The sequence below is a fragment of the Zootermopsis nevadensis genome, unplaced genomic scaffold (genome assembly GCF_977971745.1).
Source record: "Zootermopsis nevadensis isolate Lab colony 2312 unplaced genomic scaffold, Znev_1.0 Znev_ptg000007l, whole genome shotgun sequence".
NCBI classification, from domain to species: domain Eukaryota; kingdom Metazoa; phylum Arthropoda; class Insecta; order Blattodea; family Termopsidae; genus Zootermopsis; species Zootermopsis nevadensis.
Window position 1 is genome coordinate 10022248 of NW_028259139.1, and position 121896 is coordinate 10144143.

The following is a 121896-nucleotide window of genomic DNA, read 5'->3' on the forward strand; positions in this document are numbered from 1 at the left end:
TTAGAGAAACAGGACATCAGACACAGTCCGACGGCGATAAGTCCTGCATGGCATCACGTGGGGAGAAATTTGAAAGAAATTTTGAAAAATTTTCGAAAAACCAAAAAACACTGGAAACTGTCCAAAAAGCGCACAAAACCAAAATTTTTTCAAAAATTCCACTTTCAAAATTTTTTCAAAAATTTCAAAAATTTTCGTTTTGTGCGCTTTTCAGACAATTTCCAGCGTTTTTTGATTTTTCGAAAATTTTGAAAATTTTTTCAAAATTCTCACCAAGAGATGCATGCCAACCTCGGCGAGTGGCACACCCTGTCTCTGTCGGACTCGGCCTCGATCCTTTCCGATTGCTGACTGACTCGGTTTCTGCAGAGCCGGCCTATGCAGGCTCGATGTGTGGCCGACCGTGGCCCTGCCCGTCTCGGTGTCTGCCTTACGTGTTGCATCTCGCACCTCGGCTTATAGAAGACGTTGCGTAAGAGACCGTGTGAGGCACAGACAGCGTTCGTTAGAGACACAGTACATCAGAGACAGTCCGACGGCGATAAGTCCTGCATGGCATCACGAGGGGAGAAATTTGAAAGAAATTTTGAAAATTTTTCGAAAAACCAAAAATGCTGGAAACTGTCCAAAAAGCGCACAAAACCAAAACAATTTGAAAAATTCCACTTTCAAATTTTTTTCAAAAATTTCAAAAAATTTTCGTTTTGTGCGCTTTTCAGACAATTTCCAGCGTTTTTTTGATTTTTCGAAAATTTTGAAAAAATTTTCAAAATTCTCACCAAGAGATGCATGCCAACCTCGGCGAGTGGCACACCCTGTCTCTGTCGGACTCGGCCTCGATCCTTTCCGATTGCTGACTGACTCGGTTACTGCACAACCGGCCTATGCAGGGCTCGATGTGTGGCCGACCGTGGCCGTGCCCGTCTCGGTGTCTGCCTTACGTGTTGCATCTCGCACCTCGGCTTATAGAAGACGTTGCGTAAGAGACCGTGTGAGGCACAAACAGCGTTCGTTAGAGAAACAGGACATCAGACACAGTCCGACGGCGATAAGTGCTGCATGGCATCACGTGGGGAGAAATTTGAAAGAAATTTTGAAATATTTTCGAAAAACCAAAAAACGCTGGAAACTGTCCAAAAAGCGCACAAAACCAAAAATTTTTGAAAAATTCCACTTTCAAAATTTTTTCAAAAATTTCAAAAAAATTTCGTTTTGTGCGCTTTTCAGACAATTTCCAGCGTTTTTTGATTTTTCGAAAATTTTGAAATTTTTTTCAAAATTCTCACCAACTGATGCATGCCAACCTCGGCGAGTGGCACACCCTGTCTCTGTCGGACTCGGCCTCGATCCTTCCGATTGCTGACTGACTCGGTTTCTGCACAACCGGCCTATGCAGGGCTCGATGTGTGGCCGACTGCGGCCCTGCCCGTCTCGGTATCTGCCTTACGTGTTGCATCTCGCACCTCGGCTTATAGAAGACGTTGCGTAAGAGACCGTGTGAGGCACAGACAGCGTTCGTTAGAGACACAGTACATCAGACACAGTCCGACGGCGATAAGTCCTGCATGGCATCACGTGGGGAGAAATTTGAAAGAAATTTTGAAAAATTTTCGAAAAACCAAAAAACGCTGGAAACTGTCCAAAAAGCGCACAAAACCAAAATTTTTTGAAAAATTCCACTTTCAAAATTTTTTCAAAAATTTCAAAAAATTTTCGTTTTGTGCGCTTTTCAGACAATTTCCAGCGTTTTTTGATTTTTCGAAAATTTTGAAAATTTTTTCGAAAATTTTGAAATTTTTTTCAAAATTCTCACCAAGAGATGCATGCCAACCTCGGCGAGTGGCACACCCTGTCTCTGTCGGACTCGGCCTCGATCCTTTCCGATTGCTGACTGACTCGGTTTCTGCACAGCCGGCCTATGTAGGGCTCGATGTGTGGCCGACCTTGGCCCTGCCCGTCTCGGTGTCTGCCTTACGTGTTGCATCTCGCACCTCGGCTTATAGAAGACGTTGCGTAAGTGACCGTGTGAGGCACAGACAGCGTTCGTTAGAGACACAGTACATCAGCACAGTCCGACGGCGATAAGTCCTGCATGGCATCACGTGGGGAGAAATTTGAAAGAAATTTTGAAAAATTTTCGAAAAACCAAAAAACGCTGGAAACTGTCCAAAAAGCGCACAAAACCAAAATTTTTTGAAAAATTCCACTTTCAAAATTTTTTCAAAAAATTTTCGTTTTGTGCGCTTTTCAGACAATTTCCAGCGTTTTTTGATTTTTCGAAAATTTTGAAAAAATTTTCAAAATTCTCACCAAGAGATGCATGCCAACCTCGGCGAGTGGCACACCCAGTCTCTGTCGGACTCGGCCTCGATCCTTTCCGACTGCTGACTGACTCGGTTTCTGCACAGCCGGCCTATGTAGGGCTCGATGTGTGGCCGACCGTGGCCCTGCCCGTCTCGGTGTCTGCCTTACGTGTTGCATCTCGCACCTCGGCTTATAGAAGACGTTGCGTAAGAGACCGTGTGAGGCACAGACAGCGTTCGTTAGAGAAACAGGACATCAGACACAGTCCGACGGCGATAAGTCCTGCATGGCATCATGTGGGGAGAAATTTGAAAGAAATTTTGAAAAATTTTCGAAAAACCAAAAAACGCTGGAAACTGTCCAAAAAGCGCACAAAACCAAAATTTTTTGAAAAATTCCACTTTCAAAATTTTTTCAAAAATTTCAAAAAATCTTCGTTTTGTGCGCTTTTCAGACAATTTCCAGCGTTTTTTGATTTTTCGAAAATTTTGAAATTTTTTTCAAAATTCTCACCAAGAGATGCATGCCAACCTCGGCGAGTGGCACACCCTGTCTCTGTCGGACTCGGCCTCGATCCTTTCCGATTGCTGACTGACTCGGTTTCTGCACAACCGGTCTATGCAGGGCTGGATGTGTGGCCGACCGTGGCCCTGCCCGTCTCGGTGTCTGCCTTACGTGTTGCATCTCGCACCTCGGCTTATAGAAGACGTTGCGTAAGAGACCGTGTGAGGCACAGACAGCGTTCGTTAGAGACACAGTACATCAGAGACAGTCCGACGGCGATAAGTCCTGCATGGCATCACGAGGGGAGAAATTTGAAAGAAATTTTGAAAATTTTTCGAAAAACCAAAAATGCTGGAAACTGTCCAAAAAGCGCACAAAACCAAAACAATTTGAAAAATTCCACTTTCAAATTTTTTTCAAAAATTTCAAAAAATTTTCGTTTTGTGCGCTTTTCAGACAATTTCCAGCGTTTTTTTGATTTTTCGAAAATTTTGAAAATTTTTTCAAAATTCTCACCAAGAGATGCATGCCAACCTCGGCGAGTGGCACACCCTGTCTCTGTCGGACTCGGCCTCGATCCTTTCCGATTGCTGACTGACTCGGTTACTGCACAACCGGCCTATGCAGGGCTCGATGTGTGGCCGACCGTGGCCGTGCCCGTCTCGGTGTCTGCCTTACGTGTTGCATCTCGCACCTCGGCTTATAGAAGACGTTGCGTAAGAGACCGTGTGAGGCACAGACAGCGTTCGTTAGAGACACAGTACATCAGACACAGTCCGACGGCGATAAGTCCTGCATGGCATCACGTGGGGAGAAATTTGAAAGAAATTTTGAAAAATTTTCGAAAAACCAAAAAACGCTGGAAACTGTCCAAAAAGCGCACAAAACCAAAATTTTTTGAAAAATTCCACTTTCAAAATTTTTTCAAAAATTTCAAAAAATTTTCGTTTTGTGCGCTTTTCAGACAATTTCCAGCGTTTTTTGATTTTTCGAAAATTTTGAAAAATTTTTCGAAAATTTTGAAATTTTTTTCAAAATTCTCACCAAGAGATGCATGCCAACCTCGGCGAGTGGCACACCCTGTCTCTGTCGGACTCGGCCTCGATCCTTTCCGACTGCTGACTGACTCGGTTTCTGCACAGCCGGCCTATGTAGGGCTCGATGTGTGGCCGACCGTGGCCCTGCCCGTCTCGGTGTCTGCCTTACGTGTTGCATCTCGCACCTCGGCTTATAGAAGACGTTGCGTAAGTGACCGTGTGAGGCACAGACAGCGTTCGTTAGAGACACAGTACATCAGCACAGTCCGACGGCGATAAGTCCTGCATGGCATCACGTGGGGAGAAATTTGAAAGAAATTTTGAAAAATTTTCGAAAAACCAAAAAACGCTGGAAACTGTCCAAAAAGCGCACAAAACCAAAATTTTTTGAAAAATTCCACTTTCAAAATTTTTTCAAAAATTTCAAAAAATTTTCGTTTTGTGCGCTTTTCAGACAACTTCCAGCGTTTTTTGATTTTTCGAAAATTTTGAAAATTTTTTCGAAAATTTTGAAAATTTTTTCAAAATTCTCACCAAGAGATGCATGCCAACCTCGGCGAGTGGCACACCCTGTCTCTGTCGGACTCGGCCTCGATCCTTTCCGACTGCTGACTAACTCGGTTTCTGCACAGCCGGCCTATGTAGGGCTCGATGTGTGGCCGACCGTGGCCCTGCCCGTCTCGGTGTCTGCCTTACGTGTTGCATCTCGCACCTCGGCTTATAGAAGACGTTGCGTAAGAGACCGTGTGAGGCACAGACAGCGTTCGTTAGAGACACAGTACATCAGACACAGTCCGACGGCGATAAGTCCTGCATGGCATCACGTGGGGAGAAATTTGAAAGAAATTTTGAAAAATTTTCGAAAAACCAAAAAACACTGGAAACTGTCCAAAAAGCGCACAAAACCAAAATTTTTTCAAAAATTCCACTTTCAAAATTTTTTCAAAAATTTCAAAAATTTTCGTTTTGTGCGCTTTTCAGACAATTTCCAGCGTTTTTTGATTTTTCGAAAATTTTGAAAATTTTTTCAAAATTCTCACCAAGAGATGCATGCCAACCTCGGCGAGTGGCACACCCTGTCTCTGTCGGACTCGGCCTCGATCCTTTCCGATTGCTGACTGACTCGGTTTCTGCAGAGCCGGCCTATGCAGGCTCGATGTGTGGCCGACCGTGGCCCTGCCCGTCTCGGTGTCTGCCTTACGTGTTGCATCTCGCACCTCGGCTTATAGAAGACGTTGCGTAAGAGACCGTGTGAGGCACAGACAGCGTTCGTTAGAGACACAGTACATCAGAGACAGTCCGACGGCGATAAGTCCTGCATGGCATCACGAGGGGAGAAATTTGAAAGAAATTTTGAAAATTTTTCGAAAAACCAAAAATGCTGGAAACTGTCCAAAAAGCGCACAAAACCAAAACAATTTGAAAAATTCCACTTTCAAATTTTTTTCAAAAATTTCAAAAAATTTTCGTTTTGTGCGCTTTTCAGACAATTTCCAGCGTTTTTTTGATTTTTCGAAAATTTTGAAAAATTTTTCAAAATTCTCACCAAGAGATGCATGCCAACCTCGGCGAGTGGCACACCCTGTCTCTGTCGGACTCGGCCTCGATCCTTTCCGATTGCTGACTGACTCGGTTACTGCACAACCGGCCTATGCAGGGCTCGATGTGTGGCCGACCGTGGCCGTGCCCGTCTCGGTGTCTGCCTTACGTGTTGCATCTCGCACCTCGGCTTATAGAAGACGTTGCGTAAGAGACCGTGTGAGGCACAAACAGCGTTCGTTAGAGAAACAGGACATCAGACACAGTCCGACGGCGATAAGTGCTGCATGGCATCACGTGGGGAGAAATTTGAAAGAAATTTTGAAATATTTTCGAAAAACCAAAAAACGCTGGAAACTGTCCAAAAAGCGCACAAAACCAAAAATTTTTGAAAAATTCCACTTTCAAAATTTTTTCAAAAATTTCAAAAAAATTTCGTTTTGTGCGCTTTTCAGACAATTTCCAGCGTTTTTTGATTTTTCGAAAATTTTGAATTTTTTTTCAAAATTCTCACCAACTGATGCATGCCAACCTCGGCGAGTGGCACACCCTGTCTCTGTCGGACTCGGCCTCGATCCTTCCGATTGCTGACTGACTCGGTTTCTGCACAACCGGCCTATGCAGGGCTCGATGTGTGGCCGACTGCGGCCCTGCCCGTCTCGGTATCTGCCTTACGTGTTGCATCTCGCACCTCGGCTTATAGAAGACGTTGCGTAAGAGACCGTGTGAGGCACAGACAGCGTTCGTTAGAGACACAGTACATCAGACACAGTCCGACGGCGATAAGTCCTGCATGGCATCACGTGGGGAGAAATTTGAAAGAAATTTTGAAAATTTTTCGAAAAACCAAAAAACGCTGGAAACTGTCCATAAAGCGCACAAAACCAAAATTTTTTGAAAAATTCCACTTTCAAAATTTTTTCAAAAATTTCAAAAAATTTTCGTTTTGTGCGCTTTTCAGACAATTTCCAGCGTTTTTTGATTTTTCGAAAATTTTGAAAATTTTTTCGAAAATTTTGAAATTTTTTTCAAAATTCTCACCAAGAGATGCATGCCAACCTCGGCGAGTGGCACACCCTGTCTCTGTCGGACTCGGCCTCGATCCTTTCCGATTGCTGACTGACTCGGTTTCTGCACAGCCGGCCTATGTAGGGCTCGATGTGTGGCCGACCTTGGCCCTGCCCGTCTCGGTGTCTGCCTTACGTGTTGCATCTCGCACCTCGGCTTATAGAAGACGTTGCGTAAGTGACCGTGTGAGGCACAGACAGCGTTCGTTAGAGACACAGTACATCAGCACAGTCCGACGGCGATAAGTCCTGCATGGCATCACGTGGGGAGAAATTTGAAAGAAATTTTGAAAAATTTTCGAAAAACCAAAAAACGCTGGAAACTGTCCAAAAAGCGCACAAAACCAAAATTTTTTGAAAAATTCCACTTTCAAAATTTTTTCAAAAAATTTTCGTTTTGTGCGCTTTTCAGACAATTTCCAGCGTTTTTTGATTTTTCGAAAATTTTGAAAAATTTTTCAAAATTCTCACCAAGAGATGCATGCCAACCTCGGCGAGTGGCACACCCAGTCTCTGTCGGACTCGGCCTCGATCCTTTCCGACTGCTGACTGACTCGGTTTCTGCACAGCCGGCCTATGTAGGGCTCGATGTGTGGCCGACCGTGGCCCTGCCCGTCTCGGTGTCTGCCTTACGTGTTGCATCTCGCACCTCGGCTTATAGAAGACGCGTAAGAGACCGTGTGAGGCACAGACAGCGTTCGTTAGAGAAACAGGACATCAGACACAGTCCGACGGCGATAAGTCCTGCATGGCATCATGTGGGGAGAAATTTGAAAGAAATTTTGAAAAATTTTCGAAAAACCAAAAAACGCTGGAAACTGTCCAAAAAGCGCACAAAACCAAAATTTTTTGAAAAATTCCACTTTAAAAATTTTTTCAAAAATTTCAAAAAATCTTCGTTTTGTGCGCTTTTCAGACAATTTCCAGCGTTTTTTGATTTTTCGAAAATTTTGAAATTTTTTTCAAAATTCTCACCAAGAGATGCATGCCAACCTCGGCGAGTGGCACACCCTGTCTCTGTCGGACTCGGCCTCGATCCTTTCCGATTGCTGACTGACTCGGTTTCTGCACAACCGGTCTATGCAGGGCTGGATGTGTGGCCGACCGTGGCCCTGCCCGTCTCGGTGTCTGCCTTACGTGTTGCATCTCGCACCTCGGCTTATAGAAGACGTTGCGTAAGAGACCGTGTGAGGCACAGACAGCGTTCGTTAGAGACACAGTACATCAGAGACAGTCCGACGGCGATAAGTCCTGCATGGCATCACGAGGGGAGAAATTTGAAAGAAATTTTGAAAATTTTTCGAAAAACCAAAAATGCTGGAAACTGTCCAAAAAGCGCACAAAACCAAAACAATTTGAAAAATTCCACTTTCAAAATTTTTTCAAAAATTTCAAAAAAATTTCGTTTTGTGCGCTTTTCAGACAATTTCCAGCGTTTTTTGATTTTTCGAAAATTTTGAAATTTTTTTCAAAATTCTCACCAACTGATGCATGCCAACCTCGGCGAGTGGCACACCCTGTCTCTGTCGGACTCGGCCTCGATCCTTCCGATTGCTGACTGACTCGGTTTCTGCACAACCGGCCTATGCAGGGCTCGATGTGTGGCCGACTGCGGCCCTGCCCGTCTCGGTATCTGCCTTACGTGTTGCATCTCGCACCTCGGCTTATAGAAGACGTTGCGTAAGAGACCGTGTGAGGCACAGACAGCGTTCGTTAGAGACACAGTACATCAGACACAGTCCGACGGCGATAAGTCCTGCATGGCATCACGTGGGGAGAAATTTGAAAGAAATTTTGAAAAATTTTCGAAAAACCAAAAAACGCTGGAAACTGTCCAAAAAGCGCACAAAACCAAAATTTTTTGAAAAATTCCACTTTCAAAATTTTTTCAAAAATTTCAAAAAATTTTCGTTTTGTGCGCTTTTCAGACAATTTCCAGCGTTTTTTGATTTTTCGAAAATTTTGAAAAATTTTTCGAAAATTTTGAAATTTTTTTCAAAATTCTCACCAAGAGATGCATGCCAACCTCGGCGAGTGGCACACCCTGTCTCTGTCGGACTCGGCCTCGATCCTTTCCGACTGCTGACTGACTCGGTTTCTGCACAGCCGGCCTATGTAGGGCTCGATGTGTGGCCGACCGTGGCCCTGCCCGTCTCGGTGTCTGCCTTACGTGTTGCATCTCGCACCTCGGCTTATAGAAGACGTTGCGTAAGTGACCGTGTGAGGCACAGACAGCGTTCGTTAGAGACACAGTACATCAGCACAGTCCGACGGCGATAAGTCCTGCATGGCATCACGTGGGGAGAAATTTGAAAGAAATTTTGAAAAATTTTCGAAAAACCAAAAAACGCTGGAAACTGTCCAAAAAGCGCACAAAACCAAAATTTTTTGAAAAATTCCACTTTCAAAATTTTTTCAAAAATTTCAAAAAATTTTCGTTTTGTGCGCTTTTCAGACAACTTCCAGCGTTTTTTGATTTTTCGAAAATTTTGAAAATTTTTTCGAAAATTTTGAAAATTTTTTCAAAATTCTCACCAAGAGATGCATGCCAACCTCGGCGAGTGGCACACCCTGTCTCTGTCGGACTCGGCCTCGATCCTTTCCGACTGCTGACTAACTCGGTTTCTGCACAGCCGGCCTATGTAGGGCTCGATGTGTGGCCGACCGTGGCCCTGCCCGTCTCGGTGTCTGCCTTACGTGTTGCATCTCGCACCTCGGCTTATAGAAGACGTTGCGTAAGAGACCGTGTGAGGCACAGACAGCGTTCGTTAGAGACACAGTACATCAGACACAGTCCGACGGCGATAAGTCCTGCATGGCATCACGTGGGGAGAAATTTGAAAGAAATTTTGAAAAATTTTCGAAAAACCAAAAAACGCTGGAAACTGTCCAAAAAGCGCACAAAACCAAAATTTTTTGAAAAATTCCACTTTCAAAATTTTTTCAAAAATTTCAAAAAATTTTCGTTTTGTGCGCTTTTCAGACAATTTCCAGCGTTTTTTGATTTTTCGAAAATTTTGAAAATTTTTTCGAAAATTTTGAAAATTTTTTCAAAATTCTCACCAAGAGATGCATGCCAACCTCGGCGAGTGGCACACCCTGTCTCTGTCGGACTCGGCCTCGATCCTTTCCGACTGCTGACTGACTCGGTTTCTGCACAGCCGGCCTATGTAGGGCTCGATGTGTGGCCGACCGTGGCCCTGCCCGTCTCGGTGTCTGCCTTACGTGTTGCATCTCGCACCTCGGCTTATAGAAGACGTTGCGTAAGTGACCGTGTGAGGCACAGACAGCGTTCGTTAGAGACACAGTACATCAGCACAGTCCGACGGCGATAAGTCCTGCATGGCATCACGTGGGGAGAAATTTGAAAGAAATTTTGAAAAATTTTCGAAAAACCAAAAAACGCTGGAAACTGTCCAAAAAGCGCACAAAACCAAAATTTTTTGAAAAATTCCACTTTCAAAATTTTTTCAAAAATTTCAAAAAATTTTCGTTTTGTGCGCTTTTCAGACAATTTCCAGCGTTTTTTGATTTTTCGAAAATTTTGAAAATTTTTTCGAAAATTTTGAAAATTTTTTCAAAATTCTCACCAAGAGATGCATGCCAACCTCGGCGAGTGGCACACCCTGTCTCTGTCGGACTCGGCCTCGATCCTTTCCGACTGCTGACTGACTCGGTTTCTGCACAGCCGGCCTATGTAGGGCTCGATGTGTGGCCGACCGTGGCCCTGCCCGTCTCGGTGTCTGCCTTACGTGTTGCATCTCGCACCTCGGCTTATAGAAGACGTTGCGTAAGAGACCGTGTGAGGCACAGACAGCGTTCGTTAGAGAAACAGGACATCAGACACAGTCCGACGGCGATAAGTCCTGCATGGCATCATGTGGGGAGAAATTTGAAAGAAATTTTGAAAAATTTTCGAAAAACCAAAAAACGCTGGAAACTGTCCAAAAAGCGCACAAAACCAAAATTTTTTGAAAAATTCCACTTTCAAAATTTTTTCAAAAATTTCAAAAAATCTTCGTTTTGTGCGCTTTTCAGACAATTTCCAGCGTTTTTTGATTTTTCGAAAATTTTGAAATTTTTTTCAAAATTCTCACCAAGAGATGCATGCCAACCTCGGCGAGTGGCACACCCTGTCTCTGTCGGACTCGGCCTCGATCCTTTCCGATTGCTGACTGACTCGGTTTCTGCACAACCGGTCTATGCAGGGCTGGATGTGTGGCCGACCGTGGCCCTGCCCGTCTCGGTGTCTGCCTTACGTGTTGCATCTCGCACCTCGGCTTATAGAAGACGTTGCGTAAGAGACCGTGTGAGGCACAGACAGCGTTCGTTAGAGACACAGTACATCAGAGACAGTCCGACGGCGATAAGTCCTGCATGGCATCACGAGGGGAGAAATTTGAAAGAAATTTTGAAAATTTTTCGAAAAACCAAAAATGCTGGAAACTGTCCAAAAAGCGCACAAAACCAAAACAATTTGAAAAATTCCACTTTCAAATTTTTTTCAAAAATTTCAAAAAATTTTCGTTTTGTGCGCTTTTCAGACAATTTCCAGCGTTTTTTTGATTTTTCGAAAATTTTGAAAAATTTTTCAAAATTCTCACCAAGAGATGCATGCCAACCTCGGCGAGTGGCACACCCTGTCTCTGTCGGACTCGGCCTCGATCCTTTCCGATTGCTGACTGACTCGGTTACTGCACAACCGGCCTATGCAGGGCTCGATGTGTGGCCGACCGTGGCCGTGCCCGTCTCGGTGTCTGCCTTACGTGTTGCATCTCGCACCTCGGCTTATAGAAGACGTTGCGTAAGAGACCGTGTGAGGCACAAACAGCGTTCGTTAGAGAAACAGGACATCAGACACAGTCCGACGGCGATAAGTGCTGCATGGCATCACGTGGGGAGAAATTTGAAAGAAATTTTGAAATATTTTCGAAAAACCAAAAAACGCTGGAAACTGTCCAAAAAGCGCACAAAACCAAAAATTTTTGAAAAATTCCACTTTCAAAATTTTTTCAAAAATTTCAAAAAAATTTCGTTTTGTGCGCTTTTCAGACAATTTCCAGCGTTTTTTGATTTTTCGAAAATTTTGAAATTTTTTTCAAAATTCTCACCAACTGATGCATGCCAACCTCGGCGAGTGGCACACCCTGTCTCTGTCGGACTCGGCCTCGATCCTTCCGATTGCTGACTGACTCGGTTTCTGCACAACCGGCCTATGCAGGGCTCGATGTGTGGCCGACTGCGGCCCTGCCCGTCTCGGTATCTGCCTTACGTGTTGCATCTCGCACCTCGGCTTATAGAAGACGTTGCGTAAGAGACCGTGTGAGGCACAGACAGCGTTCGTTAGAGACACAGTACATCAGACACAGTCCGACGGCGATAAGTCCTGCATGGCATCACGTGGGGAGAAATTTGAAAGAAATTTTGAAAAATTTTCGAAAAACCAAAAAACGCTGGAAACTGTCCAAAAAGCGCACAAAACCAAAATTTTTTGAAAAATTCCACTTTCAAAATTTTTTCAAAAATTTCAAAAAATTTTCGTTTTGTGCGCTTTTCAGACAATTTCCAGCGTTTTTTGATTTTTCGAAAATTTTGAAAATTTTTTCGAAAATTTTGAAAATTTTTTCAAAATTCTCACCAAGAGATGCATGCCAACCTCGGCGAGTGGCACACCCTGTCTCTGTCGGACTCGGCCTCGATCCTTTCCGACTGCTGACTGACTCGGTTTCTGCACAGCCGGTCTATGTAGGGCTCGATGTGTGGCCGACCGTGGCCCTGCCCGTCTCGGTGTCTGCCTTACGTGTTGCATCTCGCACCTCGGCTTATAGAAGACGTTGCGTAAGAGACCGTGTGAGGCACAGACAGCGTTCGTTAGAGAAACAGGACATCAGACACAGTCCGACGGCGATAAGTCCTGCATGGCATCATGTGGGGAGAAATTTGAAAGAAATTTTGAAAATTTTTCGAAAAACCAAAAAACGCTGGAAACTGTCCAAAAAGCGCACAAAACCAAAATTTTTTCAAAAATTCCACTTTCAAAATTTTTTCAAAAATTTCAAAAAATTTTCGTTTTGTGCGCTTTTCAGACAATTTCCAGCGTTTTTTGATTTTTCGAAAATTTTGAAATTTTTTTCAAAATTCTCACCAAGAGATGCATGCCAACCTCGGCGAGTGGCACAGCCTGTCTCTGTCGGACTCGGCCTCGATCCTTTCCGATTGCTGATTGACTCGGTTTCTGCACAACCGGTCTATGCAGGGCTGGATGTGTGGCCGACCGTGGCCCTGCCCGTCTCGGTGTCTGCCTTACGTGTTGCATCTCGCACCTCGGCTTATAGAAGACGTTGCGTAAGAGACCGTGTGAGGCACAGACCGCGTTCGTTAGAGACAAAGTACATCAGACAGTCCGACGGCGATAGGTCCTGCATGGCATCACTTGGGGAGAAATTTGAAAGAAATTTTAAAAAAATTTCAAAATTTTCGAAAAACCAAAAAACGCTGGAAACTGTCCAAAAAGCGCACAAAACCAAAATTTTTTGAAAAATTCCACTTTCAAAATTTTTTCAAAAATTTCAAAAAAATTTCGTTTTGTGCGCTTTTCAGACAATTTCCAGCGTTTTTTGATTTTTCGAAAATTTTCAAATTTTTTTCAAAATTCTCACCAAGAGATGCATGCCAACCTCGGCGAGTGGCACACCCTGTCTCTGTCGGACTCGGCCTCGATCCTTTCCGATTGCTGACTGACTCGGTTTCTGCACAGCCGGCCTATATAGGGCTCGATGTGTGGCCGACCTTGGCCCTGCCCGTCTCGGTGTCTGCCTTACGTGTTGCATCTCGCACCTCGGCTTATAGAAGACGTTGCGTAAGAGACCGTGTGAGGCACAGACAGCGTTCGTTAGAGACACAGTACATCAGCACAGTCCGACGGCGATAAGTCCTGCATGGCATCACGTGGGGAGAAATTTGAAAGAAATTTTGAAAAATTTTCGAAAAACCAAAAAACGCTGGAAACTGTCCAAAAAGCGCACAAAACCAAAATTTTTTGAAAAATTCCACTTTCAAATTTTTTCAAAAATTTCAAAAAATTTTCGTTTTGTGCGCTTATCAGACAATTTCCAGCGTTTTTTGATTTTTCGAAAATTTTGAAAATTTTTTCGAAAATTTTGAAAATTTTTTCAAAATTCTCACCAAGAGATGCATGCCAACCTCGGCGAGTGGCACACCCTGTCTCTGTCGGACTCGGTCTCGATCCTTTCCGACTGCTGACTGACTCGGTTTCTGCACAGCCGGCCTATGTAGGGCTCGATGTGTGGCCGACCGTGGCCCTGCCCGTCTCGGTGTCTGCCTTACGTGTTGCATCTCGCACCTCGGCTTATAGAAGACGTTGCGTAAGAGACCGTGTGAGGCACAGACAGCGTTCGTTAGAGACACAGTACATCAGACACAGTCCGACGGCGATAGGTCCTGCATGGTATCACGTGCGGAGAAATTTGAAAGAAATTTTGAAAATTTTTCGAAAAACCAAAAAACGCTAGAAACTGTCCAAAAAGCGCACAAAACCAAAATTTTTTTGAAAAATTCCACTTTCAAAATTATTTCAAAAATTTCAAAAAATTTTCGTTTTGTGCGCTTTTCAGACAATTTCCAGCGTTTTTTGATTTTTCGAAAATTTTGAAAGTTTTTTCAAAATTCTCACCAAGGGATGCATGCCAACCTCGGCGAGTGGCACACTCTGTCTCTGTCGGACTCGGCCTCGATCCTTTCCGATTGCTGACTGACTCGGTTTCTGCACAACCGGCCTATGCAGGGCTCGATGTGTGGCCGACCGTGACCCTGCCCGTCTCGGTGTCTGCCTTACGTGTTGCATCTCGCACCTCGGCTTATAGAAGACGTTGCGTAAGTGACCGTGTGAGGTACAGACAGCGTTCGTTAGAGACACAGTACATCAGACACAGTCCGACGGCGATAAGTCCTGCATTGCATCACGTGGGGAGAAATTTGAAAGAAATTTTGAAAAATTTTCGAAAAACCAAAAAACGCTGGAAACTGTCCAAAAGCGCACAAAACCAAAATTTTTTGAAAAATTCCACTTTAAAAATTTTTTCAAAAATTTCAAAAAATTTTCGTTTTGTGCGCTTTTCAGACAATTTCCAGCGTTTTTTGATTTTTCGAAAATTTTGAATTTTTTTTCAAAATTCTCACCAAGAGATGCATGCCAACCTCGGCGAGTGACACACCCTGTCTCTGTCGGACTCGGCCTCGATCCTTTCCGATTGCTGACTGACTCGGTTTCTGCACAACCGGTCTATGCAGGGCTGGATGTGTGGCCGACCGTGGCCCTGCCCGTCTCGGTGTCTGCCTTACGTGTTGCATCTTGCACCTCGGCTTATAGAAGACGTTGCGTAAGAGACCGTGTGAGGCACAGACAGCGTTCGTTAGAGACACAGTACATCAGAGACAGTCCGACGGCGATAACTCCTGCATGGCATCACGAGGGGAGAAATTTGAAAGAAATTTTGAAAATTTTTCGAAAAACCAAAAATGCTGGAAACTGTCCAAAAAGCGCACAAAACCAAAACAATTTGAAAAATTCCACTTTCAAATTTTTTTCAAAAATTTCAAAAAATTTTCGTTTTGTGCGCTTTTCAGACAATTTCCAGCGTTTTTTTGATTTTTCGAAAATTTTGAAAATTTTTTCAAAATTCTCACCAAGAGATGCATGCCAACCTCGGCGAGTGGCACACCCTGTCTCTGTCGGACTCGGCCTCGATCCTTTCCGATTGCTGACTGACTCGGTTACTGCACAACCGGCCTATGCAGGGCTCGATGTGTGGCCGACCGTGGCCGTGCCCGTCTCGGTGTCTGCCTTACGTGTTGCATCTCGCACCTCGGCTTATAGAAGACGTTGCGTAAGAGACCGTGTGAGGCACAAACAGCGTTCGTTAGAGAAACAGGACATCAGACACAGTCCGACGGCGATAAGTGCTGCATGGCATCACGTGGGGAGAAATTTGAAAGAAATTTTGAAATATTTTCGAAAAACCAAAAAACGCTGGAAACTGTCCAAAAAGCGCACAAAACCAAAAATTTTTGAAAAATTCCACTTTCAAAATTTTTTCAAAAATTTCAAAAAAATTTCGTTTTGTGCGCTTTTCAGACAATTTCCAGCGTTTTTTGATTTTTCGAAAATTTTGAAATTTTTTTCAAAATTCTCACCAACTGATGCATGCCAACCTCGGCGAGTGGCACACCCTGTCTCTGTCGGACTCGGCCTCGATCCTTCCGATTGCTGACTGACTCGGTTTCTGCACAACCGGCCTATGCAGGGCTCGATGTGTGGCCGACTGCGGCCCTGCCCGTCTCGGTATCTGCCTTACGTGTTGCATCTCGCACCTCGGCTTATAGAAGACGTTGCGTAAGAGACCGTGTGAGGCACAGACAGCGTTCGTTAGAGACACAGTACATCAGACACAGTCCGACGGCGATAAGTCCTGCATGGCATCACGTGGGGAGAAATTTGAAAGAAATTTTGAAAAATTTTCGAAAAACCAAAAAACGCTGGAAACTGTCCAAAAAGCGCACAAAACCAAAATTTTTTGAAAAATTCCACTTTCAAAATTTTTTCAAAAATTTCAAAAAATTTTCGTTTTGTGCGCTTTTCAGACAATTTCCAGCGTTTTTTGATTTTTCGAAAATTTTGAAAAATTTTTCGAAAATTTTGAAATTTTTTTCAAAATTCTCACCAAGAGATGCATGCCAACCTCGGCGAGTGGCACACCCTGTCTCTGTCGGACTCGGCCTCGATCCTTTCCGACTGCTGACTGACTCGGTTTCTGCACAGCCGGCCTATGTAGGGCTCGATGTGTGGCCGACCGTGGCCCTGCCCGTCTCGGTGTCTGCCTTACGTGTTGCATCTCGCACCTCGGCTTATAGAAGACGTTGCGTAAGTGACCGTGTGAGGCACAGACAGCGTTCGTTAGAGACACAGTACATCAGCACAGTCCGACGGCGATAAGTCCTGCATGGCATCACGTGGGGAGAAATTTGAAAGAAATTTTGAAAAATTTTCGAAAAACCAAAAAACGCTGGAAACTGTCCAAAAAGCGCACAAAACCAAAATTTTTTGAAAAATTCCACTTTCAAAATTTTTTCAAAAATTTCAAAAAATTTTCGTTTTGTGCGCTTTTCAGACAACTTCCAGCGTTTTTTGATTTTTCGAAAATTTTGAAAATTTTTTCGAAAATTTTGAAAATTTTTTCAAAATTCTCACCAAGAGATGCATGCCAACCTCGGCGAGTGGCACACCCTGTCTCTGTCGGACTCGGCCTCGATCCTTTCCGACTGCTGACTAACTCGGTTTCTGCACAGCCGGCCTATGTAGGGCTCGATGTGTGGCCGACCGTGGCCCTGCCCGTCTCGGTGTCTGCCTTACGTGTTGCATCTCGCACCTCGGCTTATAGAAGACGTTGCGTAAGAGACCGTGTGAGGCACAGACAGCGTTCGTTAGAGACACAGTACATCAGACACAGTCCGACGGCGATAAGTCCTGCATGGCATCACGTGGGGAGAAATTTGAAAGAAATTTTGAAAAATTTTCGAAAAACCAAAAAACGCTGGAAACTGTCCAAAAAGCGCACAAAACCAAAATTTTTTGAAAAATTCCACTTTCAAAATTTTTTCAAAAATTTCAAAAAATTTTCGTTTTGTGCGCTTTTCAGACAATTTCCAGCGTTTTTTGATTTTTCGAAAATTTTGAAAATTTTTTCGAAAATTTTGAAAATTTTTTCAAAATTCTCACCAAGAGATGCATGCCAACCTCGGCGAGTGGCACACCCTGTCTCTGTCGGACTCGGCCTCGATCCTTTCCGACTGCTGACTGACTCGGTTTTTGCACAGCCGGCCTATGTAGGGCTCGATGTGTGGCCGACCGTGGCCCTGCCCGTCTCGGTGTCTGCCTTACGTGTTGCATCTCGCACCTCGGCTTATAGAAGACGTTGCGTAAGTGACCGTGTGAGGCACAGACAGCGTTCGTTAGAGACACAGTACATCAGCACAGTCCGACGGCGATAAGTCCTGCATGGCATCACGTGGGGAGAAATTTGAAAGAAATTTTGAAAAATTTTCGAAAAACCAAAAAACGCTGGAAACTGTCCAAAAAGCGCACAAAACCAAAATTTTTTGAAAAATTCCACTTTCAAAATTTTTTCAAAAATTTCAAAAAATTTTCGTTTTGTGCGCTTTTCAGACAATTTCCAGCGTTTTTTGATTTTTCGAAAATTTTGAAAATTTTTTCGAAAATTTTGAAAATTTTTTCAAAATTCTCACCAAGAGATGCATGCCAACCTCGGCGAGTGGCACACCCTGTCTCTGTCGGACTCGGCCTCGATCCTTTCCGACTGCTGACTGACTCGGTTTCTGCACAGCCGGCCTATGTAGGGCTCGATGTGTGGCCGACCGTGGCCCTGCCCGTCTCGGTGTCTGCCTTACGTGTTGCATCTCGCACCTCGGCTTATAGAAGACGTTGCGTAAGAGACCGTGTGAGGCACAGACAGCGTTCGTTAGAGAAACAGGACATCAGACACAGTCCGACGGCGATAAGTCCTGCATGGCATCATGTGGGGAGAAATTTGAAAGAAATTTTGAAAAATTTTCGAAAAACCAAAAAACGCTGGAAACTGTCCAAAAAGCGCACAAAACCAAAATTTTTTGAAAAATTCCACTTTCAAAATTTTTTCAAAAATTTCAAAAAATCTTCGTTTTGTGCGCTTTTCAGACAATTTCCAGCGTTTTTTGATTTTTCGAAAATTTTGAAATTTTTTTCAAAATTCTCACCAAGAGATGCATGCCAACCTCGGCGAGTGGCACACCCTGTCTCTGTCGGACTCGGCCTCGATCCTTTCCGATTGCTGACTGACTCGGTTTCTGCACAACCGGTCTATGCAGGGCTGGATGTGTGGCCGACCGTGGCCCTGCCCGTCTCGGTGTCTGCCTTACGTGTTGCATCTCGCACCTCGGCTTATAGAAGACGTTGCGTAAGAGACCGTGTGAGGCACAGACAGCGTTCGTTAGAGACACAGTACATCAGAGACAGTCCGACGGCGATAAGTCCTGCATGGCATCACGAGGGGAGAAATTTGAAAGAAATTTTGAAAATTTTTCGAAAAACCAAAAATGCTGGAAACTGTCCAAAAAGCGCACAAAACCAAAACAATTTGAAAAATTCCACTTTCAAATTTTTTTCAAAAATTTCAAAAAATTTTCGTTTTGTGCGCTTTTCAGACAATTTCCAGCGTTTTTTTGATTTTTCGAAAATTTTGAAAATTTTTTCAAAATTCTCACCAAGAGATGCATGCCAACCTCGGCGAGTGGCACACCCTGTCTCTGTCGGACTCGGCCTCGATCCTTTCCGATTGCTGACTGACTCGGTTACTGCACAACCGGCCTATGCAGGGCTCGATGTGTGGCCGACCGTGGCCGTGCCCGTCTCGGTGTCTGCCTTACGTGTTGCATCTCGCACCTCGGCTTATAGAAGACGTTGCGTAAGAGACCGTGTGAGGCACAAACAGCGTTCGTTAGAGAAACAGGACATCAGACACAGTCCGACGGCGATAAGTGCTGCATGGCATCACGTGGGGAGAAATTTGAAAGAAATTTTGAAATATTTTCGAAAAACCAAAAAACGCTGGAAACTGTCCAAAAAGCGCACAAAACCAAAAATTTTTGAAAAATTCCACTTTCAAAATTTTTTGAAAAATTTCAAAAAAATTTCGTTTTGTGCGCTTTTCAGACAATTTCCAGCGTTTTTTGATTTTTCGAAAATTTTGAAATTTTTTTCAAAATTCTCACCAACTGATGCATGCCAACCTCGGCGAGTGGCACACCCTGTCTCTGTCGGACTCGGCCTCGATCCTTCCGATTGCTGACTGACTCGGTTTCTGCACAACCGGCCTATGCAGGGCTCGATGTGTGGCCGACTGCGGCCCTGCCCGTCTCGGTATCTGCCTTACGTGTTGCATCTCGCACCTCGGCTTATAGAAGACGTTGCGTAAGAGACCGTGTGAGGCACAGACAGCGTTCGTTAGAGACACAGTACATCAGACACAGTCCGACGGCGATAAGTCCTGCATGGCATCACGTGGGGAGAAATTTGAAAGAAATTTTGAAAAATTTTCGAAAAACCAAAAAACGCTGGAAACTGTCCAAAAAGCGCACAAAACCAAAATTTTTTGAAAAATTCCACTTTCAAAATTTTTTCAAAAATTTCAAAAAATTTTCGTTTTGTGCGCTTTTCAGACAATTTCCAGCGTTTTTTGATTTTTCGAAAATTTTTTCGAAAATTTTGAAAATTTTTTCAAAATTCTCACCAAGAGATGCATGCCAACCTCGGCGAGTGGCACACCCTGTCTCTGTCGGACTCGGCCTCGATCCTTTCCGACTGCTGACTGACTCGGTTTCTGCACAGCCGGCCTATGTAGGGCTCGATGTGTGGCCGACCGTGGCCCTGCCCGTCTCGGTGTCTGCCTTACGTGTTGCATCTCGCACCTCGGCTTATAGAAGACGTTGCGTAAGAGACCGTGTGAGGCACAGACAGCGTTCGTTAGAGAAACAGGACATCAGACACAGTCCGACGGCGATAAGTCCTGCATGGCATCATGTGGGGAGAAATTTGAAAGAAATTTTGAAAAATTTTCGAGAAACCAAAAAACGCTGGAAACTGTCCAAAAAGCGCACAAAACCAAAATTTTTTCAAAAATTCCACTTTCAAAATTTTTTCAAAAATTTCAAAAAATTTTCGTTTTGTGCGCTTTTCAGACAATTTCCAGCGTTTTTTGATTTTTCGAAAATTTTGAAATTTTTTTCAAAATTCTCACCAAGAGATGCATGCCAACCTCGGCGAGTGGCACAGCCTGTCTCTGTCGGACTCGGCCTCGATCCTTTCCGATTGCTGATTGACTCGGTTTCTGCACAACCGGTCTATGCAGGGCTGGATGTGTAGCCGACCGTGGCCCTGCCCGTCTCGGTGTCTGCCTTACGTGTTGCATCTCGCACCTCGGCTTATAGAAGACGTTGCGTAAGAGACCGTGTGAGGCACAGACCGCGTTCGTTAGAGACAAAGTACATCAGACAGTCCGACGGCGATAGGTCCTGCATGGCATCACTTGGGGAGAAATTTGAAAGAAATTTTAAAAAAATTTCAAAATTTTCGAAAAACCAAAAAACGCTGGAAACTGTCCAAAAAGCGCACAAAACCAAAATTTTTTGAAAAATTCCACTTTCAAAATTTTTTCAAAAATTTCAAAAAAATTTCGTTTTGTGCGCTTTGAGACAATTTCCAGCGTTTTTTGATTTTTCGAAAATTTTCAAATTTTTTTCAAAATTCTCACCAAGAGATGCATGCCAACCTCGGCGAGTGGCACACCCTGTCTCTGTCGGACTCGGCCTCGATCCTTTCCGATTGCTGACTGACTCGGTTTCTGCACAGCCGGCCTATGTAGGGCTCGATGTGTGGCCGACCTTGGCCCTGCCCGTCTCGGTGTCTGCCTTACGTGTTGCATCTCGCACCTCGGCTTATAGAAGACGTTGCGTAAGTGACCGTGTGAGGCACAGACAGCGTTCGTTAGAGACACAGTACATCAGCACAGTCCGACGGCGATAAGTCCTGCATGGCATCACGTGGGGAGAAATTTGAAAGAAATTTTGAAAAATTTTCGAAAAACCAAAAAACGCTGGAAACTGTCCAAAAAGCGCACAAAACCAAAATTTTTTGAAAAATTCCAGTTTCAAAATTTTTTCAAAAATTTCAAAAAATTTTCGTTTTGTGCGCTTTTCAGACAATTTCCAGCGTTTTTTGATTTTTCGAAAATTTTGAAAATTTTTTCGAAAATTTTGAAAATTTTTTCAAAATTCTCACCAAGAGATGCATGCCAACCTCGGCGAGTGGCACACCCTGTCTCTGTCGGACTCGGCCTCGATCCTTTCCGACTGCTGACTGACTCGGTTTCTGCACAGCCGGCCTATGTAGGGCTGGATGTGTGGCCGACCGTGGCCCTGCCCGTCTCGGTGTCTGCCTTACGTGTTGCATCTCGCACCTCGGCTTATAGAAGACGTTGCGTAAGAGACCGTGTGAGGCACAGACAGCGTTCGTTAGAGAAACAGGACATCAGACACAGTCCGACGGCGATAAGTCCTGCATGGCATCATGTGGGGAGAAATTTGAAAGAAATTTTGAAAAATTTTCGAAAAACCAAAAAACGCTGGAAACTGTCCAAAAAGCGCACAAAACCAAAATTTTTTGAAAAATTCCACTTTCAAAATTTTTTCAAAAATTTCAAAAAATCTTCGTTTTGTGCGCTTTTCAGACAATTTCCAGCGTTTTTTGATTTTTCGAAAATTTTGAAATTTTTTTCAAAATTCTCACCAAGAGATGCATGCCAACCTCGGCGAGTGGCACACCCTGTCTCTGTCGGACTCGGCCTCGATCCTTTCCGATTGCTGACTGACTCGGTTTCTGCACAACCGGTCTATGCAGGGCTGGATGTGTGGCCGACCGTGGCCCTGCCCGTCTCGGTGTCTGCCTTACGTGTTGCATCTCGCACCTCGGCTTATAGAAGACGTTGCGTAAGAGACCGTGTGAGGCACAGACAGCGTTCGTTAGAGAAACAGGACATCAGACACAGTCCGACGGCGATAAGTCCTGCATGGCATCACGTGGGGAGAAATTTGAAAGAAATTTTGAAAATTTTTCGAAAAACCAAAAAACGCTGGAAACTGTCCAAAAAGCGCACAAAACCAAAATTTTTTCAAAAATTCCACTTTCAAAATTTTTTCAAAAATTTCAAAAAATTTTCGTTTTGTGCGCTTTTCAGACAATTTCCAGCGATTTTTGATTTTTCGAAAATTTTGAAATTTTTTTCAAAATTCTCACCAAGAGATGCATGCCAACCTCGGCGAGTGGCACACCCTGTCTCTGTCGGACTCGGCCTCGATCCTTTCCGATTGCTGACTGACTCGGTTTCTGCACAGCCGGCCTATGCAGGGCTCGATGTGTGGCCGACCGTGGCCCTGCCCGTCTCGGTGTCTGCCTTACGTGTTGCATCTCGCACCTCGGCTTATAGAAGACGTTGCGTAAGAGACCGTGTGAGGCACAGACAGCGTTCGTTAGAGACACAGTACATCAGAGACAGTCCGACGGCGATAAGTCCTGCATGGCATCACGAGGGGAGAAATTTGAAAGAAATTTTGAAAATTTTTCGAAAAACCAAAAATGCTGGAAACTGTCCAAAAAGCGCACAAAACCAAAACAATTTGAAAAATTCCACTTTCAAATTTTTTTCAAAAATTTCAAAAAATTTTCGTTTTGTGCGCTTTTCAGACAATTTCCAGCGTTTTTTGATTTTTCGAAAATTTTGAAAAAATTTTCAAAATTCTCACCAAGAGATGCATGCCAACCTCGGCGAGTGGCACACCCTGTCTCTGTCGGACTCGGCCTCGATCCTTTCCGATTGCTGACTGACTCGGTTTCTGCACAACCGGCCTATGCAGGGCTGGATGTGTGGCCGACCGTGGCCCTGCCCGTCTCGGGGTCTGCCTTACGTGTTGCATCTCGTACCTCGGCTTATAGAAGACGTTGCGTAAGAGACCGTGTGAGGCACAGACCGCGTTCGTTAGAGACACAGTACATCAGACAGTCCGACGGCGTTAGGTCCTGCATGGCATCACGTGGGGAGAAATTTGAAAGAAATTTTAAAAAAAATTCAAAATTTTCGAAAAACCAAAAAACGCTGGAAACTGTCCAAAAAGCGCACAAAACCAACATTTTTTGAAAAATTCCACTTTCAAAATTTTTTCAAAAATTTCAAAAAAGTTTCGTTTTGTGCGCTTTTCAGACAATTTCCAGCGTTTTTTGATTTTTCCAAAATTTTGAAAATTTTTTCAAAATTCTCACCAAGAGATGCATGCCAACCTCGGCGAGTGGCACACCCTGTCTCTGTCGGACTCGGCCTCGATCCTTTCCGATTGCTGACTGACTCGGTTTCTGCACAGCCGGCCTATGCAGGGCTCGATGTGTGGCCGACCGTGGCCCTGCCCGTCTCGGTGTCTGCCTTACGTGTTGCATCTCGCACCTCGGCTTATAGAAGACGTTGCGTAAGAGACCGTGTGAGGCACAGACCGCGTTCGTTAGAGACACAGTACATCAGACTGTCCGACGGCGATAGGTTCTGCATGGCATCACTTTTGGAGAAATTTGAAAGAAATTTTAAAAAAATTTCAAAATTTTCGAAAAACCAAAAAACGCTGGAAACTGTCCAAAAAGCGCACAAAACCAAAATTTTTTGAAAAATTCCAGTTTCAAAATTTTTTCAAAAATTCCAAAAAAGTTTCGTTTTGTGCGCTTTTCAGACAATTTCCAGCGTTTTTTGATTTTTCAAAAATTTTGAAAGTTTTTTCAAAATTCTCACCAAGGGATGCATGCCAACCTCGGCGAGTGGCACACCCTATCTCTGTCGAACTCGGCCTCGATCCTTTCCGATTGCTGACTGACTCGGTTACTGCACAACCGGCCTATGCAGGGCTCGATGTGTGGCCGACCGTGGCCCTGCCCGTCTCGGTGTCTGCCTTACGTGTTGCATCTCGCACCTCGGCTTATAGAAGACGTTGCGTAAGAGACCGTGTGAGGCACAGACAGCGTTCGTTAGAGAAACAGGACATCAGACAAGGTCCGACGGCGATAAGTCCTGCATGGCATCATGTGGGGAGAAATTTGAAAGAAATTTTGAAAAATTTTCGAAAAACCAAAAAACGCTGGAAACTGTCCAAAAAGCGCACAAAACCAAAATTTTTTGAAAAATTCCACTTTCAAAATTTTTTCAAAAATTTCAAAAAATCTTCGTTTTGTGCGCTTTTCAGACAATTTCCAGCGTTTTTTGATTTTTCGAAAATTTTGAAATTTTTTTCAAAATTCTCACCAAGAGATGCATGCCAACCTCGGCGAGTGGCACACCCTGTCTCTGTCGGACTCGGCCTCGATCCTTTCCGATTGCTGACTGACTCGGTTTCTGCACAACCGGTCTATGCAGGGCTGGATGTGTGGCCGACCGTGGCCCTGCCCGTCTCGGTGTCTGCCTTACGTGTTGCATCTCGCACCTCGGCTTATAGAAGACGTTGCGTAAGAGACCGTGTGAGGCACAGACAGCGTTCGTTAGAGAAACAGGACATCAGACAAGGTCCGACGGCGTTAGGTCCTGCATGGCATCACGTGGGGAGAAATTTGAAAGAAATTTTAAAAAAAATTCAAAATTTTCGAAAAACCAAAAAACGCTGGAAACTGTCCAAAAAGCGCACAAAACCAACATTTTTTGAAAAATTCCACTTTCAAAATTTTTTCAAAAATTTCAAAAAAGTTTCGTTTTGTGCGCTTTTCAGACAATTTCCAGCGTTTTTTGATTTTTCCAAAATTTTGAAAATTTTTTCAAAATTCTCACCAAGAGATGCATGCCAACCTCGGCGAGTGGCACACCCTGTCTCTGTCGGACTCGGCCTCGATCCTTTCCGATTGCTGACTGACTCGGTTTCTGCACAGCCGGCCTATGCAGGGCTCGATGTGTGGCCGACCGTGGCCCTGCCCGTCTCGGTGTCTGCCTTACGTGTTGCATCTCGCACCTCGGCTTATAGAAGACGTTGCGTAAGAGACCGTGTGAGGCACAGACCGCGTTCGTTAGAGACACAGTACATCAGACTGTCCGACGGCGATAGGTTCTGCATGGCATCACTTTTGGAGAAATTTGAAAGAAATTTTAAAAAAATTTCAAAATTTTCGAAAAACCAAAAAACGCTGGAAACTGTCCAAAAAGCGCACAAAACCAAAATTTTTTGAAAAATTCCAGTTTCAAAATTTTTTCAAAAATTCCAAAAAAGTTTCGTTTTGTGCGCTTTTCAGACAATTTCCAGCGTTTTTTGATTTTTCAAAAATTTTGAAAGTTTTTTCAAAATTCTCACCAAGGGATGCATGCCAACCTCGGCGAGTGGCACACCCTATCTCTGTCGAACTCGGCCTCGATCCTTTCCGATTGCTGACTGACTCGGTTACTGCACAACCGGCCTATGCAGGGCTCGATGTGTGGCCGACCGTGGCCCTGCCCGTCTCGGTGTCTGCCTTACGTGTTGCATCTCGCACCTCGGCTTATAGAAGACGTTGCGTAAGAGACCGTGTGAGGCACAGACAGCGTTCGTTAGAGAAACAGGACATCAGACAAGGTCCGACGGCGATAAGTCCTGCATGGCATCATGTGGGGAGAAATTTGAAAGAAATTTTGAAAAATTTTCGAAAAACCAAAAAACGCTGGAAACTGTCCAAAAAGCGCACAAAACCAAAATTTTTTGAAAAATTCCACTTTCAAAATTTTTTCAAAAATTTCAAAAAATCTTCGTTTTGTGCGCTTTTCAGACAATTTCCAGCGTTTTTTGATTTTTCGAAAATTTTGAAATTTTTTTCAAAATTCTCACCAAGAGATGCATGCCAACCTCGGCGAGTGGCACACCCTGTCTCTGTCGGACTCGGCCTCGATCCTTTCCGATTGCTGACTGACTCGGTTTCTGCACAACCGGTCTATGCAGGGCTGGATGTGTGGCCGACCGTGGCCCTGCCCGTCTCGGTGTCTGCCTTACGTGTTGCATCTCGCACCTCGGCTTATAGAAGACGTTGCGTAAGAGACCGTGTGAGGCACAGACAGCGTTCGTTAGAGAAACAGGACATCAGACACAGTCCGACGGCGATAAGTCCTGCATGGCATCACGTGGGGAGAAATTTGAAAGAAATTTTGAAAATTTTTCGAAAAACCAAAAAACGCTGGAAACTGTCCAAAAAGCGCACAAAACCAAAATTTTTTCAAAAATTCCACTTTCAAAATTTTTTCAAAAATTTCAAAAAAGTTTCGTTTTGTGCGCTTTTCAGACAATTTCCAGCGATTTTTGATTTTTCGAAAATTTTGAAATTTTTTTCAAAATTCTCACCAAGAGATGCATGCCAACCTCGGCGAGTGGCACACCCTGTCTCTGTCGGACTCGGCCTCGATCCTTTCCGATTGCTGACTGACTCGGTTTCTGCACAGCCGGCCTATGCAGGGCTCGATGTGTGGCCGACCGTGGCCCTGCCCGTCTCGGTGTCTGCCTTACGTGTTGCATCTCGCACCTCGGCTTATAGAAGACGTTGCGTAAGAGACCGTGTGAGGCACAGACAGCGTTCGTTAGAGACACAGTACATCAGAGACAGTCCGACGGCGATAAGTCCTGCATGGCATCACGAGGGGAGAAATTTGAAAGAAATTTTGAAAATTTTTCGAAAAACCAAAAATGCTGGAAACTGTCCAAAAAGCGCACAAAACCAAAACAATTTGAAAAATTCCACTTTCAAATTTTTTTCAAAAATTTCAAAAAATTTTCGTTTTGTGCGCTTTTCAGACAATTTCCAGCGTTTTTTGATTTTTCGAAAATTTTGAAATTTTTTTCAAAATTCTCACCAAGAGATGCATGCCAACCTCGGCGAGTGGCACACCCTGTCTCTGTCGGACTCGGCCTCGATCCTTTCCGATTGCTGACTGACTCGGTTTCTGCACAACCGGTCTATGCAAGGCTGGATGTGTGGCCGACCGTGGCCCTGCCCGTCTCGGTGTCTGCCTTACGTGTTGCATCTCGTACCTCGGCTTATAGAAGACGTTGCGTAAGAGACCGTGTGAGGCACAGACCGCGTTCGTTAGAGACACAGCACATCAGACAGTCCGACGGCGTTAGGTCCTGCATGGCATCACGTGGGGAGAAATTTGAAAGAAATTTTAAAAAAAATTCAAAATTTTCGAAAAACCAAAAAACGCTGGAAACTGTCCAAAAAGCGCACAAAACCAACATTTTTTGAAAAATTCCACTTTCAAAATTTTTTCAAAAATTTCAAAAAAGTTTCGTTTTGTGCGCTTTTCAGACAATTTCCAGCGTTTTTTGATTTTTCCAAAATTTTGAAAATTTTTTCAAAATTCTCACCAAGAGATGCATGCCAACCTCGGCGAGTGGCACACCCTGTCTCTGTCGGACTAGGCCTCGATCCTTTCCGATTGCTGACTGACTCGGTTTCTGCACAGCCGGCCTATGCAGGGCTCGATGTGTGGCCGACCGTGGCCCTGCCCGTCTCGGTGTCTGCCTTACGTGTTGCATCTCGCACCTCGGCTTATAGAAGACTTTGCGTAAGAGACCGTGTGAGGCACAGACCGCGTTCGTTAGAGACACAGTACATCAGACTGTCCGACGGCGATAGGTTCTGCATGGCATCACTTTTGGAGAAATTTGAAAGAAATTTTAAAAAAATTTCAAAATTTTCGAAAAACCAAAAAACGCTGTAAACTGTCCAAAAAGCGCACAAAACCAAAATTTTTTGAAAAATTCCAGTTTCAAAATTTTTTCAAAAATTTCAAAAAAGTTTCGTTTTGTGCGCTTTTCAGACAATTTCCAGCGTTTTTTGATTTTTCAAAAATTTTGAAAGTTTTTTCAAAATTCTCACCAAGGGATGCATGCCAACCTCGGCGAGTGGCACACCCTGTCTCTGTCGAACTCGGCCTCGATCCTTTCCGATTGCTGACTGACTCGGTTACTGCACAACTGGCCTATGCAGGGCTCGATGTGTGGCCGACCGTGGCCCTGCCCGTCTCGGTGTCTGCCTTACGTGTTGCATCTCGCACCTCGGCTTATAGAAGACGTTGCGTAAGAGACCGTGTGAGGCACAGACAGCGTTCGTTAGAGAAACAGGACATCAAGACACAGTCCGACGGCGATAAGTCCTGCATGGCATCACGTGGGGAGAAATTTGAAAGAAATTTTGAAAATTTTTCGAAAAACCAAAAAACGCTGGAAACTGTCCAAAAAGCGCACAAAACCAAAATTTTTTCAAAAATTCCACTTTCAAAATTTTTTCAAGAAATTCAAAAAATTTTCGTTTTGTGCGCTTTTCAGACAATTTCCAGCGTTTTTTGATTTTTCGAAAATTTTGAAAATTTTTTCAAAATTCTCACCAAGAGATGCATGCCAACCTCGGCGAGTGGCACACCCTGTCTCTGTCGGACTCGGCCTCGATCCTTTCCGATTGCTGACTGACTCGGTTTCTGCACAGCCGGCCTATGCAGGGCTCGATGTGTGGCCGACCGTGGCCCTGCCCGTCTCGGTGTCTGCCTTACGTGTTGCATCTCGCACCTCGGCTTATAGAAGACGTTGCGTAAGGGACCGTGTGAGGCACAGACAGCGTTCGTTAGAGACACAGTACATCAGAGACAGTCCGACGGCGATAAGTCCTGCATGGCATCACGAGGGGAGAAATTTGAAAGAAATTTTGAAAATTTTTCGAAAAACCAAAAATGCTGGAAACTGTCCAAAAAGCGCACAAAACCAAAACAATTTGAAAAATTCCACTTTCAAATTTTTTTCAAAAATTTCAAAAAATTTTCGTTTTGTGCGCTTTTCAGACAATTTCCAGCGTTTTTTTGATTTTTCGAAAATTTTGAAAATTTTTTCAAAATTCTCACCAAGAGTTGCATGCCAACCTCGGCGAGTGGCACACCCTGTCTCTGTCGGACTCGGCCTCGATCCTTTCCGATTGCTGACTGACTCGGTTACTGCACAACCGGCCTATGCAGGGCTCGATGTGTGGCCGACCGTGGCCGTGCCCGTCTCGGTGTCTGCCTTACGTGTTGCATCTCGCACCTCGGCTTATAGAAGACGTTGCGTAAGAGACCGTGTGAGGCACAAACAGCGTTCGTTAGAGAAACAGGACATCAGACACAGTCCGACGGCGATAAGTGCTGCATGGCATCACGTGGGGAGAAATTTGAAAGAAATTTTGAAATATTTTCGAAAAACCAAAAAACGCTGGAAACTGTCCAAAAAGCGCACAAAACCAAAAATTTTTGAAAAATTCCACTTTCAAAATTTTTTCAAAAATTTCAAAAAAATTTCGTTTTGTGCGCTTTTCAGACAATTTCCAGCGTTTTTTGATTTTTCGAAAATTTTGAAATTTTTTTCAAAATTCTCACCAACTGATGCATGCCAACCTCGGCGAGTGGCACACCCTGTCTCTGTCGGACTCGGCCTCGATCCTTCCGATTGCTGACTGACTCGGTTTCTGCACAACCGGCCTATGCAGGGCTCGATGTGTGGCCGACTGCGGCCCTGCCCGTCTCGGTATCTGCCTTACGTGTTGCATCTCGCACCTCGGCTTATAGAAGACGTTGCGTAAGAGACCGTGTGAGGCACAGACAGCGTTCGTTAGAGACACAGTACATCAGACACAGTCCGACGGCGATAAGTCCTGCATGGCATCACGTGGGGAGAAATTTGAAAGAAATTTTGAAAAATTTTCGAAAAACCAAAAAACGCTGGAAACTGTCCAAAAAGCGCACAAAACCAAAATTTTTTGAAAAATTCCACTTTCAAAATTTTTTCAAAAATTTCAAAAAATTTTCGTTTTGTGCGCTTTTCAGACAATTTCCAGCGTTTTTTGATTTTTCGAAAATTTTGAAAATTTTTTCGAAAATTTTGAAATTTTTTTCAAAATTCTCACCAAGAGATGCATGCCAACCTCGGCGAGTGGCACACCCTGTCTCTGTCGGACTCGGCCTCGATCCTTTCCGATTGCTGACTGACTCGGTTTCTGCACAGCCGGCCTATGTAGGGCTCGATGTGTGGCCGACCTTGGCCCTGCCCGTCTCGGTGTCTGCCTTACGTGTTGCATCTCGCACCTCGGCTTATAGAAGACGTTGCGTAAGTGACCGTGTGAGGCACAGACAGCGTTCGTTAGAGACACAGTACATCAGCACAGTCCGACGGCGATAAGTCCTGCATGGCATCACGTGGGGAGAAATTTGAAAGAAATTTTGAAAAATTTTCGAAAAACCAAAAAACGCTGGAAACTGTCCAAAAAGCGCACAAAACCAAAATTTTTTGAAAAATTCCACTTTCAAAATTTTTTCAAAAATTTCAAAAAATTTTCGTTTTGTGCGCTTTTCAGACAATTTCCAGCGTTTTTTGATTTTTCGAAAATTTTGAAAATTTTTTCGAAAATTTTGAAAATTTTTTCAAAATTCTCACCAAGAGATGCATGCCAACCTCGGCGAGTGGCACACCCTGTCTCTGTCGGACTCGGCCTCGATCCTTTCCGACTGCTGACTGACTCGGTTTCTGCACAGCCGGCCTATGTAGGGCTCGATGTGTGGCCGACCGTGGCCCTGCCCGTCTCGGTGTCTGCCTTACGTGTTGCATCTCGCACCTCGGCTTATAGAAGACGTTGCGTAAGAGACCGTGTGAGGCACAGACAGCGTTCGTTAGAGAAACAGGACATCAGACACAGTCCGACGGCGATAAGTCCTGCATGGCATCATGTGGGGAGAAATTTGAAAGAAATTTTGAAAAATTTTCGAAAAACCAAAAAACGCTGGAAACTGTCCAAAAAGCGCACAAAACCAAAATTTTTTGAAAAATTCCACTTTCAAAATTTTTTCAAAAATTTCAAAAAATCTTCGTTTTGTGCGCTTTTCAGACAATTTCCAGCGTTTTTTGATTTTTCGAAAATTTTGAAATTTTTTTCAAAATTCTCACCAAGAGATGCATGCCAACCTCGGCGAGTGGCACACCCTGTCTCTGTCGGACTCGGCCTCGATCCTTTCCGATTGCTGACTGACTCGGTTTCTGCACAACCGGTCTATGCAGGGCTGGATGTGTGGCCGACCGTGGCCCTGCCCGTCTCGGTGTCTGCCTTACGTGTTGCATCTCGCACCTCGGCTTATAGAAGACGTTGCGTAAGAGACCGTGTGAGGCACAGACAGCGTTCGTTAGAGACACAGTACATCAGAGACAGTCCGACGGCGATAAGTCCTGCATGGCATCACGAGGGGAGAAATTTGAAAGAAATTTTGAAAATTTTTCGAAAAACCAAAAATGCTGGAAACTGTCCAAAAAGCGCACAAAACCAAAACAATTTGAAAAATTCCACTTTCAAATTTTTTTCAAAAATTTCAAAAAATTTTCGTTTTGTGCGCTTTTCAGACAATTTCCAGCGTTTTTTTGATTTTTCGAAAATTTTTTCAAAATTCTCACCAAGAGATGCATGCCAACCTCGGCGAGTGGCACACCCTGTCTCTGTCGGACTCGGCCTCGATCCTTTCCGATTGCTGACTGACTCGGTTACTGCACAACCGGCCTATGCAGGGCTCGATGTGTGGCCGACCGTGGCCGTGCCCGTCTCGGTGTCTGCCTTACGTGTTGCATCTCGCACCTCGGCTTATAGAAGACGTTGCGTAAGAGACCGTGTGAGGCACAAACAGCGTTCGTTAGAGAAACAGGACATCAGACACAGTCCGACGGCGATAAGTGCTGCATGGCATCACGTGGGGAGAAATTTGAAAGAAATTTTGAAATATTTTCGAAAAACCAAAAAACGCTGGAAACTGTCCAAAAAGCGCACAAAACCAAAAATTTTTGAAAAATTCCACTTTCAAAATTTTTTCAAAAATTTCAAAAAAATTTCGATTTGTGCGCTTTTCAGACAATTTCCAGCGTTTTTTGATTTTTCGAAAATTTTGAAATTTTTTTCAAAATTCTCACCAACTGATGCATGCCAACCTCGGCGAGTGGCACACCCTGTCTCTGTCGGACTCGGCCTCGATCCTTCCGATTGCTGACTTACTCGGTTTCTGCACAACCGGCCTATGCAGGGCTCGATGTGTGGCCGACTGCGGCCCTGCCCGTCTCGGTATCTGCCTTACGTGTTGCATCTCGCACCTCGGCTTATAGAAGACGTTGCGTAAGAGACAGTGTGAGGCACAGACAGCGTTCGTTAGAGACACAGTACATCAGACACAGTCCGACGGCGATAAGTCCTGCATGGCATCACGTGGGGAGAAATTTGAAAGAAATTTTGAAAATTTTTCGAAAAACCAAAAAACGCTGGAAACTGTCCAAAAAGCGCACAAAACCAAAATTTTTTGAAAAATTCCACTTTCAAAATTTTTTCAAAAATTTCAAAAAATTTTCGTTTTGTGCGCTTTTCAGACAATTTCCAGCGTTTTTTGATTTTTCGAAAATTTTGAAAATTTTTTCGAAAATTTTGAAAATTTTTTCAAAATTCTCACCAAGAGATGCATGCCAACCTCGGCGAGTGGCACACCCTGTCTCTGTCGGACTCGGCCTCGTACCTTTCCGACTGCTGACTGACTCGGTTTCTGCACAGCCGGCCTATGTAGGGCTCGATGTGTGGCCGACCGTGGCCCTGCCCGTCTCGGTGTCTGCCTTACGTGTTGCATCTCGCACCTCGGCTTATAGAAGACGTTGCGTAAGTGACCGTGTGAGGCACAGACAGCGTTCGTTAGAGACACAGTACATCAGCACAGTCCGACGGCGATAAGTCCTGCATGGCATCACGTGGGGAGAAATTTGAAAGAAATTTTGAAAAATTTTCGAAAAACCAAAAAACGCTGGAAACTGTCCAAAAAGCGCACAAAACCAAAATTTTTTGAAAAATTCCACTTTCAAAATTTTTTCAAAAATTTCAAAAAATTTTCGTTTTGTGCGCTTTTCAGACAATTTCCAGCGTTTTTTGATTTTTCGAAAATTTTGAAAATTTTTTCGAAAATTTTGAAAATTTTTTCAAAATTCTCACCAAGAGATGCATGCCAACCTCGGCGAGTGGCACACCCTGTCTCTGTCGGACTCGGCCTCGATCCTTTCCGACTGCTGACTGACTCGGTTTCTGCACAGCCGGCCTATGTAGGGCTCGATGTGTGGCCGACCGTGGCCCTGCCCGTCTCGGTGTCTGCCTTACGTGTTGCATCTCGCACCTCGGCTTATAGAAGACGTTGCGTAAGAGACCGTGTGAGGCACAGACAGCGTTCGTTAGAGAAACAGGACATCAGACACAGTCCGACGGCGATAAGTCCTGCATGGCATCACGTGGGGAGAAATTTGAAAGAAATTTTGAAAATTTTTCGAAAAACCAAAAAACGCTGGAAACTGTCCAAAAAGCGCACAAAACCAAAATTTTTTCAAAAATTCCACTTTCAAAATTTTTTCAAAAATTTCAAAAAATTTTCGTTTTGTGCGCTTTTCAGACAATTTCCAGCGATTTTTGATTTTTCGAAAATTTTGAAATTTTTTTCAAAATTCTCACCAAGAGATGCATGCCAACCTCGGCGAGTGGCACACCCTGTCTCTGTCGGACTCGGCCTCGATCCTTTCCGATTGCTGACTGACTCGGTTTCTGCACAGCCGGCCTATGCAGGGCTCGATGTGTGGCCGACCGTGGCCCTGCCCGTCTCGGTGTCTGCCTTACGTGTTGCATCTCGCACCTCGGCTTATAGAAGACGTTGCGTAAGAGACCGTGTGAGGCACAGACAGCGTTCGTTAGAGACACAGTACATCAGAGACAGTCCGACGGCGATAAGTCCTGCATGGCATCACGAGGGGAGAAATTTGAAAGAAATTTTGAAAATTTTTCGAAAAACCAAAAATGCTGGAAACTGTCCAAAAAGCGCACAAAACCAAAACAATTTGAAAAATTCCACTTTCAAATTTTTTTCAAAAATTTCAAAAAATTTTCGTTTTGTGCGCTTTTCAGACAATTTCCAGCGTTTTTTGATTTTTCGAAAATTTTGAAAATTTTTTCAAAATTCTCACCAAGAGATGCATGCCAAACTCGGCGAGTGGCACACCCTGTCTCTGTCGGACTCGGCCTCGATCCTTTCCGATTGCTGACTGACTCGGTTACTGCACAACCGGCCTATGCAGGGCTCGATGTGTGGCCGACCGTGGCCGTGCCCGTCTCGGTGTCTGCCTTACGTGTTGCATCTCGCACCTCGGCTTATAGAAGACGTTGCGTAAGAGACCGTGTGAGGCACAAACAGCGTTCGTTAGAGAAACAGGACATCAGACACAGTCCGACGGCGATAAGTCCTGCATGGCATCACGTGGGGAGAAATTTGAAAGAAATTTTGAAATATTTTCGAAAAACCAAAAAACGCTGGAAACTGTCCAAAAAGCGCACAAAACCAAAATTTTTTGAAAAATTCCACTTTCAAAAGTTTTTCAAAAATTTCAAAAAAATTTCGTTTTGTGCGCTTTTCAGACAATTTCCAGCGTTTTTTGATTTTTCGAAAATTTTGAAAATTTTTTCAAAATTCTCACCAACTGATGCATGCCAACCTCGGCGAGTGGCACACCCTGTCTCTGTCGGACTCGGCCTCGATCCTTTCCGATTGCTGACTGACTCGGTTTCTGCACAACCGGCCTATGCAGGGCTGGATGTGTGGCCGACCGTGGCCCTGCCCGTCTCGGGGTCTGCCTTACGTGTTGCATCTCGTACCTCGGCTTATAGAAGACGTTGCGTAAGAGACCGTGTGAGGCACAGACCGCGTTCGTTAGAGACACAGTACATCAGACAGTCCGACGGCGTTAGGTCCTGCATGGCATCACGTGGGGAGAAATTTGAAAGAAATTTTAAAAAAAATTCAAAATTTTCGAAAAACCAAAAAACGCTGGAAACTGTCCAAAAAGCGCACAAAACCAACATTTTTTGAAAAATTCCACTTTCAAAATTTTTTCAAAAATTTCAAAAAAGTTTCGTTTTGTGCGCTTTTCAGACAATTTCCAGCGTTTTTTGATTTTTCCAAAATTTTGAAAAATTTTTCAAAATTCTCACCAAGAGATGCATGCCAACCTCGGCGAGTGGCACACCCTGTCTCTGTCGGACTCGGCCTCGATCCTTTCCGATTGCTGACTGACTCGGTTTCTGCACAGCCGGCCTATGCAGGGCTCGATGTGTGGCCGACCGTGGCCCTGCCCGTCTCGGTGTCTGCCTTACGTGTTGCATCTCGCACCTCGGCTTATAGAAGACGTTGCGTAAGAGACCGTGTGAGGCACAGACCGCGTTCGTTAGAGACACAGTACATCAGACTGTCCGACGGCGATAGGTTCTGCATGGCATCACTTTTGGAGAAATTTGAAAGAAATTTTAAAAAAATTTCAAAATTTTCGAAAAACCAAAAAACGCTGGAAACTGTCCAAAAAGCGCACAAAACCAAAATTTTTTGAAAAATTCCAGTTTCAAAATTTTTTCAAAAATTCCAAAAAAGTTTCGTTTTGTGCGCTTTTCAGACAATTTCCAGCGTTTTTTGATTTTTCAAAAATTTTGAAAGTTTTTTCAAAATTCTCACCAAGGGATGCATGCCAACCTCGGCGAGTGGCACACCCTGTCTCTGTCGAACTCGGCCTCGATCCTTTCCGATTGCTGACTGACTCGGTTACTGCACAACCGGCCTATGCAGGGCTCGATGTGTGGCCGACCGTGGCCCTGCCCGTCTCGGGGTCTGCCTTACGTGTTGCATCTCGTACCTCGGCTTATAGAAGACGTTGCGTAAGAGACCGTGTGAGGCACAGACCGCGTTCGTTAGAGACACAGTACATCAGACAGTCCGACGGCGTTAGGTCCTGCATGGCATCACGTGGGGAGAAATTTGAAAGAAATTTTAAAAAAAATTCAAAATTTTCGAAAAACCAAAAAACGCTGGAAACTGTCCAAAAAGCGCACAAAACCAAAACAATTTGAAAAATTCCACTTTCAAATTTTTTTCAAAAATTTCAAAAAATTTTCGTTTTGTGCGCTTTTCAGACAATTTCCAGCGTTTTTTGATTTTTCGAAAATTTTGAAAATTTTTTCAAAATTCTCACCAAGAGATGCATGCCAACCTCGGCGAGTGGCACACCCTGTCTCTGTCGGACTCGGCCTCGATCCTTTCCGATTGCTGACTGACTCGGTTTCTGCACAACCGGTCTATGCAAGGCTGGATGTGTGGCCGACCGTGGCCCTGCCCGTCTCGGTGTCTGCCTTACGTGTTGCATCTCGTACCTCGGCTTATAGAAGACGTTGCGTAAGAGACCGTGTGAGGCACAGACCGCGTTCGTTAGAGACACAGTACATCAGACAGTCCGACGGCGTTAGGTCCTGCATGGCATCACGTGGGGAGAAATTTTAAAGAAATTTTAAAAAAAATTCAAAATTTTCGAAAAACCAAAAAACGCTGGAAACTGTCCAAAAAGCGCACAAAACCAACATTTTTTGAAAAATTCCACTTTCAAAATTTTTTCAAAAATTTCAAAAAAGTTTCGTTTTGTGCGCTTTTCAGACAATTTCCAGCGTTTTTTGATTTTTCAAAAATTTTGAAAGTTTTTTCAAAATTCTCACCAAGGGATGCATGCCAACCTCGGCGAGTGGCACACCCTGTCTCTGTCGAACTCGGCCTCGATCCTTTCCGATTGCTGACTGACTCGGTTACTGCACAACTGGCCTATGCAGGGCTCGATGTGTGGCCGACCGTGGCCCTGCCCGTCTCGGTGTCTGCCTTACGTGTTGCATCTCGCACCTCGGCTTATAGAAGACGTTGCGTAAGAGACCGTGTGAGGCACAGACAGCGTTCGTTAGAGAAACAGGACATCAGACACAGTCCGACGGCGATAAGTCCTGCATGGCATCACGTGGGGAGAAATTTGAAAGAAATTTTGAAAATTTTTCGAAAAACCAAAAAACGCTGGAAACTGTCCAAAAAGCGCACAAAACCAAAATTTTTTCAAAAATTCCACTTTCAAAATTTTTTCAAAAATTTCAAAAAATTTTCGTTTTGTGCGCTTTTCAGACAATTTCCAGCGTTTTTTGATTTTTCGAAAATTTTGAAAATTTTTTCAAAATTCTCACCAAGAGATGCATGCCAACCTCGGCGAGTGGCACACCCTGTCTCTGTCGGACTCGGCCTCGATCCTTTCCGATTGCTGACTGACTCGGTTTCTGCACAGCCGGCCTATGCAGGGCTCGATGTGTGGCCGACCGTGGCCCTGCCCGTCTCGGTGTCTGCCTTACGTGTTGCATCTCGCACCTCGGCTTATAGAAGACGTTGCGTAAGGGACCGTGTGAGGCACAGACAGCGTTCGTTAGAGACACAGTACATCAGAGACAGTCCGACGGCGATAAGTCCTGCATGGCATCACGAAGGGAGAAATTTGAAAGAAATTTTGAAAATTTTTCTAAAAACCAAAAATGCTGGAAACTGTCCAAAAAGCGCACAAAACCAAAACAATTTGAAAAATTCCACTTTCAAATTTTTTTCAAAAATTTCAAAAAATTTTCGTTTTGTGCGCTTTTCAGACAATTTCCAGCGTTTTTTGATTTTTCGAAAATTTTGAAAATTTTTTCAAAATTCTCACCAAGAGATGCATGCCAACCTCGGCGAGTGGCACACCCTGTCTCTGTCGGACTCGGCCTCGATCCTTTCCGATTGCTGACTGACTCGGTTACTGCACAACCGGCCTATGCAGGGCTCGATGTGTGGCCGACCGTGGCCGTGCCCGTCTCGGTGTCTGCCTTACGTGTTGCATCTCGCACCTCGGCTTATAGAAGACGTTGCGTAAGAGACCGTGTGAGGCACAAACAGCGTTCGTTAGAGAAACAGGACATCAGACACAGTCCGACGGCGATAAGTCCTGCATGGCATCACGTGGGGAGAAATTTGAAAGAAATTTTGAAAAATTTTCGAAAAACCAAAAAACGCTGGAAACTGTCCAAAAAGCGCACAAAACCAAAATTTTTTGAAAAATTCCACTTTCAAAATTTTTTCAAAAATTTCAAAAAAGTTTCGTTTTGTGCGCTTTTCAGACAATTTCCAGTGTTTTTTGATTTTTCGAAAATTTTGAATTTTTTTTCAAAATTCTCACCAAGAGATGCATGCCAACATCGGCGAGTGGCACACCCTGTCTCTGTCGGACTCAGCCTCGATCCTTTCCGATTGCTGACTGACTCGGTTTCTGCACAACCGGTCTATGCAGGGCTGGATGTGTGGCCGACCGTGGCCCTGCCCGTCTCGGGGTCTGCCTTACGTGTTGCATCTCGTACCTCGGCTTATAGAAGACGTTGCGTAAGAGACCGTGTGAGGCACAGACCGCGTTCGTTAGAGACACAGTACATCAGACAGTCCGACGGCGTTAGGTCCTGCATGGCATCACGTGGGGAGAAATTTTAAAGAAATTTTAAAAAAAATTCAAAATTTTCGAAAAACCAAAAAACGCTGGAAACTGTCCAAAAAGCGCACAAAACCAAAATTTTTTGAAAAATTCCACTTTCAAAATTTTTTCAAAAATTTCAAAGAAGTTTCGTTTTGTGCGCTTTTCAGATAATTTCCAGCGTTTTTTGATTTTTCGAAAATTTTGAAAGTTTTTTGAAAATTCTCACCAAGAGATGCATGCCAACCTCGGCGAGTGGCACACCCTGTCTCTGTCGGACTCGGCCTCGATCCTTTCCGATTGCTGACTGACTCGGTTTCTGCACAGCCGGCCTATGTAGGGCTCGATGTGTGGCCGACCGTGGCCCTGCCCGTCTCGGTGTCTGCCTTACGTGTTGCATCTGGCACCTCGGCTTATAGAAGACGTTGCGTAAGAGACCGTGTGAGGCACAGACAGCGTTCGTTAGAGAAACAGGACATCAGACACAGTCCGACGGCGATAAGTCCTGCATGGCATCACGAAGGGAGAAATTTGAAAGAAATTTTGAAAATTTTTCGAAAAACCAAAAATGCTGGAAACTGTCCAAAAAGCGCACAAAACCAAAACAATTTGAAAAATTCCACTTTCAAATTTTTTTCAAAAATTTCAAAAAAATTTCGTTTTGTGCGCTTTTCAGACAATTTCCAGCGTTTTTTGATTTTTCGAAAATTTTGAAAAAAATTTCAAAATTCTCACCAAGAGATGCATGCCAACCTCGGCGAGTGGCACACCCTGTCTCTGTCGGACTCGGCCTCGATCCTTTCCGATTGCTGACTGACTCGGTTACTGCACAAACGGCCTATGCAGGGCTCGATGTGTGGCCGACCGTGGCCGTGCCCGTCTCGGTGTCTGCCTTACGTGTTGCATCTCGCACCTCGGCTTATAGAAGACGTTGCGTAAGAGACCGTGTGAGGCACAGACAGCGTTCGTTAGAGACACAGTACATCAGACACAGTCCGACGGCGATAAGTCCTGCATGGCATCACGTGGGGAGAAATTTGAAAGAAATTTTGAAAAATTTTCGAAAAACCAAAAAACGCTGGAAACTGTCCAAAAAGCGCATAAAACCAAAATTTTTAGAAAAATTCCACTTTCAAAATTTTTTCAAAAATTTCAAAAAAGTTTCGTTTTGTGCGCTTTTCAGACAATTTCCAGCGTTTTTTGATTTTTCGAAAATTTTGAATTTTTTTTCAAAATTCTCACCAAGAGATGCATGCCAACCTCGGCGAGTGGCACACCCTGTCTCTGTCGGACTCGGCCTCGATCCTTTCCGATTGCTGACTGACTCGATTTCTGCACAACCGGCCTATGCAGGGCTCGATGTGTGGCCGACCGTGGCCCTGCCCGTCTCGGTGTCTGCCTTACGTGTTGCATCTCGCACCTCGGCTTATAGAAGACGTTGCGTAAGATACCGTGTGAGGCACAGACCGCGTTCGTTAGACACAGAACATCAGACAGTCCGACGGCGATAGGTCCTGCATGGCATCACTTGGGGAGAAATTTGAAAGAAATTTTAAAAAAATTTCAAAATTTTCGAAAAACCAAAAAACGCTGGAAACTGTCCAAAAAGCCCACAAAACCAAAATTTTTTGAAAAATTCCACTTTCAAAATTTTTTCAAAAATTTCAAAAAAGTTTCGTTTTGTGCGCTTTTCAGACAATTTCCAGCGTTTTTTGATTTTTCGAAAATTTTGAAAGTTTTTTCAAAATTCTCACCAAGGGATGCATGCCAACCTCGGCGAGTGGCACACCCTGTCTCTGTCGAACTCGGCCTCGATCCTTTCCGATTGCTGACTGACTCGGTTACTGCACAACCGGCCTATGCAGGGCTCGATGTGTGGCCGACCGTGGCCCTGCCCGTCTCGGTGTCTGCCTTACGTGTTGCATCTCGCACCTCGGCTTATAGAAGACGTTGCGTAAGAGACCGTGTGAGGCACAGACAGCGTTCGTTAGAGACACAGTACATCAGAGACAGTCCGACGGCGATAAGTCCTGCATGGCATCACGAAGGGAGAAATTTGAAAGAAATTTTGAAAATTTTTCGAAAAACCAAAAATGCTGGAAACTGTCCAAAAAGCGCACAAAACCAAAACAATTTGAAAAATTCCACTTTCAAATTTTTTTCAAAAATTTCAAAAAATTTTCGTTTTGTGCGCTTTTCAGACAATTTCCAGCGTTTTTTGATTTTTCGAAAATTTTGAATTTTTTTTCAAAATTCTCACCAAGAGATGCATGCCAACCTCGGCGAGTGGCACACCCTGTCTCTGTCGGACTCGGCCTGGATCCTTTCCGATTGCTGACTGACTCGGTTTCTGCACAACCGGTCTATGCAGGGCTGGATGTGTGGCCGACCGTGGCCCTGCCCGTCTCGGGGTCTGCCTTACGTGTTGCATCTCGTACCTCGGCTTATAGAAGACGTTGCGTAAGAGACCGTGTGAGGCACAGACCGCGTTCGTTAGAGACACAGTACATCAGACAGTCCGACGGCGTTAGGTCCTGCATGGCATCACGTGGGGAGAAATTTGAAAGAAATTTTAAAAAACCTTCAAAATTTTCGAAAAACCAAAAAACGCTGGAAACTGTCCAAAAAGCGCACAAAACCAAATTTTTTTGGAAAATTACACTTTCAAAATTTTTTCAAAAATTTCAAAAAATTTTCGTTTTGTGCGCTTTTCAGACAATTTCCAGCGTTTTTTGATTTTTCGAAAATTTTGAAAGTTTTTTGAAAATTCTCACCAAGAGATGCATGCCAACCTCGGCGAGTGGCACACCCTGTCTCTGTCGGACTCGGCCTCGATCCTTTCCGATTGCTCGCTGACTCGGTTTCTGCACAGCCGGCCTATGTAGGGCTCGATGTGTGGCCGACCGTGGCCCTGCCCGTCTCGGTGTCTGCCTTACGTGTTGCATCTGGCACCTCGGCTTATAGAAGACGTTGCGTAAGAGACCGTGTGAGGCACAGGCAGCGTTCGTTAGAGAAACAGGACATCAGACACAGTCCGACGGCGATAAGTCCTGCATGGCATCACGTGGGGAGAAATTTGAAAGAAATTTTGAAAAATCTTCGAAAAACCAAAAAACGCTGGAAACTGTCCAAAAAGCCCACAAAACCAAAATTTTTTGAAAAATTCCACTTTCAAAATTTTTTCAAAAATTCCAAAAAATTTTCGTTTTGTGCGCTTTTCAGACAATTTCCAGCGTTTTTTGATTTTTCGAAAATTTTGAAATTTTTTTCAAAATTCTCACCAAGAGATGCATGCCAACCTCGGCGAGTGGCACACCCTGTCTCTGTCGGACTCGGCCTCGATCCTTTCCGATTGCTGACTGACTCGGTTTCTGCACAACCGGCCTATGCAGGGCTCGATGTGTGGCCGACTGCGGCCCTGCCCGTCTCGGTATCTGCCTTACGTGTTGCATCTCGCACCTCGGCTTATAGAAGACGTTGCGTATGAGACCGTGTGAGGCACAGACAGCGTTCGTTAGAGACACAGTACATCAGACACAGTCCGACGGCGATAAGTCCTGCATGGCATCACGTGGGGAGAAATTTGAAAGAAATTTTGAAAAATTTTCGAAAAACCAAAAAACGCTGGAATCTGTCCAAAAAGCGCACAAAACCAAAACAATTTGAAAAATTCCACTTTCAAATTTTTTTCAAAAATTTCAAAAAAATTTCGTTTTGTGCGCTTTTCAGACAATTTCCAGCGTTTTTTGATTTTTCGAAAATTTTGAAATTTTTTTCAAAATTCTCACCAAGAGATGCATGCCAACCTCGGCGAGTGGCACACCCTGTCTCTGTCGGACTCGGCCTCGATCCTTTCCGATTGCTGACTGACTCGGTTTCTGCACAACCGGTCTATGCAAGGCTGGATGTGTGGCCGACCGTGGCCCTGCCCGTCTCGGTGTCTGCCTTACGTGTTGCATCTCGTACCTCGGCTTATAGAAGACGTTGCGTAAGAGACCGTGTGAGGCACAGACCGCGTTCGTTAGAGACACAGTACATCAGACAGTCCGACGGCGATAGGTCCTGCATGGCATCACGTGGGGAGAAATTTGAAAGAAATTTTAAGAAAATTTCAAAATTTTCGAAAAACCAAAAAACGCTGGAAACTGTCCAAAAAGCGCACAAAACCAAAATTTTTTGAAAAATTCCACTTTCAAAATTTTTTCAAAAATTTCAAAAAATTTTCGTTTTGTGCGCTTTTCAGACAATTTCCAGCGTTTTTTGATTTTTCGAAAATTTTGAAATTTTTTTCAAAATTCTCAAGAAGAGATGCATGCCAACCTCGGCGAGTGGCACACCCTGTCTCTGTCGGACTCGGCCTCGATCCTTTCCGATTGCTGACTGACTCAGTTTCTGCACAGCCGGCCTATGCAGGGCTCGATGTGTGGCCGACCGTAGCCCTGCCCGTCTCGGTGTCTGCCTTACGTGTTGCATCTCGCACCTCGGCTTATAGAAGACGTTGCGTAAGAGACCGTGTGAGGCACAGACAGCGTTCGTTAGAGACACAGTACATCAGACACAGTCCGACGGCGATAAGTCCTGCATGGCATCACGAGGGGAGAAATTTAAAAGAAATTTTGAAAAATTTTGGAAAAACCAAAAAACGCTGGAAACTGTCCAAAAAGCGCACAAAACCAAAACAATTTGAAAAATTCCACTTTCAAATTTTTTTCAAAAATTTCAAAAAATTTTCGTTTTGTGCGCTTTTCAGACAATTTCCAGCGTTTTTTGATTTTTCGAAAATTTTGATTTTTTTTTCAAAATTCTCACCAAGAGATGCATGCCAACCTCGGCGAGTGGCACACCTTGTCTCTGTCGGACTCGGCCTCGATCCTTTCCGATTGCTGACTGACTCGGTTACTGCACAACCGGCCTATGCAGGGCTCGATGTGTGGCCGACCGTGGCCGTGCCCGTCTCGGTGTCTGCCTTACGTGTTGCATCTCGCACCTCGGCTTATAGAAGACGTTGCGTAAGAGACCGTGTGAGGCACAGACAGCGTTCGTTAGAGAAACAGGACATCAGACACAGTCCGACGGCGATAAGTCCTGCATGGCATCACGTGGGGAGAAATTTGAAAGAAATTTTGAAAAATCTTCGAAAAACCAAAAAACGCTGGAAACTGTCCAAAAAGCCCACAAAACCAAAATTTTTTGAAAAATTCCACTTTCAAAATTTTTTCAAAAATTTCAAAAAAATTTCGTTTTGTGCGCTTTTCAGACAATTTCCAGCGTTTTTTGATTTTTCGAAAATTTTGAAATTTTTTTCAAAATTCTCACCAAGAGATGCATGCCAACCTCGGCGAGTGGCACACCCTGTCTCTGTCGGACTCGGCCTCGATCCTTTCCGATTGCTGACTGACTCGGTTTCTGCACAACCGGTCTATGCAAGGCTGGATGTGTGGCCGACCGTGGCCCTGCCCGTCTCGGTGTCTGCCTTACGTGTTGCATCTCGTACCTCGGCTTATAGAAGACGTTGCGTAAGAGACCGTGTGAGGCACAGACCGCGTTCGTTAGAGACACAGTACATCAGACAGTCCGACGGCGATAGGTCCTGCATGGCATCACGTGGGGAGAAATTTGAAAGAAATTTTAAGAAAATTTCAAAATTTTCGAAAAACCAAAAAACGCTGGAAACTGTCCAAAAAGCGCACAAAACCAAAATTTTTTGAAAAATTCCACTTTCAAAATTTTTTCAAAAATTTCAAAAAATTTTCGTTTTGTGCGCTTTTCAGACAATTTCCAGCGTTTTTTGATTTTTCGAAAATTTTGAAATTTTTTTCAAAATTCTCAAGAAGAGATGCATGCCAACCTCGGCGAGTGGCACACCCTGTCTCTGTCGGACTCGGCCTCGATCCTTTCCGATTGCTGACTGACTCAGTTTCTGCACAGCCGGCCTATGCAGGGCTCGATGTGTGGCCGACCGTAGCCCTGCCCGTCTCGGTGTCTGCCTTACGTGTTGCATCTCGCACCTCGGCTTATAGAAGACGTTGCGTAAGAGACCGTGTGAGGCACAGACAGCGTTCGTTAGAGACACAGTACATCAGACACAGTCCGACGGCGATAAGTCCTGCATGGCATCACGAGGGGAGAAATTTAAAAGAAATTTTGAAAAATTTTGGAATAACCAAAAAACGCTGGAAACTGTCCAAAAAGCGCACAAAACCAAAACAATTTGAAAAATTCCACTTTCAATTTTTTTTCAAAAATTTCAAAAAATTTTCGTTTTGTGCGCTTTTCAGACAATTTCCAGCGTTTTTTGATTTTTCGAAAATTTTGATTTTTTTTTCAAAATTCTCACCAAGAGATGCATGACAACCTCGGCGAGTGGCACACCTTGTCTCTGTCGGACTCGGCCTCGATCCTTTCCGATTGCTGACTGACTCGGTTACTGCACAACCGGCCTATGCAGGGCTCGATGTGTGGCCGACCGTGGCCGTGCCCGTCTCGGTGTCTGCCTTACGTGTTGCATCTCGCACCTCGGCTTATAGAAGACGTTGCGTAAGAGACCGTGTGAGGCACAGACAGCGTTCGTTAGAGAAACAGGACATCAGACACAGTCCGACGGCGATAAGTCCTGCATGGCATCACGTGGGGAGAAATTTGAAAGAAATTTTGAAAAATCTTCGAAAAACCAAAAAACGCTGGAAACTGTCCAAAAAGCCCACAAAACCAAAATTTTTTGAAAAATTCCACTTTCAAAATTTTTTCAAAAATTTCAAAAAATTTTCGTTTTGTGCGCTTTTCAGACAATTTCCAGCGTTTTTTGATTTTTCGAAAATTTTGAAATTTTTTTCAAAATTCTCACCAAGAGATGCATGCCAACCTCGGCGAGTGGCACACCCTGTCTCTGTCGGACTCGGCCTCGATCCTTTCCGATTGCTGACTGACTCGGTTTCTGCACAACCGGTCTATGCAGGGCTGGATGTATGGCCGACCGTGGCCCTGCCCGTCTCGGTGTCTGCCTTACGTGTTGCATCTCGCACCTCGCCTTATAGAAGACGTTGCGTAAGAGACCGTGTGAGGCACAGACCGCGTTCGATAGAGACACAGTACATCAGACAGTCCGACGGCGATAGGTCCTGCATGGCATCACGTGGGGAGAAATTTGAAAGAAATTTTAAAAAAATTTCAAAATTTTCGAAAAACCAAAAAACGCTGGAAACTGTCCAAAAAGCGCACAAAACCAAAATTTTTTGAAAAATTCCACTTTCAAAATTTTTTCAAAAATTTCAAAAAATTTTCGTTTTGTGCGCTTTTCAGACAATTTCCAGCGTTTTTTGATTTTTCGAAAATTTTGAAAGTTTTTTCAAAATTCTGACCAAGGGATGCATGCCAACCTCGGCGAGTGGCACACCCTGTCTCTGTCGGACTCGGCCTGGATCCTTTCCGATTGCTGACTGACTCGGTTTCTGCACAACCGGTCTATGCAGGGCTGGATGTGTGGCCGACCGTGGCCCTGCCCGTCTCGGGGTCTGCCTTACGTGTTGCATCTCGTACCTCGGCTTATAGAAGACGTTGCGTAAGAGACCGTGTGAGGCACAGACAGCGTTCGTTAGAGACACAGTCCGACGGCGATAAGTCCTGCATGGCATCACGAGGGGAGAAATTTGAAAGAAATTTTGAAAAATTTTCGAAAAACCAAAAAACGCTGGAAACTGTCCAAAAAGCGCACAAAACCAAAACAATTTGAAAAATTCCACTTTCAAATTTTTTTCAAAAATTTCAAAAAAATTTCGTTTTGTGCGCTTTTCAGACAATTTCCAGCGTTTTTTGATTTTTCGAAAATTTTGAAATTTTTTTCAAAATTCTCACCAAGAGATGCATGCCAACCTCGGCGAGTGGCACACCCTGTCTCTGTCGGACTCGGCCTCGATCCTTTCCGATTGCTGACTGACTCGGTTTCTGCACAACCGGTCTATGCAAGGCTGGATGTGTGGCCGACCGTGGCCCTGCCCGTCTCGGTGTCTGCCTTACGTGTTGCATCTCGTACCTCGGCTTATAGAAGACGTTGCGTAAGAGACCGTGTGAGGCACAGACAGCGTTCGTTAGAGAAACAGGACATCAGACACAGTCCGACGGCGATAAGTCCTGCATGGCATCACGTGGGGAGAAATTTGAAAGAAATTTTGAAAAATCTTCGAAAAACCAAAAAACGCTGGAAACTGTCCAAAAAGCCCACAAAACCAAAATTTTTTGAAAAATTCCACTTTCAAAATTTTTTCAAAAATTTCAAAAAATTTTCGTTTTGTGTGCATTTCAGACAATTTCCAGCGTTTTTTGATTTTTCGAAAATTTTGAAATTTTTTTCAAAATTCTCACCAAGAGATGCATGCCAACCTCGGCGAGTGGCACACCCTGTCTCTGTCGGACTCGGCCTCGATCCTTTCCGATTGCTGACTGACTCGGTTTCTGCACAACCGGTCTATGCAAGGCTGGATGTGTGGCCGACCGTGGCCCTGCCCGTCTCGGTGTCTGCCTTACGTGTTGCATCTCGTACCTCGGCTTATAGAAGACGTTGCGTAAGAGACCGTGTGAGGCACAGACAGCGTTCGTTAGAGAAACAGGACATCAGACACAGTCCGACGGCGATAAGTCCTGCATGGCATCACGTGGGGAGAAATTTGAAAGAAATTTTGAAAAATCTTCGAAAAACCAAAAAACGCTGGAAACTGTCCAAAAAGCCCACAAAACCAAAATTTTTTGAAAAATTCCACTTTCAAAATTTTTTCAAAAATTTCAAAAAATTTTCGTTTTGTGCGCATTTCAGACAATTTCCAGCGTTTTTTGATTTTTCGAAAATTTTGAAATTTTTTTCAAAATTCTCACCAAGAGATGCATGCCAACCTCGGCGAGTGGCACACCCTGTCTCTGTCGGACTCGGCCTCGATCCTTTCCGATTGCTGACTGACTCGGTTTCTGCACAACCGGCCTATGCAGGGCTCGATGTGTGGCCGACCGTGGCCCTACCCGTCTCGGTGTCTGCCTTACGTGTTGCATCTCGCACCTCGGCTTATAGAAGACGTTGCGTAAGAGACCGTGTGAGGCACAGACAGCGTTCGTTAGAGACACAGTACATAAGACACAGTCCGACGGCGATAGGTCCTGCATGGTATCACGTGGGGAGAAATTTGAAAGAAATTTTGAAAATTTTTCGAAAAACCAAAAAACGCTAGAAACTGTCCAAAAGCGCACAAAACCAAAATTTTTTGAAAAATTCCACTTTAAAAATTTTTTCAAAAATTTCAAAAAATTTTCGTTTTGTGCGCTTTTCAGACAATTTCCAGCGTTTTTTGATTTTTCGAAAATTTTGAATTTTTTTTCAAAATTCTCACCAAGAGATGCATGCCAACCTCGGCGAGTGACACACCCTGTCTCTGTCGGACTCGGCCTCGATCCTTTCCGATTGCTGACTGACTCGGTTTCTGCACAACCGGTCTATGCAGGGCTGGATGTATGGCCGACCGTGCCCTGCCCGTCTCGGTGTCTGCCTTACGTGTTGCATCTCGCACCTCGCCTTATAGAAGACGTTGCGTAAGAGACCGTGTGAGGCACAGACCGCGTTCGATAGAGACACAGTACATCAGACAGTCCGACGGCGATAGGTCCTGCATGGCATCACGTGGGGAGAAATTTGAAAGAAATTTTAAAAAAATTTCAAAATTTTCGAAAAACCAAAAAACGCTGGAAACTGTCCAAAAAGCGCACAAAACCAAAATTTTTTGAAAAATTCCACTTTCAAAATTTTTTCAAAAATTTCAAAAAATTTTCGTTTTGTGCGCTTTTCAGACAATTTCCAGCGTTTTTTGATTTTTCGAAAATTTTGAAAGTTTTTTCAAAATTCTGACCAAGGGATGCATGCCAACCTCGGCGAGTGGCACACCCTGTCTCTGTCGGACTCGGCCTCGATCCTTTCCGATTGCTGACTGACTCGGTTTCTGCACAACCGGCCTATGCAGGGCTCGATGTGTGGCCGACCGTGGCCCTACCCGTCTCGGTGTCTGCCTTACGTGTTGCATCTCGCACCTCGGCTTATAGAAGACGATGCGTAAGAGACCGTGTGAGGCACAGACAGCGTTCGTTAGAGACACAGTACATCAGACACAGTCCGACGGCGATAGGTCCTGCATGGTATCACGTGGGGAGAAATTTGAAAGAAATTTTGAAAAATCTTCGAAAAACCAAAAAACGCTGGAAACTGTCCAAAAAGCCCACAAAACAAAAATTTTTTGAAAAATTCCACTTTCAAAATTTTTTCAAAAATTTCAAAATTTTTTCGTTTTGTGCGCTTTTCAGACAATTTCCAGCGTTTTTTGATTTTTCGAAAATTTTGAATTTTTTTTCAAAATTCTCACCAAGAGATGCATGCCAACCTCGGCGAGTGGCACACCCTGTCTCTGTCGGACTCGGCCTCGATCCTTTCCGATTGCTGACTGACTCGGTTTCTGCACAACCGGTCTATGCAGGGCTGGATGTATGGCCGACCGTGGCCCTGCCCGTCTCGGTGTCTGCCTTACGTGTTGCATCTCGCACCTCGCCTTATAGAAGACGTTGCGTAAGAGACCGTGTGAGGCACAGACCGCGTTCGATAGAGACACAGTACATCAGACAGTCCGACGGCGATAGGTCCTGCATGGCATCACGTGGGGAGAAATTTGAAAGAAATTTTAAAAAAATTTCAAAATTTTCGAAAAACCAAAAAACGCTGGAAACTGTCCAAAAAGCGCACAAAACCAAAATTTTTTGAAAAATTCCACTTTCAAAATTTTTTCAAAAATTTCAAAAAATTTTCGTTTTGTGCGCTTTTCAGACAATTTCCATTGTTTTTTGATTTTTCGAAAATTTTGAAAGTTTTTTCAAAATTCTCACCAAGGGATGCATGCCAACCTCGGCGAGTGGCACACCCTGTCTCTGTCGGACTCGGCCTCGATCCTTTCCGATTGCTGACTGACTCGGTTTCTGCACAACCGGCCTATGCAGGGCTCGATGTGTGGCCGACCGTGGCCCTACCCGTCTCGGTGTCTGCCTTACGTGTTGCATCTCGCACCTCGGCTTATAGAAGACGTTGCGTAAGAGACCGTGTGAGGCACAGACAGCGTTCGTTAGAGACACAGTACATCAGACACAGTCCGACGGCGATAGGTCCTGCATGGTATCACGTGGGGAGAAATTTGAAAGAAATTTTGAAAATTTTTCGAAAAACCAAAAAACGCTAGAAACTGTCCAAAAAGCGCACAAAACCAAAATTTTTTTGAAAAATTCCACTTTCAAAATTATTTCAAAAAATTTTCGTTTTGTGCGCTTTTCAGACAATTTCCAGCGTTTTTTGATTTTTCGAAAATTTTGAAAGTTTTTTCAAAATTCTCACCAAGGGATGCATGCCAACCTCGGCGAGTGGCACACTCTGTCTCTGTCGGACTCGGCCTCGATCCTTTCCGATTGCTGACTGACTCGGTTTCTGCACAACCGGCCTATGCAGGGCTCGATGTGTGGCCGACCGTGGCCCTGCCCGTCTCGGTGTCTGCCTTACGTGTTGCATCTCGCACCTCGGCTTATAGAAGACGGTGTGAGGCACAGACAGCGTTCGTTAGAGACACAGTACATCAGACACAGTCCGACGGCGATAAGTCCTGCATGGCATCACGTGGGGAGAAATTTGAAAATCTTTCGAAAAACCAAAAAACGCTGGAAACTGTCCAAAAAGCGCACAAAACCAAAATTTTTTGAAAAATTCCACTTTAAAATTTTTCTAAAAAATTTCAAAAAATTTTCGTTTTGTGCGCTTTTCAGACAATTTCCAGCGTTTTTTGATTTTTCGAAAATTTTGAAAGTTTTTTCAAAATTCTCACCAAGGGATGCATGCCAACCTCGGCGAGTGGCACACTCTGTCTCTGTCGGACTCGGCCTCGATCCTTTCCGATTGCTGACTGACTCGGTTTCTGCACAACCGGCCTATGCAGGGCTCGATGTGTGGCCGACCGTGGCCCTGCCCGTCTCGGTGTCTGCCTTACGTGTTGCATCTCGCACCTCGGCTTATAGAAGACGGTGTGAGGCACAGACAGCGTTCGTTAGAGACACAGTACATCAGACACAGTCCGACGGCGATAAGTCCTGCATTGCATCACGTGGGGAGAAATTTGAAAGAGATTTTGAAAAATTTTCGAAAAACCAAAAAACGCTGGAAACTGTCCAAAAGCGCACAAAACCAAAATTTTTTGAAAAATTCCACTTTCAAAATTTTTTCAAAAATTTCAAAAAAATTTCGTTTTGTGCGCTTTTCAGACAATTTCCAGCGTTTTTTGATTTTTCGAAAATTTTGAAAGTTTTTTCAAAATTCTCACCAAGGGATGCATGCCAACCTCGGCGAGTGGCACACTCTGTCTCTGTCGGACTCGGCCTCGATCCTTTCCGATTGCTGACTGACTCGGTTTCTGCACAACCGGTCTATGCAGGGCTGGATGTGTGGCCGACCGTGGCCCTGCCCGTCTCGGTGTCTGCCTTACGTGTTGCATCTCGCACCTCGGCTTATAGAAGACGTTGCGTAAGAGACCGTGTGAGGCACAGACCGCGTTCGTTAGAGACACAGTACATCAGACAGTCCGACGGCGATAGGTCCTGCATGGCATCACGTGGGGAGAAATTTGAAAGAAATTTTAAAAAAATTTCAAAATTTTCGAAAAACCAAAAAATGCTGAAACTGTCAAACAAGCGCACAAAACCAAAATTTTTTGAAAAATTCCACTTTCAAAATTTTTTCAAAAATTTCAAAAAGTTTCGTTTTGTGCGCTTTTCAGACAATTTCCAGCGTTTTTTGATTTTTCGAAAATTTTGAAAGTTTTTTCAAAATTCTCACCAAGGGATGCATGCCAACCTCGGCGAGCGGCACACCCTGTCTCTGTCGGACTCTTCCTCGATCCTTTCCGATTGCTGACTGACTCGGTTTCTGCACAACCGGCCTATGCAGGGCTCGATGTGTGGCCGACTGCGGCCCTGCCCGTCTCGGTATCTGCCTTACGTGTTGCATCTCGCACCTCGGCTTATAGAAGACGTTGCGTAAGAGACCGTGTGAGGCACAGACAGCGTTCGTTAGAGACACAGTACATCAGACATAGTCCGACGGCGATAAGTCCTGCATGGCATCACGTGGGGAGAAATTTGAAAGAAATTTTGAAAAAATTTCGAAAAACCAAAAAACGCTGGAAACTGTCCAAAAAGCTCACAAAACCAAAAATTTTTGAAAAATTCCACTTTCAAAATTTTTTCAAAAAACTTTCGTTTTGTGCGCTTTTCAGACAATGTCCAGCGTTTTTTGATTTTTCCAAAATTTTGAAATTGTTTGAAAATTCTCACCAAGAGATCTTGCCAACCTCGGCGAGTGGCACACCGTCTCTGTCGGACTCGGCCTCGATCCTTTCCGATTGCTGACTGACTCGGTTTCTGCACAACCGGCCTATGCAGGGCTCGATGTGTGGCCGACCGTGGCCCTGCCCGTCTCGGTGTCTGCCTTACGTGTTGCATCTCGCACCTCGGCTTATAGAAGACGTTGCGTAAGAGACCGTGTGAGGCACAGCCCGCGTTCATTATAGACACAGTACATCAGACACAGTCCGACGGCGATAGGTCCTGCATTGCATCACGTGGGGAGAAATTTGAAAGAAATTTTGAATTTTTTTCAAAATTTTCGAAAAATAAAAAACCGCTGGAAACTGTCCAAAAAGCGCACAAAACCAAAAATTTTTGAAAAATTCCACTTTCAAAATTTTTTCAAAAAATTTTCGTTTTGTGCGCTTTTCAGACAATTTCCAGCGTTTTTTGATTTTTCGAAAATTTTGAAAGTTTTTTCAAAATTCTCACCAAGGGATGCATGCCAACCTCGGCGAGTGGCACACCCTGTCTCTGTCGGACTCGGCCTCGATCCTTTCCGATTGCTGACTGACTCGGTTTCTGCACAACCGCCCTATGCAGCGCTCGATGTGTGGCCGACCGTTTCCCTGCCCGTCTCGGTGTCTGCCTTACGTGTTGCATACCGCACCACGGGTTATAGAAGACGTTACGTAAGAGACCGTGTTTAGGCACAGACCGCGTTCGTTAGAGACACAGTACATCAGACACAGTCCGACGGCGATGGGTCCTGCATGGCATCACGTGGGGAGAAATTTGAAAGAAATTTTAAAATTTTTTCAAAATTTTCGAAAAATCAAAAAACGCTGGAAACTGTCCAAAAAGCGCACAAAACTAAGAAATTTTGAAAAATTCCACTTTCAAAATTTTTTCAAAAATTTCAAAAAATTTTCGTTTTGTGCGCTTTTCAGACAATTTCCAGCGTTTTTTGATTTTTCGAAAATTTTGAATTTTTTTTCAAAATTCTCACCAAGAGATGCATGCCAACCTCGGCGAGTGGTACACCCTGTCTCTGTCGGACTCGGCGTCGATCCTTTCCGATTGCTGACTGACTCGGTTTCTGCACAACCGGCCTATGCAGGGCTCGATGTGTGGCCGACCGTGTCCCTGCCCGTCTCGGTATCTGCCTTACGTCACAAGCACCTCGGCTTATAGCAGACGGCGCGTAAGAAACTGTGTGAGGCACAGACCGTGTTCGTCAGAGACACAGTACATCACACACATTCCGACGGCGATCTGTCCTGCATGGCATCACGTGGGGTGAAATTTGAAAATTTGGAATTTTTTCTAAATTTTTAAAAAATCAAAAACGCTGGAAATTGTCCAAAAAGGGCACAAAACTAAAAAAAATTGAAAAATTCCACTTTCAAATTTTTTGGTTTTGTACGCTTTTCACATAATTTCCAGAATTTTTTGATTTTTCGAAAATTTTGAAAATTTTCAAATTTTTTTCAAAGTTCTGCTCAAGAGATACATGCCAGTCTCGGTGAACGCCACATGCTGTCTCTGCTGGACTCGGCCTCTATATCACCAAGTTGCTGCCTGCGTCGCTATCTGCACCAACCGGTCTGTGCAGGTCCGTATCTGCCTCACGTGTTGTCAGCCGCACCTGGGCTTCTCGGAGACGGCACGTCACAGCTGTCATACAGAGACCGGTCAGTGCAGAGCCCAAGTCAGGCACTGACCGCATTCGTCAAGGACACAGAACATCAGTAACAGTCCCAGAGAGACCGGTTCTCCAAAGCATCAGGTGGTGGAATTTTGAGAAATTTAAAAATTTTCAAAAAATCAAAAAATGCTGGAAATTGTCCAAATAGCGCACAAAACCAAAAAAAATTGAAAAATTTCACATTGAAATTGTTTTGAGCGCTTTTTAGACAATTTTCAGTATTTTTTGATATATCTAAAATTTTGAAAAATTTGATATTTTTTAAAAAAATTTCCATGCGATCCATACAAAAACCGGTCTGCACACTCATTCTCTGCCTCACCAAGTCTCTGCAGTAATAAAGTAAAATTTAATCGAAACAATAAGTTAAATTTGTTTTATAATGATACAAAATAATTTAAAATGTCATATATAAACATTACTTATAACAGTACAAAATCTCAAAAAAGAATATTATTTATAAAGTTAAAGAGAGGTTCATACTGCAATAACATACGTGTACATTCTTGTTAAATCTTAGTAAAACTCTTCCATAGCCACGGCAACAAAATGAAAACAAGATACCTTTTACTCAGTTACGGATGTTGTACTCAATATACTTATTCAATGTCACAACCCAAGTCTCTGAGTGCTGCTTTCGCATCAAAATCACAATTCAAACTGTGCACTTTAACGGCAGTTCTTAGAATATCCTCAGCTCCCAGCTTCATAAAAGATTGGCACAAAGTTTTATCATGTGACACCAGATTTCGAACTGCCCAGCTGCCTTGTTTCTGTATCAATGAAACACATTCTAATATATAACTGATAAGCATTAAACATTTATCCGTAATTCAACTTGATATGAAGCTTAAGTGGACATAAAAATTATGAAATGACAAGAAAGTAAAGTGTACAACTTCAGATTTTAGGGATGAGCTACACTGAATGTTGAAACTTATCAAATGTTTGAGTGAACATACAGGTGAGTCAGAAGTATGTTTACAAACATTGTGTGTGTTCCAGGAACAAAAATAATAAAAAATGTCCCTATGAACATGGCATCGCAAATGTTTCATTTTTGAAATAATAGCCAAAAATAAGTTTCAATATATGCATTTATTGCCAAGTATAAGGACGGGGATGTTTCTTTATAACAGATGCTCAAAGGTTGTTCCTCCATTCTCCACATGTGCACGAGCACGACGTACACAAGACTGACTGATTCGTTCGTACACACCAGGGTTTCCTCAAATCACCTGGCATTCATTCTGCACACATTCCTATAGGTCATATTCATTGTTTATGGATGTTGCATAAGCAATGGACTTCAAGTGACCCCACAGATAAAAGTCCAATTTAGTCAGGTCCGGTCACCTCGGTGGCCATGCTACTGGGCCACCACACCCAATCCATCACTGAGGATACTGTTCATTGAGATGATCTCTGACGCGATGGGAGAAGTGTGCTGGGGCTCCGTCGTGCATAAACCACATTTGTCTTCTTGTATTCAGTGGTAAATCTTCAAGAGACGTGGCAAGTGTCTTCTTAAGAATCGCCAATATGAAGGTCTTCTTAGACACGATGGAAGCATGTGTGGACCAATAAGCATGTCGTCAACAATTCCTGCACGAACTTTAACTAAAAATCTTTGCTGGATGCTGGATTCACTTTGATATAAAGTCAATTCATTGAAACTTATTTTTGGCTATTATTTCAAAAATGAAACATTTGCGACCCCGTGTTCAACAGAACATCCAAGCAAGACAGCGTGCAATTTACTGGGTCTTCAGTGAAGGTGGTTCAATTTTGTATTCAGGAAGAGATGATGATCAACACAGGGGAGGTGTTGGATTAATTTTGAGCAAAGGGATGAAACAAGCTTTGATTGAATGGCTCCCAATATCAAAATGGCTAATGATAGGAAGATTTAAAACAAAAGTAAGAAATTTAACAGTCATACAATGTTACGCACCTACAGAGGTAGCAGATGAAGAAGATAAAGATGCCTTCTATCAAAGATTAAATGAAACACTAGAGAGAACAAAAAGAAAAGATGTAATTATATTAATGGGAGACTTAAATGCACAGAATGGATCAGCTAATAAAGGAATGGAACATGTTTTGGGGAAGGAATCATGAATAATAATGGAGAACGTTTTGCAGAACTTTGTAGTAACTACAACCTTGTAATAGGTGGATCCCTTTTTTCTGCATAAGAGATATCATAAAATATCTTGGTTGTCACCAGACAAGAAAGTGAAAAATCAAATTGATCACTTAGCAATAAATATAACTTGGAGGAGCTCTGTCCTCGAAGTTAGGAATAAGAGAGGCACAGATGTGGGAAGTGATCGCTACCTGATGGTAGCAGATATTAGGCTGAGAGTTGCAGCGGTAAAATCAAGATTTTTGCGTAGACATATTAATAAACTTAAGAATAAAGAAGTAAAAAATGAATTTCTAGTCACCATTAAAACTTTCATTGATTTTTAGAAAGCCTTTGATAGAGTCAAAAGGGATAAAATATGGAGCACAATGAAATGTTATGGAATACCAGAAAAAATTATTAAAATACTGAAGGAAATGTATAAGGATAATACCTATTAAGTAGAAAATAGTGGAAAACTTTCAGGATCTTTCTCTGTTAACGCAGTTGTCAAACAGGGACGTATTCTATCCCCCATGTTGTTCACATTAGTGACAGACAAAGTGATGAGGAACGTAACTTCACATGCCAAAAGACAGTGGACTTTTACAGAAAGATTACAAGACTTGGATTTTGCGGATGATATATGTTTATTAGCGCAACACTATGAAGAAACGCAAACAAACATCTCTGATCTGAATGAAACAGGAAAAAGATATGGCTAAAAATCAACAGGGAGAAAACTAAACAATTGAGATTAAATAATAAAAAAGTGAATGGGTTAGCCATAGAAGACCATACGATAGAAAAAGTTGAACAGTTTTGCTATCTTGGCATCACTGTGTCCAATACACATGGAACAGACGAAGACATTATAAACAGAATTAAAAAGGCAAAAGGAGCTTTTGCCCAGTCAAAATCTGTTTCGAAATCAAACTCATTCTCTCTAAATACTAAATTGAGAATTTTTAATACAAACGTAAAATCTGTCCTATTACGTGGCTGTTAGACCTGGAAAGTCACTAAAGAACTAATGCAAAAATTACAACAGATGTCTAAGGTTTCTTCTAAAAATTAGATGGCCAGAAAATATTTCAAATGAAAACTTGTGGAGAATTACCCATCAAACGAAAATACAACAGATCAAGGAAAGGAAATGGAAGAGGATGAGAGTGTTTCAAATCAAGTGTTGGACTGGAACCCCCAAGGGGTACCAAAAAGAGGAAGACCGAGGATTACGTGGCGGAGATCTATTGAAAAGAAAGCAAGATCACAGGGGAAAAGTTGGAAGGAAATAAAGGCACTCGCCAACAACTGAGTGAGGTGGAGGAGCTTTATATCAGCCCTATGTTCCCAAGAAGAATAAAAGGAATAAACTAACTAACTCAGTATTTTCCAACTGAGCAGGTAAAATGGGTTAAAGAGCATCAAGTGGTAAAATTACTGAATGATTAATTTTAAAGGATATGGAATGAAGTGGTTGTGGCAAATTTTAAAGTACTATCTCAGCATTTCCCTGGGAGGACTGATGACATTCAAGAAAAACTTCAGTCTGGATAACTAGTGTCTGGGCTAATATATAAACCTAGGAGCACCTGAATATAAAATATAAATACTGACCATTTAACCACAATGTTCAGTGGTAGCATGTTGCCATGAGACAGACATGCCAGCGTAGAAGCAACAAAAAATAATTTTGGTGCCTTAACAGTAGTGCAATTGTTCTACATACATAAGAGTAAGGTGTTACATTACTCACCGTTTCTTCATATACGTAGGGCATCAAAAAGTTCCCGGAATTCCCATTTTAGAAAAGTACGCAGGACCCGACGTTTCTCACAAAGATTGTCACTGGTGATCAGTCATGGGTTTTCGCTTACAACCCGGAGATGAAGATGCAGTCATCCGAGTGGCACACAGCGTCGTCTCCCCAACCAAAGAAATCATGCCTCCAAGGAAAAAGTGATGCTCATGGCATTCTTTGACATCGATGGTGTGGTGCACCATGAATTCGTACCGCCTGGACAGACTGTTATGGGTCATTTCTAAGTGCAAGTGTTGCAGAGGTTGCGCGAAGCAGTTCGGAGGAATCGGCACGACAAGTGGCAGGGTGGGTGGTTTCTGCATCACGATAATGCACCGAGCCACACATCGCTAGTTGTGCAGCAATTCCTTGCTGAGAAAAGCATTCCCATCATCACCAAACCACCATACTCTCCGGATCTCGCTCCGAGTGACTTCTGGCTGTTCCCTACTCTGAAAGTGGGTCTCAAGGGGACACGTTTCGCAACCATGGAGGACATCAAATCGAATGCGACGGCCGAACTCCGGAAGATTCCAAACGAAGCCTTCCGCCAACAATGGCAGGATCGATGGAGCAAGTGTGTGCGCGCGCAAGGGTCCTACTTTGAAGGTGATTATGTATGTGTTGCCATATGTCCTACCATTACAGTGCTATACCACAATTCCGGGAAGTTTTTGACTTCCCCTCGTATATATTCACTGTGTTAGTGTTAGAATGTAATGTAAAAGTGGTCCCTGTAACTACATAAGACACCATTGTGATGTATGGGGGTTTAGGTACAGCTTGAGACAGATTTAATGAAAATGCTGCTGGGCCTAATTAATACCATCAGATTATAGATTAACAAAGCAATAAAATAGCATGAATTTCATGAAATTATTAATGATAATGGGGGGTGAGATTAGCAGAACTTTGACAAAGGGACACAACTGGTAACAAACCTGCACAGAAGAATCTTCTGCATGAATCTTCATGCCTTGCAAAATAACGTCTGGGGCACCGGCAGCACACAGAGCTTTGCTGTTAACTGGATTTCGCAAACTTAGGGCAGCTATTGCGGCACAGCCTGCACCCACAAGTCTAGCAGATGACTACAATCAGAACAAAGGATGTTATAGAATCAGGTATCAGAAAGAAAATGGATCAACTTCACAAAATGAGAGACACATATAGGAACAGATATAAAATTTATATCTTAATTGCGTCATGTTTGTGTTATATCAATACATATATTTATTTTTCCAGTCTATACACAAAACTTGTTTTAAAATAATGTTGTTTAAAATTTTATAACATTTACAATATAAATTGCATTATGTTATATTTTATGGCGCTTTTCTGTGTCGTATAATATTACATCTATCACAGCGCTTTTGATTTTGACGACATGTTTCGATGTTTACCACATCATCTTCAGGCTTATCAATTCATACATTTTTAAAAACTATTGTACATTGAACTCTGTTGCAGTTTATCGTCTCTCGATATCAGACGTCCAATACATCACAATACAACCTGATAATGAACATCAAAATGCATACTCCAAATCAAGATGAAGACTGAAAATTAAAAATCAATAAATGCAATGCACAAAAATGTACAATAGTTTTTAAAAATGTATGAATTGATAAGCCTGAAGATGATGTGGTAAACATCGAAACATGTCGTCAAAATCAAAAGCGCTGTGATAGATGTAATATTATACGACTCGTTTGCTTCTATCACTGGATATGTGAAAAGATATTAAGACAAAAGGAAACACATAACGTAGAACAAAACATGGTAATACCTTAAATGAGGGATTCTCAAAACTTCTCCGAGCATACAAGAGGCATATTTGTCTTTTCATAGCTCAGAAGGTCATACATGACAGTTTGTTGAAACGTCAAAACAGTGCATTTGAAATGTAGATTCACATATTGAGTCTACACAAGTCATTTTCTTTAAAAAAATCAGTCATTAGTGGGACATTTTGAGCAGATTATTGAGTAAATTGTGGACCTATTTGCAACAGTTGGGCTAATTTGATAGCTTCTTGTAATAAATGGCCATGGTGTTTAAAAAAACTGTCAATATTTATAACATTACAGCCTGCAAGTCTATAAGAAAGGCCAACTGTAGTTCTAGATCTGGAAATGGTTAATAATACATTCTAAAGGTTTTCTGAATGTCTAATATCATTATGTGACAATTTTCTATCGACGTTATCCATTGTCGGAATAAAACATATATATGACCTTGAAATTCTGAAGTTGGTCTTTAGACACACACTAAACCAGGCTTAATAACAATAGGCCCCCATAGAGTAGATCTCATTTACTTCTACCTTGAAATGTCAACACATATTTTGTATTCTGATAATGCATAAATACATAGACAATTTTCCCATAATTTATAATTTTAAAACATGTATAAGTCAAAATAAAATAGGGGTAGGAGCGTGGGTATTTATAACATACCTCATGCCGATGCATTGCTGATATAATTAGAGGTGCAATACCTTGCTTCACTATTCGCGCCTTTACATCATCATTACCGGCAAGCCCCTTCACCAGATTTAAGCACAGCCTGTTGAGCTTCTGAAATAATGACAGTAAATAATGTAAGATTTGAGGTTTTCACAGCGGTGAGTATGAAGATTTCTGTCTTCTGGGTTGTTGCGCCATGTAGTCTTGTCAATGTTTACCAACGTTTCAGAGGTCATACTGCCTCCGTCATCAGGGCGATGACAATAAACAAATTAAAAACAGTATGTGCATAACAATTCCTGCACTTCTGCCAGAATTTGACCCCTGTGAATGGATTTCCCTTCTGCACATAAACAGAAACCAAGATAACCACTGTAACCAAGGTGAATGTCTTATGCATTCATGCTGAAGTAAGCTCAGGTAATATATATTCTCTTATGAAAAGTGCCTGTTAAAATTATCTTATCTAAATGAAAAATGAAATGGCTTATATTTTTTTTATAAAATTCTCTAATATCAAATTTTATTCATACATTCGATGGATCCATAAGACAGTCAGATGACAATACGATGTGGAAAAAGTCATAATAATAATATAATACATGTTACAAAGTACAATTCATACTATTATATAAATTTGACATAATACAAACAAAGGGTTTGCCTAAAGTAATGATAAGTTACAAATAAATCTACCCATTATATATCGAAGATAAATTATCACTTATTTGTAAACAATAGAAATATGTCGACAGAGCAAAAGGAGCGTGTAATTAAGTATCTTTTTAAAGCTATATTAAATTGTGCCTTTTTATTCATAAGATTTGTGAGACTTGATAGTAGACTGCTGAAAATTTTGATATGCACTCTTCTGAAAACATGAGAGGTTGGCAACTGGTCTATGAAGCTGATTTTTATTCCTTGTGTACAGCGAAATTAGTTTGAAAATGTTCTTGGTTATTTACAATAAAGTTCATTAACGAGAATATGTATTCACAAGGTAGATCTAAGATCTCTAATCTCTTAAATAGACTTCTACATGAATTTCTAGGTTTTACACCAGCCATTAATCTAACAATTTTCTTTTGCAAACTGGTTTATCCATTCTAAAGTTTCTCCATGCATTAAAGTATTACAAATACGATTTACCCATGACTGGAATTAATATGTGTAGCAAATACCATGTCATGAAAGCAGACAGGGGGCATGGAGGTAATATTCCATACACTGTAGACCCCGGCATAAAACAAGAGTCGGTCAAACTGATGTTCCAGAAGCTTCACACCTAATATACCAGAGCCAGTTTGGAAGAGGTGGTAAACAAAGAATATCCTGTCCCTGCTGTAAATCAAATGTTGCTCGTGCAAGAAATACCCACATCCATTTTACTTTATTGCACTATGCCCAATCAATTTACTGTCCCTACATTTGAATTACACATGAAATAACTTCTTTTTACCTCACTGTCAGGACAGTTGACAAAAACGTCCATAATGAATATTATGCCTCCAGCTTCATCAACCATCTGGCAGAATTCGTTTCTCACGATCAATGCTGTCAAGGTGAGAATTACATCACTAACTGTCTCCTTGTCACCTTTAAATTCTGAAAGAAAGAAAAAAAAACTATGTTTCTAAGGAAGATGACTATCGTCTGGAATGATGCACCGTGCAGTTTCATAAAAACTGATCGAAAGCTTATTGCTGCCACATATCTACCAGACTAACATTGCTACATCCCAGAAAAGAGCCATTCTTATACTTACCACTGTGACAATTTAAATAAGGGAAAAGATCAAAAACCAGAACATAAAGTAAGATATAAAAATTGAAACATTACAAAAAAAACCCCAGTGAAATTGAGCTCACATAGCTATGAACATGCAACATATATGAACAAGAGAAGTCCTCTGAGAGCATAAACAATAGGAAAATGAAAATATCTCAGATCCGAGTACGAGATGTACAGAACAAGTCAAGGAAGATAAATCAGATTAATAGAAGAGTGCATACAGACACAAATGAGTGCTTACAGAAATACAGAGATGACACAACACCCCACTGCAAATTGTCAGTGGAAGATGATGTTAAAGATGAAGATACAAACTTACTTTTTAATAAATCTGTCAGTGTACAAAGAATTTCTAGAGCTATATCTCTAGCATGATCGTGAGATTTTCCAAACTGTACTCGAATGTCATCATCCAACACAAGGGCTCTGGCAACACCGCAAACTTGCCTCACTATTACTGGTGCAGTATCACTGTGCAATAAAGTTTTCAATCTTATAAGAATCTTCATTCCAAATAAGTCTTGTCGATTTTGTTCATGTTTGATGCAACACACTTTAGCCCATTCTAAAACTTTCTTTTGTATATCTACATTCTTCTGGTTATCCAAGTAATTAATGATAATTTCACGGCCTCGCTTGTCCAAAAGATCTGGGTTCCCTGACATCAGTGCTGTGACTGTACTGAGCGCTTCGCTTGCAACCTCATTAACTGAATTAAAGCTTTCCAATACATCAATCAACATGCTATAAGCTCCAAGCGATCCGGCAAAAACCTTGTTTGCAATACTCTTGTCGCATTCATCTTTTACAGTTCGTAGCTCTTCAATAATAATCTTCTCTTTCTCAGCAGGTTCCTTCATCAGTTTAGCTATATTATCAAGTGATGAAGTCAATTTGCTTCTGGAGGCATCAGGAATATCACTCATTGCAGCTTCCTTAACTATGTTACTCAAGTCAACACCCTGAAATGATAAAGCACACCGTATATCACATGCCATCAAACAACGCATTTAACATATTTGATGTAGTTGAAAGTAATGGTAGCACTGATACAACCTAGAGCCAGTTCCATTCACCTCAAATCCTTAAATTTATACACTTACATTAGTCCTCGACGCCTTCTCGCTCTTCCTAATTTCCTCTTTCCAAGAAAACTTGTTCACAAAATATCTCCTACGTCAATCATACATTTGGTCATACCTGAGCCTCAAACTGTTGCACTGCGTCTTGAACTGCCTCTTCTGGACTCATGTCAAATTCTTCCATATTCTCCTTGACAACTTCGTCAAAAGTTTCTTGACTTACAACTCGTACCATTGTGTAATATTTTAGTACTTAATGAACTACAACTAAGCTATAATAACGTTCACAGAAGAACTTCTGACATAACCTCGCTTTACAACCTACGAGAAATGTTTTGAACGTCGGAAGTGTATACGTGATCAGTGTCGCCAACTACAAGGAAAGTCCCCAGAAGTAACCCAGATAAATCCAGTGTATCGCCAACTGTTTTTTCACGTGTGGCTTCTTCCTTTTGTATGCATTCTTCATCCTCCTTGATTTAATCACCTTAATAATATTGGTAAAACGGAAATTATGAGCTCCCACGACATAGACCAAGTACCACACCAACACCTTTAAGTAAAATATAAGAAACTGTCCTGTTCTTAACTGACTCCTCTTCCCACGCCTGTGCCTCAGGCCGTATTCTTAACAATCAATTAATTTTTTAGACCGCATATAAAAAAATGTTTTGTACTTGCGTAAATATTATTATTTTATACAAAACAAGCTTAGTTATGCAGGCAAAAACTAATCGGTCATTTGACGAAAAGCCAGTAAATTAAAAAACAAAACCAACTGAATTATCGCAGTGACTTTCATACCATGTTGGCGTGACTGAATTACTGCTGTAATTTATACGAATGCGATCAATGGGAGGGTCCATAAGGTGTTAATCGTTCATGCTAAAGTGAGAACAATATCAAAAAACTGGGGAATGAGGGTAGTTAAAATAAAGAACGTTTTATTTATTTTAAGTTTATTAATTTACCTTGTAAAGGATAATTCAGATCTCACAAAATACCAGACATGGTTAAAAAGTTTGAGATTTCTGTAAAATATTGATGGCGTCACACGCTGATTTACCCAAGGCCCCAGACACCATACAGATGAACCTGGCTGGAGTGATTAAATCAAGAAAGATTACATGGACATTAAATGTAGACTGCATAAGGGAAGCAAAAATACAAAAATATGTATTTCAGAGGGCAACACTTGGAAGTGTTACAGGCAGATTGGAAGCTAATAGAAAGGATCATAAGGAAAGTGGATTATGAAAGCAACAGGACTGAGCTAGTTCAGCATAGACGTGATTGGTGGGGATTTGTGAACATATTAATGACTTTGATTCATTAATAATCAATTATGTTAGAGAAACTTTACAACAGAGCTCATTTTTGTAGAATAACAAATGAGGGAGAGATGGTGAGGAGGGACATTGGAAGATAATGTTATTAAACAAGGAGCAGTAAAAGTCATGTTAACAATATGAATGTAGTATGTAGAGGTAATGTTCCACCTATTCTTAATCTCAGTATTAGGCAAAAGTTAAGTGTTCAGCTTTATATTCTGGCCTCATGTACTTTGAGGTAAACAGTCTTGTTAAACAGATCCTAGAGTTGTCCTGGATTTAATAATGAAAAAGTTCTGTCTTCCAGCTAGGAATAATGTAAAGGTGAAGTTATGAGTTGTGTTCAGGGCTGACCACAAAATATCTGGTTCTCTTGGACCAGCCAAATACAATCATACTGAAATGAATATATATAAGGATGAGGCACAGTGGAGATGTAGGTCAACTGCAAAACCCTGGACCAGCTGCTTATATGCCAGGATTCATATCTGGCAGGCCTGTGCCACAGTTCCTCATTTGGAGCCAGACATGCTGAAAGTTCACCCCCTGTCATCCTGGAAGAAGATAACTTTTAATAATAATTTTTGGGATATTCAAAACTTATCGTTTGATTCAAGTTTCTGTGCGTTGTTGCTCACAATGCAACTTTGTATGTGTTTAAAGCATTTGTTGACAATTGTTTTCGTTATGAAAATTAGGAGCATGAAAGAAGATAAACATTAAAATGTGTTAGTCTACACAGATACTTAAATTTCATTTATAAATCAACATTTTGATTAGAGAAAAGTATATGTGATACATGACAATTCTTTGGTGCCTGGTATTAAGTTTTTAACTAAAATATAATTCCTATTGACTTCAGTTCCTCTTACCAGGGACATAATATGGTATTATAAATGTAATAATTTTAGTATAATAAATAAATAAAAGTGTTTCGTATGCTATAGTAAGAACTTCAAATGTGTATGTGTGGTAAACCGCAACACATAACCTTCATTGAAGTCATTTTTATGCAAAATGCAAATGCTTTTCAGTTTTCAGTTACAATTAACGTTTATTATCCATGCCTCATGGCTCACTCATGATTCAGAATAGATGTAAATCCCTGTAATATGAGGCAACCACCACCACTTTTAACTCCAGCGTTAATGATTCGGCACTATGGTAATGTTATGCGTAACCATATGGACTGCATGAAAGCCGTGATGCAAGGTCAATGAATGTTAAACAGATCAATGACAATTTTAAAAATGAATACTTGCACAAACTACAAGATATTTTACGTGTATAGCTATTTCAAAATATAAAATATTATTATAAAACTATGTTCTATATGCTTTTAATGCTTCAGATTTTCTTGTATCATTAATACAGTGTGTTTATGGATAGAGTTGAATGCAGTTCTCACTTCCGAGCTCGTGGCGGGAACTGTTGATTTTCTTGTTTTTATGACTGTTATCGGGAAAATCTAATAGCACTTTGTAGTGAGTTCTGCGGCTCTCTCTCGGGCCCAGGAAGAAATATTTGCTTTTAAATTTATCAATGAATGCATTATGGAAAGGAAATATATGTTTATCTGAGGAACCCGTACAGAATTTGGATTGTAGTCTCGCAAATTATAATATCGTGTAGACTTGTAGGTGGTAAACGACGTTTTGGAAGAACCTATCCCCTACATCTTTAGGCCTCATACATTGAAGATGGAGGTGACAAATTACTCCGAAACGTTAGTAACCAACTGACAGATGACATGGCTGCAAAAAACCTCAAACCTCATGTCTGCGCAGTAGATCCCTTACCCGTTGCATTTTGCCGGGCTAAATGTTGGTCTCCATAAGATGAGGGTCTTGTGCTCCTGATGTAGTCTCGTGCAGTTCAAAGAGAGACGCTATCTACAGACAGGGAGTCATAACAGCCAAGGAGGTTATTAACACTTCCAATAATATTAAATATTTTTATGTATTGTAAAAGTCTTCTTACCATTTTAAACTTCGTACTAGTAGTTCGAGGGATAATACTTCATTTTCTTTAAGTATGAAAACACTGGAGAGTAGTAAATGTCCTTGTATACAAAATTCATTCATACATTCATTCAAATTGAAACATAGCTAAAACAAAATTTCATGTTTTGTTAGGTAACATTGATGTAATTATGTATCACTTTTTCCATTACCTGGTATGATTAATTTGTGCATTCAGCAGATAATAAATCTGTACATACACATTAATCAGAATTTATTTTTATGACTGTACTCGAGACAAAAATTCTTTCTTCGTGAAGAATATTTATATAAATGATAAATTTAATGTAAAAATTAGGAATTAGATTACCTTATTTAAGGAAGAAATTTGTAAAGACGTTTGATTAAAGGCATGTAAATAACGCGAGAAAAGATGATACGTAAATGTATTCATTACTATAATTGCTAATATTAAGTGAATTTTGTCATCCTGTCATGAGTTGGAATAGCTTTTGTAAGAAGTATTTCTGTAATATTTAAAAAATAATTTTACGATGGCATTATCGACTGACCGGTCATTGTTTTGAAAGACTTGTATTAAAGTTGTGGAAATATGACAGACTACAACAGCACAATGAAATAAAAACATAAAATTTATATGTTGAAAAATAAATTACGTTAAAACTTCTTGGAGTGTTGCCTAAATAACAGGCAGTACTTGTATCACGTTCAATTCCAGCAGAAAGCTCGTATGCTGTGTGGGTTAGCTAGCCGCAGACAAATGTAAATGATTATATTTAGAACGAAATTACATGCACACTAGGAATATTTGTTATTTAATTCTAGGAGTTTTAGTGGTTTACTTGCAGAATTTTGTCTTATAATAACTTCTTTGAAATCTCATGTCACTTCAGTGTTTGTTATTTTACTCTAAGCTAAAATTACGTAAGGGAATCTGTCTGACTAAAGTATCACGTGGTTAACATCATGGGAAGGACAGGAAATGATTAAAACGTAAGAGAAATTGGAAAAGGAAAATAGGAGAAAATATGATTATTTATATAATGAGGATCATATTCACTTTTAAAAACTGAAAAACGTAACCACCGATATCACATGATTTTAAGTTTATCCAAAGTGTGTCAGGTTAGTGCAGAAGAACACTTGTTTAGGAATACGGTATGTTCAAGTTTATAAGAACTTATTCAATAAGATTGTTTTCCTTTTTATTTTCCTCTTGTCAAACCACGTTTATAACGTTAATATTTCTAAAGTAATAGAACTTGTTTAAAACTTTTTATGGGGATTTCAGGCAGTAACAAAATAAAAAAAAACACTAAGAAAATAGTTTATTACGTCCCACATTCTCCGTTATGATGTGTGTTTAAAATAATACCATTTTTGGATATTACATTATTTTAAATGATTAATAAACCTAATGCATCAGTAAGTATTTTCTGCCAAAAACGTATAATATTTGGGTTGTGTGATGAATTCAGTGTATATACCATGCTGACGACCGACCTGTGGTCATCCAGATATGACGATTGGATTTAGAACTTAAAATCTAAGTTATGTTAGCATCTTAAAGCATATAATAACGTGTATAGTTTGGCAATTTATATGCTGCAACTTTTAGTTATTTTTATATTTTTACAATAAGTAACGTGACAGTCTATGTTTCGCCACACAATATTGCACACCTAAAGTTTCATTGAATGCCTATACTATATAGTAATAATTAACCAGTGTCAGATCTTTTTAATTCAGGTGACGTAAATCTTTTTTCTATTCAGTGATTTTATTTTATATATATATATATATATACACATTCTAATATTGTCACCAAACTAACTAGAAATGCGTCTAACCACTTATAATTGAGTTAAATAATACGAAATATCTTTATATTTACCATTTATAAACCAAAAGAGCAAAATTATTATTATGATTATTATTGTTACTTCTCTTTCTTTGAAATAGTGGGAGGTAGCCACGATCAGGGGAATGTTCTGCCTAAATTACAATGTCTGGTTTGGTGCTGATCTCGGAGGTATGACGACAAGACAACAACAACGATAATGACATGACGACAACACACGAACATGACCTAAGTCCTCTGTCCTCTCAACACTCAACATACTAAGACGAGGAAGGGTTATAGGGGAGAATTGTGACATTACTATATATATCCACTTTACTTTCCAAGCAAATTGGACCAATCCCATATATATATAATATTATTGAAGTATTATGTGGTTAAATGTTTCATTATTGAGCATTACGTTATCACTTCACAAGTGCAAAACATTAGTTTATTCCTATTTTCTAAAATGTTCTGTCAGTGCTGGACATTCATACATACACACTGCAACGAGGGTGTACTATGCCACTGCCGAATGTTTCCGTTGAACAATATAATAATTTCCTTAAGTCATCCCATAAAATACAATGTCTGAAAATTTGGCAAGAAATGTACGTAAAAGAGTTATTAGCTTTCACATGGAAATTAATTTTGCAGTTTTATGTAACATTCGTAATTAAAAATTATTCAGGCAGTGATAAAAGATCCATCATTATTATAAATCAGGAAATTCAACATAGAGGAGGCACACATATTGCGAATTAGTAATTTATTCTGATAACCGTTTGAAATATTTTTTGTACACCCAATAAGTCTGCAAATTACACTTTGGAAACTATTGAACTATGCGTGTCTGAGGCCTTTTGATGAAGGTATAATATTTTGAAGCACATGAATGTACTTTTATTCTGCCTACATAATACTGCATAATTATTTCCATTTATTATTATTCTGTATGATTAGGCCTGAATATGTGGTTACTCGCAAGAGTATCGCGAAAAGATATATTATATGTAATTGAAAAAGGTCAGAAACATTTCACTTGTAATCCCCAGTGTCTTCATAATGTTCACAGTGACCTTTATTGCTAGAAACTTGCGTATTCGCCATAATGATATTCTCGCGCCAAAACAATCAACAATTAGACACACAGGTTTTAAATTATTGGCATTTTAAATGTATCACTCACTGACGAAATTGCTATCACTAACTCATTTATTAAATTGACATAATCTATTATCGTGATCTATTACGAAGTATTTAGATAAAGCTAGGTACAATATGTATGAAGAATTAAAATCGATTGTTTGGACTGAATCGAATGGAAATATTTAAAATTATTTTTTCTTAATTATACTGTGTTTCGAGTAAAACTGAAGTATTATAATGAATATAAAATGTGTGTGAGCTATTTGTTGTAAATTCTTTCTGTGTTCAAGTCATTTCGAAAGACAGGTAACGTACATAAAAAAAGTAATGTCTTCCTTCAAAGTACGATATCCATGCGATTAAATTTTTAATTCTTAATAAAATCACCGTATAACACAACGTGAAAAGATTAAACTGTCTAAACGCAATTTTCCAGGGGAAAAATCATATAAGAAACACCGTCTTTTGAAATTCTTATACATACACATTGTGTATATACTACAAAAAATTGCAGTACATCAGATAATTCTTGATGCCCTTCCCTTTTTATATTAATACTGAACTGAGCACGAATCAGGTGTGTCTGCGTGTTCAAAAAGTATTTCCTTAAATTCCGTCTAGCTTTGGACGTGTTACATGAATTCTTTTCTTTTGGGTGGGTGGGTGGGGGGGTGTTCATGTTTTGGTAAATATAAAGCAACTACCTACAATAAAGTCCGTTCTAGTGGTGATTCACCCACAAATAAAAAAAATTGTAATGATTATCCCTGTCCACTTGAACATTCATTGACAGTTCTAGAACCTATGAAAAGAAGTCAATTTGTTATTATACATTATTTGTTTTATAACAATACAGAGAAGGTAATTTGCATTCTGTAGATTTCCTTCTTCTATGATAACATATTTCCATATAGAATTTGAGATTAAATTTGTATATTTTTTTTTTACTTTTGAGCACAAGTTCTTCCTGGCTAATTCAAAAGAAACTCTTTAGTCCTTAGTTTTCCATTATATGTTACATAGCACTTATTATTCTCTAGTTAATTATATATGGATGTTAAAAAAATCTCGTTCTGTAATGCAACTAGGACCGAAGCAATCGTTAGGCCTATCCGTCTAGTCACATAACATTTCTATACTGCCATTGATTAACAAATGAAAATAATTAGTCTGTATCGTCTCTTATCGTTGATTCAGATTCATCACGCTAACAATGAAACAGCCAGTGACATGATTGTTACATTTTCTTTGTTTCGTTTCAAACTGTGGTTTCACTATTATAACAATTGAATATCACTATTGGTAGTGCTCGTAGGAAGCTAAATTTTCATTTAGCCGTGTAATAGCATTTGATAGAATATCTTCAACACACCACTTTTCTGGAGTAAGTTTATATTTTAACAAATAACTGAATCCAATAATAACCCATTTCAACGGGTCCTCATTTCCCACGATATATCTCGATTATTCGGTCCTGATCAACATATTCGAATATGTGAGGCGCGTCCATCAGTATCCCGATAGTTCCAGCAGTCGTCACCAGGAAGAAGATGTACAGCTGTAGCCTGTCTATCACCATGGCAACATACTTCCAGTCCTCCCGGATCTGAAACACCACGTGGAAATCTTAGAGAATTAAAATAAGTCGCAAAGATGTTTACCAATTTTAAATCTCTTTCCTTTTCCAAGTCTATTCTTTGCTCCATATTCCTAATAAAATTCATTAAACATCTGAAGCCGAAGATCGTCTAAGTAACGTTTAAGAATTTAGTCCGTACCGCAAAGAAAACACAACACTTCACCACTACAAAAATCAGCAGGTTAATCGTGCTTAAAGGAATAATCGCTGTTAACAACGAGACTCGTAAGAAATCAATACATACAAAATGTAGAATTACAGAATTTTAAAGGAGCTGTTTCATGTAGTTACCATCGGTAAACATGAAAGAATTTCGAAGGACGCTGTTGTGACACGGAAATCCCCTGGAAATACAGAAAAGTTTAAAAGATCTGCCAGTATTCGAAGAGAATATCGCCCTGGTGATGGAGGAAGTAATAACAACCGAAACATCATTAGACGTCTGCGGGACTACATGGCGCAACAGCTCAGAAGACAGTCATCTACAGCGATTATTTTTTTAAACAGCATAAGCCAAATGATCCTTGTAATAAAGGCGCGTTGTGTTTTCTTGGAGGTGGGAACTGAATTCTTATATATTATTTAGATAAACTTCGTTAAAATCGTTCCAAATTGGTACAAAATTATTCCCATGCAGCCCTTCCTAATTAAATACATCAGCACCTTGTTGCTTATATTTTCAAATTACCTAAAAGGAACTATGAATTCCTCTGTATAAAGCCACTTCTTCTTCGTTTAAAAGATGATATTTCTCCTATGATCTAATTCCTACCGCAAGGCGGTGAAGGGTTTTTGTAAATACGGTAATGAAGCTCTTGGGTTCCATGAAGGGAAATAAATATGGAGGCAGTACGCTCCTCCGAAACGCTGGTGGAATTCACCCGCAAGTCCAGAACGAGTTTACAACCCAGAAGACCAAATCGGTATCTTCAGTACAGTGGAAACCTCACACCTCTGGCAAAATGATTTTACGTATTTTTATGCTTTAAAAAATTACAGGTGAAAATAATTCTTTACTAATGATGTCAAATCGTCCCAGATATTTTATTTAATTTATTTTTTTATAATCGATTTATGTCGTTCCTTAGTAGAACTATTTTAATATTACCAAATTTTCTTATATTAAGAAACTGTTCTATGTTCTGATGACGAGAGACAAACGCACAGCAGAGATTTAATTTTATAAGTACAAATAATGTGGACATAATTTAAAAAACTAAATTTCAATTATTGTATTTATAATTAATTTAAAAGAGACTCAAAACGCTTATTTTAAAACAACACTAAAATGTTTACCACGTGTGTGATTTAATATTAATAGACGTTCCAGTTATTCTATTAACTGACAAATTATCTTAATCTTATTTAAAACTGCTTAAAATAAATTCTGATCTTACATTACGACCCTAGTTCAATTGAAACGGACTGGGATCAAACATTTTCTGCTCTGTATAATATCGGAGAGGGTGCGGTCGACTTTACGCATGCGCGGATGGCTCACATGAGGGCTGCAAAGACCGACCAGGGATCAATGAGACATTCACCCCCCAACCCTGACGTCGAGTTCAGTTTCAGACTGACACAGACGTCTCACCGCCGTAAGAATCCAAAGTCATACAAAATCATAAAAATCTGCTGATAGCCCCACCAAAAAAATTGAACCCTGAACCAAGCCAAGGAACACTTGCAGTGAAATCCACGTGAATGTTTTTTTCTCGTGTTATTTTTAATTACTTACAAATTCCATGAAAACTAATACATCTACAAGGACGTAATGGTAGAATGAGACAAAGAATTTTGTAGATAATGATTGTTAGATAAATGATGGAGTCTGTAAACTCATTAAATTCACTGGAGCCCATTTCTCATAACGTATATAAACTGGAAACCGCTAGTTCTAATTTCTGAAAATGAAACAGAAGAGAAGGGATAAAGAAATTCATTATATTCAGATCAAACAAGTGACGTATCGCAAACATTAATATTTCGAAAACCCAGAATATTAATTTAAAATACGGAGAGGAAACCTGTGACAAAATTAAATTCAAAAATAAGTTATGACACGGGCTTCAAATATATTTTTACAATTATTTAACAATTATTTGTTTATATTGCAGGATGGTTTTAAACGAAAAATTTGAAAATGTACCATATCTTATAAATACGCACTGTGACCACACGGTGTTTTCTGTTTCGTATGATTTTCAGAATAAACAGTGACAATTTCCTTAAACAGCGTCAACCAGTTGATATGTGTTATGTTAAATCGTTGTGTTTTCTTTGCGGTATGGTCTGAATTTTTAAATGGGCCTAATTGTTAGATAAGCGTTGTAAAAATCGACCAGCGAACAAAACGATAATCGAATCAGCCCATTCTACTGGGCTATCTGTTACGGATTCTCAAAACATTTTTTATAACTGCAACATTACATAAAAAAATAATATTAATAGTTTCAGCAGAGTGGCTTGAGCCTTCTCACAGGATGTTGGCAACACTGAACTGATCACTCCAGAGATTTGAAAGTGCTTTATTAGTAGTTACATGTAACTGAATTACAGACGCTTTGTTATAAACTGCGACCCAATGGGACTTAAGTTCGTAGCTTCAGATATTCTGAAACATGTGGTGTAAAGATCCACCGACATTTATATGCCTACATGCAGACAATGATAACTCGGCAGACAGAAACTCTGAAGTTTGTCGCTTGGGGGATTCATAATGTAACTAGGGCATTAAAGTGGGAAGTAGTGGGGGGGAAAGCACTTTACATTATGTGGCAGAAGATCGATGTATAATCGATTTTCACAGTATTCAAAAAAGGATCACTTCTCACATCTGTGGAGTAAAATCTGTTCTACTTGTGAGTCTTAAGCATAGGTCAGAAAAATTTTTCTTGTTAAGTGCAACGTCTACGAGATCTGCCAGTGTTCATACCTGTCTTGAATAGTGCTTAACAATTAATTAATTCAACCATTGTTTTGTAACCTCTGTCTGTGAGATTGAATTTTGTGATTCACGAATAATCTCCTATGGTATTTATTTCCATGTACCTTAGACAAACCTTGCCCCTGAGGTATATAGTGCAGTAGTTATTTCTGAAATACATTTTGTTTTTTTAATACGTATTACATGCATTAAACAGATTTCGAGTGAGGCGTATATTTTACATGAGTGTCTTTCGAATAATGCATGATGTACCTAGAATGGCAGTTTTCTGAACTTCTCCAATGTCGTGTTCGGCCGGGATGTTCGCCAAAGATGCTTTTAGTATAAGCCCTAACCATGCTTTCTGGACAAAGATGGTCTTATACAATGTTTAAGCTACTAATATCATAGTTTATTATTAAACTGTATTATAGAAATTTATATGCCACTAAGAGACGCAAAAATTAAATATTTTGAATATTGGATTTGGTATTAAAGGAGTCATAAAATTTCACACGCTTGAAGGAAGTAACACATAAATAAATTTGATAGGTAAATATCAAGTGAAGAGATCATTGAGAAACCGGAGCGTAGACGGCAGAATAATATTAACATTAATCTCAGTTAAATGACGTGTGAAGGCGAAGATTGTGTTGAAGGGGATCAGGATATTTTCAGTGGCAGTAATTTGTAATACAGTAACGAGTCTCGGGATATATAAATCCACGAAATATAATGAGCAACATAATATCTATCAGCTTTTTAACGGACGTGTCGAAAATCTGAGTTAGTTAATTGACGTGGGAAGCGGACAGACACACAGAAATAACACAGATATATCATCGGGTATATCTTAGCCCAGTTCAATCAATTATATAAGGAATCGATTTATATTCTAGATCGTATTTTTCGGTCTCGATTTATATTCGCGACAGTGATAAATTCGGAATCAGTTTATAATTGTCTTAAACTCAGGTTAATATAGTATTTAATACGTAAAGAAACTCACAATTTGGAGACTTTGCCATACTCGTTTCCAATCGACAAGGAATTCTCGTTTTAATTCTAAACGTTAAACATTGACGACGGATTAATTTCCTCGCTAACAAGTAAACGGAAGAGAATGTTAACGGGGATACGAAGTTTAAAGACCTCAGACATCTGAATCCACTACCATCCTCGAGGCAACCGATGATATTAACAGGAAGCTACACCATCCGCGCGTTTGCCATAGTTTTGTGACTAAGAAGTGTAAAATTAAACGCTACAGGGATTCTTTGTGCAATAACCACTCTTACCTCCAGCAAATTCCAGCATCTATCTCATTTACCTATGACCTTAGCCCTTGCATACGACACGCAGACGCAGAATTCAGCTGTAATTTTAAAATAATTTGTTCACTAAATTTACTGCAACCTCTTCGTGTAGAAATCTGATAATGTTTTTAAAAAAAGTGGGAGGATGTGGTCATTTTTGGAGTGTATTTATTTATGAAACTAATTATTTGGAGTTTTTAATAATACAGTGGGTCTGATATGCGTTTATTGCAGACACACATAATATAATAAACACCGCAAATAATACTTTACAATTATAAAAATTCTTTATTACATTTCGTTAATGACTGTATTGTAAAGAGTTTTATAGAAATGTTGAAGAAGATAATGGATTACGTATCTCATGTCAAATATGGATTAATACTGATCACTATAAAATAAATTAAATATTAAATTTGGTTGAGATACATCAAGTATTTTTGGAAATTACAAATAAAAACAGACGAAGAGACAGATAAATTTATTTTATTCAGTCTGCGCGGGAAACATAAAAAATGTCTGGCACTATTTTCAGGAGACAAATAGTTTTAGTTTATATTTGCCTACTACAGAAACACTTGAGAACCAAAGTTTTCAAGACAAGATCCGTAATACGGAAATTTATTAGTATGAAAATTTTGATATAACCACAGCAATTATTTAGAACATTTTTATACGGTACTTAATATTTTTTAGTTGTATGAATGTAATGAATTTAAGTGGCTCAGAAAAGATTCAGTGGTGGGTTATTGTGAGGACGGTAATGTACCCTCTGGCTCTACACAAAACAGTTGAGTTAATGTAAGTTTCTTAAGGACTGTTATTTACGGTTGTGTATGAATCAAAATATAATAAAAATAATCTAAGATTAGAATTAGTTCTGAAACAATACATTTTATATCTGAAACAGAAGAATATCTTTGTAAATAAGCGTTACAAAATGGCGAGAAAACGTACGTATATGGAAGAAAGACATGTCTACTCAAAATTCTTAATTCGTTCCACGAAATCATTCGTTACGTGAAAACTTCGTTATGTTTACTTAGGAAATAAATGTTAAAGAACTTAATTGGTTCCAAGATCATTGTAAGTTATTTCTGTGACCTTAAGAACATTGTTTATAAAATTTCAATAATAATTGTTTACGAATAAACATTACAAGAACATATGAAAGTTAATGTTAATATAAACTGTAAAAGACTCGACACATAACCTACGACATAAAACGATTACAGTAAAACAATTCTTACCTTAGGCTAAGATGTCCGACATCGGGAGAATTGATGGAAAAATTTGGGTGGGAGAATTTTTCTTTTTTTAAATTAGAATCTCCTTACATTATAACGTCTGAGGGATCAGGGCTGGTAGTAGGAAGTGGGATTTTTAGAGGTGCTCTATGATGATGGTGCCACTGTTGCCTTAACTGAACTCTGCTGAGTCCACTTAGGAGCGATCTCATTGGCCAAGAACGGCGACCGCGTGACTTCGTAAGGAAAAATTCACTACGTGATGAGTGGAAACTATTGAGAGGCAATTCGTTAAGCGAAAATTCATTATCCTATGACTGCATTACTAGGGGTTTCACTCTATTTTAAAAAAATGCTACTATGTGAGCCACAGCAGAATGAGAATGCTTTGTTCTCCTGCGACTGTCGGTGAAGGCAAAGAGAAATCTAGCCTTGTGGCCCCTGAGGGCAGGGGGGGGAAACTTGCTTTTACACATACATGTAGACGATATGTTATATGACGACGTAGTTATTTGCCAGAGTTTCGAAACTCCTCAAGGATTTCACATAGTCAAACAACAGCGGAAGGAAGAGATAAATCTATTCTGTTACTGCCCCGATGGAATGCAAGTTACAAATAACCTGATGTACATGGACCATTTTGCTATAAGTTTAAAATTCGTCTTGCGCTTCATTCTGTTGTATCTTAAAACAACACGTTTGTTTAAAAAACAATACAACTCTATTATTTAAACCTTAACATTCATTACTGACCTATAGATTTCAGTTCTTGTGAGTGATCGTCAAGGGAGAAATAATTATGGAGTTTATATCAGGCAATAATCATATTTATACTTCTTAAATGTACAACGCTTAAATTACGAGTATAAAAATGCACTATTTTTACAACGCATGGTTTTAAGCCAATGTTCAATAATAACATAAAAATATAACATTTATTACACATTGTACATCTGAGAAATAAAATAGATTATTAATCTAAGCTGGAGAAAGTAAAGGAAGGTTGTTCCCTGTACACGCCGTGAAAGATTTACAGATAGAATAATCTATTCGGAAAAAGATACAAATCAAAGTAATTTTTTCCGGGTACTTTTATTGTAAATGGACGTCCTTTGAGCGATTTCGAAGGTGTAAAATTTGGAAAGTCTGATATAAATTTCACGTGGACGTTAAACAGAACGTATAAAAATTACGACATGGAGAGAGGAAATTATTTGGAGACGAATCAGTAGAAAAGTGTCGAATTCTGGTAATTACACAGACGAAATTAATTGCTGGAACATATTCATAAAATTCTCTCTGCAGCTATCGAAACTGAATAGCGTCGATAGATTCAGTGATTGTGTTTCAAACACCAAACTGACTTTCAACCGCGTTGACACAATTTTTAGTTCGATGTCATGAATAGTGTTCACTGTACGATATTGGTTTGACATTTGAAATACGTGTGAAATCTGTTCCCCCCCCCCCCCCCCCCCATCCTCGCTTGACGAGAACTGAGGACAGAATCATAATATAAAGGTACATAATGAATCCTCCGAAACTGTTAAAATGTCTGTAAGCGACAGCAACAAATTAAATTTGAAATTCAAGAAGGAATTAATTGCAGATTAAATTCGTGGAATGTTTTTTACAGTTAAGTTCACAACATTTTTGTCTTCCATTCTGCTGTATAAAACGTAAGTAAAAATCTAATGTCAGCTGTCATATTAAGGGTTAAAAAGTTTTGGATTTTATTAAAAGAGGTTGTTTAGTAGAATATTTGTATATTAAAAGTAACAAGTATCGTTCTTTCCATCCTTATGATACAATATAATCTAGAATAATTTAGAGGAAACCTATCAGACTTATACATAAACAGATGATGATAATATTAAAATAGATTACGTGGAAATCGTAATCGCGAATTGAATTAAAATGCTTCAGTAAACATCTAAGTGTGAGGATTATAGACATTAAGATTTCACGAAGGCATAAATTCGCAGACCAAGTGAATATTACAACTCAAAGACTGAGTCCTTCTTGAGAAGCTGATAATCCCTCAGCCGTCACAAAATTTCATTGCGTTATTCACAAAAGCCTATTAATTGGATAATCACGAGTGAATGAGTTCTGGTCCGCAAATTCGCATTGTATATTTTCAAGGGCAATCTTGATATTATTCTTCCATCTATGACTGGGTCTTCCGAGTGGTCATCGTAATATATTCTACGTCTTTATGAGAAATCTTAGTATTATTGTACCATATACGAATAGGTCTCCGAAGTGTTCATTGTCCTACAAGTTTCCAGACTAAAATATTGTATAAATTTCTCAAATCGTTTACATGTCTCAGCCAGCTGAAGACAGAAAGGTTTTTTTTTTCCAGAAATGTGATACTTATTATCTATGGACAGTCTAGTTTTACTTACCTGAATGTATTGGTCTTCGTTGCGGAGATGTTCCGCGATGAACTCGACGGCCTCTGTGGCTTTCGACGCCTCGGGCGAAAGTAGGAGAGAGTCTGAACTTTCACTCTCACGACGTCCACCGACAGCGCCAGAACCTGCCCCACTTCCTCCAAGCTCCGCGCTTGACTTCCTGTTGATCTTACAGTTAGGATGATGCAGATCTGATAGTTCCATGAGCTCCACCTTATTTCTACTTGTGGCTGACGGCACCGTGTGTTTGGGCAATTCGGCGGGTGATCCGTAGGAAGGATGAGGTGGAGCGGACATGCCTGGCATCTCCATCATCCATCGGAGTCGAGTCTTTTTGGGACGCTTCATCAGAAGCACGATCGGCAGGTAGTAGAGGAACATCGCTCGTATCCAGGGTGGCATCCTGTGTGTCCGAGGACCACGGAAGTTCCAGTTGATGATGATGACAGTTACGAGGATACTAACTGTGTTCATGATAAATGTGAACAGTAAGTACTTCGCGATCAAAGGTAGCACCAACGAGGTTGGAGGAAGAATTTTGGATACAAGCAAGAGGAACACAACCAGCGACAAGAGAATACTGATTCCGAGGGTCACTTTCTCCCCCGCCTCCGCTGGCAGGTAGAACACTAGCACACAGAGGAAGGATATTAGCACCGTTGGTAGAATCAGATTCACTGTGTAAAACAGCGTTTTACGTCGGATTACTATATAGAAAGTAATGTCTGTTTCTGTTGGAATTACCGGGTACTCGTTCAGGTAGGCTGGTACCTCAATAATATCCCATGTACCCGATTTCCAGTAATCGGACAAGTCCACAAAATTTTTGTTATTGTACAACGCTAAGGACACTTGGTCACCGTTGAATGTCCACGATCCAAACTTCATTATGCACGTCTGCTGGTCGAAAGGGAAGTACGTTACATCAATCGTGCACGAACTCTGAAATGAGAAGAAAATGTATTAGTGTAAATATTTTGGAAAAACAGTCAACGAACGCCACATCGTATTGAAGAATCATTTACTCATCGTCCTGATGATATAGATAACAAAGGCTCTGAAACGTCGGTAATAATCTTACCAGGCTACACGGCGCTAAAACACAGAAGACAGCCACCTTTGGATTCAGTCGAGAAATCCTTCTGTATATTAAATGTTTATAGAATACTTTAATAAGACTTCCTTCAATTCGCGAATGCAATGAAGCAGTCGACGTTTTTTTTGAAAGTGTTAAAAAATAACAACACCTACCGCATATGGACAGACATAGTAACTTACTAACAGAAGACATTTCCTTAAAATTTCAGCACTAAAAGGGCTAGACTCTTAATAACTAACATTTGCGAATGTAAGGCACACTCAATATTATAAAATTATTTCGAGCAGAAGTTCTTATTTCAGCAAATACTGTTTTCATATAAGGTTTCCCTTGCTAAAGTTTCAGCACGGAAATATATAGACTGCTATAATAAAATATTGCTTGCGGACATTAGACTACAGCCTATTACAGCAGCAAGCTTGAAATTACAGTATAATGTATAAGTGCAGATCGTTATTTCTTCTGGAAGATGATGGATTTGACTCTGCTACAGCGTCTGCATCTTTATTCATCCATGTGACAGAACGAAAAGAAGGCACAGAACTGGAGAGATTGGCTATAACGACCTACAATGTGAATCAATAAGCCAGGTTGGAATTTACATTCCTGGAGGAGAAGACAACCTGACAGTTACTGGGTTCGGAGATTTTTCTGCACAAATATTCGAACTCGTCTTATAATTTTCTAATACCTCTCCTATGTTCCGCATACCATGGAGAAACAAACAGAAAGGCAGAGAATGATAAAACGTGGGAGATGAGAAGCGAAGCCACACCATTCACTAAAATATTTAATCTCATTCAGGGGTAGTAAAATGTTCTATAGGGAGCCAGATGTGACAAAGTCCGAGAGTGTTAGAAAATTTTCTCGGAATTATATCATGTTGCATAATATTTATAATATGTTATATATAAAATTTATAATATTAATGGCCGCGGGTTAATGTCAGAATTAAAACAAAAGATATAAGACAGCCATCTTCTTATGAATCTTAAATCCTACTTAGTTTTACATTCGCACTGGCCGAATGTATGTATACACGTACACAAATACGTAAAATTTACACTGTCATTAATTTAATTAATTATATTATGGAATCTGATTGGTGTTCTCTAGGTGTTAAAGACACGCGTGAAACGAAATCTATTACAAGATCATTAGATTATTTCTTAATCAGTTGAATATATTAAAGCAATAATTGAGGAGTTCCTAGGAAACACGACATTAGTTCAAAATGGATATTTGCAATCTTATGGTTTAAACCTGCACTCTTAAGGGAGGATCATCATTCTGGTATAGATCGCATTATTCCAAAAGAATATGAGTGGTGGAATATATTTGTTTTCCTGCCTAAGGTGTAATTTCTTAGGCAAGAACAACGTATGTCCATTTATTTTTGTCTTATCTCTGTAGAAGTAAAATACGTACACACTTGTAACCACATTCATAAGTTGTCACATAGTTAAATGGACTGATACAAAATCATAATTTTAAGAAATTTTCACTAGTTCAAATGCTGAAATTTTTTTTACGAGATTTAAAAAAAAACACTTTAATTTTGGAGGTATGTCGTTGTCCCACATACCCCTCAATTGACAACCTCCAAAGCTGTAAATCCAAAATTTACAATGTAAGATTTCAATATAAATAACAAGTTTCCCTGTGCGATAATCATGTTTCTAATTTTTATTTTCTCAGAGTGTTTTCGCCTCATTTAACAATTTCGTCTAATCTTTCTAATCGATTCCCGTAATTGTTATGCTCTTGTATTTTTATTCACAGGAACCGCCCGGTAACATGAACAAACCAGAGGAACTTGTGGTTATGATGAAAAAAAATATTCATTTATTCATGCCCTGGGCAGGTTATTAACACGATACTAGAATCTTCGCTAGACCGTGCAAACCTGAAACTGTTAGGTCACTGGTGTTAGTATAACACAATGGTGTTATGATCTGCTAATATAAGGAATACTAGCCCAGTTGCAGGTTACAGACGCAAACACTGTAATAAAATTTTAATACAACTGCAGTAGGCAGAACCATTACGCCATAGTGAACGGACAATAAAGATAACACAAAATATATGAAAAAGTAAGGACGGTGAAATAAGTGTATAAAAAGTAAGAGCAAAAAATATGAGTCGTGCTGAAGTAAACATGAATATAACAAGGAGACTTAACATAAAAGAAAATTGGCGAAATGATGTAGAAGCGGGGAGTGAAATGTTACTGAAGAATACAAGAAAATGAAATTATCTCGGTCGGACAGAGACGGAAAATAAAGAAAAGAAATTTGAAAACTAGTGAAAGTAGCAACTGGAGAAAAAGAAATAGAACGGGAAAGAAATGAAAACGGAAAAAGCGAAATGAGATAAATGAATAACAAGTAACAAAATAAAATACATACGCAGACAAACATAAGACGAAGAAAATGTGGCAGACAAATTGATAAGCAGATTGATTGTGACAAACATATGTACACAGATATGTAAGTAGATTTTGAAAAAAAATAATAAATAAACGTAGAATAGAAGGAAAGGTAAAATATAAAGGGAATAGTAATAAATTTAAAAATGCATACGAACAAGAAACAGAAATTACATAATATTTTTCATTTCACAAAAAAAAAGTATTTTTACGATATCATCCTCTCTTGAGATTTAGCTGCTGCTTAAACTTCAAGTCACAAAAAGAATATTAGTAAATAACAGTGGGAATCTTGCAGCAAAGACCTACACTGGATGCTGAAATTATTGTCGTTAATTTTATTTAATCTTAAATCCGAGAGTCTTTCGCTTATAAATACAGGTATACACAGAATGTCCTTGCGTCTCTGTGTCAGAATCAGTTGTGGTGGGGGGGCAGTATTCATTATAATGACTTACTACGTATAATTGCCCTTGTGTTTACCTGGTAAATGGCTGGGGGTACCCACAAGACCTCTCCGTTCGGGTAGATCAATACGTTGGACTTGTATCTCACTTCATAGTTGCCATCAGCACTGAAACATGAGATCAAAAACAGAAAATTGAAATCCGATAACCAATTAAACATTTGGAAAAATACAGAATTTTTACGTTAATGCTTTCTTATTCCCCCCCCCCCCGGACAAAACTTGAGCTGTAGGATCACCTCTTATCGGCTGTCAGCTACGGTTTATTCAGTATATTCTCTGTGACCCTCCTAATCTGGGAACCTTCTCCATTTTTAACTCGAAATAGACCTCTGAAACGTCGATAAACGCCTACCATACATAGCTACAACGCAGAAGGTAGCCATCTTGGTGGTTTCTCTGTGATAGTCTAAACGACGGAAGATAAATTTGAGATTTGGAAAACATCAGAAGTCTTCAGGCCAGAAATTAGAGGGCTAAACTGGACTTTGACATCAGTTGGGGTGGATTAGATTCATCTGGCTTAAGATATTGGCGAATTCCTACGTGTTATGTGAACGGTTACGATAGTCCTATAACCGATATGAAATTACTTAAAAGTCTTAGCAAATATCAACTTCTCAAGGATATTTTTCATGTAGTTAATCTATTTATAAAGGGATTAATTAATTTCAGTGATATTTTAATTCGTTACTCTTTCGGGGACTTGAACTATGGTCACCCAGTCAGCGATTTGTCTGCTGACTGGGCTATATACCATTCGTCTTTAAACTTGGGCATAAAAATATGAGGCCATAATTGCAATTCATAATAATCTGCTTATGAAAATATCTCGTCTACGTGGGACATAAACGTCATCAAATATTTTATGAACGTGTAATTATTTTACAGGTAGTGGACAAGTGAAGTCCTTGTTTAAAAATGCAAATTAACATTATCCAAGTGGAGTGACGTACCGGTACGTAAAATTATAAAGTGGATAGGTAAATTATGTCGTAATTTCATTCATAGTTTCCGCGTCCGGTGTATAATAATATACATAATAATAATGACAATAATAATATTAATGCACCATTTATAATAGCGTGTTCGGCACAAAATCTTTCCTAGTGACACTAACGCACTAATTTATTAACCATATTAGCGAAATACTGTAATTATAAAATTCCAGCACCAACACTAAATTTTTAACTAGCTGGATCGTTTGTTGTCCTCTATTTCTTGATCTAGTAGGGTTGTACTTCTACATTAATTTAGGGTGTCGATAATTTTCTGGGATTTTTCACCATGTAATATTTTGGCTGTTAGACGATGCGTTTATAATTTTAAACCTGATTATTGACGCAATGCATTTCTCTGACACGTTAGCCCATACTAAAAATATTACATGGTGTAAAAGCCCAGAAAATTATCGATATTCACGTAGCTTTAAACGCTTTAAATCTTAAATTAATTTCGTATACACGTATCTCTACATTCTGTCAATATAGTAAATTAATTTCGCTAATCCAAAATTTTTGTCCATAAAGATTAAATCTCGTCGTTTCACTATTCAATATGCTCAGCCATTTTATGACAGGCGACAATAAATTTCGTGTTCCATTTCAGCAACATTGTCGTGTTTATTTGGTTCTTTAATTTAAAATCCGTCATTGTGACCGAATATTAAATTTGTTACAGTCATTTACAAATAGGACTTTAGAACAAAGAACACGAATTTATTCATACTTGTGCATAAAGTGTTATTTTATACTTCACATAAACGAAGCGAATGTTCAATGCCTTCCAATTTTTTGTTATGTAGGCCCGCAACGTATTCAAGTCTCTTGTACCGTTCTTCTTTCAAACGCCCGGAATGGAAATATAGCTGTACCGCATTGTATGTTATGCAATAACCGACTAGAGCCGCTAACTGCGTTTACTGCATACAGTCTTCCTAAGAACATTGTAATGGTGTACGTTCAGACATGAAGGTATGGAATGAGGCATAAGCTGAAGGAATAAAGAAGGAAATAGATTACAAGACTGATGTTTCCAAGCAAGAATTTGTAACTTGTTACTTGGGGCTGCACTGTAAAATATTCGAAGGAACTGAACATTCAGTTTATACTATCCAGTTGGTTTAATGTTTGCACCTAAGTATCTACATTTTATAGGAATTCACGACAGTTTGTCTGCTTCCGATATTTCAGAATGCAATTTCAAGTTTTGTGATGTGGAATTTAAGAGAAGAATAAAGGTCATAGCTCAATTCTAAAAGTTTGTGACGATGGTACGTTGTTAAAGTAAACTGTTTTCTGGATATTATCCATCGTCCAAGATTAAATAAAATCAATAAAAACCACGACGTTTCGGATATGGGACTCTATCAACGTCTTCAGGTAGACCTATTCAGTTGGACCCAATCCATAGAGCTAATCCCTATCTCCGGATGATCTCCGAAACGTCGTGAATTTTATTTATTAGACGACGAAAAATATCCAGAAACGTCTTTACTCAATAAAGGACATAGGCTATTACTTTGGAAACGAAAGGAGAATTATAAAATGTTACGTGGTTTGTAATGTTAGAAAAATATTTGCGCATTGATCTGTATGTCGTATTTTATAAACCTTAAGTTGAAAAGAAATCTGTTAAAGAATGAAAGAACTTCCCAGCATATGTTTAAAAAGAAGTAAATACATTGTTCGATTTAAAAAAATTAGGCACAAGGCCCTCAAAAACACGAGCGACAGTACTTAAAATTTTTTATGGATAATTATTGTTAGGAGACGCGTGTTTTCAGAGTTGTAACGCCGTGTAGTCTGGTAGAAGATCACCAAATTTTCGGAGGTCCTTGCTGCCTCCATCTTCATGAGAATGGAGGCAGCAAGGACCTCTGAAACGTTGATAAACGTCTATCAGACTACACGGCGCTTCAACCCAGAAGCCATTCATCTACGGACTCACAGCCGTGAAAATCTCAATTCCTACTAAATTCTTGTTAGTCAGTCATTCCTAGTGGACTTTTGTTTTAAAATGCAAATGAATATCGCGTGAATATGGAAAAAGTAGAGAGACGCTGATGTCAATCACATGGATTGGCGTCGCGATGCAGGTTACGTCCCAGTGCCCGATTACGTTCAATATCAATTAACAGAAATGTCCAACGAGGAATATCTGACCAGGTTTAGAGCGAAATCCATTTATTGGACCACGAAGTGAATATCATGCCTGTTTGTGTCTCCTTGTGCGTTTTATGATCACCAGAGTTTTAGATATATTACGTATATTTTTGCGCTAAAATATGTTACAAATCCAAGACGAATTTATTTTGTTCTGTATCGTTCGACAATAGACTTTGACTTTACACGAATCTAAAATAAAACTTGAATAATTTCTTAAAATTTATTCATTCACTAGAGTAAAATATATTTGAAAATATTTTCGCTGCGTTGTACATGTAAAGAAAAAGAATCAAAAATAATTATTTTTATATACCGTAATATATTTATTGTCGATTAAGTCTCTCAATACGGGAATATAATACTCAGATGCTTTACTGACTACGTTACCATGGATTCCACATTAACCAGCATTTAATATAAATATTGATGTTTTATGTCATATTTAATTCATACTTTTTGCATAGATCGATATTTTGCTATTTACTGAAACACTGATCAACACAATTTTGGTACCGCATAAAACAATAGTGTCTTGTAGCAAATGCAAATATTCAGACAACAACAAACATTTAAACCAACTACGTCGTTTTGTTACAAAACCTGTAACGGAAATTTAATTCCGCTGTTTCTAATATCATACAAGTGAATCGAGAAGAACATTCTTACAACAAGACCGCCTGGTTCTCTAGATTCAGACGCCACAACAACATCAGCTTTATCACCACGAAGAACATCACAAAAACATCAATAATTTTAACATTAGACGCCATCATAGCACAAGGAGACACTCGTGAATCTCTTATCAGCGAATATTATAAAGTTACGTCAAGGCAGGCAGAGCATAATGAAAATACAAGGAAGGTTCAATAGGTAAGCACCAGAGGACGGTACATAATACATTTACGCAGATTTAGGCCTACTAGTTGCAATACAATCATCTCGTATTTCGGATGCACGCCATGTCATATCGTAGCATGAAGATCTTACACAGTTTTTATAAAATTCTGTGATTATTTCCATGGAGAAGAATACTTCTTGAGAAACTGATAGTTGTTCAGTTAGTCAAGAAATATTTCGCCTTTCATGGAACCCGAAGGTCCATTACCGTCCTCCATGTTCAGGACTTGTAAAAAGTACGAGACCCCAAAACGTTGATGTCTACCCAAAATTCCACGCGGGATGGCAAGCGAAATCTTCACCGCCGTAGAAACCTCAAATCTCGTACAACTTACTTGTTAAAGAGAACTATGTCCGGTTTCCAAACTTTGTCAGGAGGAAGTCTCAGGACCCCGATTCCGCCGTAGTCTGCTTCGTCCCATTGCAGTTGATAATCATTCCACACCTGTAACAACAGAATACGACGAAATTATGCACAACAAATAAATCAGAGATGCGTTTCGATCTGAACTAGCGTAGAAACCGTTCCATTTTATCCTAAACTTAGATAAGACGAGGTAGGTAATGCACGTACAGCGTAACCATTCTAGGAGTGTTTTCCATAATTAAACCTTTGACCTTTGCGAATGTCCAGAGAATTCACCGGCCAGGGAATTCCCGCTTATTAATTTTCAATCGCAGAAAGTTGTAGGTAGTCACGTAAATTGCCCGTTATTGTTGCACTATTTGAAAATAATGGGATGTGAAGTTTAGTGTAACTTACGTACTTAGATTCTAGTACAAATTCGTTCAGGTATTCTCAAGTTGTTTTTGCTAACGGACATGGCGAAGCTAACAGGCGAATTTTTTTAAACTTTTATTTGTAAACGCGACTAAGAACTACCTACATTCATTCATATTTGACAGTAAATACAACATTTTTTTAAATGTTTGTAAAGAGGGTGATTCAGTAGTAATTTTTGTGAAGTATGTTTGATATTACAGCGTGTGAGTCATTACACGTACCACGTAAATTACGGTATAAGGAATCTGTGCATTACAAACGAACAAAAAAATGCTTTTAATTTTAATATTTTCCCATATAATTCTGAATCATCCATATTGCTACCAAACTGTTTGCTTGAAAAAAGTCAAATTTCACAATGACACGGTTTAAAAATCATACACACTGGCTCAAACTGTAATGTTTCTGATCTGTATTTGTTAGGTGTGCACCTCTAAACTTGTCGGGGACAATTTATTGAGATTATGCATGGTTTTACTCAGGTTTTATAGACAAATGGCGAAACATTGCCATCTAAAAGGCGACAAATTTTCCTCCTCAGTATTTTAATTTTCAAAGAATGTAATTATCTTCTCGTGGCATTCATGATAAATAACTTTAAAACCGATACAATGTTATTAAGGAATCGATCAAAATATTTTAAATAAAAATAAGACGTTCCTTCTAGCTTTATTTAAACGAGTCTGTTGATGGGAGATAATACGCTTAATATTTAGTTTATACACTAACAAGTAACTTGCATTCCTTCTTAGGATGTGTATGACTGCTTAATCATGTCTTTATAAATTTGTTACTGTTAACAAATTGAAAATAAAAAAAAATAAAAATATTGGTTTTGAATATACGAGGTGCGATCGGAAAGTTTCTAGACAGCGCCTATAAAAACCCGTACACTTATCTCAGGTATTAAATTCATCCATTATCCTCGAAGTAGTTCCCCTGGGAGTGAACACAACGATCCCAGCGCCGCTGCCAAGCCTGGAAGCGTCCCTGGAAATCTTTCTTTGTCAGCCTGTCAAGCACCATCTGCGATTCTGCCTGAATGTCTTCTATCGTCTCAAATCTCCTTCCCTTTAGCTGAAGTTTCATCTTTGGGAAGAGGAAGAAGTCACACGGCGAATAAGGAGGGTGCGGGATGACGGCCATGGTGTTTGAGGCCAAAAACTTCCGAAATTTAAGGGCGGTGTGCGCTGGCGCGTTGTCATGATGCGTCGCATGTGGAGTTCTTCCTTTAGAATCAGCTGTTAGGTCCCATAGCCTATCCCAACTATGTCGCACAAGTCGTTGATGGTACGACGTCGATCTTCGTGAATGGCCTGCCGAATCTTCGTAACATTTTCGGGCGTTGTGCTCGAAGATGGTCGTCCAGAACGCTCGTCATCATCGACAGAGGTTCGGCCATTTTTAAAACGTGAATGCCACACAAAAGTTTGTGCACGACCCATTGCGGACTCCCCAAATGCTTGCTTTAGCATTTCATAGGTTTCCGTAGCCGTTTTGGCGAGTCTTTGGCAAAATTTGATGCACACGCCATTCCGAAATCGCAGGAGGGTCGGTGTAATGCACTACCAAAACGCCCGTAACTAAGAAACAAATGCTAATTCGATGATTCCGGCTGGCACACTGATTCATTATGAATGTAGGCCGCACCCCCTAAAAGCAGAAGCTCGTACTACATCCGGTTCGCCCGCTATTGACACAGTCTTTAAACTTTCCGATCGCACCTCGTATATAAAATTTACACTTCATAATTTCGCATCAGCAAGTATGAGAATAATGCTAAAACATTCAGAATTTTAGTCGGATTACCTAAAGGTACGAGACAAAGTCGAAGGCCTAGAATAATGAGATGATCATATTAAAATGGATAGGAAAGAAGTATAGTGAAAGAATGTGGACTATTTTTATAATACCCACTAAGCACCAAGGGCTGGTTGTAGTGAAGACGATGATTAATTTTCGTGATATACATTTAGTAGGAAAGATAATTAGCTGAGCGATTATAATTACCAGTTTCTAAAAAGACACTCCTCTATGGCTTTAGTTATAAGATTCTAAGGAAAAATCTCCATTTTTTTGTAATGTAAATCTCACTTAAAAGGACAAAGGGTACCAGTGTTTAAAGTATTAAACTTACAGTAAACACTTTAAATATGGCACTTGTGTTTACTCTGTGTAAGCCTTAAAACGAGAGAATACTTTACCAAGAGATTTTATTGATCAACCATGGTAATATATTCTGTACAGACATGCTCTTCAGAAACTTAGTGAACTGCATTTAGCCGTCACTTCATATTTAACACTAATGTTTCTAAAACAGGCAATACACACTTTTGCTTCTAAAGTGTCAGTGGATTAAAGGTTATCCTACTTAGCAACTACTTATAATACGTGTTCAGTAGATGTGGCTAGAATATTTTAGTATTGTAAAAATTATTATGCACAAAAATAATACAATACTTATTTTTTCAAGTTTTTATGCGAAACTCGTCACTTCGTGGAACTAGTGGTCGGTTCCACACTCAAGCCTTTTTATCCAGATAAAGAGCAGAGGTTACGCGATGGGTCCCAGATTCGATTTAAATATCGTGGATGAGAGAAAATATCTCTGATTCTATTTGTGACGAAAATAATTCCAAATAATAAACGAATTAATAGGTAATCTAGTCGACATTAGGAAAAAGAGATTTTGAACCAAGATCAACCTGTATGAAAATTTAGGGTTCTCATGGCGATAAAGATTTTTATGTTTGTTTTCTGGATTATAAAGTCGTGAGGAGTTATACTTAGATTCTAATATATTGGTCCTGAAGATAGAAACAGTATAGTCCTCCGAAACGTTGGTATCTGCCTACAAGTCTACACATTTTCCTACCAAACCTGTGAGCACTACAGACAATTTATTTTTATTTACTACATTTTCAACTTATACCTAATTTTAGTAACCAACAGATTGTTCTCACATTTTCTTTTCACGAGCAATTCGCCTTCAACAGACGCACTCAGGAATTTCAGGTATCTCAATTCACACCTACTTAAGCCATTTATGTGTGTCCTTTCTTTAAGTCCCAGTGGTAACTATATGTGCCACTTACTATATCAATAAATAACTCTGAATTTTCTCATGGAGTCTATTTATGTGTTTCGTATGATTCTCAGAATAAACAGCGATTATTTCCTTAAACACAATTAAATAGGCGTAGTGTTGTGTTTTCATTGCGATAGGAACCGAATATTTAACTAAATTTAGATTAGCTTCGGCTACAAAAGGTTGATGCAGCATCTAGCCGTTGAAAATTTATCAGCACACGGATTACCCTTCTCTTCCTACGCCCTCTGAAATCTAGTTATTTAGTTTTCCAAGTCTCTTCTTTACACTACAAATATGTTCAGGGCAATTAAGGTTATGAATGTAAAGGGATACATAAACTTGAAGATCTTTTCCGAGAACCAAGTTGGCTGCTCTGTTAGAAAGTTAGAAGTAGTTTGGATTCCAAAATAGGTGCTGAGATCTTGGTTAACGAGCCATAGAGTTAAATTGTCTGAAGGTAGATTGCAGTCCTCACAATACCCACATTTGTTTAGCCATTTGAAGCCAGAAACACGTCTAAATAATATCTTACAATTCAATCCTTACCTCAAAGAAAACAATTCATTATCATTACAAAGATCAACTGGTTGTTTTTGTTGACGTAAGTAATTGATGTTTATTCTGAGAATCAGTAATACATCGCGCACTTATACAGAGAAGCGTGACGAATATTTATTGTTATAATGGAAGTAGATACGGAGTGTGACCAACATTGCAAAAACAAGGTGATCTTTTGGCACTAGTCGGACGAAACATTACACAAAGGATGCGTTGCATTGATTATACCACTGAACTATCTTTAAAGTACCGTAGTTTTACGGTTTCAACGCGTGATCTCTCCCTTACAATAAATACGGACAATGTAACGTGAAATATAAAACTAAAATTTTGGTAAACAGATGATTAAAACCGAACCGTTTGCCTGAGGATGAGCTCGATTACGGTATTTAAATTTCCGGCTGTAAGGGTTAATTTTTTTTTTGTAAAAATTCGAAAAATGGTTTAATTAGTTTTTTGGAAATACTGGAATTCAGAATCCGGTATTTTCAAAAGTCGGTTTTTGTATAAACCCTAGTCTCAACGCTACTGCAGAGCCCCAGTAAACACCAGGGCGCAACGTTGAACATCTAAATAGTAAGGATTAGTAAGAAATGTCGTTTTACTATGCAAATGAAGGGTGAACTTTCAAAAGCACGTTCTGCGGCTTGTGCTAACACGTCATTGATATGCACAGAGATATCTTCATATAAATCTTAATCGATTAGGGAATAACGTGGTATCAGACAACATACACTGTGGTACACAGTTACCAATGTCGTATAAACAGATAACCAAGCTAGCCATCACTAAAACTAACTCAACGGGGCAAATTTCTTCTTGACAATCTAATAGACACTCAGTCTAAAAATTGCAGTGTTTTATGTGGTCAGATGTTTTATTACCGTGTTCTCGAAAGGTTATTACAGCCCTTATCCTGAGATATACGAATACAATCCTCATTCCCACACCGTATTTTCTTAAGACCCATTTTAATATTATCCTACTATCTTTGTCCCGGACTATCAAACTGTGTCCTTGCTTCTGGTTCTCCGACAAAAATTTTGTACCATTTTCTCATTTCCCCATGCGTGCTACTTGCCTACCAATCTCATCCTCGTTCATTTGATAATTGTATTAATAATAATGGTAAAGAGTACAAACTATGAAGTTCATCATCGTGAAATTTTCTGTAATCTACTGTCACTTCTGCCTTCAGTCCAAAAATTTTCCACAGCATCTTGTGGCTGTATTTTTCTTTAGACTAATGTGAAAGGCTGTTCTTTTCACCCATACAACACATAGATTATAGCTCTTTATATTATAATCTTTATGTTTTATAGAAAGCAGACGGTAATGAGAGAAATACTGCTTCTTTTTCCAACTGTTAACAATTTTATATACGGTTATAAGCCCTCAACCAGCAACTGTTGTGGCTACAAATCGAATTTAACATGGAATTTTGGCTGATTACAATTAATTGATTAATCTCCCTAAATGCTGGCCAATCAGTATCGAACCGCTACAATCACATGACCAATCATTGCGGTCACTATTGGTAAAGGCAGCCAATTCCCTTGCTTGGTAACAATTCGCATGGATTAACACAAAATCGAGATAGACGTGGAAACCCTGGAAAATCAGTTTACCGGATCAACAAACATACCTACTGAAGTTTACAAAGGAATAGCTCATTGATAGATGTAGAAAATTTGATCAGTTTTAGATCTATTACGACAGAACCCACACTGGTGATACCCAATAATTTCATTGCCATATGGAGTCAAGCTCGCCAGAAAAATAGCCCAATGGTAATTATATGTCCCATCTGCTTCAACAACCAATAATTCTTCATTCTCTGTTTACGTGTTTCGTATGATTCTCTCTGTAAACAGCGATTATTTTCATAAACATCATTAACTAGCTGATCATTGTAATGGTGAAATGTTACGTTTTCCTTGCGGTACGAACTGAAATCTTAAATATTATTTAGATCAACGTCGGGTTTGGAGCGTTAAATTGTGCATCCAGGAAGAATATCAACCCTACCATATTTTAAATGTAACAGCAGGGGCTGGTATATAATTACTACTCACATTTACTTTTTACGCAAAGTCGAGTTTACGTAGGATTTATTTTTATTAATGTGGTAATAATTATCGTTATACTGCCCATGTTCAGCAGCTTGCAAAACATGTCGTACTGGTAACCAATTAAATGTGGCTCAACACGGTGCCATAATATGGTTTGTCAACGTGTTTGTATTTTCGTGACGCGAAAAGTACGGATTGATTAACATGTAATCACAAAACCACATGACATGTCCAATCCTCTCAAACTAGATGGACGATATTGTTGCTAGTGTTGATGGCAGTTGTAAAGAGAAAAGGGTGTTATACCCTGCAAAATTTTCAGCCCTTTCAACAAACCATCGCCAGCCTAAACAAGGCTTCAGAACAAAAAAGGATCGTGTATAGCTTCATAATTTGTAATATTCCTAAAATGTAATTAGTGTCTTTACACTGAGAATGAGATGGGCGAGATATGTAGCAAGCATGAGTGGGATGAGAAATGCACACTGAATTTCAGTCAGTAAACCTTTCTGGAAGTTTCAATTTGAAAAATTGGCTTACAGTAAAAACATTAAAACACGCAGTAACAAAGGTGAGATTTCGGTTTGAAACTTCGGCCATCTTATGCAAGGGATAACTCCCATGGCAGATAACGATGTTGTATACTCTTCTGGATTTTATATTAACGTAGTAGCTACACAAGAAATTTGTTTCATAAAACATACAGGATGTATGAAACAAGAAGATAACATGCATTATTTAATTTTAATTCGTTACAACTTTCCTTACTGATCTTCATTTAGGAAGTCGAAATGGTTTTTAAGCGATATAACCCGTGGGTAGCACAGTAAGTGTTAAAATACGACAAATGTTTGAAAAATGTGTCTAAGGGTGACCAAGCGCAACTAAACAAACTTAACGTGACTTAACGTAACCTAACTTAACACAAAAAACCTAACCTAACCCAATCAAACCTAAAATAACCTAATCTAACCCAATCTAACCTAATATGTCATAACTTCATCTAACGTATTGGAAGATTAATAAAATTTGACCAAACTTGACGAGGCGCGACAAAGCATGACTAAACGTGACCAGGCTAGAGATGAGTTCACGTCGTGACGAGGGATCACAATATTTGTCGAAAAGCCAAAAAGATTTCCAAAGCGTAACCAAACGTGACTAAGCGTGAATAGGTGTGACATGCAATAACCGTTTGACGAGAGGTTACCGTAAGTGTTAAAATACGACAAATATTTGAAAAATGTGTCTATGCATGACCAAGCGTGACAACCGTGACTAGGCGTGACGTACTCCAAAGGCGTGACAAATTGGGGCCATAAGAGTCGAAAGGTCATAAAAATTTCCAAGACGTTACGTAACCTAACAAAATCTTCTAAAAAACTTCACTTCACTTAACCTAACCTAACCCAATCAAACCTAACCTAACCTAATACAACCAAACCAAACCTAACCTACTCTAACCTAACCCAACCAAACTTAACCTCCCATAACCAAAGCTAACCTAACCTAACAAAACCCAAACAAACATAACCCAAACTAACCTAACCCAACCAAACCAAACCAAACCTAATCTAACCTAACCCAACTCAACCTAACTTAACCTAACCTAACTAAACTTAACCTACCTAACCAAACATAACCTAACCCAACCCAACCTAACCTACCTAAACTAACCTAACCTAACCAAACCTAACCTACCTAACCTAACCTAAACCAATTTAACCTAACACAACCTAACCTAACGTAACTTAACATAACCTAACCTTCCTAACCTACCTAACCCAACCTCACCTAACTAACACAATGTAGGCACTGAATACATATTGCGATCCGTATCTGGGAAACTAGTGGGCCGATTTGGTCGTGAAGCCCATATGACCTTGACCTATACATGGCCTCATTTTGACATGAGTATGGTCAACCTGGTATTCACCGTTCGGCAGAAATAAGCGTAAGAAGATATGACCTTGAAAATGTAAAAGACCAATATCTGGGAAACTAGTGGGCCGATCATGTCGTGACTTCCATATGACCTTGTTCTTTATGTGACCTCATTCTGGCATGATTATGGTCAACCACGGATTTACGATTTAGCAGAAATAAGCGTGAAGATAGATGACCTTGAGAATTTTAAAGAGCTGTAATGGAAAAACTACTGAACTGATTTCCACTTGACTTCCACATGAACTTGAAATTGTCATGACCTCATATTGACATGAGTATGGTCAACCAGGTATTTAAGGTTTGGCAGAAATGAGCGTCAAAATATATGACCTTGAGAAATTTAAAGACACAAACGTAATCTAATCCATCACACTGATCTGACCTGACCTAAACAAAACTAATCTAAACTAATCCAACTTAATCCAAAGCACCATAACATAAATATAATCCTACCTAACCTAACCCAACCTAACCAAACCTAATCTAACCCAACCTAACCTAACTTAACCCAATATAACCTAATCTGTCATAATTTCATCTACCGAATTCGAAAATACATTATCCCATTCCTCTTGTCCAATTTCTTCGAATCTCTGGCGACACAGATGCTCGACGTACTTAATTTTATATGGTGTGTTCTTGATTGCAACTCGTTGTTTTTCATCTGCCCAAATAAGTTCAATGGGGTTTAAATGGGATTGTACAGCGTAAGTCTCAGCACAGTACGTTATTTGGCTGCTAAAATCTGATCAATCACATAATATTTTTTCTTGGACTTAATTCGATGATTTGTCTGCCTGTCTGAGTGTTGTAACATGAGGGGTTATCAATGACCATAAAGGAGACTGCAACGAACAGATGGCATTTTTTTAACACATCACAGTCACAAGACAATAATTATCAGGCTTCTACACTGCTGTACTGACACAGACTGTACTGACCGACGGAAACTCCTTCCTGCCTTCATTGAGTGGTCCGCATATTGGGCACTCCCTACAAGTTCAGCGGCCATAATCGGTGGATCCTGTTCTACCATTAGAGAGGTGACGTAATTCAGTTAGTGACGTAGTCCGTCACGTTATTATTAAAAAACGTAACGGGTTCAGTGTTCATAATACGTACTCCTGCGTTCGTATATTATTTGAAAATTCAAACACATTGGGTTTAAACTTCTCTCGCCAGATGCCAGAATGTATTGATAAATGATAATGTAAAAACAAATGTTGCATTATTAATATGGTACATTTATTATGAATCATTATTTTTGGTTCATAACTAATATTTTCGTAACATGATTTTGAACTAAAATTTACAGCTTTCACATCTTCATACGTAGGAGGCATGCCATAATAAATTTACACAATATATGCAATCCTTTTGCACCTTTAGGATTAACTAATACATTATGTACATTTATGTGCGTGTTAGTGCCAACTACGGAACCAGATAATAATGGTTGGATCAGATAAGCTAATTCGTTACTCCTGCAGACGACATTTGTGTCGAAATTTGCCGAATTCGATTAGTGCCTGCCGCCATGTCAAAGTGGCTTACAGTTCAGTGTAAATTAATATTCTCTGACTACCCATATGCCCCTATAATCACAACCATCTCGTTTAACTACGTAAGACCGGAAATCGCATAAGAGTAAAACCTCATCGATATGTGCCATCTGTAGACTAATCAGTCAAGTTAGGAGCAGCAAATCGTCTTCTACCATCGATACCATTTTATATGGATCGAAAATTCATGAGGATTCGCTTTGCCATTTCTACCCTCTCGGGTAACTGATTAACCACGTTCTACTGTGGTCCCATCCGATTCTTTCCTTTGAATTTCTGTTCTAATTCCCCTAGCCATGTATGAAGTCACTAGCCAAAACATGCAACATATAATTTCTGGTAGGATACAGTATAATAATGAAAATGTATGTCTTCTGAGTTACATAAACGTGTAGTCTGGTAGAAATTTGCCGTCTTTTATGGAACTTATGGTTCGTTTCTGTGTTTACAACAGCCCGTCATTAGTCCTTACCCTGAGCCACTTAAGTCCAATTCACACACTCCCACCCTATTTCTTCAGTCCCGGATTAATATCAACTTCAAAGTTCAATATGGTATACAATTGATATTACATACTGTCGAGTGTTAACAAAACGTCTTTCGTCATAATAACTTCTCTTGTAGACTTCCAGTACTAAAGTGTAATGAAATCTATAATGAAGCTCTGTTGATAGAAAATAACAAACAATATATCCTAATTGACGTTTATTTTAATTACGTTAATATCTTAATTTATGGGAGTTTACAGTTTTAATTGTATTGCTCGTCTTTATTTCAACATCATGTGAAAAGCCACAAAATTGTGTATCCATGTTTTATATCCAACGCAACTTCAAATTACATTAGATCGGCATCAAAGTTTGTTTGAAACCGACATCCATTTGAGTTTTAAAACTCTAATGTAATTAATGTAATTTAAATATAATAAACAGTCACAGTAGAATTTCAAAACCACACAGGGGTAACAAACTACGATCCCGAACGGGGAAGGCCTCATTAGAAATTCTCTAGAACAACAAAAGCGTCCAGTTCCTAACTTTCTCACACAATTTACTTATAATTATATAAAAAATACTATTATTATTAAACTATTTTTAAGAAAATCTTCAGGAGTCAAAGTAAGAACGGTTCACAAGTTGAGCTTACATTTGGGGGAAAAAAATGCATGTCAGGAAGAAGACATTACCGTATTTAAGCATTTATTGTAACGGACATGAAACTCACAGATTTACCCAGACTACTGTACTATTAGTCGTCTGTTATAGCGACAGTCTATATGAGCAGAAACCTATCGCATATAGGATTTGAAATTTTCTCAGCGGTGGGTCTGAAGATTTCTGTCTACTGCACCGTACAGTTTAGTAGATGCCCACTAACGTTTCAGAGGTCATAATGCCTCCGTCATCAGGGCGATGAATGTGAATATACAATAAAACTCAGTCAAATGAAATTTTGTGCAGAGACACATAATTAACCCATCTGCATATACATTTTATATAAGACAATTTATCTACGCAATGCGAATTTTTGAAGTTATGTATGAGAGATTTAATGAATTCTGAATCCGTATTATGAAATTATAAATTGAAATGGACAATCTGTTTTATTAGGCCTATTAATTGATGACCTTTATAGAGAAAGCGCCATAAGTTAAGGCAGGAATTTCTTGTTCAATTTATTTTATAAAGGGATTGTGTTTAGTGACTCGAACGAACGATAATGGCTTTATACCAGCGTCATATACACAGATCAATGAATATAAGCTGACACACACATCCTTAAAATGAACTGATCCTGCAGGAACAAGAATAAAGGACAAATAAAACTGGTATTGGAGACTGGAAACCCGGATTGTTCTCTCTTTATGAAATGAGGTCACCGGTAAACCATACCTTACTGACGATCACACACGGCTATTATTGGGCGAATGTCTCGTATTATGAGCCTCAACATTCGATCAGTGACTGTTAGTTTATCTTACGGCGCTCTGAAATTCTTACATCTCTATTAAGTATAAATCGTACAATGAAATACAAAATACTGAAAGATAAATTCCTAATTTCAACAGTTTAGTGTCAATATCGATTAGATCGAAGGTAAAATGATGAAAAAATAATTGTCAGCTTTTATAAGAACAGCCCTGTGTTCAAACTAATCCATTGTTTTAGATTACTTCACGTAACTATCCCTCATTGGTAGAAAAATTTTAAAAAAATTAATATCATTGTGAAATAAATATATATTATCGCACCTAATACTTGCAGACACAGTATCACATATATTTAAGGGTGAAGTAACATTACAAAAAACTAAATAAAACTGTATAACTGATTTATTGAAATTCTGGGAAGTTTTTTCTTCTTACAAATGCTACGTCAAAAATTTAAAAAAGTCATTATTACAATTATTTATGTTGATCTATTCGATACTCCATGCGTTATTATTCCAGTATTTTAAATTACTGGTAATCGTACAAGCACGGCAGAAACAAAATACATAAAAAATTTACTTACCAATCTAAGCCATACATTTGACTTCATGATCTGGTTCTTCTCATTCTGAAATCAAATAAAAATACGAAAAACACGCTATACTTTAATCCTGTGACACACTACATTGTAGTCCATCTAAAAACAGCAATAATAAATCAATATAAGATCCATAATGAAATCGGGATAAAAACCCTGATAATGGAGGCAGTATGTTCCTCCGAACCGTTTGTATCTACCCACAAGTGGACACTACGTTACAACCCTTAAGACCAACATCGACATCTTCTTCGCCTTGAGAACCTCAAATCCATTATGAGGAATTTGGTAGCTTGTTTGAAGCTTACGGAACCCAGCATTGATTGAATATGTGGCTAGGACGCTGAAGAAAAAATGTGTCCTTGATTATGGTGGGGAAACCTAATTTGAGTGGAGGACCAGGAGATGGAAGGATAAAATTAAAAGGAATCCTAGTCAAATGGGTTGTGAATGTGGAATGTGGTTAAAACTGGCTCATTTTCGTGACTAATAACAAAATTTTGTATCAACAGTGTTAAACCTTCCTGTCTGTACTGCCATGTCGTTAATTAATATTTAAAATTATTTAACCGTTTAAATAATAACGTTATACATTACAATGATTAGATACTGAATTTAAAATGATTATTTGTTGTTGACACACGCTTAAATCAATCCCTGTGAACAGAGCCCAAATTATTTAAATTTAAATTAAAATCATCCCCCTAATTGGCACCTAACACTTCATATTTGCTCCCGAAAGAGAATCAATTTTGCTTCTGAAGTCACTGTAAATATATTCGCAAATTAGTTAGAGAAGTGACAGTGATTAATTTATAGTCGTTCTGCAGTCAGAAGATTCATATGTCGTCACGAAGGAAGGTAAATTATAAGTGACTTGTTCCTATCTAAAAAGTCACATTGTGGGACAATATTTATGACTATGTGTGTGTGTGTTTACTATTTTAGATTTCTGCATTATTCTTGACGGGCAATTCATTACTATGGCATAAAAAGAAATTAAGAAAACCATTCCATTAAAAATGTACAATTTCAAATCGATCAGCCAATTTTAACGACTTCACAGTGCGTTTTGCAGAATTTTAATAATTTTGTGACGTCCGAAACGTTATATTTTACTACTTGATGTGATAATATTACAGCAGAGATATGTAAATTATAATAAATTTAATTCAATATAGCAGATTACGTCTTCAGAAGTTAATATTTATTCCTCTAGTTAATATATTCGATAACTTTTTTGGATCTCGAATGCCCATCAACGTATTAACAAAAGCAGATGGCTAGTATCTATCTTGATCCATATTAATCCAGCGCACATCCATTTTGTTTTTTATATTCATTTTAATATCATCTTCTCCATTACTAACTTTGGTGAGTTATGATAGCCTGGCCACTCGCTGAAGTATCCAGGGCTCGATTCCAGGCTGGGGTACGGGTTTTTTCTATTTGCTACGATGTCCAGACAAGGTCTGGGGCTCATCCAGCGCTCCAGTCCAGTCCTTACGGTGGAAATTTCGCAGGGAATAAGCCGCCATAGCTTTAACGCGGAAATTATTCATCATCTAACATCAAGATTGAGAATGCGTGGAGCGTTATATACAGTCACCAACACATTTTCATTCAGTGATACATAAGCTTAGGGTAAAATAAAATTTAAACGTACAAATAAAACAAAAAATAGTCCAATTGAAAGAAAATTAAGTAAAGGAAGAGGAGATTGGTGTATGACAACTGTTGAATTTCTGAAGATGTTATCTGAATCACGCTAAACATAAGCCTATACAGTTCCTGTCTGTGACATTTAGCTGTCGGAAACGCATATCTGAGAACAAACATTCTCATTTCATGGAGTCCATTAATAGGAGCGGAACTCTACGCCGCCTTAAGCGTTCAACATCAAAGTGTTGAGATAGTTTCAAGCTGAATTACTTCAGCGCCATCAATTTCCAAGTAAAGTTTTTGTAAAAGTTAATGGATTATAATGTAAGAACTTCGCTGTGTCTTATTTCATACTTATCTAAAAATTACTAGTCAGACGCGTCATTTTAAGTTTCATCAGTCGACTGACAGACGAGGCAGAGACGAAAGTTCAAAGTAGGTCCTGACTGAGATGCCCGTACGTACTAGTATTTGTTTTTACTGACACCTATAAATACTTCAAAATTCAACAATTCATATAATTTTTGTGTTTTGCTCCTTTGTTTGTACTGTTTTTCCATCTGAATAACACAAAATACAATAACAGAAATGAGAATTACATTCCACGTTATCCCTGAAGATGACATTGAAATATTTGCAGAAACATTAAAAATTCTCAAGATTCGAAGCGGCTTATTCCGTATTGCCAAACGTATTTCATTCCAGCTACGGAAACACAAGGACAAGAACCCTGAATCCTTGTTATATACCCTAGCGTGAGGGCCCAAGATTCATAACATAAAAACATCTTCACTGAAACAAAAATCAAGGTAGTACAAGCTGCATAACAAATAATATGCACAACATCACCGGACGCCTGCATGTACACTTAGGTTTGAACATTTGAGTTGTAAAGGTTCTGGCCTTTGTCTGTCTTTGTCATCTGAGTAATTTGTTGACGTCTAGGAGGTCATAAAGTCACTCTAGAACGTAAGGGACTTGCCATCAGTATCAACTATCTCCAACAACGGCTAGAGTAAGCCTAAACAATGTGGCTAACAGGGCCTGAGTGTAACGATGCATTTGATCTGATCGGTTATGGTGTGTTCCTGTGCATGGCGTATCACTAAACCACAAAAATTAGACAGGAGAATTTTTATTTTTCGTTTTCTATAGTGTCAGCCGGGCTATGATGGCTTACACGATTAACATAAAAGTTCATCTACTGTTGTCACTACCTGCAACGAATTGCATTTAGCTTATCTACTCAGGAAAAAGTCGTCATGAGTAATCGAACACATCTTTAATCCCCCAAGGGTGCATTGGCTTTATCTTATTGTTAACATTCTAAAGAAAAGTGACGTAGTTTTTTTATAGAACTCTTTGTTATCGATACCGAACCTGGCGATTGTAATTTGGCGTATCGACCGTTCAGCAATTTTTTCTTCTCTTTTAGCATGAGACGGTCATGAGTTTCAAATTTAGAATTTTATGGGCGTACGCCCATAGTCCGACTCATCAAAGCGGCAAATATACTCTTTTACATGCAAAATAAATGTAACCTGGGACCACGACTGCTTGTCCGCATTTATGTATTTTCAAGAGCGTAGATGTGGTCTAACTGCAAATGCTACGATTTAATCTGTTCATTCAGCGTTTCCAAACCACCGACAACATTTATTCAGCTTGAATGGGGTGAATTTTGTGTAAGTCTTCCACATCAACCTAAACTAACCTGACCTAACGATCGAACTAAAGTGGAAACACGCCTGAATTATAGGTGGAATGTAATCGGTTGGAAACTAGACAGCATGACATGAACTAAAATTACATATTACAATTTGATTTTATAATAATTTTTTCTTCTTCAAAAATTGTCTTCTGGCTGATTTTATTCCTCTCTCTTGGAATATATATATATATATATTTAAATGTAGTGATCACAGTGTTGTCCTGGGTTACGACCCCGTCAAGTCTCGTAGGTGGATACCCACAAGCCCTTAAGATGGAGACAGCTTCTTTTCTGTGTGGTGTCATAACCCAGAAGAACATCGTCATTTTTACCTCCGTGAGAACCTCGTATCTCACATTGATATGTAGTTTCCTAAAACAGGCCACGACGTTATTTTTTTTTTCTTAATCGACATTAAAGTTATTCTCTGATGCAAGTAAATTATACAGAGTCGTAATTGAAATGGTGACAGTTTCTCAAACGAAATAGATATTCATTAGATAAGATTCTTTTATTCTAAAACATACAGTCAGACAAATAATCATGTCCTCCCAATTGTATTTTACATGTACGAACTTCCCATAAAGAATAAAATAAAAAACATAAGTATAAAAATTACATTTTGAGAAGCTTCGCAGTTTTCACTGGAATCGGACTAAATCAAGAAGGTCCCGATAGGCGGGGTATATATCACAACGGAGGAAACAAGAATTGCATACTAAATTTTAAATGAAGGAAAAAAGGAACAATGCCGCCAGGGGAATCTATCAGCAGACAGCGATAGTCTAAAATAATATACAAACTGGATTAAACTTTGTGAGGTCTGAGGTTTCAAGACAGTGAGTAAGATGATGTTCGTATGGGTTTTAGCATCGTGTAGTCTCGTCGGATGCCAACATTTCGGAGAATCATACCGTTTCCATCTTCAGGGCTGGAGGTGGGTATAATATACTTCTCCGAAACGTAGGCATGTACTGTCGCCAAAACCCAGTAAACCATCACGATTTAATGGCTATCGTATTTTAAAACGGTAATGTATTTGTGTTTTTGTTAATGTCGGGGGATTTGTTGACCTTTTGACTATCAGTTATTTCGAAATTATTCTATAATTGCAGTCGTCTAAGATATATATATATATATAAAATGTGTATGACACAGAATTCATATTAATATGGATCATAGATACGCGACAAGAGGATTAAATTATATTTTTATTGTAATTCCACGTGTCAGTGGGTAAATACATTATGTACCACTATATACTAAATACGACGCTGAATGTATAAACCAGGTGCAAACTGTTATTTTTCGTATATATATTTGGGGCTCAAAATTTTATATTTAGAATATTTAGCTGAATACAATAATGTATGTCTTTGAAACGCTGGTGATATTCCATTTTGGTTGACAATGTTAAATCACACGGTCATTTTTCGATTGAAATAATCGTATGAAGTGAGAAACTTACCACATTGATGAGTTGAACGAAGGCAAGACCGAATCGTACGTCAACCTTCTCTGTCATGTTCTGTACTGGCCTTATGAGCTTGTTGTAGCCTCGAAAGAGATCCCTCACCAGACGCTCTTCATCTTCGGAGCACCCACCTGCATAAAAAAAATGCAGACTTTGGTCGAACGTCTTTCGGTAGACGCCAACGTTTCGGAGAAGCATACTGTTTCCATCTTCAGGACTGGAGATGGAGACACTATGTTCCGTCTACCGACATCCACGTGGAGCCAAAATCCAGAAGAACGTCATCATTCTCACAGCAGAGAACATCTTTAATCTGACAAGATAGTTTTATGTTTGTATCTAACTACTTTCTTCATAATTAGTTTCATCTACAAAATTTTAGTGCAGTGTATCACAATTATACAAAATAGTAGAAAATAAAATGGAAAGACGACCGGGAGTGACTAGGGGAAAAGGATTTGAAAGGAGATGGGCGTGGCCCATTTGTAGATAGCATACCAATATTAGTGTTAAGAGACTGGGAAATACAATAAAAATTACAGACATTCGATAAATACAGACCGAGGTTTGACCATCTGATGCCGAAGACAGACTAAATAATATAAAAGAAATCAGTCCTACCACACATATGTCCGTATCATTATAGTTTCACTTTAGAATCGATAGTTTTGAAGCTACGGTTTCAATAATCGAAATACTACATCACAAATATAATTTTGTTAATGTACGTTGGAACTATTTTGTCTTGTCAGCACGCTTGCCTTGTGGCTGATGAAAGATACATTAACTGATACAAACTTCCATCCAGCCGAAGCATTCAATATTTCATTCCATTCGCTCTAGAATTCACGAGATAAGTCAGACTACCAGCTATCAACTGTTTCGAGATGTAACAAAAGCAGGCTGCAATGTGGAGGTTTGTATCAAAATGTAAAGTCCTTGTAGCAAGTTTCAGGCTTTCATTCACGATTGTTTATTGATTTTCATCTGGTTCACTGTAAAGGAGAGAATTCCAATAAATAACCTTTTGTACAACCAGCGTTTTGCAGTCAAGGAACTACGTAATGCAAATCATTTCAATATCACATCCCCGACTAACTAACTCCTTGAAAATTCCAATTTGAAAAGATAATAGTCGCGCAATTAGTTACGAAATTCCTCGTCTTTTATGGAACTCGAAGGTTCATTACCATGTTCACAGATGTCAGACCTTCCAACACAGTTTCACGAACTACTGAAACTAATAATGTTAATTAGGTAAGGAGATATAATGACTTTCAATCTGCGTAAAAATAATCGGTGGGAAAAATTCAGAGCTAATAAATGTTAAAAGATGTGGTACGTATCATTACCACCGTGGTTTAAAAAGTTAATAAATCCGGGCTCTGAAACCGGTAAGTCAATCTAGTGTTCAGATGTAAGTTAGCCCATTTTTCCAACTGAAGATATAAACCAACCAAGATCAGGCTTTACCTATATAACAGATGCAAGCCACTCAAGAACCGGTCTTTCTGTACGTCGGCATGAAAATGACAAGACGTTTCCTGCCTCGAGAGCGGTTGAAGCATTGAGACGTCATGCAGTGAAGTATAACACTCCCGGCGGAGTAGACTGCTCTCCGCGCGAGGTTCTTATTACCATGGTAACACTTGGAGACGTGTGTCCCCATGGCCCTTAGGTCTATTTCGGCACACTAGAATAAGTTACAAAGTGGCGGAATTGTTCTGGGTATTGGCGCAATTTAGACTTAAGCAGATATTAACGTTTCGGAGAAACATACCGTCTTCATCCTCAGAGCTGAAAAATGTATACCCAACGTAACAAACCTTGATCATTCTCTCTTGACGTTTGGTTAATGGATATTGACACTTGATGCTCTCTTATAAATAAAGACGACCAATGAATGATTTGAAGTAGCCAAACGGTTTTCGAGTTAACAAATGACAATCAAATTTGGTTTAATTGCAAGGAAATGCGTGAGGCTCGTGCGAAAATTATATTGGTACAGAAAGTGTTTAATTTTTTACACAAGTTTTCTCCGAAATGTTGTTCAGTGCGATAAATATTTAACGAGTTACGTTAGAGATATGTGCAGAAAATTATGCAGATCTTCATGAAAAATTAAGTGAGATCTCAGGTTCTTACGGTGGCTTTGTTGCACCGCGTATGCTCGTAGAATTTTGCTTAAGTTTCAGGGGAACGTATTTCTCATCTCCAGAGTGAGTATTCGAATTCAAAGTCTTGACATATCATTTCAGATTCAACCTGCCGTTGTTGGGATGTAAAATGGAAAGATTTTAAATTCTGTTCACAGTCTCGGAAAGAAGGTCTGAGTTTCAATTAATACTTAGAACATTACTTTACTCAGCTCGGATTCTTATTATTCCTTTTACACGTCACAGATTATTCACGACATTCTGTCAATTTTTAACTAAAGACGCAGGAAAAGATTAAATTTCCGTAGCTTTTAGAGTCAATTAAATTTTTTTTAAATCAATTTTGTTTGATGTTTTGAATAGTGACATTTTAAAAGGTTTTCTTCAAAGGAGACACATGAATACTTGAAATAAATTGTATTATTCTACATTATGACAAAGTAACATAAAACTAAGTGATTCTGTGTTAAACGTTTTTAACATATTAGAAATGTAGGCTCTGTAACTTATAAATATTAACATGATTACAGAATACACACTGATATGTAATCTGACAAAAATCATTCTTAGCAGACTACACGATTTAGTGCGCAATACATACAGGAAAGAAATTTAGTTTAGAATATTGAGAAATATGAGATTATTACTACTATTGATATCAGTAAAATAGCGTCGAATGATGCCGACTAAGAATATGGATGGACGCAGTCGTCGCCTAATTTTAAAAAAAACTATCCTTCAACATAATTCAACATGATTTTTATATTCTTCCTCAACACTATTTAAGTTTGGCTGTTCAGTCTCTGTTATTTAAACAAAGAATCAAATCAACCGAAAATACGAAGGTACGGAAACAAATCGAGAGAAAAGCCCCAAAATCCGGAAAGCCTTGCTTCCGAAGTTTGCCGGAAGAGGGTTCTACTGTAATTGATCTGAACTCGTGAGGTAGCAAGCAAAGTGGAGCTGATGTCAGCCGGGGAAGTACAAACAAGTCTGCTGTTTGTCCTGTGATCACAGGCCGGTAACGACTGTTAAACAAATGGAACTGGCCCCTCATAACTAACTGGTGATGTACTTCCCACACAAAGAAATGAAAGGGTACAGTTCAAAGGCGAATATTCATTCTTTTTGGTATCCTTTAACTACTTAGAGTGCACTTAGTTAGGTTATTTTGCCCATCTATTACAGCAAAATATCTATTTCTGTATTTAAAACTTACGAGTTTGTTTAAAAGCCAAATTATCTTTCGGAGCAAATAAAATATATTTCCCTACCGGACTGGTATAGCGGTAACTTTATTATGGAGTTACATGGTTCGAACCCTGAATTACAAAATACGATCATTGAAGACTTCCTTAATTTTCTCCAGCTAGCATTTTATTCTGAACATACATGACCTGTTCCCTCAGAACCATAACTCACTAACGATTCATGGTAATCTTATTATTACAATACAAATCCGCACTTGAGAGGGCACAATGATGGCTGTCTTCTGGGTTGTAGCGCCGTGTATTCTGGTAGTTTACCGTGGCCCTGATGATAAAGGCAGCAAGGACCTCTGAAACGTTAGTAAACTTCTACCAGACTAAACGATGCTACAACCCAGAAGACAGCCATAGTCGACCCGCCGACGGAGAGAATGAGGAAAATCACGAGTAACCTGGGTCAAGATGACCCTTTTCAGGCCTAGATTTACAACCGGAACATTCCAAATTAAAGCAGTCTGCTAATCACTTGTTCGCGACTTTAGATACACGCATATTACGATGCGTTTTGCCACCTGAAACGAAACAAGTGGATGTAAATACAAATATTTTTCTACGACCACCTGGAATTTCAAGCTTAAAATGTTTTATAGCCATGTTATTTAAATTTGAATTCTCAGTATTTCTCAGTGCGTATCCAGATGTTTTCAGGGCTTATTTTGGTTTGCGTACGAAACGAAATATAAGGCGTACACAAAACGTTTCATTATGCGGCATTTCGCTTTTAATTCATATCGTCACACCATATTCCTTTATGAATAATTACCCTGGCCCACCGCGCTGAATTCCAGTCAGAAAACAATTTTTTTGTACGCACGTCACATGGACAAAGACATAGCTCAGAACAACACAGCCACAAAAGGCAATAGGTGAAGAGAAATATTACCCTTTTACATAGTATTCTTCTGGATTCTATGGGCTTCTATGGAATTATTTTTAGTAATTCGGGAATCGAAATACAAGGACAAATAAATATATGGACGCGTATAAACTTTGCCCGTGATGAAGATGGTGGCCATGAGAACCTGAGATCTCACTTTGTGCTAATTGTTTAATCGTATCGTGACAATTGGGATTGATTCACTAAAAGTGATGATAATAATTACAATGGTAGGTAAACTTCAGTCGTTGATGATTTATTTAAATACAACCCCCAGGAAGCAGAGTTAATGTAAGTTAGTAGTGAATTTGGATAAAACGTTTACTTGCAGAAAATTATAGTAAAAAATTGTCTTCTGTCAGGATAGGAAAAGGTTCGCCGCAATGCTGTGATAACGTTTCCAAAGAGATAAATACATTTCGGGAGACAGAGAGAGAGAGAGAGAGAGAGAGAGAGTGAGACAGAAGCAGATAGGCGTGGCAGTATTGATCAGGCGCCTGGCGTCTTCTCACAGTACGTCCAGCATGTCCTAACACAACAAAGAATAAATTATTTAATGCTGTCAGATTAATTACTGACGCAGAGGAGAACTAAGAGCTGACCACATAAATTTTGTTAAAAAATTTCAAGGTAGAAACAGAGTCAGTATAACCTGAATACCATTTTAAAGACCACTACATTAAACAAGTAGTACAATTCTCGAATATGACTTTAGCAAAAGAAAGGATTATAAGATTTTATAAGGACAGGCATCCTTAGGTGATGTATTTATTATCGAAACATAAAAACTGGTGTTTTTTAATGGACAGATACAAACTGAGGTTCCCGACAAAGTCAGTTTTGGAATTCAGTATCATTAAATTAAGGCAAGAACAAAGTCATTATTATGAGCGACGTGTGTGTCTCCGATGCTCCTTTAATTAGAGCAGAAATAACGTTTGTCTTCTTGCTACAAAGCTGTTAATTAGAAATTCTGATTGTTCTAATTTACTCCAGAGTCCTCGGCAAATACGGCTGAGGATGGACAGATCTGGGGCACATTGCGATTAAAAATAAACGGCTAAAACTGAGGTCAAATGGGATGATTAAATCATCGACCCAAACTCCCAGGCTACTATAAATAAAATACTTCTTAGAAGATAAAAATAATATAATAGATGAAGAAGGGAGATAATATATTATTTTATTTAGCCCGTTATAATACAGGATTTATAGGAAAATGATAGTGGTTTATTTTAAACTAATATCGTGGTAATCGTTTGAAGAGACTAAGGAAAATCACGAAAGATGCTAGTCTCAACACGTTTTAACCCATAACGTTTCAAATATATGATAAGTTCAGAGCTACAGTGGGAAAACTGTGGTCCACGTTAAAAATGAATGCGGACAGAGGCCATGTTAGAGTATTATTAACAACACAGTTATTTATTAATATTTATTTTACCTCACATAGACCTAATATGGATAAAACGGTGTAATCTATGTAAATAAATAAATAAATTAAATAAGTGAATTACCTCGATAAATTGATAACAAATAAAAATCAAAATGTTCACAAAACAGCAATTAACATCTCAAAGGCAGCGAGCAAACTATATGATAATTGCTACACATACAAGCCTTTGTTTCCATTTGATTTTGTCCATGTTCTCTGTTTATCCTCGAATTAGCTGTGCGTAAAAGGTGATATTTTTCAGTTAGTTGCATGTTTTCACAACTGGTAGTAGCATTGCTGACACGTGTCTATTTCGGTGGAAGGGAACAGCGGTGATTGTTTACTCCGGTTCTCATAACTCGGTGACATAAATTGCCTCTTGAATAGCATAACCCGAAGCCTCAACACAACCGAATGAGGTTCATCTACCTCTTAACCTAGGAACGTATTTCCTTAAAATCCACGTGTTAATGTCGGAACAGACTCCGTGGAGCAAATCTGCTAACAGTTGCTCAGATGGTCAAGAAATTTCCTGCTTTTGTCAAGTTTTACGGCTAATTACAGTGTTCACATAAAACTTTTAATTTAATGCTAACATAAACTGCCTCAATTGAGGGGGGGTGTCCGCTTCCCACAAAGCATATCAGCCTCCCTTGAGGCACCGCCCCAAACAAACCTCATCATCGCTTTTGGGGCTCTTGTCCATCCAGCACCTGCGCCCCACATGGGGGCTTTCTCACGGTGGTGGATCGGTTACAAGAGGGTTACCCGAGGCGCACCACATGGCTGTCGCCGTTGAGGGCTGCGCCCCAACAATGGGGATCTGCTTCATCCAGCGGACGAATAGGATTTTAAAAGTATAAATAAATCTGTTCCGCTATGCGCAATGTAGGCACTAGGGTTTTATCCAGTCCAAAACCGTTCATAGGGCAAGTCAGATGTACGAAAAATGATTATCAGGGGAAAAGATCGGAGAAGAAGTTGATCCATTGTCACTTCGTCCATGACGAATCTTGCTTGAAGTCACGTGGAATTAAACCCGGGTCAGTGGAGTGGCAATCCGCCTGAGCTAAGGCACAGCCTGTTTTAGCTTAGCGGGGTCTGTATTGACAGAAACTGAGATGGTTAAACCGACGGCAAAAAGTCAACCCATTAAATGTGTGGGAGTGTTTTATAAAAGGTTTCGTGAGAAAAAGTGTGTGATAACTTAGGTTATCACAGCGGTAAGAATGATGATGTACTTCTGGGTTGTAACACCTATAGATTCCAACGTTTCGGAGAAAAATACGCTCTCCATCTTCAGGAGATACATAACATAAGACAGTATATTTAACCAAAACGTTGATACACGTCGTCATAGCCCAGAAGAATAACTTCGTCAAAGAAAGAATTAGGTCTCTGGACTCTGTCTCGGGCCGGTAATCGAACCGGGTACCATGACACCTGAATAATGTTTGTGAACCTGATTGGTAAAATGTATTAAGTCTCGGTGGTATCATATTTTGTAAAAGTTAAGTCTGCGATGTAAACATCAAAGGCTGAATGTTCAGAACGAACTGCTGTGATAAGGGTGCTATCTAGCTGGGACAAGAAGGGGTGCAATGCTGCTGTGCTTGTTGCTGGGAACCCCAGGGGCAGGAAAGGGACAGACAGAGTCCCATCGATCGGACCCAGCGCAGGATGCCGCTACTACCATTACAAAAAAACATCAGACTCCAGGTTTAAATAATCGATATAAACTTGTGTTGTTCAGTAGAAGATTTAGTAATCGCTAGGACAGTCTGGCCATCCACGTGGCTATGCGAAGTGGTCGCATTTATTACTGTTTTGTGTTCTTGTAGCATCTGATCTTAGTAAGGCTTTAATTCGGCGGAGACGCGAAACACCAATAAAATGTCTTAGTCTTCCTACCACTGTTTCTTATGTTTCTCAACTCCTTATACATTTTCTCTCTATCTGTTGTTCTTCAAAGTTCATTCATTCTTTCCATTGCTCCTTCTTTATTATTTTCTCTCATTTTCTTCCATTCTTCACTGTTATATTGTTTTATCTTGCTTGATGTATGTTATCCTTTTAATATCCACCCGTTTCTCCCTGTAATTATTTCTTACTTTGTACAATTTATTTTCTGTACTTAATAACTTCCTTTCTACTCTTCTTAATTCCATCTTTATCTCTTTATCTCCGAGATTATTATTTTTCATTTTTGTTATTTATTTATTAATTCTTATTTTAATTAACAATGCCATTATTTTTTTTTAGAATTTTGGTCTCAAATAACGGGTTAATGAATTTAAAATTATGTGAATATAAATTATCATGGACTAATGTAAAATATTATCCCGAAGATTATATGGATGTACTGAGGAAAACACGAGGAACTTCATTGAACATAGGCGGTGTCTAAGCCAAGATCTATTTTCTAATACAAGTATGTATGTTTATAATAGTCGCAATAAATCAGCAATATTAGTTAAACAGGGACTACAATTTATTTTAAGAAAAAACCGTCGAAAGTCTAGCGTATTTACTAGAATGCAATACATAAACAAGAAGGCAAATTGTGGAAACAAATATCGAAAATACGCTTTTAAAACACTGTTTTAAACTGTCACACTTTTCCTTAGAAGTTCAGAAAATATTGATATCAACTCTCAAGTTTGGCTACACTGAGGTTTTCGTTATTCCCTTTGAAAATCGAAGATGTTACGTGTTCAAAGACCGCCTTGAAGAGACGTTAAGGCAAAGTTTTGGTTAAGTGTCCCTGGGTATCAAAGTAACTAAAACTACCTACTCGGGTCATGGCGTCTGTTGAATGTCTAAACCGCAAAATGTCTGAATTCACAACCAGTCCAAGAGAATGTGTACTTTAAGTTCTTATTACTTTCACAAATTACCCAACATTTCTTTTCCCTTTCTATATTTCGTCCATCCTTTTTTTAATTTGTTTTAATATAATTTAATTGAATTTTCTTTATTTTTATCTATACTACTTCTTTATTATGTTCATTTTCTTTCTTTATTTCAATAATTTCTTCTCTCAGTATACAATTTTTAATCATTCTTTCTCTCTTTGTGTATTTACTTCTGTGTTTCCATCTATCAGTTTATCCTTCTATTTTCTTATTCCATCTTCCTTTTACTTACTATATCTCTGTGCTGTAGCTCTCATCTTCCAAACGTTAATAGTAATATTGTAAAGTTCAGATCGTTTCATTCACCGTCATCTCACTGGCCAGTTTATTAATCGTACGGCCTGCAGGCCTCAGTTTAAACACCACTGATATATACAGCATCAGTCGATTGTGGTACTTACGGGCACACAATAGCCAACAACTGTAATAGCAGCTTTTGCAGCCTCTGGATATAGGCATATTAACTAAATAACACTGGGCAGGTTATGAACACTGATTTGGTTTATAGTTAGCCACAATTATGCCAGTTCTGCACCCATCAATACTATATGTGCTAAATGCATTGCTCGTCTTTCTGCACGAAGTACACCGTCACCACATACAAACAGATTGAATAATCAGTGAATCACATAGCAGTCCCTCAAAACAGTACGATCAAACAGGAAGTTCCAATTAGCCCTTATAGTCTGTGTCAACATTTGTTGAGTAATGCTACTTGTTTTGCACGTACCCGCAATGCTATTGAATGTTTCCTTGATACAGAATTAGTCCCTTGTAACAGTAATATAATGAAATGAACCACATCGTATCCTGTCATAACCCTCCTGCTTCATTGTTCAACCATATCATAACATAAACTAAATTTAACATTATATAAACAAAAATAGGAGAGACACAATAAGTAAAATCTTATATTCCTTTAGCATCTACTCGTTTCTGATGTAAAATAAAGTACTTTCGTACGTTGAAGATTGCTGTCTTCTGGGTTATTGCGCCGTGAATTCATCGCCCTGATGACTGAGGCAGTAGGGACCTCTGGAACGTTGGTAAACATCGACCAGACTACACAGTGCAACAACCCAGAAGACAGAAATCTTCATACTCTGATGACGGAGGCAGTAGGGACCTCTGAAACGTTGTTAACATCGACCAGACTACACAGCGCAACAACCCAGAAGACAGAAATCTTCATACTCTGATGACGGAGGCAGTAGGGACCTCTGAAACGTTGGTAAACATCGACCAGACTACACAGCGCAACAACCCAGAAGACAGAAGTCTTCATACTCTGATGACGGAGGCAGTAGGGACCTCTGAAACATTGGTAAACATCGACCAGACTACACAGCGCAACAATCCAGAAGAGAGAAATCTTCAGATTCTGATGACGGAGGCAGTAGGGACCTCTGAAACATTGGTAAACATCGACCAGACTACACAGCGCAACAACCCAGAAGACAGAAATCTTCATACTCTGATGACGGAGGCAGTAGGGACCTCTGAAACGTTGGTAAACATCGACCAGACTACACAGCGCAACAACCCAGAAGACAGAAGTCTTCATACTCTGATGACGGAGGCAGTAGGGACCTCTGAAACATTGGTAAACATCGACCAGACTACACAGCGCAACAATCCAGAAGAGAGAAATCTTCAGATTCTGATGACGGAGGCAGTAGGGACCTCTGAAACATTGGTAAACATCGACCAGACTACACAGCGCAACAACCCAGAAGACAGAAATCTTCATACTCTGATGACGGAGGCAGTAGGGACCTCTGAAACGTTGGTAAACATCGACCAGACTACACAGCGCAACAACCCAGAAGACAGAAATCTTCATACTCTGATGACGGAGGCAGTAGGGACCTCTGAAACGTTGGTAAACATCGACCAGACTACACAGCGCAACAACCCAGAAGACAGAAGTCTTCATACTCTGATGACGGAGGCAGTAGGGACCTCTGAAACATTGGTAAACATCGACCAGACTACACAGCGCAACAACCCAGAAGAGAGAAATCTTCAGATTCACCGCTGTGAAAACCTCAAATCCTATATACTTTCGTACGTTCTTCGAATAAACTGCTGGGTCAGAGATAAAGCCTCTAACTTAGTACCGAGGGCGTGATAATGTCCTGCTTGGTCAGAGCCATAGCACACCTCGTGGAGCGGTGATAAATGGGTATGGCGCAATAGTGAATTGATGATTATCAGATTAAAGCCAAAGAATTCAAAGGGAAAATAGATGCCGGTGTTATTTTATCCATCAGAAATCTCATTTTAAGTCAAGAGGAATTGAACACGAATCTTAGATCTAAAACAACAGCGTCTAGTCGGCTGAGTTATGACATGGTCTAAAAGTACAGAAATAAACGCATAATGGAGATTTTGCGTCCGTCACCCTATCTCTTTCAATTCAGAAACTGTACAATTTATACTGAACAGGGCCTATGTTTTGCATTAAAATTACTGAGTTAATTTAATTTAAGTCATGACAACATCATCTTCCTCTCTTGTACACGTTACGACCAACCCTGCCTCCTATCCAATGGGTACCGGGGGGACCACTCACCCCTATCTAGAGCCGAGGGTAAGAATAAACAGGAGTTATACCTCCACACCCCCAAGCTCCTACATGGCGTATAGTGGGACAAATTTACCTTTAATTTTACATGTTAATATTATTGTGTAATCTATGTCTAGTTCTCCCAAGTTATTTTTGTAGGTTTTGCCCGCACGATTTTGTGTGTATTTCTACATTTGAGACACAGGCCACATTTACATTATATTGGTTTAATGTACCTAATAATATTAGCGAAAAGTGAAAATTAATGTTTGAAGATTTTCATTACTTAATTTCCTCCGTTTTCCTTATTTTACTTTTAAATATCAGTTAGCTCATAACGCCAGGCATACAGTTCATTTCTCCGAACCACAGTTGGGTCTTAAAACTGTTTCCGATCAATGGAACTTCTCGCTGGGGCACAAAGTAACAGACAAGGCTGGCTTTAACGGAATTACAAGTCAGCTTAAATTTCCTGACACATAATCTCAGTCGATTCAAATATTTTATGGAAATTAACGCTTTCGAATGTTGTGCAGTGAATTTTCATAGAGACCGAGAGACGTTTTAGGGCTGCGGAGATGGGAAATGCATACACCATTTTAGTCGGGAAGTCTTCAAATACGGGTGTGAATCTTGGTCTTTCACATAAGGTAAAACCACAGATTGAATGTACCTGAGAAAAATATATCTGCACCTAAGAAGAATGAAGGGATAGAAATATGAATAAAATTACATGAAGAGAAACATAATAATTTGTATTCTTAACTAAATATTATTAAAATGGTCAAATCGATGATGGGATGGACGGTAGAGTAGCATGCATTGCCAAATGAGTAATGCGTACAAATATTTTGTTTGAATACCCAAATGAAGAAGACAATTAAGAATACCTAGGCGTAGATGGGAGGATAATATTAAAATCGGTGTTGAGAATAAGATGGAAGCGTGTGGTTTGGATTAATCTGGCTCAACATAGGAACCAGTGGCGAGCTATTATGAATATGGTAATGAACCATCTGGTTACGTAAAAGGTGGGGAAATCCTAGATAATTGAGATACTATTAGTTTCAGAAAAAAAGAATTCTCTGATCAGTGGAGCTGGTATTTTCGTTAAGGCTTTGTTAAGAATGAACGCACATTACGATTTCGTCAATTAACATCTTGTGCCACTGCATTTGTTCATTCCCTTATAATATCAAAGACTTGACACTTTTTGCTTAAACCTGTGATGACTGCCAGTTGGTTTGTTTGACGCGAGACAAGGATTCAAATTTTGTTTCGATACTTTAAAGCAGAGATTTAATAATTGCATGTACCATTTTCTACAAAATATAATAACTCTGCATTTTTCATACATAATATATTTCGTGTTTTATATTTAACTGCACTGTCAGTAACTCAAACTGTATACCATGTTTACAGATGGTATTAATGGACTACAATTATGTGATTTTCAGAATAAACCGCGATTATTTCCTTAAAAGGCATTAACTAGTTGAAAATTTTAATGGTAAAGTGTTATTAGCTTTTTGAGATACAGACTGATTCAAATATTATTTAGACTAGCTTCGGCGTCAGAGGGTTGGAAATTCTGTGAGTGACACATTTAAGGTGTTACAAAAATAAAGTAATGATTATTCATGGTGATAATGCCTTTGAAATAATCAACTAGCAACAACAGATATGTATCCGAAGGCAAATGTAAGCAAGAAAATGTTGGCCCTGATGATTAAAGTAATTTGGAAATTAGTGAGCTTTAGGGTCAACTTTCGTTGCTGGGAGAGTGCAATCAAAAAGGGTGTTATTAGATAATAAGGAAAATGCGGACATGTTCTTTGGGAGGGGAGGGTCTCCCAGGAAACATCTGTGTCGATGTTTAAGAAGACATTAATAACCGTATTCTTCAGTCAAATATCACTAAAATCGCAATTGTTCTTCGACATAAATTACGAAAATCAATAAATAAACATCTTATTTTATATAAATTCTGACAAAACATGCAATTTGTGTGAAATATGGCAGGTGACTGCTAACAGTGACAAGTTATTAAGATGGCAGACCACGCAAAGTAGTGACACTGGCTCTTCAGGATCCATTGCTATGATAAATTTATTAAGCGATTAAAGTGAAAATAAACATGTATTGAACCTCATATATATCCAGAAACTATGTAGACCTGTATATAATTTATAAAGAATTTAGATTAAAATTATCCTCGAAAGATTTCCTCACAGTGTACATATAATAGTTCTGTTTATAAATACAAAATGTGTTGTATGTTGCGTTAATTTAATACGAAAGAGTACAAATTACAACTGGGCCATCATTAATTTGAACTGACTACTCTTCACAAAGGCATTTAAATAGTAACAATGGTTAAAGATATTCATACTGATTACATGATACAAGAGATTTTTAAATTGTACTTTTGAAACCCACAAGAAATCCCCCTCTTATTTAAAATAACAATAAAATGTAAACCGGTAGCATGTCTATAGTTTTTCATTTTTTACAGCTGAAGAAACTATTCAACCTCCGCCTATGAAAGCAAATATAACAAATTACATTACGCTGTAAGAACTGTGGGTCATGAGAATTGTTAGCCAGACGCGAGAGGAAGTAATTTTATGGTCAGTTATGCAAGCCATGAAACCCAGAATCCCGTAACATTGTTACCATAGCAAATGTTACAATCATTTAAGCATAACAAACACAGATGGCAAATAACCCATCATATCGATAATCCCTTAAACACGTTGCCATAGCAACCATTAGGTCAATTATATACGTAAAAACACACAATGATAAATTATTCCTATTAATACAATAATCCTCGCAATATTTTAGGGGACTAAGCACTTCGTTTAATGATATACAAAACAAGTTATTATAGATGTAAAGCAATTTTTCTCAACCTGTGGGCCTAGAGATTCATTGACCTGGCGTGATATGAGTTTAAATTTGCCTTAAAAATGTTAATTAAAATAAATTTATATATATTTGGCTATATCTAGCAAAATGTGATAATAGCAGCAAAATGTATATTCAGTCTTATTGTCATTCAATCATTAATTCTTCATAAAAATGTTATAATCTGTTACATTCTGCTAAGAATTATAGTGCATAGTATGAAGATATTTACACATATATCCGCCTGTACGCGTGCACAATTTCATAATAACACACTTTTTAAGTGCTGTGAGTTATATTTTCAAACCGGTCATGTAAAAATGTTGAGAAAAACTACTATTATAACCGAAAACGTGTTCAAAGGCTGTTATATTCTTTGAACGTATGAATTATTATTATTATTTGTGACGTTTCTTAAATATAAAGTTAATATGATTAATTTTGACAAGCAGAATATAAATTTCTTCAATAATTTATTATTTAATATCAGACAAAATGCTCTTGTAATTTATTTATAGCCTTGTAAAATATTTTTAGCCTGACTGGGTCGTCGTTGTTATCGACGTCTTCTTGTTAAATGTCCCAACAAAAGCTTACTTATATTAATTAGACTAAAAATTTAATAAAGTAATTATAAAGATGGTGAGAATTGGGTTTTGTCTTGTTCTGTGTTCCATAGTTCTTTAATATCTGCAACTAAACCCACTCTGGCTGAAATATTAATTCTCGTCACCAACTAGTTTTTCGGTTCATTCGTACTTTATTTAATAACGCTGTATTAAATACCATTGTTATTTACCATCGAGATTATAAAATTGAGGATTTAGCAAACGTGGTTAATTTTACGGATAATTTTGACTGTCAGAAAATAAAAGTATCATATTTTATTTAAAAAACTATTATGTTAATATGGCTGAGAAAGATGAATTTATTTTATTAAATTTATATTTTATTTTGTCAGAAGATAACATGGGCGAGGCGATCAGATCAGGCTATTGGTATGCATGATGCGTAAAAAAACAAAAAAATCGGACCGGATATACAGTAAACAAATAATACACCAAGCGGTAAGTTTCGTTATTTTGTATGTGATTTAACGACGCTGTATCAATCGCATACGATATTACGCATCGAAAAGAGTTGAGTCTACCGTACATTGAACTGAAATGAATTATTTAACAACGCTATTCCAAATAAAAAAATATTTGCGGCGTTAAATTGTAGGATGACTGCAAATGTTAAATTGAAAGGAATGTGGAAGAGGTACTTTTCCAGCACCCTGAAGGTACTGAGGAAAACAACAAACATATCCGGGACATCCATAATGTGAAGAAATTATACGCATTTGACTGAGGCATTATGCTAACATAATAGTGAAATGGGTAACAGAGTGGTTGTGGTTTAAACAAAGTTATGATCCAGGAATTTGCTATAAACTCCTGGAACTATACTTAAACTAAATAACTTTACAAGAAAATAAGAAATAACAATGATGATGAAGAGACCCGCTGCTTTACGATGAAACATCACTATGAAGATGGCTGTCTTCTGGGTTGTAGCTCCCTTACTAGAAGTTTACCAACGTTTCAGAGGTCCTTGCTGCCTCCAATATCAGGGTGCTACAAGCCAGAAGACAGCCATCTTCATACGTAATTAGTAATTAATGTGAATGACTCCCCGTTTGGATTTGATTTAGTTGTTACTAACCGGGTAGAACAAGTAGCCAGAAGAAGAGCAGGGAAATTGGGATGATGCCAATGGGCAGTGTAGTTCGTAACCCGTAAGTCATGATGGGAGCGGCGCGACGTCTTCCGTTAGCTGCAATGTGCCACCACGCAGACCAGCAATCCGAACCTCTCCGCCCCCATGTTATGGTAACAGAGAGACCCGTTATTTTTCATGTACAAACACTTTGTTCCTGCTGTCTCCATTATTGTATGTACTCCGACCTCACTATCGACATCACTAGACTTTCCGCACTACTAAACAGATTTACTTTAAAATTTGACGCTTATTTGAAACACAAACACACACTGCTTCACGCTATTTAAATTTTTAAATTTATTTCTACCGAAATAAAAATGTAAATAAAGACTGGCGGTCCCTTAAAATTGTGTTAATATAAATATATTTTGATCAATTCATGTTGAAGGCGTGAGAAAAGAGCAGTGTTCATAATGAATTCCTATATATCTCCAGAGTACATTTAATCTAATTCCTATGTCCACATCACTCAGGCTTCCCATAGACCACTTCATGACGTGATTTTGTTGTCAATTCTTTCCTCTTGATGTTTCTGAAGATTCCTTTAAACTTCTGCTGTTGATTTCTATTTGTTGTCTGACGTAGACAGCGACACTGTTGATTGTTCGAAACTCGACGGTACAGAAGTTCCATCGACGCAAAGTGGTGGTCCTCCTTCTGCTGATCCCCCACATGTGGACCACCACTATGGGAAGAACCCCCTTTACCAAGGCAGCAAAATTTCTTAACACTAAGAAAACTTTTCTTCTCAAGCATTTACGCCACAAGACTGACACCCGAGACTTCGTATAGATAAATGAAACTCGGTAAATCTTGAAGAATTCATGGTATGCGTTCGCCGTTCACGTATGCAGACTGCAACACATTTAGGCGCGTTTTAAAAGACAATGCCCTAGCTCATTCTGCTCCATCCGACGCCCGTGAAACCCCGCCTCGCCACGACGCCAGCGCTATGAAGTAGCATAAACCAAACATAAGGCGAAGTACAACGATGTCAGCCTTGCTAGGATCCCGCACTGTACTCAACCCGACCGGGCACGCTGTTAATAATGCACAGACGCGTAGCAACCCACCAATCCCGTCAAACGTACCTTCGGGGCTAGAGACTCGATGCCCGGTAACGCCTAAGTTCCGTATATCGACCAAATGGAGGGTTTGTTCGCGCGGCGCTGTATTACTCGTTACGAAGACATTCAGTGAGACATAATCACTTCACTCGTTCATAACAGCTCGTTTCAACAGCATAATTAAAAGAACCTGGCTTATTTTAAGGTACTACCACAGTGTCAGCTGGAAAACACTGAAAGGCTATTCAACGATAAAGGGTAATATTAAAATGTATCTTTAAAAATAGGGCGTGGATTCATCTAGCTCAGGATACGACTCAGTGGCGACCATTTGTAAACATGGCAATCAGTCATCAGGTATCGAGAAATTTATTGAACAGCTATGCGAATATAAGCTTCTCAAGGAGGGTGTTTCTTAATGAGGTTGTTTAAAACTGCATACGTTATTGACTATAAAAGGGGTTCTTAACCGTTTCTAAATTTAGGGCAACATTCATTCTCTCTTATCGTTTCGCGGGTCACAAGGTTATAAATGACGACAATTAATTAAATCTCAATGGAAATTTATTAAAATGCTACTGAATTTGGTCTACTATTGCGAACAGGTCTGTCTATTGCATTTTTCAACAGTATCCTCAAAGGTCATTGTTCTGTTATTCAACGACGACCTCGTAAAAAGATGCGACTACGACTTAAGGTATATTAATGCAACAGTGGCTTAAGATACAATTATTGCCTTTGA

At 39.6% G+C, this 121896-nt stretch overlaps 2 protein-coding genes across 4 annotated transcripts; both read right to left on the reverse strand.

Annotated features, from left to right (window-relative positions):
* Positions 1 to 53983: 53983 nt before the first annotated feature.
* On the reverse strand, positions 53984 to 65462 carry LOC110826801 (armadillo repeat-containing protein 6 homolog). 3 transcript variants are annotated; one of them, XM_022057809.2, is made up of 7 exons: positions 63013 to 63652; positions 62132 to 62774; positions 61481 to 61626; positions 60013 to 60132; positions 58495 to 58644; positions 55576 to 55634; positions 54257 to 54394 (listed from the first exon to the last, which is right to left on the reverse strand). In XM_022057809.2, the coding sequence occupies exons 1-6, from the start codon at positions 63127 to 63129 to the stop codon at positions 55623 to 55625; spliced, it is 1188 nt and encodes a 395-aa protein (XP_021913501.1). In that variant the 5' UTR covers positions 63130 to 63652; the 3' UTR covers positions 54257 to 54394; positions 55576 to 55622. The 3 variants fall into 3 exon arrangements, with proteins under 3 accessions (XP_021913499.1, XP_021913498.1, XP_021913501.1); XM_022057807.2 differs by lacking the exons at positions 55576 to 55634; positions 63013 to 63652 and adding an exon at positions 63866 to 65462 and having other exon boundaries at positions 53984 to 54394; XM_022057806.2 differs by lacking the exon at positions 55576 to 55634 and having other exon boundaries at positions 53984 to 54394; positions 63013 to 63627.
* A 2056-nt stretch (positions 65463 to 67518) lies between these two features.
* Positions 67519 to 121205, reverse strand: nAChRbeta1 (nicotinic acetylcholine receptor beta1). Its single transcript, XM_022057805.2, has 7 exons — positions 120031 to 121205; positions 104188 to 104324; positions 99332 to 99376; positions 87140 to 87249; positions 82758 to 82848; positions 78739 to 79689; positions 67519 to 70805 (listed from the first exon to the last, which is right to left on the reverse strand). The coding sequence occupies exons 1-7, from the start codon at positions 120110 to 120112 to the stop codon at positions 70641 to 70643; spliced, it is 1581 nt and encodes a 526-aa protein (XP_021913497.2). The 5' UTR covers positions 120113 to 121205; the 3' UTR covers positions 67519 to 70640.
* Between the last annotated feature and the right edge of the window lie 691 nt (positions 121206 to 121896).

What these genes read in the sequence shown, in the direction of transcription:
- LOC110826801 (XM_022057806.2), bottom strand. Translation starts at nt 63,129, where the DNA reads ATGGTACGAGTTGTAAGTCAAGAAACTTTTGACGAAGTTGTCAAGGAG. An exon ending in TGCAACAGTTTGAGGCTCAG is followed by an intron (nt 62,775 to 63,012) that starts GTATGACCAAAT and finishes TTATCATTTCAG; the next exon opens with GGTGTTGACTTGAGTAACAT. An exon ending in ACTGACAGATTTATTAAAAA is followed by an intron (nt 61,627 to 62,131) that starts GTAAGTTTGTAT and finishes TCTTTCTTTCAG; the next exon opens with AATTTAAAGGTGACAAGGAG.
- nAChRbeta1 (XM_022057805.2), bottom strand. Translation starts at nt 120,112, where the DNA reads ATGACTTACGGGTTACGAACTACACTGCCCATTGGCATCATCCCAATT. An exon ending in CAAATGTATGGCTTAGATTG is followed by an intron (nt 87,250 to 99,331) that starts GTAAGTAAATTT and finishes CTGTTGTTACAG; the next exon opens with GTGTGGAATGATTATCAACT. An exon ending in ACGAAGACCAATACATTCAG is followed by an intron (nt 70,806 to 78,738) that starts GTAAGTAAAACT and finishes GTGGTGTTTCAG; the next exon opens with ATCCGGGAGGACTGGAAGTA.